The following is a 144,179-nucleotide window of genomic DNA, read 5'->3' on the forward strand; positions in this document are numbered from 1 at the left end:
AAACCTCATAATCCATATGAGCGGCAATAGATAAGAGTATCCGAATAGACTTTAGCATGACTACCGGTGAAAAAGTTTCCTCATAATCAATTCTCTCTTTCTGAGTATACCCCTTCGCAACAAGTTTAGCTTTGAAGGTTTCCACCTTCCCATCTATCCCTCTTTTACTTTTGTAGATCCATTTACATCCAACGGATTTTACACCATTTGATGGTTCTACAAGCTCCCAGACCTTATTAGAATATATAGATTCTATTTTAGAATTCATCGCTCTTTGCCAAGATACTGCATCTTTATCTTGGAGTACTTCGTCATATGTCCGGGGATCAGGTTCATGTTCACCAGGGATCAAGTCTGAAGAATCTCCTAAAAACATGAATCTCTCAGGTTGCCTCACAACCCTCCCATTACGATGAGGCACTGTCTGTAACTGTGTATCATTTGTGACACGTGTTGTAGTTTCTTGTGATATTTCATCTTGTACTGTTGGTACTAGACTAGACGTGTCCTCTCTAATTTCCTTGAGAATAATTTCGCTCATGAGCTTATGGTTCATTACATAATCTTCCTCTAAAAATCGAGCATTAGTGCTAACAATGATCTTCTGATTTTAGGATTATAAAACAAACCACCTTTCGCCCCCTTAGGATATCCTACAAACAGACAAACTTCTGTAGGTGATTCTAACTTGCCAGTATCTCCCTTCAGCACATATGTTGGACTACCCCATATCCGAATATGACTCAGACTAGGCTTACGCTCATTCCACAATTCCATGGGAGTATAGGGTGCTGATTTAGAAGGTACCATATTCAGAATGTACACTGCTGTTTCCAAAGCATACCCCCAAAACAAATCTGGTAATTCTGAATAACTCATCATCAATCTAACTATCTCCATAAGAGTTCTATTCCTTCTTTCTACCACACCATTCTGTTGGGGTGTACCAGGTGAAGACAATTAAGATTGAATCCCGACCTCTGATAAGTAATTCCTAAACTCTCCAAAGAGGTATTCGTCACCACGATCAGACCGTAATGTCTTGATACTTTTACCATGACGTTTCTCCACATCAGCCTTGTACTCTTTGAACTTATCAAAGCATTCAGACTTGCGACGCATCAAGTAAATGTATCCATATCTCGAATAGTCGTCTATGAAAGAGACAAAATATTCGAAACCACCTCTTGTCTGGATAAACATAAGACCACACAAATCAGAATGAACCAGTTCTAACACATCTTTGGCTCTATACCCCTTGGCCATAAAAGGTCTCTTGGTCATTTTACCTTCCAAGCAAGATTCGCAAGTTGGAAAGTTTTCCAACACTAATGAACCCAAGGGTCCATCGGCTATTAGCCTTTGAATCCTACTCAAGTTAATATGACCAAGCCTTAGATGCCAAAGATATGTTTGGTTCATTTCCGAAGGTTCCTTTCTCTTATTAGAATTAAAAGATGTGTTATTAATTTTTCATTTGTTGCTTTGCGAGAGAAATTGGATTTAGAGTATACGAATTGCCTAGTAATGCACCAGAACAAATAATAACCCTATTTTTCTTGATAACTACTTTGTCATCAAAATAAACAGAATATCCATCCACAAAGAGTTTAGAAACTGAAATTAAATTCTTTCTAAAAGTTGGTACATAAAGACAATTTCTCAAAATCAAAGTTCTATTCCTATCGAATGATAAGTAGACGTCTCCCACTGCAACAGCCGCCGCTTTTATAGCATTGCCCATGTAGACGGTTATCTCTCCTTCATATAGTCATCGGATTTCCTAGAACCCCTGCAATGTATTGCAGACATGATCAGTGGCTCCTATATCTACACACCAGGTATTGGTAGATAGCACCGCTAAACATGTTTTAACTACTAGAGAATAAGATATACCTCTATTGTTCTCTTTCCTTCGAGGACAGTCTGCCTTCCAATATCCAGACTACTTACAGATGAAGCACTTGCCCTTTGGCTTCTTCACTCCAGCTTTAGGTCCAGTACCTAGAGATCTATTCACCTTCTTTACTGAGCCAGCCTGTTTCTTCTTCTTCTTTCCTTTCGACTTAGAAGTAGAAACATTTTCAGCAAAGTGAATCTGAGAACTATGATGAAATATACCTTCTGCTGCCTGAAGTTCTGTTAGAAGTTCCACCAATGTATAAGCTCTTTTGTTCATGTTATAGTTCAGGCAGAACTGCTCAAAACTTCTGGATAACGTTTGGAGAATAATATCGATCTGGGTTTCTCCATCAATTTCAGCTCCAAGGATTTGTATTTCGTTCAAATAAGTCATCATCTTTAGGATATGATCCCTTACAGGTGTCCCCTTTAACATGGTGGCTGCCATTAATTTTCTCATTGCCTCTTGCCTAGCATCCAGATTCTGGTGTCTGAAGAGTTCCTTGAGATTGTTCATCATATTATAAGTAGTTGGTAAGTCCTGATGCTGATGTTGTAGCACATTTGACATTGAAGCCAAAATATAACACCGCGTCATCTCATCTGTCTTTACCCATTTCTTATGATACTCAATCTCCTCTTCACTAGAATCACTATTAGGCACATTAGGGAAGACCTCTAATAATACAAACTTATAGCCTTCAGTAGTTAGGACAATGTCCAGGTTTCTTTTCCAATCTATGTAATTGGGACCAGTAAGTTTGTTCTCTTTCAGTATAATAGCCAGTGGGTTGAAAGTCATCCTAAGAATCACAAAATAAGTTTTGGTTAAGACTCTAAATTTAGAATAATATTGATTCCTTAAACAATATTATTTAAATTTACCAACACCTCAAAACACTATGAATTTTGCATGCCATGTTAGTGTGGACGTATACAAATTCAACATTTGTAAGAGGAGATTTTACCCATTAATTTTATTATCTTGTCATCCGATCTTTATGACAAATAAAATTAATAGTTGGTTTTCCTTTGGTCTCACAAATAATAGCAGTGACTCAATTGAGGAAGATACTATTAAATGCGCCTAAGTGTATACCATTACTTGATACTTAGTCCATTAAATAGGATTGTGCCCCTTTAGTTGGAGAAGATCACACGCTCCTAAATAATTTCCTATAACCATCCATAAAGGAAGTTTGATCTAGTGATCCGCAAACAAACTCATCTGTTGTGGAGGGAGGCACTCAGAGCCAACACGTAAGTTTGTTACATCACTTACAAATAAGTAATGGAGATCGTGGAATTTATTTACTAATCCCTCTCTCACTTAGTTATTTAAGGTGAGGAATTTTAACCATGCAAGCACACATCACAGTAAATAAAACCAATAAATATGAAAATTAATTTTCCAACTATTATGGTTTCATCCATCACTATCCTCTGTGTGCAGTCAACCCTAGCTGTTGCCATCTTTAGCCACTGCAATCGGGTTTAGTCGTCGCATCGATCTTTCTTCTTATTCCGCTGCGTCTCTGGTCCTCAAATAGTACCACACTTCGTAAGGATACGATTCGCGACAAAAATAGAATTTTACATTTATCGATCCTATATTCCACTAGGGAATGTACATGTAATCTAGATTGAAACAAAAATGTAAAATCCTAAAACTAATACAGCTCCTGCTGTATTTAATACATACAATCATGCACACACATAAAATGCCCTTGACATGTCCAAGGGTCCAATCACACACAATCACTATAATCCATAATAGTTGGAGCCTGCAACCATAGAGTTAGCATATCCTACTATTATCCTGCTTAAATTATACTGAAAATCAAACACACAGAGGCAAACCCTAGCTCTGATACCAGTTGTTAGTTGCTACTCAGAATATCATACCGGTTCCCCTGTACAAAAAATTTATACAAGTCCTGAACCTTTTCTAACAACCTATTGTGTTATTTAGAAATTAAACTTGGAATCGCAAACAGAACTTAACATTATTGATTCCAAATTCAACTTATCTTTTCTTAGAGGTTTAGACTTGGATCGCAAACAATGCTTAATATTATTAATCCAAATCCACCTATGTTACAAATTTGATTAAATATTTATTTCAGATATCAGCTTTCAGGTTAAACATGGCGAGGCACTAGGCCTTCTTAGGTATGGGATCATCCACCACTTCCTAGACAAAGCCTTTCAAGGAAATTCAATATTTAATCTCCTTATAGTAACCCAAGGTCTAACCACTAAGAACAATCAAATCACAAGATTGAAAAATAAAAGAAACACAAAATCGAATCATAAATCCGAAACCTAGAATCGTTAGCCTCTTGTGTTTGGTATTTCAAGATCTAAACAAAAGAATAAACTAGTTATGATGCGGAAACTAATAACTAATTATACCTTTCGTAGCTTATGAGGGCCTGCCACCACCAAGGAATAGAGAAGAGGAATAATAGATGTGTTGTGAGGTGAGGCACCTCTACCATCTCTTTTATATTCCTTAGTCTTGGCAAATAAGAAAAGTTTTAAACATAATTAAAACTACCTTATTTTCCTTGCCAATAAAAGAAAATTTAATTAAAATTTTCCTTTTATTCTTTTAATGGTCGGCCCCTACATGCCCTCCAAACAAGGAAAGTTTTAAACACAAAATTAAAACTTCTTAATTTGTTTCTGAAAATTTTTAAAATAAAATTTCTATTTTAAAAATTCCCTTCATGGTTAGTTATAAAAGGAAACTTTTATAAATTAAAATCTCCCTATTAAAATATGTAGATGATTACAAAAAGGAAAGTTTTCTCCAAAATTAAAATATTCCTTTTAACTACAAATAAGGAAAGATATCAAACCTTTAATTTTAAAACTCTCTTTTAAATCATGGCTTCCACATAAGGAAAGATTTTAAAAATAAAATCCCTTTTATTTTAATTGTAGTCGGCCACCTTAGCTTGGGTTCCAAGCTAGGGTCGGCCGCCACTTGATCCCATCTGACCTTGGTTTGGTAGGCCCTAGCTTGGGCTCCAAGCTAGGCTTGGTAGGCCACCTTAAGGTGGGTAAGAAATTGGGTTTGGGTGGGTATAAGACTTTATAAATAAGAGGCTATGATAGGGACCGAGAGGAGGAATTGGTTTTGGTCTCCCGATGAACTTGAGCTTCCTGTGTTCGCCTTGAACACCCAACTCGAGTTCATCAATAATAACCCATACCACTAAAGAGTTATTATTGAACTACCACACCAATCTCATATTACTATATGGGCTCCTTCTTATCATGAGTGTGTTAGTCTCCCTGTGTTTAATATATATAATGTCCACTAATTAAATGAGTTACTGACAACTCACTTAATTAATATCTAGCTCCAAGAGTAGTACCACTCAACTTCATTGTCATGTCGGACTAAGTCCACCTGCAGGGTTTGCATGACAATCCTTATGAGCTCCTCAAGGGGGCATCATCAACCTATATTTCTAGGACACAGTTTCATTCTATAATCAACAACACACCATATAAATAATATCATTTCCCAACTTATCGGGCATATTGATTTAACGAACTAAATCACACCCTTTGATAAATTAAAGAAATAAAAATTAAGTATATGTGATTGTTATTATATCATGATTAAGAGTACACACTTCCATAATAACAGAGATATTATTTTTTTATATAGTCAGTATAAAAAGAAACTACCTCAAATGGTCCTGCTCAATACACTCAGAGTGTACTAGTGTAATTTTATAATCAAGATAAACTAATACCAAATTATACTACGATTATTCCAATGGTTTATTCCTATCCATCTTAGTCGTGAGATACTATTTATAATTTATAAGGAACTGATAACATGATCTTCTGTGTGTGACACCACACACCATGTTATCTACAATATAAATTAATTGAACAACTACACTTAGCATATAAATGTAGACATTTGACCAATGTGATTCTTTATTTCAAAAATAAATGTTTACAAAAAATTAGGCTTTTAGTATACACTCAACAGCTGCGTCTCTTGTTCCTCGAGCAATCTTCCGCTCCGGCGTCTCGTCCCTCGAAAACACTGCATGCTTCCTTCTCATCCGCCGATGCACTCTCCCGTGCCGTCCTTCTCGCTAGCTGCGTCTTCCGCTCGACTCCCTATGCTCCTAAGCTCCTGCACACTTAGACACAAGGTTAAAACACCACAGGACCTAACTTAACTTGTTGATCACATTAAAACAACTTTGGGATTCCAACAATCTCTACCTTTTTTATGTAAGCAATCCAAGTTATGTTTGGGTAACTAGTATAAATTAAAAGTAATTAAATTTTGCAATGAAAGTGCAAAAAGATAAAAAAATTTAATTTTGATCCTACTTCCCCCTAGACTTAATATTACCTTCTTCCCCTTTGATCACATAAAAAATGAGGTTCCAAAAAAAATCTAAGGGTTAGTCCTTTGAAATAAGCAAAGTATATTTATATGAAATACTTTGAAAGATAGAACCCAAAAGAATTTTCTAATAGCTTTTTTTTAATTCAATTTTTGAGATCTAAAAAAATAGAGCATGCATTTTCAAGATTTATCACAAATTGCATTTTAGATAAGTAAAAATTTTTAATTAAAAAAAATCTTCTGTGGGCAGGAATAACTCAAACGAAATTTTTATAGTTTAATAATTTGCAAAAAGAATAATACTAGCTTATTATTATTTTTTTATTTAAAAATTCATTCTTAAGTTATTGCCATTGTTTTAATATCATTTTGATATCTAAATTTCTATTATAGTCTATCATAATTTCTCAAATCATAATTTTTCAAATTTGAAGTAGAAAATATTGAGCATGCAGAAAATTATTTTATTTCCTTTATCATGTTATTTTCTATTGTTAGTTTGTTGAGATTCTTTAATCTATAAGTTGTTGCTTGAGTTTCTTTTAACTCACTATTCTTAGTAAATAATTTTTTAGATTTTAATTCACAAAATTCTTTCGACAGGATAATTTCTAATTTACAAAAATCTTTCGACGACATTTCTAATTCGCAAAAATCTTCCGACAATGTTTTGATTGACTTAATTAATTGGTCAGGAGGAGAAAACCATTCCTGACTTACCATGTTGGCTTTTGATTCTCCCCCTGTTGAGTTGTTTTCTTCCGAAGGCTCTCCCCCTTCATCGATGCTCATTTGGGATGAGCTTTCTGTGTCCTTGGGATGGAATTCGGCTGTTAGGGTTGTCCCAGCAGTTTCCTCGATCTCGGACTCTTCTGACGGTGACTTGGTGTCCATCAAGGAGTTGGATTTGACCTCAACTGGTTCTTCATAGAGCTTCAAGAACTTTTCCCAAAGTTCTTTTGTGCTTTTGTATTTTCTGACTTTGTTGAGATCCTTGGCAGGTAGTACGTTCAGAAGACTGGACTCAGCCTTACCATTTGCCATAACCTCGTTACGTTGCTCATCAGTCCACTGATGCTCCTCAAGTTCTTCTCCTTCTTTGCTTTTGGGCATTTCAAAGCTATATTTCATTGTTAGACACATATTTAAGTCAGTTTTAAAATAAACATGCATTCGTCACTTCCAAAAAAGTGAACTCCCCCTCGAAAGTTGGTGTGTAGATGTTAACTCCGGCAATCTCGTTGCTTCAGTCGGCGGTTAGTCCTTCTGAGGCGTCCTTACTTTGATACAACTTGTTAGATTGCGTTGGCCGGCTATAGGGGGGTTGAATAGCCCTATAAAAACAAAACACAACCCTTCTTGAACTTTCTAAAGAACACTTGCATAAATAAAGTAAACAAATAAAATAGAAAAGAAGAGGCACAAGTATTTTTTACTTGGTTACAACTAGGGAGGTTGTTAATCCAAGGAATGAATCGCGCACTAGAATATCTTCTTCAGGTGGAGAAGCCTCTTATAACATTTAAGCACAGAGAATAAAGAAGCTAAACTACAAATGAAGTACACAAGTGTTGGAAATGCTAATTGCTTGTCTGTTCTCTAGCTTCTGGACCAAAACTATATTTATAGCCTTGGTTGAGGCGCCTGGAAGGGTTTCAGACGCCTAGGAGGGGATAAAACTTTATCCCTGACACAACGATCAACGTCCATGTCATTCTGGATAAAATCAGCATTTCGAGCACCCAGAATGGTTCTGAGCGCCCCGGACTGCTCTGGGCACCCTGGGTGGGGAAAGTCAACCTCGTTGTCTTTTTCAGCCTGGGTCTTCTGCTCCGGCTCTGTTCACCTCGGTCCGGGTCTTCCGCTCGCTTGGGTAATCTCGGCCATTCGGAATAGGGCTCACCCGAACCTAACTTCCGGCCTTCTTGAGCAGGTTTCCGTTCCGACTTCTCGTCCCTCGGAATTGTCGCATGCCTCCTTCTCGTCCGTCAGCGTATTCATCCGCAGCTCTTCGTCCCTCGGTCACACCCCGTGCCGACCTTCTCGCTAGCTGCGTCTCTTGCTCCCCGAGCAATCTTTCACTCTGGCTTCTCGTCCCTCAGAAACACCGCATGCTTCCTTCTTGTCCACCGGTGTATTCTTCCGCAGCTCCTCGTCCCTCAAACGCACTCTCCCGTACCATCCTTCTCGCTAGCTACGTCTTTCGCTCAACTCCCTATGCTCCTAAGCTCCTGCACACTTAGGCATAAGATTAAAACACCACAAGACCTAACTTAATTTGTTGATCACATCAAAACAACCTTGGGGTTCCAACATTTACTGGCCTTGAACTATCAGAAAAAATATGGGCAAAAATGCTAGGAGACTTAGGAACCAAAATTAAAAAGGCCTTTGAGGATAAATATCAAGGAAACACTAGGCGTCATCCCAAGAATTTTATTCTCCTACCGGTATTTAGAAAATGAATAAAAGGATGCCACTTTCAAAAGGGCTCTAAAAGACTTATCATTCTGTAGCAACATCCCTATTCCTAGATATTACAAAACTCCAGCAAGAAATATGACATAAGAAGATAAAAGACCTATAAAGGGAAGCCACACTCATCACATGCAAAATAGAAAAGAAGAAGCACTTAGTCAGAAATAAGAAGTGCAAATGTTTTCTTTGTGGAGAAAAAGGGCATTTCGCTAGAGACTACAACAATGAGAAAAAGAATGTCAAGAGAGTTGCAATGTTTAAGCAACTTAACCTTCTAGAAGACTGTGAGATAATATCTGTTGAAGAAGGAGAAGACCAAAGTGACGCTATTTATAGTATTTCTGAAGAAGAAGATAATATTGAAGATCTCCAACAAGGACTAAATGCTCTAACAATAATGGATCTTTATGTTGGGAAGAAAGAAGGTGGAGATAGGCCACAGGTAAAGGGCACAAGTACAAATATCCCAGAAATAGTATGAATGCAAACACTTATGGGAGATTAATGAAGAAGTTCACGGGGATCATCTCAATTGTCAGTGTTGCAAAAGAGAAAGTCAAAGGAGGCATAGAAGGCATTGCTCGATGTGCAAAATCACGGTGTGCGGGATGTGCAGCATATACTACTTTGATAAACGCACCCCTGTAGCACAGTCTACACCAATCAGGTATAACCCCAAAGATTTGTTAAAAGAACAACAAGACTATATTGCATTTTGTGAAGCAGAAATTAAAAGGCTAAAGGCAGAAGTTGAAGCCCAACAAGTCAAACAAGAGGAGGAAAGCCAAATCCTAAAATAGGCGGTCGAATTGGCTGAAGAAAATATAAAACTCAAGCAAGAAATTAGAGAATGGGAGACCAAATATAAGAAGTTAGAAGAAGAAGCCTTAGAACACGACTGCTTAAGATTTGAAAAGGAAGATCTAGAAAGGGAGGAATTTGAAGAAAATCTGAACGTGCTCTTAATGGAAGAAACATAGAAAATCCTATCACTAGAGACCCAAGAGGTAATATAATCCCCCTCTAGAAAAGCTAAAAATATGCTTCTTAATCTAAAAGTAGGGATTGAAATCCCTAATATTCCTTTATTTCAAGTAAATGTCATTCTAGACACAGGAACCACCACATGTTGCATAGATCAAGTTACAGTACCAGAAGCGACCCTAGAAGAAAACCCCTTTCTGGTTCATTTCAGTGGTATTACTTCAAAGACAACAACGAAGAAGAAATTAAAAGGGGGAAAATGATAATTGGGGAAAATACTTTCAGAATTCCCTATACATATTCATTTCCAATGAAGCTAGAGGAAAATATTCAGATGATTATTGGGTGCAACTTCATAAGAGCAATGTAAGGAGGAGTCAGAATTGAGGGCAACACGGTAACTTTTTAAAAAAACCTAACCACTATAAGCACTCTTCCCTTTGTATCTGCAGAAGCTGCGATAGAGGAATTAGGCCTGGAAGAAGATGATTATATTCAAATCTAGGAACTAGTATACTATTCTATTGGGAACACGCAGCAACTTTTTCGAGAAAAATTCAATGGCATCCTAACAGAACTGAAGGCCCAAGGTTATATTGGCGAAGATCCCTTAAAGCACTGGAGCCGAAACCAGTGGTATGTCAATTAGACATCAAAATTCAAGATTTCATTATTGAGGATAAACCACTGAAGCACCTTACCCCTCAAGATAAAGAATCTTTCTCGAAGCATGTAAAGTCATTACTCGACATCGGTGTCATCGAGCCAAGCAAAAGCAGACACCGAACAACCACAATCATCGTAAATTTGGGAACCACCGTCGACCCAAAAACTGGTCAGGAAGTCAAAGGAAAAGAGCAATTGGTATTTAATTATAGGAGACTCAATGATATTACCAACAAAAATCAGTATAGCTTACCAGGAATAAATACTATTCTAAAGAAGGTAAGCAGCAGTAATATTTATTCAAAATTCGATTTGAAGTCAGGATTTCATCAAGCAGTCATGCACCCTGACTCAATTGAATGGACTGCTTTTTGGGTTCCTGATGGCTTATACGAATGACATGCTATGCCATTCGGATTGAAGAATGCTCCTGTAATATTCCAAAGAAAAATGGACAACTATTTCAAAGGTACAAAGTAATTTATTGTTGTATATATTGATGATATTATGGTCTTTTCAGAGACAGGAAAGGAGCATGAAAAACATCTTCGCATAATGCTTAGCATCTGCAAAAAGAATGGGTTGGTCCTCAGCCCCTCGAAAATGAAAATTGCATTAAAAGAGATTGAATTCCTCGGCGCCATTCTTGGCAATAGAAGGATCAAGTTACAACCGCACATAATCAAGAAAATCCTTCAATTCAACGAAAAAGATTTGACCAAAAAAAGAGGTCTCAGATCATGGCTTGGTATTCTAAATTATGCCAGAAATTATATCCCAAATTTGGGAAAATTACTGAGCCCTCTATATTCCAAAACCAGTAGCACTGGTGAGAAGCGTATGAATCAACAAGATTGGGAGTTAGTAAAACTAATCAAAGATAAAGTACAGCAGCTTCCTGATCTTGAGGTACCTCCTAAAAATTATTTTATTATACTAGAGGTGGATTGCTGTATGAATGGATGGGGTGGTGTATGCAAATGGAAGGCCCCAAGAAATGACCCAAGATCCATAGAAAAAGTTTGTGCCTATGCTAGCAGGCAGTTTCATCCGATTAAATCAACCATTGATGCTGAAATTCATTCAGTAATGAAGACAATGGAAAGTTTAAAAATCTATTATTTAGACAAGAGGGAGCTAATAATTCGCACTGACTGCCAAGCAATTATAAGCTTCTTCAATAAATCAGCCCATAATAAACCCTCCAGGGTTCGATGGATGGCCTTTGTAGATTACATCACTTAAAGTGGTCTGGACATGACTTTTAAACATATTGAGGGCAAAAACAACCAATTAGCTGACTCTTTATCCAGGCTAATATCTGTTATTATTTGGACAGGATGAAAAGAGGACCAGGCGAATCAGCTACAACTAATAGCAGGAGCCCTCCAGGAACTGGAAAGCAAGCCCAATCCAAAGATAGAAGCCTACCTCAACCAAATGATATTGAAGACTACCTCTCGCTTTACCAATCAAGAGTCAACACCATCAACGAAGCCACAAAATCAGGGCTTGACCTGGGCAAACTCCATAACACAGAAAAATAACTGGGCCAAATCCAAAAGATCACAACCCAACAAGCAATTAATGTATTACAGCAGTATAGAGACATACATGCCATCAAGCTCAGGGAATACAGACGATGAAGCACGAAAAGAAATTGGCATGGAGAATGGTTACCAGCTGTCCAGCAACAGGATGACCAGCTGGAGCAAGCACTACGTCTCATCAAAGACATAGCGCTAAGGACTCCGTCCTTTAGCATCTAAAGAAGACATGGTGGACCCAAAAAATCCAAAACTTTAATAAAGAAGATTTGCTTATCTAGTCTAAATCTTCTTTTTGTGATATGCCAGTGCATTATTGTACTAGCGGAATCTGTTTTTGTAACTTTTGAGCTGTTAAGCACTACCTTTTGGATTGAGCCCTGGGGAGCCATCCAAAGATAGTCAAGGGTAGCTGTAAAGGAAGAGATAAGGATGCGATGGGGCATGACTAAGACACCCGGTCCTTACTTTCATTCCTATATAAACCCCTCAACTACCTCTTACAAATTTATTCAGAAAACATCTAAGAATTTACTTAAGGAAGACAGTGTGCTTAAGTTTCTCTTGTAAGTCTTTTCCAAGCTCCGAATAAAATCTGTACAATTTCTACTTCCTTTGTACTTATTTTTGTTCGGTATCTTGATGCATGTTTCTACGTTAATCTATGCAGGAGGGAGGTGGTAGCAATAGCAATGGTGGGGTTGTCGATGGTGTCAGTGGCTATGGAGGTCGCTGGAGCAGGGACCGCAATTGGCATGCTGTGGTGGTTGGGCGGCGCCAGTCCTGAATGCGGCGGAAGCACCGAGTGTGCGTGGGTTCGCAGCATGGGTAGAGAGGGACATCGAGGGGAGAAGGCATCAACGTCGGCTTATTGTGTGGGTAGGGGAGTAATGTCAAAGGTCGGCGATTAGGCGTCGGTTGCTCAGCGTCGAATTTGACATGCACGTGGTCGTTGCTCACAAAGTCGCGAAGGAGGGGAGGCGCCATTTGCATGGAGCGACAAGTTTAATAAAACTTAGGTTTTAGGAAAATAAATTTTATGCTAATCGGTATAATAAACTCTTGACTTAAATAGCGGTATTTAAAACAAGCTTTTCTTTTACCTTATAAAATCTAAAATAATTTCTTTAAAATATAGAAAAAATCCAATAAATGTTATAAATTCATATCAACTTAATTTCTGATAAATTATCTACTAAAGTATATTTAATTTTCTTAAAATAATTTAATTATGTCATATTTTAATTATTTACATCTTTATCTATATTTTTAGTATATTACAATACTCATCTCAATTGTACCAACCAACTAAGTTAGAGATTTAAGTTCATCTCTAAACCCTTTGACATATTCTATGGCCCATCTAGAATCCTAAGCAAGGTTTGTTGGGAATCAGGCGGCCAGTTAAAAGGGGGGTTGAATAGACATTGTCTCCAAATCGATTGTTTCCTATGTATTCGTTAGCTTACGCAACAGAAATACAATATTAATATAAATACAAAAGCCAATCTAAAGACAATAAGCGAAATGCAAACCCTTAACATGTTTCCTTTAATGTGGTTCGGAGATTAGGGCTTCTACTCCACAGTTGTCTGTAAGGTGGACGATCCCTCTCCTTCAGTGGATTAGCCCTCAGAAACTCCGGCTATCACAATCCTCCTTGTCAATGGAGAAATCTCGCCACAACTCAGCCAAGAATACACGGATTGCTGCGTAGGCTTGGAGATTCTAATTAGACTTTAACTAAGTCCATTTTTTTCAACTTTAGCCAGCCATCCCAAGCTCCATTATATAGAGCTTAGGAAATCAGCAAGGCTGATTTTACTATTGCCAGTCGATTGGTCCTTACACCAGTCGACTGGTGCCAGCCCAATGACACTCCAATGGCTCTTTACCAGTCGACTGGTCCTTGTACCAATCGACTGGTCCTCAGCCGTTTGAGCATAGAAACTCCCAATGGTCTGCCCCAGTTGACTGGTCCCAGTACTAGTCGATTGATACAAACCTAAACTTAGGGTTTCCCTTCCCGAGTACATTTCTCTCACACTCGGACCCTCACGACTCATTTGACTCTTCTTTGCAGCCTTGACCTATTGCCTTCAAGCCTACTTCCTTTGGCTCTAGTCCCTCAGATGCATTCAAGCCCGCGGCTCGTCCCCAATGTTATTCTTCGCGTACCTCAAAGTCGCTTCCCTTGGTCATTGCCCTTGCTGCCTTGTCCATGGTCCCTCAGATGCTCCATCCTTCACCGAACCCGAAGCCATTAAGTTGAGTCATATGTGTATCTTGCAAACCTGCACACTTATATACACATATCAAATATAAGGGTAAACCTAACTTAATCCTTTACCCAAACATCAAAATACATGGTCGCACGGACCATAAGGATTGCTCCAACAATCTTCCCTTTTTTTTATGTTTGGAAATATGTTTAAGTTAGGAAAAACATAATAGCAAATAATAATGCTAATAACAAATGGATTTATATTGCCAAGGCTATATACTTGGACTTACACTACCGAATGGACTTACGTTGCCAAAGCTACACACTTGGACTTACATCGCCAAATGGACTTACATTGCCAAGGCTACACACTTAGACTTACACCGCCGAATGGATATGCAAACATGCATTGGAACCTATCTAAGGCTCCTCCTACACCTAAGCTCCCCATTGAGTTAGGAATTTTATCACAGGGATATTTAAAACCTATCACAAGACTCCCCCTACACAAAGGCACATAAGGTTTTCCCAACTAAATCTTACTTCTCCCCCTTTGCCTAATATTAAAAAGATCTAATAATATCCAATTTATCGAAACTTGATCATCCAAACTAACCCTAAACTCATGTATTTATCCTCCTAGAATCTCATACACCAATACGAGTTGACTCGGTCAAAAATTAGTGCTGAAAATAGTTTCAAACTGGTATCAGTCGACTGCCTTCAACATCAATCAACTACCCTCTTCGACACAACTTCATAAAAGCATTTTGCAATCAAAAACACTATTACCAATCAACTGATAACTGCACTAGTCGATTGATACCTTTTTCTAGTCAAATTCAATATTCTGAACTCGATTTCAGAAATGCACCAATAATTTCACAGATATCCAAAAATCTCCAAATTTTATGTAGAGGTTTGTTTTACCCATGTCTATTTGAGAAAAATACATTTAAAATGTATCTATTACCAATCCCAAGATTGACACAAAACCTAAAATTAGCTAAATTGTTCAATTGAACCTTGACATAAAGTCCTAATTTTAGCTTCCTTTTGATGTATTTGCCCATACTAAACCACAATGTATCTCTAGCATTGGTTTATATGGCATCTATACATCCAAAATCTATTATCATATAATATGACCCCAATGTCATATTTCCAAGCATGAAACACAACCCATGTGTGTCAAATCCCTAGGTTTGAGATTCAAATCCGTCTCCAAATCGCTTTGGCACATTCCATGGTTCTTCTAGAGTTCCAAGTAATACCCACCTGAGATCCATTGGCCATGGGTCCCAAATTAACTCTTTGAGCTCCCCCTAAAGCTCTTAACCCTAGCCACCACCCTAGGTGACTCATCTACAAATGTTAGGCCCCATCAATGCACCTCTAGTGACACTTGACCTACAAACTTAATCTTTTAACGTTAGACACCTTGTCCTTGGTTAACTTCTCCTTACCTTTAAATGACTTTCCCTTACCATTTCTTGACTTCTCCTTGCTATAGTCATATGCAACCCTAGCATAAGACTTTCCTTTAGCCTTGGAGATATTAGATCGATATCCCAAACCCGATCTATTATTGTTGGATCTTTATCTACCCAACACCATATCTAACCCTCTAGATCCAACATTGAATCTCTATAGGGGTTTCTCCAAATGATCAAGTTTTGTCTTCAAAGCTTGATTTTCCCTTTCTAGGTTCCTAAACTTAGAGTCAACATGTCCACCATGGACATTCCTAGGCCTATTCATTTTTCTAGACATATGCCTCCTTTTCTTGGGATTTTTGCCTAGGTTCTCCATTACCTTCTTCTCCTTAGGTAATGAAAATATAATATGTCTAGGTTTATCATACATAGGTTTCCTAGGGTTATGATCTACATTGATTATATTTCTATCATGATATTTAAAGCCAAAATTTTTCATTGCTACATAATAATAATAATAATTATTCCTAGCATGCATGGGAATATAAGAATTTGAATTACGATTCAAATTAGGGTATATCTCCCTTCCCTTTGAAGCTTCCCCTTGACTTGAGCTTTTCTTCTTCTTTTCCCACTTTTTCAAATGTGCTAGCTTCTTAATCTCTCTCTTGTTGGGGGCATTTTGTGTGGTAATGTCCCCGCTCACCACACATAAAGTACACTATGTGTCATTTCTCCTTCTTCTTTTTGGCACCATCATTCCTACAATCCACATTAGTATCTAAAATAATTTGAATGGATTTAGGTTTTACCTTCTTGAGCAAGGGACATATACTCTTGTAATGTCCCTTCTCATTGCAACCAAAGCACACAATGTGATCCTTTGACTTGACTTTGGTGAAATGCTTGTAAGGTTGACTTCCAAGACCTCTTCTTCATCCGTCTTGGCTTCTTCTTTAACCTTTGAGGATGTTTCTTCATCCACACTTGTGGATGACATTTCTTCATCCTTCTCTCCTTGGAAGTTGAACACACATCATCTTCCAATTGCTCCTCCTCCATTTGAGCCACTTCATTCCTTTCTTCGGATTTCTCCTCTTCGTGTGTAGGCATGAGTTCTTCACCTAAAATCTATTAGAGTGTATACTAAAAGCCTAGTTTTTTGTAAATATTTATTTTGAAATAAAGAATCACAATGGTCAAATATCTACATTTATATGCTAAGTGTAGTTGTTCAATTAATTTATATTATAGATAACATGTTGTGTGGCGTCACACATAGAAGATCATGTTATCAGTTCCTTATAAATTATAAACAATAGCTCACGACTAAGATGGATAGGAACAAACCATTGGAATAATCGTAGTGTAATTTGGTATTAGTTTATCTTGATTATAAATTACACTAGTACACTCTGAGTATATTGAGCAGGATCATTTAAGGTAAGTTCTTTTTATACTGACTGCATAAAAGAACAAGACCTTTGTTATTATGAAAGTGTTTGCTCTTAATCCTGATATAATAACAAGCACATATATTTAGTATTTATTTCTTTAATTTATCAAAGAGTGTGATTTAGTTCGATAAATCAATAGGTCCGATAAGTTGGGAAATAATATTATTTATAGTGTGTGTTGTTGATTATAGAAGGAAATTGTGTCCTAGGAATCTAGGTTGATGATGTCCCCAAGAGGAGCTCATAAGGATTGTCATGTAAACCCTACAGGTGGACTTAGTCCGACATGACGATAAGGTTGAGTGGTACTACTCTTGGAGTTAGATATTAATTAAGTAAGTTGTCAGTAATTCATTTAATTAGTGGACATTCTATATCTTAAGCATAGGGAGATTAAGACACTCATGATAAGAAGGAGCCCATATAGTAATATCGGATTGGTGTGATAGTTCAATAATAACTCTTTAGTGGTATGAGTTATTATTGATGAACTCGAGTTGGGTGTTCGGGGCGAACACGGGAAGCTTAAGTTCATCGAGAGACCAAAACCAATTCCTCCTTTCGGTCCCTGTCGTAGCCTCTTAGTTATAAAGTTTTATACCCACCTAAATCCACCTTCTTACCCATCCCAAGGTGGTTGGCCAAGCCAAGCTTGGAGCCCAAGCAAGGGTCAGCCAAGATAAGGCTTGGATAGGTTGAAGTGTGGTCGACCTAGCTTGGAGCCCAAGCTTAGGTGGTCGGCCACATAAAAAATAAAAGGAGTTTATTTTTAAATCTTTCCTTATGTGAAAATCATGGTTTTAAAAGAGAGTTTAAAATTTAAATCTTTCCTTTTATAGTTTTCTACAAAAGATTAAGAGAAAGGTTTGATATCTTTCCTTATTTATAGTTAAAAGGAAGATTTTAATTTTTGATAAAACTTTCCTTTTTTGTAACCATCCTCATGGTTTTAAAAGAGAGTTTTAAAATTTAAATCTTTCCTCTTATAGCTTTCTATAAAAGATTAAGAGAAAGATTTGATATCTTTCCTTATTTGTAGTTAAAAGGAAGATTTTAATTTTGGAGAAAACTTTCTTTTTTGTAATCATCCACATATTTTAATAGAGAGATTTTAATTTATAAAAGTTTCCTTTTTATAACCAACCATGAAGGGAATTTTTAAAAGAGAAATTTTATTTTAAAAATTTTCGGAAACAAATTAGGAAGTTTTAATTTTGTGTTTAAAACTTTCCTTATTTGGAGGAGTTGTAGGGGCCGATCACATTAATAGAATAAAGGTATTTTTAATTAAATTTTCCTTTCATTGGCAATGAAATTAAGGAAGTTTTAATTTAAACTTTCCTTATTTACCAAGACCAAGGAATATAAAAAAGAGGGTAGAGGTGCCTCACCTTGGAACAATATATCTTCTATTATTCCTCTCTTTCTTGGTGGTGGTTGGCCTTCTCTTCCTCTTCCTCTTCCTCTCCTATTCTTCTTCCTTGTGTAGCCGGCAATATCTTCATCTCAAGGAGCTTGGTAGTGGCTGGATCTTGTTAGAGGAAGAAGGAGAGATAGGAGGCTTTGTTTCTTAGCATCCATTGGAGCTGGGTTGGTGGTCGAAAGTTCTTTATCTCTTGAATATTGTTGGTGGCCGAAACTTGCTTGGAGAAGAAGGAAGCTTGGGTGGATTCTCGTCTCAGTAGATCGTCGCCCACACGACGTCCGAGATAAGAAGAGGAATACGATAGAAGATTGTGAGGTCTATAAGCTACAAAAGGTATAACTAGTTATTAGTTTCTGCATCATAACTAGTTCATCCTTTTTGTTTAGATCTAGAAATACCAAACACAAGAGGCTAGCGATTCTAGGTTTCGAATTTATGATTCGATTTTATGTTTCTTTTGTTTTTTGATCTTATGATTCGATTGTTCTTATTGATTAAACCTAGGGTTACTATAAGAAGATTAAATATTGAATTTTATTGAAAGGCTTTGTCTAGGAAGTGGTGGATGCTCCTATAACCAAGAAGGCCTAGTGCCTCGCCATATTTAACCTGGAAGCCGATCTCTGAAATAAATATTTAATCAAATTTGTAACATAGGTGGATTTGGATTAATAATGTTAAGCATCGTTTGCGATCCAAGTCTAAACCTCTAAGAACACATAAATTGAATTTGGAATCAATAATGTTAAGTTCTGTTTGTGATTCCAAATTTAATTTCTAAAGAACACAATAGGTTGTTAGGAAAGGTTCAGGACTTGTACAAAATTTTTGTACAGGGGAACCAGTATGATATTCCGAGTAGCAAACAACAATCTTTACCTTGCTCCACAACTCGTGGGCTTTCTTGCATTCACCTACATGACTTATCATGTTAGAAGGTAAAATATCTACCAAAATTGATATTACCTTATCATTTGCCTTTGATCATGAGGTTTTCTCTTCAGTCCAATAGCGTGGTCGGAGTTTCTTCCCTTTCTTGTCTTTTAGGCGTTCAAATGGTTCCTTGACGACCATCATGGTGTCCTAATCCATCTCGAAGAAGTTCTTTATTTTCACCATTCAAAAGGTGATGTCCCATAAGCTTCCTCCTTTATACTTCGGCGGATCCATCAAGCCGGTCATTCTTGGCTTCCTCGGTGATTAGTCCGACGAAGAGCTTCCTTGCTCTGATACCACTTGTTGGAGATCAGACGGTCGGCTAGAAGGGGGGTTGAATAGACGTTGCCCCCAAATCGATTGCTTCCTATGTATTTGTTAGCTTGCACAGCGAAAATACAATACTAATATGAATACAAAAGATAATCTAAAGACAATAAGATAAATGCAAACCGCTAACATGTTTCCTTTAACGTGGTTTTTAGATTAGGACTCCTACTCCACGGTTGTCCGTAAGGTAGACGATCCCTCTCCTTCGGTGGATTAGCCCTCGGAAACTCCAGCTATCACAATCCTCCTTATCGGTGCAGAAACCTCACCACAACTCGATCAAGAACACACAGATTGCTGTGTAGGCTTGGAGACTTTAATTATACTTTAACCAAGTCCAATTTTGTCAACTTTGGCCAGTCATCCCAAGCTCCATTATATAGAGCTTGGGAAATTAGTAAGGCTGATTTTACCATTACCAGTCGACTGGTTCTTACACCAATCGACTGGTGCCAGTCCAATGACTCTTTGCCAGTCGACTGGTTCTCAGCCATTTGGGCACAGAAACTCTCTGTGCTCTGCCTCAGTCGACTGGTCCTAGTACTAGTCAACTGATACAACTTTAAACTTAGGATTTCCATTCCTGAGTATATTTCTCTCGTACTTATACCCTCATGACTCATTTGACTCTTCTTTGCAAGCTTGACCTCTTGCCTTCAAGCCTACTTCCTTTGGCTCTCATCCCTCGGATGCATTCAAGTCCACGGCTCGTCCCTAATGTCATTCTTCGCGTATGCCTCGAAGTTGCTTCCCTTGGCCCTTGTCCTTGCTGTCTTGCCCATGGTCCCTCGGATGCTCCATCCTTCATCGGACCCGAAGCCATCAAGCCGAGTCATATGTGTATCTTACAAACCTGCACACTCATATACATATATCAAATACAAGAGTGAACCTAATTTAAATTGTTTGTTCAAACACCAAACTACATGATCGCACGGACCATTGGGATTGCTCCAATAAGGTTCACTTGAGATCCATTGATCATGGGTCCCAACTCGACTCTTTGAGCTCCCCATAAAGTTCTTAACCTTAACTACCTCCTTAAGTGACTCATCTAAAAATATGAGGTCATAATAGTGTACCTCGAATGATGATTGGTCAACCCATTTGACCTTTTTTGTTCTCAACCTTAGACTTTCCCTTGTCTTTGGTTGATCTCTCTTTGTCCTTAAATAACTTTCGCTCGCCATTTCTTGATCTCTTCTTGCTATAGTCATATGTCACCCCAGCATACGACTCTCCCTTAGCTTTGGAGCATTTCCCGTAGTCATTTTTACTTGTAATCATTGCATGTGATCTTCTTTTGGCCTTAGGGATCTCTACTATGACATAACCGCCAAAGTATTCTATGAGTAACTTCCTCTTACCCTTGTTTAATAAAGACTGGTATCCTAAACTGAATCTATCATCCTTGGGTCTTTGACTATCCAAAATTCTATCAAGTTCTTTAGATTGTTGGGTCTTTCGGGCCGCAAAAACCACTTTTTGCATTGCGGAAACCCCAAAATCTCATGCCACCGGATCCGTGCGAATATTAAATTTTCATGTACGTGTTTTCTAATCCTAGATCTACTTTAGATCTACATGTTTAGGAGTTTATACCTTTGATGCGAAGTCCTTCGCTTATCTCACTCGTCCAAGAAGATGTCGGATCTCAAGGGTGTCAAGTGAACACCCCTCTATGTGTATCCACACGAACAATTACGTGGACAAGAAACCTTAGAGTGTGCTAGCACTCTTTGAGGGTTTCAGCCAAGGAGGAGGAGAGGGAGAGAACAAGAAGCAAGGAGGAATAATAATGATCGATAATGAAAATAAGAGTAAAAAATGGCTTAAGTATTTTCATCTAATGAAAATACTTAATGCTCATTAACACCATTAATGAGCCTCATTAATGGGTCTTAATGAATATTTAATGAATATTCATTCTTCATTAAATGGCCATTTTGAAACTCATTCAAAATTTGAATCTAAAATTCAAATTGAATTCCATTTATCATTGAATTCAAAATTCAATGAATATAATCATTAAGCCTCACTTGAGTCTAACTCAAGTCTAGCCTCACTTGAATCTAACTCAAGTCTAACTCAATCGAGTATTACTCACTTAATCTAATTTGGATTACTTTTAATCCAATTTGGTTCATCACATGAACCTAATCCTCTTGGTTCATCATATGAACCGAATCTCCATCTAATTGCCCTTTGTGTGTGACCCTATAGGTTCTTGTAACGTTGGCAATGCCCCTAAACCCATTTAGGAGCATAAGTAATGAGCGATATCTAGCAACACATCATTACTACCCAAGTTACAAGAATATTGAGATCCAACATCACCTTGTGACTACTAATTGTGACTCTTCACGATATATGACAATGTCCTTCTATCCTTGACATCTAGATTGATCAATGTGAGGCATAGACCATGTCATCCTCTAATTAATCTAAATCTTGAATCCCAAGTAGACTCAATCAAATGAGCTCAATATCTCATATTGACTCATTTGGGCATGATCATGCACTTAGGGGTCTCACTCTATCAAGAATAATGATGTCACTTCCGTCATATAGGAGGGATAGATCTCATCTACATCACTCACATCCCTCCGCATAATTTGTTACATACCCAGTAATCGCCTTTATAGTCCACCCAGTTATGGGTGACGTTTGACGAAGCCAAAGTATGCAACTCCTTATGTAGGGAATCATGGTGACTTCAGGTCCAAGGACTAGTAGTCATACTAATAGCCACATGAGAAAGTATATAACACTCATATAATGATCCATGATACTTTCTCATGGCGGGTCATTCAGTATACATTCTCCAATGCATACTCATGTGTCAACTTGATATCTCTATATCCATGACTTGTGAGATCAAGTCATCGAATTGACCTACATGCTAGTCTCATCGCATTAACATTGTCTCTGAATGTTAATACTTGACTAGGAATGATTAAGAGTAGTGTTCCCTATATCATCTCACTATTGATTCAACCAATCGATTGATATAGATAAGAACCTTTTACTCAAGGACGCTATTATACTTAGTTATTTGGCATCAATACAAGTAAGTATAATAACCAAAACAAATGCCTTTATATACATAGAAATATGATACAATGAGTTCATACAACAATCATTATATAATTGACTTTAGGGCTCTAACTAACAATTTCCCACTAGCACTAGTGTCAATCAGTGTAGGCTCTAAGGCCCAATGACCTAGTGTGACCATCATGCCTTCTCTGTGCCAAAGCCTTGGTCAAGGGATCAGCGATGTTAGCCTCTGTGAGTACTCTGTAAATCTTCACATCTCCTCTATCGATGATCTCTCGAATGAGATGGAAGCGTCGTAGTATGTGTTTGGTCCGCTGGTGTGAGCGAGGTTCCTTTGCCTATTCAATTGCTCCATTGTTGTCACAATAGAGCTCTATCAGATCAGCTATGTTAGAAACCACCCCAAGCTCAGTAATGAACTTGTGGATCCAAACTGCCTCCTTTGCTGCTTCTGATGCAACAATATACTCGACCTCTGTTGTAGAATCAGCGACTGTGTCCTGCTTCGAACTCTTCCAGCTCACATCACCACTATTTATATAAAACACAAATCCAGACTGTGATCGATAATCATCCTGGTCAGTTTGGAAGCTGGCATCACTGTAACCCTTTACAGCTAGCTCATCATCGCCTCTATATATCAAGAAATATTCTTTAGTCCTTCTCAAGTAATTAAGAATATTTTTACCGCTATCCAGTGACTTTCACATGGATCTGACTGGTATTTGCTCATCATGCTCAAAGCATACGAAACATCAAGACGAGTACATAGCATGGCGTACATGATAGATCCTATGGCTGAGACATAAGGGATTATATCCATGCGCTCTCTTCTCTCTAGAAGAGGGACTTTGGGTCTTTGAAAGACTCATACCATGTGACATCGGCAGAAATCCCTTCTTGGAGTTCTACATGGCAAACCGTAGTAATACCTTGTCAATATACGTACTCTGACTTAGGCCAAGCAATCTTTTAGATCTATCTCTATAGATCTGTATGCCTAGAATACAGACTGTTTCACCTAAGTCCTTCATTGAGAAACAATACCCTACCCAAGTCTTTACAGACTGTAGCAAAGGGATGTCGTTCCCAATGAGTAGTATGTCATCCACATACAATACAAGGAAGACAACAGTGCTCCCTACAACCTTCTTGTAGACACAAGGTTCATCTTCATTCTTGATGAAACCAAACTGTTTGATTGCATTATCAAATCGAAGATTCCAACTCCGAGAAGCTTGCTTTAGTCCATAAATGGACCTATGCAGCTTGCATACTCTGCCAGTATACTGTGGATCTACAAAACCCTCAGGTTATGTCATATACACATCCTCGAGCAGATTTCCTATCAGAAACATGGTTTTGACATCCATCTGCCAAATCTTATAATCGTGGTATGCTGCAATAGCAAGCATGATCCAAATGGACTTAAACATCGTACTGGAGAAAAGGTTTCATCATAGTCAATACCATGAATTTGCTTGAAACCTTTAGCTACCAGACGACCCTTATATATAAGTTCATCTATGTCAGTCTTTCTCTTAAAGACCCACTTACACCCAATGAGTTTCACCCCTTCAGATGGATCAACCAAAGTCCATACTTGGTTGGTGTACATGGATTCCATTTCGGATCTCATGGCTTCTAGCCATGACTCAGAATCTGGTCTCATCACAGCTTCCTAATAAGAGGTAGTCTCATCCTCAATGAGCACAACATCACCATGGTCAGACAAGAGAAATGAATATCTCTCAGACTGATGGCGTACCCTATCAGACCTGCGAAGAGGTAGGTCTACTTGAACTAGTTGTTGTTCCTCAACTCCTTGTGGGACAACATCATCCACGACACTTTGTGGTTCCATTTCAACTTCCATCAAGGCTTCAGTGCTATGGTCCATATCCTGAACTTCTTCAAGATTGAACGTACTCCCACTAGTTTTTCTAGAAACAAAGTCCCTTTTTAGAAAAACCTCAGTCTTAACCACAACTACTTTGTGTTAACTAGGAATGTAGAAGTAATATCCATTCGTTTCCTTGGGATATCCAATAAAATAGCACTTATCGGATTTGAGTCTCAATTTATCCGAGACTTGACATCGAGCGTAAGCCTCACAACCCCAAATCCTCATAAAAGACACCTGGGCATCTCTCCCAGTCCATATCCTATATGGTGTCTTTATCACAGCCTTGGATGAAATACGGTTGAGTATGAAGGTTGTTGTGTCCAGAGCATAGCCCCAAAGAGATGTAGGAAGATCTGTGTGACTCATCATAGACTGTATCATATCTAATAGGGTACGATTCCTCCTTTTGGATACACCATTCCACTATGGTGTTCTAGGAGGAGTGAGCTGGGATAGAATCCCACACTCAGCTAGATAGTCACTAAACTCATGGCTAAGGTATTCACCACCTCGATCTGATTGAAGTATCTTAATACTCTTACCAAGCTGGTTTTGTATTTCATTCTTGAATTCCTTGAACTTTTCAAAGGATTCTGACTTATGTGTCATCAGATACACATAACCATATTTACTGAAGTCATTAGTAAATGTAATGAAGTATCTATAACCACCCCTGGCAGCGACATGAAAGGGCCACATACATCACTATGTATGAGTTCTAACAAGTTAGTCGCTCTCTTGCTGTGTCCACTAAAGGGAGTCTTGGTCATCTTGCCTAGTAGGCATGACTCGCATGTCTCATATGATTCAAAATCAAATGATAGCAAACTATCTTTATGGAGCTGGGATAAGCGTTTGTCATTTATATGACCTAAGCGACAGTGTCAGAGATAGGTTTGGTTCATTTCATTTGATTTGAACCTTTTGATATTTATGTTATAGATGGGGTTCTCTAAGTCTAGAATATAGAGTCCGTTAATCAGAGGTGCACTACAATAGAACATATCATTTAAATAAACTGAACAATATTTGTTCTTTATTATAAATGAAAAACTTTTCTTGTCCAAACAAGAAACTGATATAATGTTCTTAGTAAGAGCAGACACATAACAACAATCATCTAGTTCTAGTACAAGCTCAGAGGGCAGAGATAGATAGTAAGTCCCTACAGCAACAGCAGCAACCCGTGCTCCATTGCCTACGCGTAGGTCCACCTCGCCTTTCGTCAATGCTCTGCTATTTCTCAGCGCCTGGACATTAGTACAAATGTGAGAAGCACATCCGGTATCTAATACCCATGATGAAGAAATAGATAGATTAACTTCTATAACATATATACCTGAAGTGGAAGTCTCACTTCTCTTCTTCTTAAGATCTTCCAGGTACACTTTGCAGTTCCTCTTCCAGTGCCCGGTCTGACCGCAATGGAAGTAGGTAGCATCCTTAGCAACCCCTCCTTTGGGTTTCAATGTCTTGCCTTTGCCCTTGGCTTGGGACTTTCCCTTACCTTTAGGCTTGTCCTTGCCTTTGCCCTTTTGCACCATCAAAATGGAGTTGGGCTTTACCTTCTTAAGGTTGAGCTCAGCAGTTCTTAACATGCTTAGCAACTCAGGTAGTGGCTTGTCAATTTCGTTCATGTTGTAGTTCATGACGAATTGACTGTAGCTCTCCTGCAAGGATTGCAAGATCAAGTCAGTGGCCAGCTCTTGGCCAAGGGGAAATCTCAACCTCTGTAGGTTTTCTATGTACACAATCATCTTGAGTACATATGGACCTACGGGAGTCCCGCCTTATATCTTGCACTGAAACAGTGCCTTAGAGATCTCAAATCTCTCATGCCTAGCTTGTCCTTGATATAGTTGACGAAGATGTTCAACCATATCATAAGCACCCATCAACTCGTGTTGCTTCTAAAGCTCAGAGTTCATGGTCGCGAGCATAAGACACGACACATCTAATGCGTCATCTTGTTGCTTCTTTAAGCATCACAGTCAGCTCGCGTGGCAGTGGTAGGAGGTGCCTTGGGAATGGACTGCTCCAGGACGTACAGTTTTCGTTCCTGTGTAAGAATTATTCTCAGATCCCTATACCAGTCTAGGAAGTTAGCTCCATTGAGCTTGTCCTTATCTAGGACAGAACGCAGGGAGAAGGAGTTCATGTTTGACGACATGGCAATCCACAACAGGAAAATACAGAAAATAAATATCATATTCCTATTACCATTTAATTAGGCCTTTAATTAAACGATGTTCCCACTGAATTATAGAACATTTGTAGAATCAAGTCAGGGATATGGTCAAACCACACTTACTAGATTCTAACCAACTAGCTATAATTTTTGTGGGACAAGATCCACATCATACTACGCCTTGAGTTAGCTTTGGCTAAATCGCCCAAGACTTAGTATGATCGGTAGGTAACTAATTACCAATTACATATCTATGCAACTCTTGTTTATAGGATCAAGATTCGCATGTATATTAAAACTTGAGTTAGCTTTGGCTAAATCACCCAAGATTTAATATAAATGTGATTTTGTCCAATCTTCCAACTATTGGATAATGCCTACAGTTAAATCCGATTTAACTAGGTATACTCAATTTAATTGAGTTTGTCGTCACCCATGCGTTGATAGGCGGGACCAAGATTGTCCCTCCGCACCCTACCAAGATAATATGCGTTGCTCTACTTTGGCAGATTCAACAACATGTGATCGAGATAGTGATGGGTATCACGGCATGGTAGGCATTTTAAGTTGACATGATTTAGATCTAATCTAATCGTTAATGTGTATCATATACGCTATTTAGATCTAATCTAATTGTGGTGCATCATATACGTGATTTAGATATAATCTAATCGTTAAGACACTAATTAATTACTCTACTCTAGCATGCATCACATACACACATACAAGAAATTAATTAAATTGTGATTAGTCGTGGCCCTACTACGATCTTCTCAAGCCAATGAGAAGATCGGATGGTCAACGTAGGGTCAACAGCTTCTCCAAGTTCCTCCCTTTGACCACCATGTGTTGCTCGCACCCTCCTCGTAACTCCTCCTCGAGTGGACCTTCCACCGCTTCAATTTTTGTACATTACAAATTTGAAACTCGAGTTACATTCGAGTCTAAACTATTTACAATAGGAATATAAAATAAAGGAAGGCACGACGCGTAGGTCGCGATCATATACAACACGTACAAACACACAAAATGACACGCAGGCCATATTATGAATTACAACACATTTTGTCCAATATTATTGGGTATTTGGGCCATGACCATCACAAAAATTATACATAATTCTAAATTATGTAATTTTCATAATTTCTGTAATTTTACTACTGATTTTTATGATTTTACGAGTCGCAACTTCCCGGCGGTCCCGTATAGCGATTTTCAAGCGCGATCGCTGAACAATGCCCCTTGCGGGGTTAGGGGCAGCGCCCCTTCTCAGGATATGAGTCTCACGAGTGTCCTACGACGATCTTACAGTGTCTTGACCCGCTGTCCCAAAACATTTTGGGTGAGACCTTGTCATTTCGGAAGGTATTTCTCAGTAGTCGAAGCCTACCAGTGTTCAAACACTTGTTGCTTCGCTTCTATGAGAAAAATACCCATAAAATACATAAAAATCATAAATTTACATAAACTTACAGATCTGTAATTTTTTATAAAAATTAAAATAAAAACAAGTACATGTTCGAACTTCGCTCTAATACTACTGTTGGATCTTTCGGGCTGCAAAAACCGCTTTTTACGTTGCGGAAATCCTGAAATCCCATGGCACCGGATCCGTGCGAATATTAAATTTTCATGTACGTGTTTTCTAATCCTAGATCTACTTTAGATTTACATGTTTAGGAGTTTATACCTTTGATGCGAAGCCTTTCGCTTATCCCGCTCGTCCAAGAAGATACCGGATCTCAAGGGTGTCAAGTGAACACCCCTCTATGTGTATCCATACGAACAATTAGGTGGAGAAGAAACCTTAGAGTGTGCTAGCACTCTTTGAGGGTTTCAGCCAAGGAGGAGGAGAGGGAGAGAAGAAGAAGCAAGGAGGAATAATAATGATTGATAATGAAAATAAGAGTAAAAAATGACTTAAGTATTTTTATCTAATGAAAATACTTAATGCTCATTAACACCATTAATGAGCCTTAATGAATATTTAATGAATATTCATTCTTTATTAAATGACCATTTTGAAACTCATTCGAAATTTGAATCTAAAATTCAAATTGAATTCCATTTATCATTGAATTCAAAATTCAATGAATATCATCATTAAGCCTCACTTGATTCTAACTCAAGTCTAGCCTCACTTGAGTTTAACTCAAGTCTAACTCAATCAAGTCTTTCTCAATTAATCTAATTTGGATTACTCTTAATTCAATTTGGTTCTTCACATGAACCTAATCCTCTTGGTTCATCATATGAACCGAATCTCCATCTAATTGTCCTTTGTGTGTGACCCTATAGGTTCTTGTAACGTTGGCAATGCTGCTAAACTCATTTAGAAGCATAAGTAATGATCGGTATATAGCAACACATCATTACTGTAACACCCACGAATTTCTTAAGCTAAGTATGTGAAGATTTTCTCTTAGAATAAAGGAAGATAAGATGGAACCAAAAATATATATATAAAAAAAAAAGAGTTGGTCAAGGATTGAACCTTGAACCTTCTTAAGCTAAGGATTATGGAATTACCACTAGACCATCATGAGTTATTGTTGAATAGAGAATGAGAATTGTAGATGAAGATAAAACCATGATTAAGAGAAGGAAGCAAGAAAATATCAAGTAGCTTTCTTCCCCTTTCTCTTGATTAAGAAACAAGACAAATTGTCTTTTCCTTCCTCACTCTTTTCCATTTTCATGGAGATTCAAGAGGGAATGAGAGGAGAGGAAGTAAGGGGATGAATGAAGACATTTTCTTCATCATTAAGAGGATAAAGGATGAGTTAAGAAGAGGGGAAAGCAAAGTTTCTTTTTGCTTCTTACTCCCACCTAGCATAAGAGGAAAAACAAAGAAGGGATTTCATTTTTTCTTCCCTTCCCTCACCATTGCCGTGACCTAGAGTATCCCCTCTCCTTTTTCTGAAAGATCCAACTAGGTTTTCTCCCTAAGAAAACCAAACAACAAGAAGGAATCCTCAAAGATCTACCTCTCACAAGCAAGAGAAGCAAAAGGAGCACTAGGAGGAGAAACTCTCTTCTTTCTCTTCACAAGGGGTATCTTCTTTTAGGGAAAAGACCAAACAAAAGGAGGTGAGTATCCCCTCACCTATGGTACAAGTTGTTATATGATTTTTGTTCAAGTTTAGATGGATCAACAACCTAAAGTTTCCTTTAGAAATTTCGGCCATGACACTTGTAAGGTTTATGGAAGTTCAAAACCAAAACCAACATGTTTAAGTTTTTTTTTCTCATGATATACTATGAATATGACTTTGATATTTCATGCTTGTATGTGGCTTGGAGTTAGGTAATACCCTACCTTAGGGTTCGGACATGAAAAGATTTAAAACCCTAGGGAAGCTAAATTTAAAAACTAACATGTCTATGATCTCTTCTATGATGTTATATGAATATTGTCTTGATATTTTCTACTTGTATGTTGCTTAGAACTAGTAGGACCCTACCACAAGGTTTCGGCCATGAAGGGATTAAATACCTTAAGGAGGCTCAACCTCAAATCTAGCTTGCTTATGTTTTACCTTATGAAAAGATATGAAAATAACATAGAGCACTTAAGATTCATGTTGCTTAGGGTTAGGTATTCATATGATAAACTTTCGGCCAACATGAAATGTAAGGCTTAGGCAAGCCTAAATTCAACCCTAACATGTTTATGTTTCTCTCCATGATATGCTATGAAATTCATAAGGTACTCACATGTTTGTAAATTCTAGAAGAGGTATCAAGTATGAAGTTTCCCATAATATGTTATGAATGTTCTCTTAATGTTTTATACTTGTATGTTGCTTAGAACTAGTAGGACCCTACCACAAGGTTTCGGCCATGAAGGGATTAAATACCTTAAGGAGGCTCAACCTCAAATCTAGCTTGCTTATGTTTTACCTTATGAAAAGATATGAAGATAACATAATGCACTTGAGATTTCATGTTGCTTAGGGTTATGTTTTCACATGATGAACATTCGGCCAACATGAAATGTAGGGCTTAGGCAAGCCTAAATTCAACCCTAACATGTTTATGTTCCTCTCCATGATATGCTATGAAATTTGTAGGGTACTCACATGCTTAGAACCTATGTTTTGTGGCATTCGGCCACCTATATTTTGTGGACTTAGGAAGCTTGAACTTTAACCTAATATGCTCATGTGATTGCCTATGATAAATGCATGAAAAATTGATTAGGGTTCACATGTTTACATGTTATTTGTAACCAAGTTTGGACCTTGTATGTTTCGGCCAAGGTGGGTTTAAAAACCTAGGAAGAATAGAACCTAAATCAAATATGCTTATGATGTTCCTTATGTTAAATGTTATAGAATTGAATGTGGGTTCATATGCTTGTATGATTTCATGAAACCTAAATGAGCCTATGCATGTTTCGGCCACCCTTAGTGGGTTGAGAATTTAGACTAAGTTATGACTCAATATGTACTTCCCTTGCCATGATGTGAATTAGGAGAAGTTGACTTGTGATCCATGCATGATGATGTTTTCTTTTTCCTTCCATGATATATTATATTGCTCGTTTAAGTATGCTTATGAACCATGCATGAGAATGATACCTAAAATGACTATGTGCCCAAATATGATGGCTATGTGCCCAAGACAAGTATGATGACTATGTGCCCAAGTATGCATGGCTATGTGCCAATTTATGCATACCTTATAAATGACATGAATGCCATGAACATGATATGCTATGAATGACATGAATGTGATATGCTATAAATGACATGAATAAGATATGCTATGAATGACACGAATATGTTATGAAATGATAGAGATATGATATGATATGTATTTTACTTTGAATGACTTGTACCAAAAGGGTGGGCTCCTTATGCGCCCCTAGGTCGAATTACGGGCCTAGTAAAGGGTGGGCTCCTTACGTGCCCCTAGGCCGAGCTACGGGCCTAGTTTCCTAGTAGGTTCAAGACTAGCTACCTTGGGTCTACTTAGGATGCGCGCATTATGTATGTATGTGGTACTAAGCCGGGCCCCTTTCATGTTGAGATTATTTTCAAGTACTATATGATATTGTTTTAAGACATCTCACAGATGACATAACCCATGTTTTGAAAGGCATATTGCACATGACATTACTCATGTTTTAAAGGACATCTTGCATCCATGCTTACGATATGATGTGAAACAATGCTTACAGATATGCTATGATATAATGTCTTGATGTTATGAAAAGAAATGTCATGATGATTTCACTTATGCTCTGATGTACCTCTATGCTATGATATGATCTATACCATGCTATGATGATTTCTTATGTTATGATATGATTTATATCATGATATGATTATTTCTTATGCTATGATATGATCTATACCATGATATGATGAGTTCTTATGCTATGATATGATCTATACCATGATATGATGATTTCTTATGCTATGATATGATCTCTACCATGATGTGCTGATTACCTAAGCTATGATATGATTTATGTCATGATATGAGGTTACTTATACTATGATAAGATTTATGCCATAATATGTTATTTACTTTACGTTATGATATTATTGAGATTCATGCCATGATGAGATATGTTTCTAATTATATGGTGATATGAGCGTCATTTATTTTAGAATGTATGATATGATGATGTTGCATGATATGCCGATTTTTGTGAGTAGGAAAGGATTTCACTAAGCCTTGAGTGCTTACAGATACTTTTCCTTGTACCACAGATAAAGGTAAAGAATGGATAAACTAGAGGAGCAGCAGGAAGGGGCAAGAGATGTGTGATGGTGACTTGGCTAAAGAAATAAAATGACCTGCTTAAGTGAACTTATGAATAATATGTTATGTTATGTTGATGTCTTTCATGATTCCGTATGCATGTGTTAGAAATGAAGAATATGACTAATTAAGTTGAACTATGCTATTTCATGCTCATATGCTTAGTATGATTTTATAAAAATATATATATGCTTCCGTTGTATGTATGTTTATGTACGCTAAGTCTAAAAAAAAAAAAAAAAAAAAAGAGAAGTGACCCTGCCCTCACTAGGCAGGAGTGAGTGGATAGTAAAAGGGGCGGGCGTCACAATTAGTACCCAAGTTACAAGAATATTGAGATCCAATATCACCTTGTGACTATTAATTGTGACTCTTCACAATATATGACAATGTCCTTCTATCCTTGACATCTAGATTGATCAATGTGAGACATAGACCGTGTCATCCTCTAATCAATCTAAATCTTGAACTCCAAGTAGACTCACTCTAATCAAATGAGTTCAATATCTCATATTGACTCATTTGGACATGTCCATGCACTTAGTGGTCTCATTCCATCAAGAATAATGATGTCACTCCCATCATATAGGAGGGATAGATCCCATCTACATCACTCACATCTCTCCGTATAGTTTATTACATACCCAGTAATCACCTTTATAGTCCACCTAGTTATGAGTGACGTTTGACGAAGCCAAAGTATGCAACTTCTTATGTAGGGAATCATGGTAACTTCAGATCCAAGGACTAGTAGTCATACTAATAGCCACATGAGAAAGTATATGACACTCATATAACGATCCATAATATTTTCTCATGGCGGGTCATTCAGTATACATTCTCCAATGCATATCCATGTGTCAACTTGATATCTCTATATCCATGACTTGTGAGATCAAGTCATCGAGTTGACCTACATGCTAGTCTCATCGCATTAACATTGTCCCTGAATGTTAATACTCGACTAGGAATGATTAAGAGTAGTGTTCCCTATATCATCTCACTATCGATTCAACCAATCGATTGATATAGATAAGAACCTTCTACTCAAGGATGCTATTATACTTAATTTTTGGCACCAATACAAGTAAGTATAATAACCAAAACAAATGCATTTATATACATAGGAATATGATACAATGAGTCCATATAACAATCATCATATGATTGGTTCTAGGGCTCTAACTAACATAGATCTACTAATGAATCTATCTAGGACTTTTTCTACCCTATCAAGCTTCTCCCTCAATGCTTGATTTTCTAATTATAGGTTTCTAACCCTAGAATCTACTTGTCCACCATGGACATTCCTAGATCTACCAACCTTTCTAGACATGTGTCTCCCCTTGTTGGAACTAATGCCTAGATCCTTCACTACCTTCCTCTCATTAGGCATAGTAGTTTGGTTCTTGTTAAATCTAATCTTTAGGTTTGGCTTCCTAGGGCTATCAACCATGTTAACCCTATTCCTATCATTATACCTAAATTTATAATTATGCATAGGTAAATAATCTACATTATTTCTAGCATGCATAAACCTAGAGATTGAATTAAAATTCGAATTGAAATTCAAGTTAGGGTTTACCTTCCTACCTACCATTGGAGCTCCCCCTTGACATGAGCATCCACATGACTTTATCCTCCTCCATTGCTTCAATCGCTCCATCTCTTTGAGCTCTCCCCTCCTTGGGCACTTCGTGTGGTAGTGACCCCCGCTCACCACACGTGAAGCATATGATGTGCTACTTCTTCTTGGCACCATCCCTAAAGCCCATATTAGTTTTAAATCAACTTTATGGGGTTTAGGATTTATCTCCTTTAACTTCTTGAGTAGTGGATACCTACTCTTGTAGTGTCTCATCTGACCACATTCAAGGCACTTGATGTGTGATTTTCCATTTTTCTCGGTATAGTTGAGGTTGAGGGTTGAACTTCCAAGACTTCTTCCTCACATGTCTTGGACTCTTCTTCCTCACTTGAAGATGTGGATAGTTTCACTGCTTCCTCCTCTTCGAATGTTAAGCTTATCTCTACATCTGATTGGTTCTCCTCCTCCTCCTGGACCAATGAGTCGTTCTCCTTGGGCTCCTCCACTTCTTATGCTTGTGTAGGATTTTCATGAAAAGCAATCACTTTGCTCTATAGCTCAAGAGCACACTTGTACTCACCTATATGTGACACAATATTAGGAGATAATAAATTCAATATAATTTTAGTTACCTCTTCATCTGTCTCCGATTGCTTCCTGTGCTCCTTGGTCCAATACCGAGGTCGGAGACGCTTTCCCTTCTTATCTGTTAGAGCTTCAAAAGGAACTTCCAACGCGATCCAATGGTCCCGATCCATTTGGAACCACATCTCCAAATGCTTCCTCCAATACTCAAAATCATCTCGATCATAGGAGGTGGGATTCAGATATCCCATCCTAATAGTTCTTCCGACTCCATCTTCTTCCTCTAGCACTTGCTCCTTCCGATGGTTAGTCCTTCAAGAGCGCTCCTTGCTCTGATACCAATTGTTGAAACTTTGATATCTGGCTAGAGTAGGGTGAATAGACGGTCACCCTCTTCGTTCGCTTCCTACGTATTTGTTAGCATAGAGGAATACAAAAATAAATACGAATACAAAAGCTAACCCTAAAAGACAAGAAAGAACAAGAAAAATAAACCAATACATTGTGTTTAACATGATTCAGAGATAGCTTACTCCTACTCCACCATTGTCCATAAGGTGAACTATCTCGATCCATGGTGGATGACTTCCCGAAAAATCTCAGCTAGCTCAAGTAACTCCTTGTGGGTGGAAAAATCTTACCACAACCTCGCACAAGCACTCTTGATCACACAAGAGCTTGGAAGACTCTAATAGACTTTAACCAAGTCTATTTTGTTACCCAAGTCAACCACCCCAAACTCCATTATATAGAGCTTTGGATAAATAGCCAAGCTATTTCTACCATTACTAGTCGACTAGTTACACCACCAATTGATTGATCCTCTGTGGAAATCAACCATTACAACTTAACGGTTCTATACCAGTTGATTGGTACTAGGACCAGTCCATTGGTCCACTTTGGTTGAGAAAACAGAAGCATTCTATTCTCTTCTAGTTCAACCACTAGTTGACTAGTACATACATCAGTCGACTGGTACATACATCAATTGACTGGTACATACACCAGTTGACTAGTAAACCCTAAACTTAGGGTTTATTCGAGTACATTCTCTCATGCACTCATCCTCGTCCATACAATCTTAATCTTGCCTTCTAGCCTTCTCTATCAACATTGCGTCCCTTAGATGCTTCCCTATCCTTCACACTTTGCTTTCAAGAGCTTCCTTTAACCTTGTCCTTGTTGTCGGCTCCATTGCCAAGAGGCTCCTCACCTCCGGGACTTCATCCTTTTCCAAGAGTTCCTCGCTTCGAGACTTCAACCTTGCCAAGTCACACTTGGAACTATGTTGCCAAGACTACATACTTGAACTTATACTGCCAAGACTCTGTTAGGATCCTTCGTACGGAGGCTAGAGAGGGGGGTGTGAATAGCCGACCCCAAATCATCGTTTCTTTCTACAAAACGTGTTAGCGCAGCTGAAAATAAACACAGAAACGAAAGGGAAAGAAGACAAACCTCAAACAAACCGATGTAACGAGGTTCGGAGATAAACTCCTACTCCTCGGCATGTCCGTAAAGTGGACGAAGCCTATCAATCCGTCGGTGGATGAGTCCCCGGAGAACCGGCTAATAGATGCTCCTTGTGGGTGGAGAAACCTCGCCACAATACTTGTAACAACAAGAAAGGAGTACAAGGAAAGCAAGAAGCAAATACAAACAACAATATGAATGCAACACTCGCTTGCCTTCTCTGTCGACCGGAGGCGATGAAGCTGCAACTTCACAACCCAACTGCAGCAGCTGATCGACGACTGGAAGCTCACGCGAAGCTTCGGGAGCGAGCTCAACAAAGCTCAGAACCTCAGAGCACAGGAGCAGAAGCTTCAATCCAAGGAAGAAGAAGAAGTAGTCAATGTAGAAGCTCTCAGCCTCCTTTTATATCTGCGGAGAAAGAAGCACAGAAGAAATCTAGCCATTGCGTCGCAACGGCTAGTGCCCTGATCGGTCCACAGACCGATCAGGGAACTTCCTGATCGGTCTGGGGACCGATCAGGCTTTGTGCTGATCGGTCCCCAGACCGATCAGCCCCTCTTGCACCTCGCTCCTGTTCGGCTTCTGATCGACTCCTGATCGGTCACCAGACCGATCAGTTATCACACAGTATGCTACTGATGTGTTACTGATCGGTCACCAGACCGATCAGAATATTCGCGGTATCACTGGATCGATCACCAGATCGATCCATCTCATGGTTTTCGCCCAAACCAAGTCCAAACCAACATCCGGTCAATCTTGACCTGTTGGTACATTGCGCCTAGCATCCAGTCACTCCCTTGACCTGCTAGGACTCCCCGCTAAGTGTCAGGTCAATCCCTTTGACCCACTTAGACTTTTCTCTCCGTACCAAGTATCCGATCACTCCCTTGATCTACTTGGACTTCCCATCACCAGATGTCCGATCACCCTTGATCCATCTGGATTTTCCCTTGCCCGACTTCACTCACCAGGACTTTCACCTAGCTTCACTCACTAGGGTTTTCACCTGGCTTCACTCACCAGGATTTCCCAACTGCCTGGCTTCACTCACCAGGACTTTTCCAACTGCCTGGCTTCACTCACCAGGACTTTTTCAACTGCCTGACTTCACTCACCAGGACTTTTCCAACTGCCTGGCTTCACTCACTAGGACTTTCTAACTGCCTGACTTCACTCACCAGGACTTTCCCGTCTGCCTGGCTTCACTCACCAGGACTTTTCCACATCCGGTCCAGAGAACGAGCTACCGAGCCCTCTCTGACCACAGTCCGGAGAACGAGCTACCGAGCCCTCTCCGACTTCCCATGTGCCAAGCTTCCATACTTGGACTTTTCCCGTGCCAAGCTCCCTGCTTGGACTTTTCCCATGCCAAGCTCCCTGCTTGGACTTTTCCCATGCCAAGCTCCCTGCTTGGACTTTTCCCGTGCCAAGCTCCCTGCTTAGACTTTTCCGAGTCAGGTCAACTCACCTCGGGTCAACCAGGTCAACCTTGACCACAGGTTGCACCCACAATCTCCCAAGCTTGTATCCTTGTCAAACATCAAGATACAACCATTGTCAAACATAACTCGTCAAACATCAAAACACAACTCGAGTCCAGTCAACTCAAGTCTAGTCAACCAGGTCAACCTTGACCTAAGGTTGCACCAACAGACTCCACTTGGACTTTCCTTGTTATACCTACACTCTGCACGCTCACAAGCACATATCAAATACAACAATAATCCTATCTTAAACCTTTTTCCAAACATCAAAACATAGGATCACATAGATTTCTCCAATATTTTGGTCAATATTTCAATAAAGGTTTAGATGACCAATTTAACTTAGGTATTTAACTAGGTCAAATGATTATAGAATTTAAAATTTTTATTGCAGAATTCAAATTTTAGAAGTAGAACAAGCTTTAAATGTGATGTAAAATGAAAAAATCATTAGACCAGATGATATTTCGATAAAGATATATATAAGTGCTTAGGAAGATAAGGTATTAAATGACTTATAAAATTATTTAATATAATATTAAAAAAAAATACCTAATCAATAGAAGGAGATAGTATAAAATTATACAAATTATAAGGGTAATAAACTAATGAGTTATACCATAAAATTTTAGAAAATAATAATGAAAAAAGATTAAGGAGATCATGGTGATAGAAAATCAATTTGGGTTTATACCTGAAAGGTCGACAATATAAACTATACATCTTCTCAGACAACTAATTGAAAACATTATTTAGGGAATAAAAGCAAGATCTGCATATGATATTCATCGACTTAGAAAAATCTTTTAATAGAATGCTAAAAGAAATTATATGGAGAATTCTAAAAAGGAAAGTGTTAACATAACATATATTGAAGTAATTAAAGATATGTATGAAGATATAACGACAAGAGTGAATACTTCAGGCATATTAACTGAAATATTTCTCATAAAGATAGGGTTACATCAATGATCAACTTTAAATCCTTATTTTTTTACATTAATCATGGATAAACTCCCTAAACATATCCAAAATATGGTACTATGATGCATGTTATTTATAAATGATATTATTTTGTTAGACGAGACATGTGATAAATAAATGCTAAATTAGAATCTTGATGAAAAATACTAGAAATAAAAGATTTTATAATAAGTACAGTAAAGATAAAGTATTTGAAATTTAAGTTTAGTAATATTAGATATAATGAGATAATTATTAAAATAGGAGATGATGATTGTTTGGAACTGAGAGTTTTAAGTATTTATAATCATTTTTGTAAAATGATGAAGGCATTAAGTGAGATATCTTATATAGAATATAATATGATGATTGAAATGGAGGAGAATGTTAGGTATTTTATGTGATCGTAAAATACCTTTAAAAGTTAAAAGAAAGTTCTATAAAATGGTGGTTAAACCTACTATATTTATGACATTGAATGTTGGACTATGACTCAAATACATGAATAGAAGATGAGAGTTGTAGAGATGAGGATGTTAGGTAGATATATGGATATACGGGAATAAACAAAATAAGAAATGAGAACATTAAAGAGAAAGTCAGAATTATATCTATTATTAAGGGAAAACTCCAATAGACTCGTTAAGATTATATGAATATGTACTTAAACAATCAATAAATACTCAATTAGGTGATATGAAATTATGACAAATGTGCATATCAAACAAGAAAAATTAAGACTAAAAAAGACTTGATTAATAATAATAAAACAAGATAAAATTTATTTAAATATATATTATGATATAGTATGAGGCAAATTCTAATGAGATAGAAAAATCTATATAGCTAATTCTATTTAATAGGATAAGATTTGATTAATAATAATAATAATTTTTTTTTTCAAAAAAACGTGTCATTCCTTAAAAACTGTGATGCGCCCTTTGCAAAGTTCGGAAATCCAAATGTACCCTTTAGATGATGGCCAAAATCTTATGGGAATTTCGTAATGATAAATTTACAGGAGATCTTTGAAACCACTAAATTTTAGAGGGTAATTTAAATATTTTCTAGTGTAATTGTTTAAAACCAAAAAACCAAATAACCGTTAGATTTAAGCGAACATACATTAATGAATTTATTATATACTATTAGGCTTTCAGCCAATCTGGACGATCGCAAGGATCTAGGGCTTTTGTTTTTTCCCCAATTGCTGCTCGGACATGGCGGCAACGGCGAGGAAAGCGATTACAAGCTTTGAAGGAATTGCCGCTAGAGCAGTGAGAACCGTGGGCTGTGCTTATCGAGGAATAGCGCGGGAGGCGGCTGATGTAGTGGTCATCGGCGCCGGAGTGGTGGGTATAGCCGTAGCGAGGGAATTGGCTTCCAAAGGGAGAGAGGTGTTGGTAGTGGAGGCTGCTTCGACGTTTGGGACTGGAACTAGTTCCAGAAACAGCGAGGTCATACATGCTGGGATCTACTACCCATCTACAAGCCTCAAGGTTTTTAGCTCCTCAACAGTTTTTTTTTTTTTTAATTTGACCTTTCCTTTTCATAGCAATGAAATTTCGCGCTTGTATTGTAAACTTTGTATTGGGTTCCAATTCAATTATCTGAACACACACTTTATAATTGTCATCTGTGAAATGAAGAATGCATTGTGGTTGGATGGTTGGAAAGAACTTGATATTTTTCTAACTCAACTCAATTAGTGCTAACTGCAAAGCCACTTGTTAGAAAATGTAGTAATTTTTTGGTCCATTTTGCTTGCTTATTCCAATTCCTGTGAGTGGTGGTATATCCAGTGGCAGAGGTAAGATTTCACTCAGGAAGTGCCAAGTCTAGAAGGTTGCGGCTCAAAGGAGTGTGTGCGTGTGCATAAGGAGTAGTGAGGGGGAGGGTCACTTATGCTGGAGTGTTTCTATTCGTGGGGCAGTGAGATGGGGCTGTTTAAGTAGAGAGAGGGGGCCAGTTTGAAGGGTCAAGGAATCCTTGAATGTGATTCTTGTTGTTAGTGTTGAGAGGAAAGTGAGTTTGCAAAAAGAGGGCGGGGAAGCACTTTGATTGTTTGAGGTGCCCCTTTTTTTTTTTAAAAAAAATTTGGATAGACTCACTTGTTAAATCTAATTCCATTTTACATACAACTTAAAAAGAACAAGGTTAGTATTTTAAATCAAATATATAAAAATATTGCCCCCGCTCCCCAATTTATAGTATTATAGATTGATAACTCCGTCATGGCTGACCCTAAGCCTAAATAAAAGAGGAGGATTATGTTAGGTTGTTAACCAATGTCAAATAAAGGCAAATATTATGTATAGATGCATCAAACTATTGTGCTAATGTTAGGTTGTTCCCTGAAAGGAACATTTCAGGAACACATTGTAGGGTTCGACTGCAATGCCTTAACAATGATCGCTATATCTCTATGAGAACTTGAATGTTGTGTTAAATATATAAGAGTTCTCATATCTCAGGTTGGATAAGAACAAATATTATAGGAATACCAATTGTCTTAGATTTAAAACATTGAACATAGAAATATTCACTGGCAAAATAATGGAGATAATAGATACGATAATTAGGAGAAAGAACTAATGCTTTGTGCTTACAAGAGATAAAATGGGTTGAGAGAAGGCCAAGATGATAGAGAATTAAGGTTTTAAGTTATGATATACTCGAAAAAGTAAAATGAAAAATGGAGTAGGTATTGTTATTGATAGTTCAATAGGGGGCAAAGTAGTATGCGGAGTTAGGAAGGAAGATAGAATTATAACACTCAATATAGTGATAGCAAAAGAAACTAGTAATATAATTAACATATACGCACCTCAAGTAGGATTAGATGAAAACACCAAACATAGGTTTTGGGAAGACCTAGATAAGGTAATATAAAAAATTCCCATCTAAAGGAGCATATAGGAGTAAGAAATAAGGAATGTGATAGGGTGCATGCAGACCATGGTTTTGGATAATAAATGAAGATGAAAAAATTATATTGGATTTCATGATAACATATGAACTTATAATATCTAATACGTTTTTCAAGAAGAGAGAAAAAACTTAGTTATGTTCAAAAAAAGAGAATAATAAGTCACAAATTGACTTTCTTATTATTAGAAAGAGGGATAGAAAAATTGGTAAAGATTGCAATGCCATTCTTAGAGAAAACTTAATCATTCAACATAGGTTAGTGGTATTAGATACATACTTCATACATAGTATCAGTAGAATAAAAACGTATACGATTCCTAATATCAAGTGATGAAAGTTAAAGGATGTGAAACAATATATTTTTAGGGAGGGTAGAGCACAAGTATTAGGAGAAATATATAGTGACTTGATTACGATATAAGATAATATGACATCAAATTTGAAGCGATGGTCAAGAGCGTACTTGACAAGCCAAGAGGATGAACACCATTAAATAAAAAATCTTGGTAGTGGAACGAGGAAGTATGAGAGAAAGTGGCAGAAAAATTAACAACTAAAAGTTACTATGCACTTCTAAGAATAGAGAAAACTTAAAATAGTATATAATAGCCAAGAGAGAGGCCAAGAAATAGTGATTGAAGTTAAGAATAAAACTTTTGAATACTTGGATCGACAACTTGATACAAAAGAAAGGAAAAAAAATATTTATAGAATAACTAAAGTGAGAGAGGAAAATAAAGGATCTTACCTAATGAAGATATATTAAAGATGAATCCAACGAGGTATTCGTGAAGAATGAGGAAATAAAGCAGCGATGGGAGTGTATCTTTTTTCTTCTTTTTAATAAAAGTTTAGATGACAAATTTAGCTTAGGTAACTTAAGTAGGTCAGAGGAATATACAACAATAATCAAGCTTTATTTCACTGAGGTAGGCTATATGAATCCTTTTACTCTATTGGGCTTTATCTTTTACTATATCATTATCTATATTTATATATTTATCTTGTTTTATTTTTATTAACAAAGTCTTTTTTAGTCTTCCTCTTCCTTATTTAATTTACATAGTTGTCATAGTTAGAGGAGTATGGAGTATAAAAATTTAAATTTTTATCGAAGAATTAAAACTCCAAAAGTAGAATAGATGTTAAATGAGATGCAACATAGGAAAACGATGGGATTAGATGAAATTCCAATAAAGGTATAGAAGTGCTTAGGGAAACATACTATTGAATGACTTACGAAGTTATTCAATTTGATATTGAAAATAAAGAAAATACCTTAGTAGAGGGTAAGTACTTTAATCCCTTATAAAATCGTACCATTTCTGTCTAGGATCGAAATCTCGACACGGGTCGAGATTTTAATCTTGGTTTATCTTATTTCACATGGGTGAAATTGAAAATATGGAATAATGCTAAATGTACACTCTTGGGCTTTCTTTTTTTGGTCTTGATGTGTTGGTTTCAAGTTTGTCTTTTTTTATTGATTATGTTTCTTAGAAAAATGTATTTCTCTTCCTCAATTAGTTCTGTTTTTTTTGTTGGACAAATTTGACTATCAGACTTGTGGAGTATTATACCGATTGAATTTACCAAAATATAACATTAAAGACCTTTTCTGGTTCTCATCTGTTTGAGAATGATATTCTGTAGGCTAATCTTTGTTTGCGAGGAAAGGAATTGCTCTACAAGTACTGTTCTGATCGAGAAATAGCTCATAAAAAGGTTGGTAAGCTCATAGTTGCCACCAGTGAAGGAGAAATTCCAAAATTGGAACGTCTGTTGAAGTGTGGGAACAACAATGGTGTTGATGATTTGAGAATAATGGATGGCTTTCAAGCAATGCAGATAGAACCAGAACTTCAATGTGTCAAGGCGTTACTATCTCCTAGCTCTGGAATAATTGATTCTCACTCACTCATGCTTTCTTTGGTGGTATTTCCTGTATCTTACTGGATTCTTTGTTTGGCAATGTAATTCGCTAGGTATAAATATTTTGCTTCACTTTAAATTATTCCTTTTCAATCATGCCATAGTTCGTGTTTTTTTAAATCTTTTGCTTAGCATGATCCTATGATGGAAAGGTATTATTTTATGTTTAGTGTTTATGAATATGTACTTGTCAGAAAATGACTATTTTGAAACAATTGAATGACTATTAGTTTGGCAAGTCAGACCTCTGATTCATGTTATGTTAGACAAAAGGGACCTCGTTCCTGAATACTATTTTAGAATGTAGGGGTTGTAGTTGTGTAAATGAGACAAGTTTTAGTAATTTCATTTTTGACACGCCCATCAATGCAGGGGGAGGCTGAAAGTGATAGAACTACTTTCTCATACAACACTACGGTTATTGGTGGCCACGTTGAAGATGATTTTCTCCATCTCCACATTTATGATAGTGACAGCCTTCACAATGTAACTATAAATGCTGAGCTGTTACCTCAGTTTGTACTGAGTACTAGGCTGGTAATTAATTCAGCAGGTCTTAGTGCCATTCCTCTTGCAAAAAGATTTCCTGTCATGAACAAAGAGATCTCTTGTTATTATGCTCGTGGTTGCTACTTTACTCTTACAAAAACAAAAGTTCCACCTTTCAGCCACCTGATTTATCCAATACCAGAAGATGGCGGGCTTGGGGTTCATGTCACTTTGGACTTGAATGACCTTGTCAAATTTGGTCCTGATGTTGAATGGATTGATGGTGTAGATGATCTGTCTTGCTTCAGTGACAGGTAAGTAAAGTCACTTCTATTTTAACCCTCGAGAAAGTTTAGCTGCTCTCCTATATGCTATTTATCCTCTAGATATGTAAATAGTGTCTTGATAGATTAGTTCTTTTCTAATCAAGCTAGAATTGCATGCCAAAGTAGAGATCAACTTGTGGTTCCATTTACCCAAATTAAGCAGGCCATCTTTTATAGATTTTGTCCTATATGTACTCGAGTATAAGTCAAAATTATTCTTGATGAACAAATATTCTAAAAGAAAAGAAAAATTCTTGTTTCATGTTTTTCATTTGTTCTGGATGTAGTTAAGCAGTTTAATTGTTGGCATGTATTCAAATAACCCCTTCTGCACTACTGAACATTGATTTGTGATTGTGAAGTCTACTAGTATTATTGAGTTGTTTTCGGAAAGAATTACAAAGGGGAAGAGATGGGTGGAATTTACTGCTTTGCCCATCAACTGACATGCAAAACGCCTAGCACCGACATCAACATAGGAGCTGCCATGGATTAGAATACCATGCCTAGCTGGTCGAAATAGGCGAAGCATTTTGTACCATCCGCCTATCGACACCGACACGATCCATCACCAGGCCCTGCGGCAACCGAGAGGCGTCGTACGACCCTCGTGGTAACAACGTAGGGGTCCCACGCAGCGTAGGGGTAGAACATCCCCGCGATAGCAGCGGAGGCATCATGCAACCTCACGGCCACCGCGGAGGGGTCGCATGGCTCCTGCGTTCGTTGCATGCAGAGGGGACGTGTGATCCCAGAGGTTGTGCCGAAGGAGTTGTGCAACCCTTGTGTCTGCCGCTGAGGGGTCGTGGAACCCTCGCGACTGCATTGGAGTCACGCGAGCACGCGACAGTGCCTTAGTTGCACGAGTAGGTGTCGCTAGTCTTAGGTGATTTTGTAATTAAAATTTAGGTTGATTATTTTAATCAACTTTTGTGATAGGAATAATCTAAAGAGCCTTTATTAAACCTTAATAAAGTTATCTAATTAATTATATATTATATTTATTTTAATTCTAAAAAGATATAATAAAATTTTTATTTATTTATTTATCTACTTTCATTTTTTATTTTTTAAAAGATTATTTTTATTATTTAAATATATATGTTAAATATTTTATTTTTTAATTAATATATTTTATATTTAAAAAATATCGAAACTATATTGGCATGATATGATACGGTACCGAAAATGTATTGTTCCGATCTAGAATCGAAACCTCAGCACGGGTTGAAATTTTAAAACCTTGGGAGCTGCAGAAACAAAGAGGGAAAAAGAAAAGGAGAACAAAAATTGAGGGAGAGGAAAGGAAGAAGTTAGTGGAGAGAGGAGGAAGAGGGGTATTGGTGGAGTTGACAATGGATGCAATGGCCGCTTTGAGTAGTTGGTGCGGTGTGTGTGGTGATTGTTGCGACCGATCATGGTGGGCGTCCGACTATGGTGACAGGCAATGGGGGAATGGCTAAGGGATGGGATGGCCGAGGGATCAATGAGAGAAGTGAGCGAACAAAGAAATTAAATAATTCTTATCCATATACAAATATAATTAGATACTATTAAACTAGATTTTTTTTATATATAAACTTGATATAATTTTAAATAAACCAAAATAATTCCAAATCAAGTTTGATCTGAACTCACTTGATCCTAATCACCTATCTATTTCATAGCTTTGTTTAATCTAAAACCAACTTCCACTCCACTCTAAAAATATTAGTTTGATTTAAATTAGTTAGTTTATTTTTTTTTAAAAATAAAATTTTAAATAGGAAAATTTGGCACCTAATATTGGTGAAGATTTTTCTTTTCATTTTCAAACATTTGGGATGTTGAGTGATTGTGTGAGGAAGCAATAGGAAAACTATGGTTAGATGAGATCATGTTGAGCAATAGGAGAACTCTAGATTTTTATAAACTTGACTTAACAATAAATATGAAAAATAAATATTTTAAATAAAAAAATATGTTATTCCTAAAAAGGATTATAATTATTTCATTTTTATCACTAAAATAAAAAATGCTGATTACCAAATAATAAAAAATTAAACTTTTGATTTATTATTGATATGCTAATCTTTAATATTTTTCAATTTATTTATATTTATTGTAGATGCACCAATTTGAAATTTATCTTCAATTTATTTATTTTTTAAAATATTTTCTTTTTCATGATATGTGTTTCCTTGTTTGCATTAATATATCTTACTATATCTTTTCAATTTGCAATAAGGGTTAAACTCCTTCCAAGACTTGTGGTGCTTTATCTAGGTTCCCTTCTGTAGTTTATCATGGTCAAACCATCTAATGGTTGTACTACCCATTCAGATACAATTGTTAATGGCTAATGTACAGAAGAGGTGAATTGAAGTGATTTTTCTCTTGGTGAGAATGTGTCCATATAGTCCATATCATATTTTGCATGCTTTCGACTACCATTTCACTACTAAATAATCTTTAAATATATCAATATAATCAGGTTTAAAATTTTGAGGTGTGCTGGAGTTTCGATTATGACTAGAACAAGACCATTTCGGTATCGTATTGTTCCGCGTATACTTTTTTAAATATAAAATATATTATTTGAAAATATTTTTTATTAATATTTGATCATTGTAAATGTTTATTATTAGAGCAAAAGGTAAAGTCGTCATCGTAGCAGCCCTTCTAGGGCGACACATACTTTCTGGAAGGGGTAAATCACGGGAGCATTTGCTCTGGCGCATCGGCCCTTTGCATGGGGGAGTTAGGCTCCTAACGGAGTATTTTGCACTTGTTGAGAATTGACCTCAAGACATATTTGAGAAACCACCCATGCTGGTACCAACTGCACCAACCTGTGGGGAGCTATAAATGCTTATTATTGAGTTATATTTGAGGTGTTAAATGTTGAGATTAAGTTTTGATATTATCTTGTGAAATATTTAATGTTAATGGAGTAAAAGTCAATTTTGGCCAACTGAATTCCATCTACTAATCATAGCATGATCAAGTAGGTCCAAATTAGATTTAATTTATATTTATTTTGATTAGTTTAAAGTTAAATTAAATTTATATATAGAATAATTTAGTTTATTAATAGTAGTATATTTTGTAAAATCAGAAATTATATATATATATATATATATATTTCCTACTTCTTTAACATTTTTTTATATGTTTATTTTGGCATATAAAAAAGAAAAAAGAATAACCATTTTAATAGATGAATGTGTAAAAAAAATAATAAGTAAGAAAAAACTTAAGAATCAGGAGAGGAATTACCTGTTGAAAAATAAAAATTTAAACCTAAATTAAAAAATAAAACTTAAAAAAAAATAAAAAATAAAAAATAAAGTTGTTGTCATTATCCTAAGCCCCTGCGATGTGCTGCCATTACCCTAAGCCTCTGCAACGCACTGCCATTAACCTAAGCCTCTGCAACATGTTGCCATTACCCTAAGCCTTTGCGACGCGCTGCTATTACCCTAAGCCGTTGCAACACCATGGAGGTCACGATAGCCTCCTTGGTCACTGCGGGATTACGACGGTTCACAGTGTCGGTGCCGGTTTCTACCCATGTCGCCGACACGGTACAACATTTAATTCCTTGAATATAGCCATTAAAAAATAACTTATTTGAGAACAACTATTTGCATCTAACAATATACTTATGAGAGGGAATGATGATTGGATCCCATGTATTAGGGGTGTAAATGAGCCAAGCCGCTCGTGAGCTATTCGAAGTTCGATTCGATAAAAGCTCGTTTAATGAGGCTCGTTAAGATAAACAAATCAAGCTCAAGCTTCACGATATTCGGCTCGTTAGCTCGTGAACATGTTCGTTAAGCTCATGAATCAACTTTTAAATAAAAAAATAATAATTTTGATATTAAATTTATAGATTTTACACTCTACTTATGAAAAACATAGACAAATATATTAAATTTATTTATTAGAATAAAATTATAAATTTTAACAAGAATATTATAATTTTTTAAAAATATATAATTTAGTTTTTAATGGATATTTAAATTTATAATTTATATTTATTAAGCTCGTTTAGGCTCGATAAATGCTTGAATAAGCTTGTGAGTCATGAATATATTCGTTAAATAAAGCTCGAGCTCGGTTCGATTATAAACGAGCCAAACTCAAACATCCAAGAGTTCGGCTCGGCTCGGCTCGATTACACCTCTACCATGTATTATACAAATATTATGCAACCATCCATTATAGCTTTATCCACTTCGAATTAGATAGAGTTTCGGTTGGAAATTGAAAATTATTTTGTTTTTAAAAACTTAGCCAATAAATGAGATCCTAACATCTTTTATATAGATTCATGACATGACTTGTTGCAAAAACTCTTGCAAACTTTTAAAACTAAATAGACTTTTATGAAATCATGTTTTTCTACACTACCTCTCAAGCTGGTAAATAGATGTTTCTCATTCAGCTTGATATAACACTTTGAAACACTGAGCTACTTAACCCTTTAGTAAATATATCTACAAATTGTCCATATGTAGATACGTAAGAGGTATAAATCAATCTGCTCTTTAGTTTCTCCTTGATAAAGTGTCTATCAATTTTAATGTACTTCGTTCGATCATGTTATACCGGATTGTGAGCTATGCTAATTGCAAACTTATTATCACAATAAAGTCTCGTTCAATTATTCCACTTGATCTTTATATCTTCTAAGATGATCTTTAACCACACTAGTTCACACATCTTGAGCCATTACTCGGAATTATGCCTCTGCACTAGATCGCACCACTACATTCTGGTTCTTGCTCCTCCATGTCATGAAGTTACTACAATGAAAGGTGTAATATCTGGTGGTTGACCTCCTATACATGAACTTCTTTTGGATTATACATGAATTGACTAATCACACTTACTGCATATGCTATGTTTGGTCATATATGAGGCAGAGAAATAAGTTTTCCTGCTAAATGTTGATGTATTCCTTTATCTACTGTGACATTTTTTTTTTTAATTCGAAGTCAGAGATTTGAATCTATAAGAGTAGTTGCTGGCTTGCTTACTGATCTGCACTTCTTTAAAAAAATCAATGCATATTTCTGTTGAGAGAATGCATTGCTTAGAGTGATTCACTAATCAATCTTCCTAATACTTTGATTTTAAACTCTTGCCAATCACTAATCACTGAGATAGAAGTTGTCTTTCCTTATCATCATTTCCTCCTGTAACTAAATGTTGATGTATTCCTTTATCTACTGTGACATTTTTTTTTAATTCCAAGCCAGAGATTTGAATCTAGTAGACTAGTTGCTGGCTTGCTTACTGATTTGCGCTTCTTTAAAAAAATCTATGCATATTTCTGTTGAGAGATGAAAATGCGTTGCTTAGAGTGAGTCACTTCATTCCCAAGAAAGTATTCAATCTTCCTAATACTTCGATTTTAAAATCTTTTGCCAATCACTAATCACTGAGATAGAAGTTGTCTTTCCTTATCATCATTTCCTCCTGTAACTATTATTATATCATGAATATATATTAAGAGCACCATGACTTAGTGTTTAATAAAAAATGTATAATCCTCTTGGTTTTTTTTTTTTTTTGCATCCTATTACAATTATAAATATAGCAAATCTTCCAAACCATATTTGCATGATTGCTTAAGTCCATATAAGACTTTCTTCAATTTACATATAATATGAGCATTCAAATTATTTTCATATCCTGATCGAACCTCTATATAAAATTTTTCCTTTAGTTCTCTGTGCAAAAATGCATTCTTGACATCAAATTATTGAAACTCCCGACTATAATTAGCTACCAATGTTTACAACTAGAGCGAAAGTGTAGATAATCAATCCCATAGTTTCCAGTATAGCCCTTGACTATTAGCCTGACTTTATATCTCTTTATTGATCCATTAGGTTTCTTTCCTTTTGGCAACTTCACCAATTCCCATGATTTATTCTTCTTTAATATCTCCATTTCTTCGTGCATGGCTTGTTTTCATTTCTCTAATGCCTCGAATAAGGTGGAATGACAATCGCATTTAGGTTAATGGAGAATGCTTTGTGGCAAAAACTGTTGAAAAGATAGGAAGTTTGCAAGAGGATATAAAGGTCATTTTATGCATCTTTAGGTCCTTTTCTAACAACAATTGGAAGATTTAGGACTTCATCACCTATATGAGATTTAATATCAACATATAATGAGGAATTAGAAATTGTTACATCATTCTCAGATCTGGGTTAGATTCCTAGACATGCATTAGTTCAGGGACAACCTTCTTCTCCCTCAAGTATGTCTAGTCAAGTCTCACATTCTTAACGATAGAGTTGGAATTTTCATGGACAGATTCATATAGAGATTTTGACATAGGATTTGACATAGGTTTACATAGGATTTAGCATAGATTCAGGCATAAATTTAAAAGTAGGATTTGACATATATTCAGATACATGACTTGACATGGACTCAAACACTGACTTGACACTAGAGAAAATAACAAGTCAAGTAAGCAATCCCCATCCTAAACATTTGTTTATTGAAAGTAACATCCATTGATACGTAGAACTTTTTTGATGGAGGATGATAATACTTGAGTTGAAGAATAACCTACAAATGCACATTTAATGCCCTTGGGTCTAGCTTTCCTCTATTTTGACTGTGTATACGAAACAAATGATATACACCAAATATCCTAAGGAGAAGATTATTTCTCGTGTGTATGTAAGGTTGAGAGCGTTTCTATTAGACTCTTAAATCCCAAGATATTGGAAGGCAAGCAATTTATAAACTAAATGATCATAAGCACTGCTTCTTCCTAAAAAGATTTAGATACATTCTTCTGGAATAAAAGAGCTTGGGTTGACCGTAGGAGAATCATTTTTTACTTTTTGCAACTCCGTTTTGTTGTGGTGTATTGACACAAGATGACTCATGAATTATCCCTTCTTCTTGAAAATAAGGAGTTAAGACTCGATTAAAATAATCCCTAGCATTATCCGTACTAAATCTTTTGATATTGACCCCAAGTTGATTTTTAATCGTAGAATAAAAAATTGAGAGTACATTGCTAACACCATATTAATGTTTTAAGTAAAAAAAATAATTTAAGTAACATGAGTACAATGATCAATGAATGATCGAAATCATTTTGCCCCAAAAATATTAGGAGTAATAGAAGGACCTCAAATATCACCGTGAATGAAATAAAAGGGGAAAAAACTTCTTATATAACTTAGTAATATTTGATTGACCCGTCGCTTCAAGATATTAGAGTTTATCTCTCTTTAGCATGTCCAATCATCTTTTCTGAATCCTTGTCTTGAAATACAGAATAACTAAGATAAAAAATTTGCATTGCAACATAAATCTTGAGTAAGCTTTTGGATAGATATAAGGTTTGTAGATAATCTGGGGACATGAAGAACATTCCTTAAGGCTAATGATGGACTTATTTAACATCTCCTACACCGGTTACAATAGTCAAAGAATCACCATTTGTGAACATTTTCTTATTATAAGCAATGGTCATCAGCATGCATATAGTGCAATAATAAACATGATATAAATAATCATGATACCGACACGATCATCATCAATGCAACATTCCAATCCACATAAGTACCTTTAGTACATAATCTATCAATCACCTAAAGTCTATAGGTATGAAAAGGACCAACAAGTGTTCACCATACAACATATATAATAAGCAACAACACCTATAGTACACACCAGACACGTGCGCACACAACAACATAGGTATAATCAACATGATTCTCCAAAAGAATATACCAGACACGTGTGCACACACCATGTGGGTATAATAAACATGATACCTCCAATAGTACACACCAGACACTTGTGCACACACAACACAGGTACAATCGACAAGATACCTCCAGTAATACACACCGGACTCATGTGCACACATAATAGTGATATAATCAACAAAATACTGCCAATAATACATACCAAACACATGTGGATACTTAACATAGGTATAATCAACATGACACCTCCAATAATACTCACCCGACTTGTATACACATACATCATGAGTATCATCAGCATAATACTTTCAATAAAACATAATAGACACGTGTGCACACACAAGATAGATATAATCAACAAGATACTCCCAATATATCTCACCTGACATGTTTGCACATGCATCATGAGTATAATCAACATAATACTTCCAATAAAACATAATAGACATGTGTGCACATACAAAATAGATATAATCGACAAGATACTTCCAATATAACTCCCCCGACATGTATGCACACAACACAAATATCCAGAAACACGATCCGTCGATCACATATATCTATATGCATGAAAAGATTCGACATGTGACTACCAACAAGATATACGATAAGTAAAACACCTATATGCGTGTACACACTAACATATACATAATCATCATGATGGCTCCTACAGTATACACCATACACGTGTATTAGAGTAGGAATATCAAACAGTGAGACTGTATAGACAATAAAGAAATCAAACATATAAGCGTCAAACATAGATAAAATATGAGTGAAGTCAAGATAAAGTAACCTAATCCATTAGATAATCCATGCACTAAGTTTAAAGAACTATAGAGGCCAAGGAAGAGGGTACCCGCCTTTAATATGTAGATCGTGTCAATACAACTCCCACGTCGAGACGCTCATCTCAAATCAAAGTCCTACAACATAGTATGCACAGTATAGCTAAGTTTAATCATAAACCAAATAGCTAAACATAATCCTAATATGATTAGGAAACTATGTTTCAATTCTATTTGATAATCTTATACTTCCTTCGTGGCTAATATCCTTGTGAATTAATCCAACTAGAGAAATCAACTCTTAATGAATCTCTAATCCATAACCAAATAGATTAAGCAACCCTAACCATTTCACATTCCAATTAGGATTTACAACAAGCATAATCAATCTAAAACTCACCCAATTCTGGTGCACTCTACTATTGCCTCGCAACCGGAGCACCCTCCTGTTAGGCTGGGATCAAGTGAAGTCGCTATCCAACCCATCCAATGCCCCAAAATCAGCATCAACCATAGATCTACACTCAAGTCATCTGCTAGTAATAAGTGGTTACCTCTAATGTGATCGTCGACAACAGGATACTTTGGTGGTCTTCGGCTGGTGACCGGAGCAAGAGCGGCGACGATGGTGGCCGGCTGGACTCCGGTCAACCAGATAAAGGGGCGACGATGCATCAGAACCGGGGAAAGGCCGGTGGCTGAACCCTCGCGACGACAATGGCATGGATCTGTGCTGACGATGAATGGGAGGAGAAGGACGGCAACAGATCTAGCTTCGACAATCAGAGGAGAAGGGAACGACTTTGCCGAGCAATCTGGCACTCTTGGTGATGCTTCACTCGGTGATCGGGGTGGCAATCGACTAGGCTGACGATGTCCAGCGGTCAGCCGACCCCGCGAGATCGAGAAGAGCAAGATGAGGTTGGCGACATTGGCTCGGGCAGTGGCGATCTCTCTCCTAGCCGACGGCTAGATCAGGGAAAGCGTATCGACGAGATGTCCCTTGGGTGGAGCTCGGGTGGTGGCTCTTAACGTCGGCGATGGTGGATCTGGTGGAGAACGCTCGCTGAGATGAGAGGGGGAGAAGAGGGATTGACGATCAGATCGAGAGGAGTGTGCAATGAGGGGGAATTGGGGGAGGTGAGGAGAGGAATCGGGGGAGCTTGATTAAATACTTAGGGTTAACTTATTAAATCCCAAATTAATTCTTCCATCAACTCCCATTAATATGGTTATTCCAAATAGGTTTTTTCCATGCCTAATAGCTCTATCCCCTTAAACGTGGCATACAGACTAAAAATTTCTGAAAAATCCAATAAGGTTATTTCTCCATAACACCTATTATTTAATTTGTTGTATCTTACATATCCAATACATGGGATTCTAACCTCTTTCTATAAAATCATAACATAAGTTTTTTTTTTATAAATTTAATTGTGATTTACCTCTTCCGTGTTGGTCTGAGCGGCGAGCGAATCAGCTTTTGCCACAGTAACATAAGATTTTTTTTTTATAAATTCATAACATGACTTATTCTTCATAATAGATTTTTGTAATGAAAAATCCTAAAAATTGTAAAAACTCTAACACACTTTTTAAAACTGAATAGACTATTATGAAATCATGTTTTCTTGTAGTTTCTAAGATTGTATGAGGAATCTTAACAAGCATCGAGACAAATAAATGAAGTGTAACCGGATAAACTATTTAATGTGCTACATTTATGAATACCTTTCCATTGAGCGACAAAAGGATTAAGGTTTGCCCTCGAGGTAATAGTGCAATGGCAGAATGCCCTCTCAGTTTTCCAAGTATATAAGTATCGAGTCCCAGCCTCGGCGAATTAACGGATGAATATTCCTTAATGGGAGGTTTACTTAAGAACGTTGGGCTGATGGGCCATCCGCTGCGAGCGCTTCCCGATTTACGTTGTGGACGGTGGGAAACTTCCGCGAGGAGGCCGGTCAAGGTTAGAGACAATTCGAGTAAATATATGGTCTTAGTAAAGTAGCACAGGCTTGAGGAGTGGTTATGATCAGGGATTAAAATACCGTGCCGAATCGGGTGAAACGGGCAAAATATCTTGTTCCGCCTGCCGATCGTCACCGACACAACTTCAATACTAGGCCTTGTGGCAGTAGAGAGGCATCACGCGACCCCGCAGCCACCGCGGAGGGTCGCGTGACCTCACAGTCGCCGTGGAGGGGTCGCGCGACCCCCGCGTTTGTAGCGGTGTCACGTGACCCCGCGACAGCCGTGGAGAGGGCGCGTGACCCTAGCGCCTGTAGTGGCGTCATGCGACCCCTAGCAGCCGCGAAGGGGGCGGTGACCCCCGCGTCTGCAGCGGCGTCGCGCGACCCTGCGGTAGCCGTGGAGGGGGCGCGCGACCCCTGCGTCTATTGTGGAGAGGTCGCGCAACCAGCCGTGGAGAGTCGTGCGTCCCCCGCAGTTGTGCTGGAGTCACGCAAACCGCCGCGTTATCACGCAACTTTCTCAAGCAGCAAGTCTGGTGGGTGGGTGGTTGTTTTTTTAATTAAAACTTAGGTAAATTATTTTAATCAACTTCTAACTATGATAAATATAATATAAAAAGTGTTTATTAAATCTTAATAAAATTATCTAATTACTTTATTTTAAATTTTAATTCAAAAAAATAATAAAATTGTTATTTATTTTGTTATTTATTTTCAGATCATTTTTATATTTTAAATATTTATATTAAATATTTCATTTTTAATTAATATATTATATATTTAAAAATACCGAAATTATATTGACACGGTGTGATACGATACTGAAACCATATCGTTTCGATCCAGGATCGAAATCTCAGCACGGGTCGAAATTTTAAATCATGATTATGACATCCTCAACTTTGGCCTTTTGTTAGGAGAATTGAATAAGAATAGAAAGAACTTGAGTGGGAAGAGGAACCTCTTTCGTATGCATAAATAACCAAGAAAAATTAAGATATATTATACCTAAGAGGCAAGAGATGAACAAATAAGGAAATCCATGAGCTAGAAGCAAGTAAAGTCATTTGAACATCAAGAATTTTAAAAATGTGATTATAAGATAGCATGCGATGGAAAAGGTATAGTCTAAAAATTTAAGTGGAATTCCAAAAATATGAATTAATAGTGTATGAGCCTTAATCATGTTGAGCCATGGTTGTTGACATATACAAAATTTACATTTCCACCACCCGATCGACATGCAAGATGTTTTTGGCATGTAACGTGCAATGAAAATAGAGAAGGAGAGAAGAAAGACCAAGGAAGAGAAGGGAGGAGAGAAGGAGAGGAGTACTGACAAACGCTTGTGGCAATGAGCAAGGAATCAGCGAGTGGAGAGAAGTGCATGGAGAGTTTAGGGAGAGGAATTAAATTTCTAGCCTTTTAAAAATGCCACTAAGTTAATTAAATACGATTAAACCTTACTATCCTATATATATAAACTCCCTTTAGTTTTAATAATGCAAAATAAATCCAAATCTACCGTTGTTTGAATCCACTTGATCCTAATTATCATGTCCATTCAATGGAGATCCTAATAATATGGACTATATCTAACCTTACTTCTATTTGACCCTAAAAGTTGATTTAGCTTAAATAGTTATTTAAAAGATTTTAATAAATAATTTTAAATGCAAAAGTTAAATTGGATAAAATTTGGTAACTACTATGGATAAAAGATTTGTTTCGTACTCTGACTTTTATAATATCAAAAGATCATGCAACCAAGCGATAGGAAAAGTAAGGTTTCACAAGATCATGTTGAGACCTTGTCCTCTTAGCTTTGGTTCATGCATTAAGAAAGAGCTAGAGTTCGACACGATATTTTGATTAAATACAAATTATTTGGATAATTAGAATATCATTAAAAATTTAAAATTTATGATGCTTACAATAGGTGTGCACTAAATGGATTAGATTAATTTTTTTTCTATTTTATAATTTATCTCTTGCTAGTCAATTTAACATCAATAGGTATGACAAAAGCAAGCTTGAATAAATCAACAACCAAGAATGCCATAAGGGGCAGACAACATAAAGCCAAGCATAAAAAAATATTGGAGTTATATAAATAGTTTTTGAAAACAATCCCCTTTTGTTTTTTCACCTACACATCCTCAAGAGCATAGCAAAATCTGGTAAAGAAAAAATAAATAAAAAATCAATTTCATTTCTCTTATTGAGCCAAAACCATTTTATTTTTAGCCTCATTTCATCATGTGACTTTTTAAATTTTCTCATCTGAAAACAAACACATTTAGTTTTCTCAATATTTACACATACATAAGATAAGTGATGCAAAGAAACAAACAAGAACACCTGTCTCAATTGAAAACTTCCACATCATGCATCATTAATTGTCCTAAGACGTTGTGAAATTCCACTAAAAGATTAGGTCTACGAGATATGAATAAAAATACTCATTAGATAAGACTCTGCACAATGAATGTAAGATTAACACAAAAGGGGACACACCTTAGGTTCCTAAAACAACAAATTGGATAATCAAAATTTGATCATGTCTCTATTCATAGTTTAAGAAGCAACCACAAAGTGAAAATAGGAATTTTACTTCTAAAAAATCAATCATTACATAAGTAACGAAGGGAAAACATGAATTTAAAGAATATGTAAGCTGAAAATATTCCATAATTTATGGGATAGGATAGCGTAATTACTTTTCATAAAAGTTTATTTCTTTAGGTAACTTTTTTTTAAGAAAACTTTAGTAGAGTTTTAGGATTTTTATTAGGAAAGTCTATTATTTTATAAAAAAAAAGTCGTGTTATCAATCTATAAAAAGGATTAGAATCCCATGTATTGGACCAATTTTTAATTAATACAAATTTTAATTTACGACATGGTGTTAGAGACAAAACTTGGTGATTCCTTATATTAATTATCCTTTAATTTACCTTCATCCTCAAGCTTCAACACCTCCCTCATTTACGAATTGGTTCCTCAAGCTTCAACACTGCCCTCATTTATGAATTGGTTCCTTCTCTCCTTATTCTTTCTAAGAAATAAGAAGTTAATTCTTTCTTTTTTATTTCTTTCTTATTCTATATTTATTTTTAATCCACCCTCTTTAGCTTCATGTCCTCTTGATCTTATTTTCCTTTACCCTAGGCCTCCGTTGTTTTTGCTTATAACTCTGTATTATCATTCGCTTCTCATATTTATCCTCTTTCTCCTTCTATTGTCGCCTACCCTAAAAATAGTTCCTCTTATTTTTAATTCTTTCCCTATGTGCAGCAAGAACTAAGTAGGTTTACTGCCTGCTCCACCATGGTTGCACGTAAATTGGTGTTTCATGAACAATGTCTCGGATCTAAAATATGCATTTGATGATCAGAGAGTTTGATGCCTTCACCTGCCATGTCCATAGGTTGGCTTGCCTCAAGCATACATGATGATCTACTGCACCCAGATTGAGTCCTTCCACGAGATGTACCACAAGGATTAGGTGAGTAATGCTGAGTTCTAGGCTCGAAGGTCCCTCGATCCATACCCTCCCTCTTTTGGGAGGCACATAGTAGCTCAAAAGATAAGAGAGTGTTTGGATGTCCACACAAATGAGCGACGAATGGAGTATAGCTTGTCCACAATCATGCTAGGGATCGGCAGAATGGGATGCTAGAAGCACTCAACACCTTGCAGCATTGTCCGCACAAACTTCAGATTCCTAGCATATAACAAGCTGTGCCTCGACCATGAAGTAAGGCGGCCCACCACTACCTTGATCATGACACCATAATTTGCAGTCGCTCCACCGTCAGGGCTATACCCAAACATCTGAAATGGAAGGTCCCGATCTAGAAGCGTAGTATCTCCAGCAATCTGTCTCGTGTACGACCATCAACTCCAACCATATAGATGTTGTACTTGAGTAGGTTGGCCCACCACCTGATAGTCTCCAAACCTTTGTAAGTAATCTAAGATGTGACAGATAGTAGATTCATCTCCCAGCGTAGATAGAAGATTCCATGCACACAAGGGGTGACATTGATATATAGGGCTGAGCATTCAGTTAAAACTTATTCGACCGAACCGACTGAATTTTCCTATGAAACCCAAACAAACCAAACCGATTAAATATCGGTTAATTCGGGTTTCGACCGAATTAATCAAAATTTTAAAACCAAATTAATTAAATTTAGATTTTGTTTAATTAATTACATATTTTATTTAATTAATTATATTTTAAAAAAAAAATAATCAAATTAATATCCTTATTCGGTTTAACCAAATTACAAATTTTAAAATTGAAATTGAACCGAATTAATCCAAAACTGAACCGAATTTAAAAAAAAAAGCTGAAAACTGAATTTCTAAATTCGGTCAGTTCGGTTAATTTAGTGTTACCAAATTTTTACTCATCCCTATTGATATCCTAGTTGACTAATTGCATCCCTGACGAGCCGAGAGAATACCTACCTCAAGATTGCAATAGAGGGGCGGTGATAATGGTTTAAAAAAGTTATAAATAAATATTTGTTTTATTTTTCATTTCATTTTTCGAAAAAAGAAAAACCGTAAAAAGAATTTTCACAAACCAATTACCCAATACTATCATAACAACAATTATTGACAGATGCTCCATTTTGCATTTTCATTGATAAAAACTTGCAATTTCTTTAATTATGCAAAATTAAGTAATTTTTCTAAAATAATTTCACTACTTGGTTCAATTCATTAGCATTATGCTCCAAATAGCACCAAATGTCTTTTTCGGTGTTCATGAACTTAGTGAATTTTATGTTACAGGTTTGATTATTCTGTCAAGTTGGATCAATCAAAAAAATTCTATCCAGAAATAAGAAAATATTTTCCTAATCTAAAGGATGGCTCTTTAGAACCAGGATATTCAGGCATACGACCAAAACTCTCTGGCCCAGGAAAGCCTCTTGCAGATTTTGTTATTCAGGTGCACTGATTTACTCTTATCATCTTATTGAACTTAAAATTAGTTTCCAAAATTTATTATTGATGAGTGTTTGGAAAAAAAAAAAGGAGAGAGACAAATGGATATTAAGAAGCTTTTCTAGTTAGTTTTGTTAGCTTTACATAAAGATTTTAAAATAGTATCATTAATGATAGAATTGTAAAGTGACTTACTAAACCTTTTTCTTTTTCTTTTTTTTTTTGTTTGGCATAGCATCTAGATATAAAATGTCAACTAAAACTTGATTAAAAAAAATCTCTACTACAATACACGTGTGATTTATATTTTCCTGTTAGCAAATACATCAAAATGACATGCCAACTCAAAATCTGAATGTGTTATGATTAATGGTTAAGTACAAATCTCAAGACAATTGGTGGACTGGGACCAGTGGACTTTACATTGTTAATGGGACTCGGGATAAGGAGCCACCTAAATAAAAGCTTGCAGCAAATGATCCACCTTATTAATAACCTATTTAGAGACATAAAAAATGCATCTTAAGGACACTATTGACTATGATGAGTTGTTAAAGGAGACAACCGGCCGTGGAAGGGCATCAAATTGTCATTTAGGCATCTGCGGTTTGATCCTCAGACCACGGGATGTTGAGCTTCTGCGCGTCCGTCATGTGTGCTTTCCGATTTACCTTGGCAGCCAGTGGGAAACTTCCGTGCGATCTAGCCGATCGCCTCAGGTTCGGTATTACCTTGTTCAACATTTATTTGGATAAAGGTCTGCCAATCTGCATGATGCACAGTTAAATATAAGAGCAAACCCAGATAGGTTGTTGGGATGTCTTTCGAACAATAGTGCAAGATGTTTGCAATGGTCCAAGTTAGTGTTAGTGTGAGCTCACTCTTGTTGTAATTGTTGTTATGGCCTATTTTACAAATTAGAATCTAAAGAATTTTCTCAAGGTGAAGAATATAAGCATTAAGATCCGGATAGAGAACAAATCGTCATTGACATGTTAGAGAAAGTTGATTCTACTAGCATATTTGAGATTGGAGTCACAAGGATGTGGTTTAGCCTAGGGGAGGGGGCTTTAGCCATCAACTTAGGCATGAAATGAATTAGAGATATTGCTTGGAATTAGCAGTTGATATATCCTTCTTATTTGGGACTAGGATTGTGTAGTGAGTTCTATTTGTCTATTCATAATAATGGCCTAATGTCTTTAATTTCTGCAAGATATTCTCTCCTTCGGCTGTTGTAGCCTAGAAGAGACTCTTGATCTCCTCGAGAATTGACAATCTAATCTGAAAAGTATCAAGAGTTAAGATGAGATAATTTGTTAAAGAGAGGGTAATCAGAGGTTCATATGACATTTGTATATGATTAAAGCGTTTATAGTTAAACATCATTCTTTCCTTGCCTTTAATTTCTTTCCCTATCTTGGATCAATAGTTGTTCCGGAGATAACAATAATAGCAGTTGTCTAGTGCCTACTCTTGCTTGGCCTTATAACTCCTAGTTCTAGCAAAGCTTTCACATGTCTTGCAAATGCCTCCTTCTGCTGGGGAGTTAAATTTTTTAATGACCTGTCTTCTATGGTCAAATCAGGGTTCTTGATGTCCAGATGGCACAAGACTTGATTTCTGGACTAATGGAGGAGAATTTCTCTTATAAACCCCTGATCCTCTAACTTCATCAATAAAGGTTTAAATTGCCCTTGGAATCTATTTGATATTTCTTCGAAGAATAATACACCATCTCTTTTATTTGAATGTACTTTTCCTCTTTGAGTTCTAATTCCTCGATAGTAGCAGCTGCGACAACAGAGGGTAAGGTATTAATTGTGGTCAAGTTTTTATAGAACATTACCACATTTCCTTCAATTCTGACGCCTCCATGCATTGCTCGGATAAAGTTACAGCTTATGATCATCCGGATGTTATCACCAAGAGTCATGGGAAAACTGTAAGTGTAGGGTATTCTAAATATGTTTTCCCCTATGAACATCCTTGCTTCAGCTTTAATCTGTCGATCTGATGAGAGTTAATCCCACTGAATTGTACTACAAAAGTATATCTTCCAAAGCTTCTTTTGGTATTGATTTCTGGTCCATGCAACAGGTTGTTGTTCCAGTGTCTAAGATAGCCTTCAGTTAGAATTTAGGAAGTCCGGGAATATCACCTGCGCTGCTATTATCTTGCTAGTTGCTTCTTCATGTAATACGTTAGCAGCTTCAGTGCTGACTGGTTCCTTTCCTTTTTCAAGGGCTTGGAAATCTTCTTCTAGCTCTTTTTCAAGTAGCAACTTTTCATATTGGGTCTTATAATATGCTACTTCTTTTTGTAGTCTCTCAATCTCCCCTTTGCACCAGGAGATGTAATACTGTTGTTCATTAATTAAATTCTATGGGAAGAAAGGTGTGGGTGCAGCTGGTGCTACAAGTACCTCTTTATTAAAATAATAGGGTCCGCACATGTTGTAAGCGGTGACTAGACAGCTCGGGCAGTGAATCCTTGCCCTTTGCATCGTATTTCGCTTACAACAGGTACAAATACTTGCATGTGGGGGTTGTATTGCTTCATTGTGGTGCAGTCATGGGCACAATTTCTTTGCTCTTCTGTTACTCTGATTTGAGGGCGATAACCTCTGCCCACCTGCCCAAGCATGAGAATTAATTCTTTAGAAAATTGAAGAGTTTGAATAGACCTGTTTAGTTCTTCATAGTCTTCTTCCCCTTTGAAATACTAAAGATGGCATCGCTCTAGGCCTCCCCTTCTTGGAATGATAGAATATCATAATCTTTTGGAATGTCCAATTGCTTAAATATATCAACTCTTTTTATATTTCTTTTCTCATTAGGGCATTCCCTTATGAAATGCCCTTCCTGCCCGCATAAGTAGCACGCGCACTTCTTGTTCCTTATTAAGTGCTTCCTCTTCTCAATGCGAGTGTGGGATTCATGAGGCTTGCATTTATATGTTTTGGATCTGCGAATACCATATTTCTTCTGTCTTTGACTCCCATAATAACCAAGAATAGGGATCTGACTGCAGAATGATAGATCTTTGAGGGATCTTTTGAAAGCGACGTCTTTACATTCTTGTTTCAGAAACTCGTATGCAAATATTACTCTTGGAAATACATCGACTGTAAGGCCTGGGTATTTTGTGTCAAAGGCTTCTTTAATTTTGTTTCCCAAGTCTCTTTGCATTTTGAGCCAGAATTTTTCTGATAATTCGGGCCCGATAAATAATCTTCCAGTCTTTGATGCCAGTTTGAGGTAATCGTTCATATACTTAACAATATTTTTTCATACTATCACAGTTAAAGCAGTTTTTAACTGTGAGACGTCCTTTTCTAGGTCTTGACACCTTTCGAGGATTAATTTAAAGTTTTTTAGATGTATTCGGGAGGTTAAGCAAGTTCTATCTGGACCTTACTTCCTCTACCAAAGTCTCTACAAAACAACTGGCCAACAATCTTGTCGTAGTATACGATAGAACTTGTTTATCCTCCTGAGTACATTTGAAAAACTTTAAATTAATCCTAGAAAGGTGTCAAGATCTAGAAAAGGAGGTCTCACAGTTAAAAATTGCTTTACAAAATCTAACGACTGTCTATACAGAAAACATACCACTATCAAAGTAGGAGGTGCGAGAGTTGGTTGCAGAAATAATGAAGCAGCCAAAGATAGTGGAGAAAGAAGCGCTGAAGCTAACCGCGGAGCTCAACAGAAAGCTTGAGAGGGTGGAAAGCTTACTCCAAAAACTGGAGAAGTGAACCACTTCATGAACAATTATATCATCACAAAGAGCACTTCTTCCTACAAGGACACAGTCAAAGCCACAGAACAAATCGAATCCCCTGCTATCGGGTTCGTAAAGCCAAGTGAGTTTCAAGGACCTGTTTCTGGAAACTCAGTGGTTATCATACAAAACAACACTCTACTGCAGTTACTGGTGCAAATAGTTGAGAGTTTGAAGGACATCAAGGCAGACTTAAAGACACTCATCGAGCAAACAAAAGAAGGAATCCAATCCAATCCTATACCTGACAATTTAATTGATAAACTAAAGAATCTGTCTTTAGGCCCTGCAAAGAAACCAAGAGAAGGAAGACGCAAGCTAAGAGTTTTTAAAGACCCTTACAAGATCATGAAGGAAGAACAAGAGAAACTAAAGAATTAATGGCAACAAAGACAATCACTGAACAACCCTCAACTTCCATCCAAACTCCTCGTTTTGAAGATCAAATCCGAGAGTATCGAAGAAATCACAGGAGGATGCATAACCTCCAGCAAGCAACAAGAAGGTTAAGCAGAAGATTTACTGGAAAACCTACTTCAACATACACCCTGGAGCAGCAAATAGACCCTCAGATTCAGCTGAGGCTATCTATGCAAGAAAGGGCTACTATAGTCCCTGCGAAAGTACTGTACCACTCAAGAAGAGATGACGCACATCACAGGGTACATGTGCATCGATCGGAAGAGGCCATATTGGTCATCGATGGAAATCAGTTGGACAGAATGTTTATACAGGAAGGATGCTACAACCAACTCCAAAGAAGCAGGATGTAGTATATACATATTGGCACCTTATAGGTACGAATTCAAACATTTCATAGGCAGGAGGAAGGTACGATGGCACTAATTGTCTTAAGATATAACAGATGGGTTGGTGATCAAGTAATTCTGGCAACAATGGAAGTGGATCTCACATGAGGAAGCCAGTTGATATATATTATACCTAACATAATGCTAACTATTGGTGATTTCTTTAGAAATATTCAGGTCTCAATTCTTACTCAAGGCTATGAACAATAGAGGAATGGCGAAGCTGACCTCCTTATCACTAGAGGGTTAGTCGGAAGACTTTCAAATACTTTTAACGTAGGTTTTGCCTACGAGGTACAAGGAGTTGTCGATTATTTGACCAGCCATGGAGTGCAAGCACTTCCAGGAAGGAGATACTCCACTACCAGTTTGCAAGGACTAAGCTGGATCATCAAACCGATGCAAATATGCACTCCCATGCAACCCTCTGAAATAAATAGTTGGAACTTGATAGATGGAAGGATTTTTTTAAGTTTTAACAATTACACAGATGCACCCTCAACAAGACTACCTCACTACAATACAAGAGACGAGGAGGTGCAAAGTGATGAAGAATCTCTTCAAACACTGGCTGTCTTAGTGGAACAATCACCTGGTGTTCTAGTATATCAGGATGACTATGATGAAGACTATTCTGAGCAGCTCAAACAGAAAGTTATCCTTATGTGCTGGTACGTAAGTTTTCTTCTAATGTAGTTTTACCCCAGCAAAAATCCACTGGTGCTGTAGGATTCGATCTGGTTGCTGATCAACAACGCATAATAGAGCCCAGAGGACGAGGCAAAATCACAACTGGCCTCAACCTAGAAATTCCCTGGGGAAGCTATGGACGAATAGCAACCAGATCTAATGTAGCCTGGAAATTAGGACTTGATGTGGGAGTTGGAGTTATTGATTGCGACTATCAAGGAGAAATTATTATTCTGGTTTTTAATCATTCGGATGTCCCAGTTACCATCAAGCCCGACGACTGCATAGCCCAAATCATTTTCGAACAAATTCTTTTTCCAACTATTCATGAAGTATCATAATTATCTACAATTATACGAGAAGAAGGAGGATTCAGTTCAACATCCCCCACGCCTGTCATTTTCTCCAAATTACTACCCAAAGAGAAGCATTATGTGTCAGTTCTTGTCAAAGATCATGCCCTTTCTCTTGAAAATCTAGACGAAGTTCATGCAGGAACTACAAGCCCAGGGGCATTTGTACTTCGGTCCATGGATACTTCCCTATATGATCTTGGGTTTGAGGATGATTTTCTTGACCAAATCACTTATATGACTTCTATCACTACACCTATGGAATGACAGGATCGGACAATTTGGGATTCCTATGATGATACAGACGATGATTGGGTCAACCCGTTTGCAACAGAAGGTGGTGGGGAAAAAACCCAATCATCTCAATCTCACCTATCTCAATTAATTACCACTGGATATGAGATGGAATATCCCAACCTAAGACGACTTATGGAAAATCAAGCAGAATAGCAACAAGTCTACTCTACAAGTACCGAAATTTCTCCATATAATCCACCACAAGACACAATGATGGGGGCAGTCGGTTACCCACCAGCGACAAGAACGAATCCAGGCCCATTTATGAACACAGAGCTTTTAATCCAAGGTTCCGAAGAGATACGAGCAATAAAGTATGGACCTTACCATCAACCCAACAGCAAGGTGGGGCTATTTTCATAATTCCAGGACAGATAGGCTTGTTTCATGACGTATTCTCCAAATGAGAATCTATTTCAAAAAACCACGTTGCAAGCCCGGGCTTCACGGACCCAAAGGACAAAATAGAGTATATGGAAAACCTATTGGGTGAAATCGAGAAGCTTGCTTGGGTTTAGAGGAGAATGAATTATCCCACAGAATACAACACCCTGATTGATACAGTTGATGGAAGGGAAGACACTTAAAATATTTTCTCCCAAATGAGAAGGGTATTCTCTTCAGAAGACCCAACAACCGGCTCAATAGCTATCCAAGATGCAGCATATAAGGATATCGAGAAGTTATCTTGTGATAGTATGAAAAATATTGTTAAGTATATAAACGACTACCTCAAAGTGGCATCAAAGACTAGAAGATTATTTACCGGGCCCGAATTATCAGAAAAATTCTGGCTCAAAATGCCAAGAGACTTGGGAAACAAAATTAGAGAAGCCCTTGACACAAAATACCCAGGCCTTACAGTCAGTGTATTTCCAAGGTTCATATTTGCATACAAGTTTCTGGAACAAGAATGCAAAGACGCCGCTTTCAAAAGATCCCTCAAAGATCTATCATTCTGCAGTCAGATCCCTATTCTTGGTTATTATGGGAGTCAAAGACAGAAGAAATATGGTATTCGCAGATTCAAAACATATAAATGCAAGCCTCATTAATCCCATGCTCGCATTGAGAAGAGGAAGCACTTAATAAGGAACAAGAAGTGCAAGTGCTACTTAAGCAGGTAGGAAGGGCATTTCGTAAGGGAGTGCCCTAGTGAGAAAAGAAATATAAAAAGAGTTGCTATGTTTGAGCAATTGGACATTCTAAAAGATTATGATATTCTATCAGTCCAAGAAGGGGAGGCCCAGAGCGATGCCATCTTTAATATTTCAGAAGGGGAAGAAGACTATGAAGAGTTAAACAGGTCTATTCGAACTCTTCAATTTTCTAAAGAATTAATTCTCATGCTTGGACAGATGAACGGAGGTTATCGCCCTCAAATCAAAGTAACAAAGGAGCAAATAAATTGTGCCCATGATTGGCACCACAATGAAGCAATACAACCCCCACAGCTAAGTATTTGTACTTGTTGTAAGTGAAATACGATGCCAAGGGCAAGGATTCACTGCTCCAGCTGTTTGGTCACCATTTGCAACCTGTGCATACCCTACTATCTTAATAAAGAGGTACCTGTAGCATCAGCTGCACCCGCTCCTTTCTTCCCACATAATTTAATTAATGAACAACAGTATTACATCTTCTGGAGTAAAGGGGAGATTGAGAGACTATAGAAAGAAGTAGCATATTATAAGGCACAATATGAAAAGTTGCTACTTGAAAAAGAGCTAGAAGAAGATTTCCAAGCCCTTGAAAAAGGAAAGGAACCCGTCAGCGCTGAAGCCGTTAACGTATTATACGAAGAACCAACTAGCAAGATAACAACAGCACAGGAGATCAAGGGACCTAGATTGGTAAAAAATATGTTATACAATTTGACACTAGAGCACAGCCTGTTGTGTGGACCAGAAATCAATACCAAAAGAAGCTTTGGAAGATAATACTTTTGTAGTACAATTCAGTGGGATTAACTCTCAACAAACCGCCAAATTAAAGTTGAAGTAAGGAAGGATGTTCATAGGGGAAAACATATTTAGAATGCCCTACAGTTACAGTTTTCCCATGACTCTTGGTGATAACATCCAATTGATCATAGACTGTAACTTTATCCGAACATGGAGGCGTCAGAATTAAAGGAAATGTGGTAATGTTCTATAAAAACTTAACCACAATTAATACCTTACCCTCTGTTACTGCAGCGGCAACTATCGAGGAATTAGAACTCGAAGAGGAAGAGTACATTCAAATAAAGGAGATGGTGTATTATTCTTCCGAAGAAATATCAAAAAGATTCCAAGAACAATTTAAACTATTATTGATGAAGTTAAAGGAGCAGGGGTTTATAGGAGAAAATCCTCGCCTTTATTGGTCAAGAAATCAAGTCTTATGCCATTTGGACATCAAGAACCCTGATTTCACCATAAAAGACAGGCCATTAAAAAACTTAACTCCTCAATAGGAGGAGGCATTTGCAAGACATGTGAAAGCTTTGCTAGAATTAGGAGTTATAAGGTCGAGCAAGAGTAGACACCGGACAACTGCTATTATTGTTAACTCCGAAAAAACTAACGATCTAAAGACAGGGAAAGAATTTAAAGGCAAAGAAAGAATGGTATTTAACTGTAAATGCCGCAATGAGCTTACTAATAAAGATTAATATAGCTTGCCAGGAATACAAACGATTCTCCGAAAGGTCAGTAACTGTAAGATTTACTCAAAATTTGACCTAAAAATTGAATTCCATCAGGTTGCGATGCACCCAAACTCCATCGAATGAACAACATTATGGTCCCAAAAGGTCTTTATGAATGACTGGTAATGTCATTGCTAAAGAATGCACCGGTTATTTTTCAAAGGAAAATGGATGTATGCTTCAGGCACTGAAGATTTTATAGCCATATACATTGACGACATTCTGGTATTCTCCCAAGACGAAAAAAGGCATGCACAACACCTCAATATTATGCTTAATATAATTCAGAAGAATGAATTAATATTAAGTCCTACAAAAATGAAGATAGTGGTTCTTGAAATTGAATTTCTCGGAGCAATCATTGGAAATAAGAAAATCAAGCTGCAACCACATACTATCAAAAAGATTTCAGAATTTGAAGACAAGGAACTCTTATCAAAGCGAGGGATGTGATCCTGGCTAGGGCTTCTTAATTACGCCAGGAACTATATACCCAACTTGGGCAGGCTACTAAGCCCTCTCTATACCAAAACCAGCCCAACATGTAACAAGAGGATGAACTCGCAGGATTGGGCTTTGGTAAGACTGATCAAAGATACCGTTCAAAACCTATCAGACTTAAGAGGTTCCCCCAGAAGATTGCTTCATCATCCTAGAAGTAGATGGTTGTATGGAAGGATGAGGCGGAGTATGTAAGTGAAAACGAGTCAAGTTTGACCCAGAACAACCTAAAGAATTTGTGCATATGCAAGTGGAAAGTTCCTTCCAATTAAGTCAACAATTGATGCAGAGATTCATGCAATAATGAATTCCCTAGAGGCTTTAAAAATTTATTATGTTGACAAAAGGAAATTAATTATTAGAACCGACTGTCAAGCCATTATCAGCTTCTTTGGAAAAACCTCTACTAACAAGTCATCCCGTGTCAGATGGCTTGCCTTTACTGACTTTATAATTGACATCGGAGTTCCCATAACATTTGAACATATTGAAGGGAAAGACAACTAGTTAGCAGATTCTTTATCTAGACTAATTAGTTGTCTTGTAATTTCAGAATGGTCGGAAGAAGCTCTCAACTAGCTGGAATTGGTTGCTCCAGCTCTTCAAGAGTCACAAGAGAAGCCCAACAAAGAGACACAGTAGTGTATGATCAAAGTACTTTGGGTCCTAACGCACTCGCTGAGAAGTACGAATGAATATTGCAATCCATGCATGAAAGCTACCCAATCACCCTTGTAAAACAAGGAAGCATGGATCAACAACTCCACGAGCTATATCATTAGGCCGCAGCACAAGTAGTTAATGCTCTACAGCAGCTCAGACTGCTCCACTCCTTGAAGCGACAAGAATGCCAATGAAGGAGCGCATCCGACAACTGGTGGTCAGATTGGTATCTAGCCACTAGGTAAATTGACGAATAGCTAGAAACCACTACCAGCGTACTACACGACGCTGTGAAAAGGATGACTTCCTTCAAATTATAAAGCATTTTTCTACGGGAGTGATGGGCCCAAATGACTCAGCCCATTATGTAAAATAATTAGGGGTGTGTTGTAAAGTAGATTCTTCCTTATCGGAAGGACAATCACGAGTGTAAAGTGATCGGTGTGAATTAGCTGTAAAAAGATTCCTCCTTATCATGAAGACTGTGAAAAGCATGTGACGATGGGGTCCAATGAGCACCCGACATCTCTTCCCTCTTCTATAAAAGAGGAAGTTAAGCTCCTTGCAAAGTATCAAGCGATCCTTGAGCTTTACTTGGAGGATAGTAAGCTTTCGGTGTGAAGTTATAAAATATGTGAGTCTCAACATCTCTTCTCCTTATTTTTATTATTTTGCACCGCCTCCGCTCGCCTTAATATTCAAAACACAAATAATCTTACTCCTCGAGTTTTGCTTTTGTTCATGTGTCTAGCCACAACATAAATGAATTAAATCCATGAGCAATTAAGTATATGTTAGCTGGTTATTCTCCAATAGAAAGGCTACAAGTGTTGTCACTCACCTATATGAGAATTTTATATCTTTGTTGATGTCACTTTTGAGGAAGGCCAATCATTTTTTTTCTCAACCTTATATTCGGGGGAGTCGGGCTCTATTGAGGAAGATAAGGCAGAAGATCTACTCCTTTATCTACCTATCTCATAGCCTTACTCATCTCAGTCAGATCATCTTCATAGGAGCCATCCCTACTACATGAATTATCTCCACAAGAACCTGGTCATGCATGAGTACAAAACTCAACTTTTACTCTTGAAAATAAGGTATGCACAAACCCAGTTCCTCTCCTATTTCATCTTGTTATGATTTACCCATTGCCTTAAGAAGAGGGATAAGAGAATGCATTAAATATCCAAGATATCCATTGGCTAAATTAATGTCTTTTTATAATTTTTCTTCATCCCATAGAAGTTTCTTAGAAAATTTAAACAACATCCCAATTCTTACTATCTTATTTGAGACTTTATCTAATGAGAAGTAGAGAGAAGCTATGAGAATAGAGATGGAGGCACTTGAGAAGAACAAAAATGGGAAATCATGCAGCTACCATAAAATACAAAAGCGGTGGAATGCAAATGGGAGTTTACCGTGAAGTACGGATCAAATGGGTCTCTAGAGAAATAAGGTGGGGTCGGTTGTTAAAGGTTACACATAAACCTATGAAATGAACTATCATGGAACATTTGCACCGATGGCTAAGATGGCCTTGGTCACAAATTTCAATAGGGATTTACAATAGTTTGATGTAAAGAATGCCTTCATGGTGACTTAGAGAAAAAAAAAAATTTATGGAGATTTTATTGGGCTTTGGAGGAGAAATCAAAGGGAGCAAGGTTTGCAATCTAAAAAAGACATTATATGGACTCAGACAGTCTCCAAGTGCTGGTTTAGTAGGTTTACAATGGTGATGCTCAATACCGGGTATAAATAGAGTTAAGTTGATCATACATTATTCATCAAATACATAGCTTCAGGGGGAGTTACTGCACTTCTATTGTATGTTTATGACATAATTGTTATTGCGAATGATGAGAAAGAAAAGAAGGTTTTGAAAAATTGTTTGACAAAGGAATTTGGGATCAAAGACTTGAAGAGCTTGAAATACTTCCTTGTGATAGAATTAGCTCCGTCTCGACAAGATATCTTCATTTCCCAACAAGGGTATGTTGTTGACCTCTTGAAGGAAATTAGTAACTTAGCATGTAAACATGCTTCAAATTCCAATTGGTAACTTATTAGAGGACTAATCACCGTCTAAAGCATAAATGGCCGAAGCGAGCATTCATCTATCAAAGTTCGAGGGGGGCTTCACCATCTAGAAGAAGCAAATGAAGGTATTCTTTAAGACCGGTTTTGATATATTATAATTATTAAATATGATTTTAAAGCACCCAAAGACGTGAACGGAGAAGAAAAAGAAGAGGGCTTATGGATAAAGAAGCAACTGACACAGTTCATGGCAAATGGAAAAGTTGAATTCCATCTCTTGAGCATACTGTCGCCTTAGGAACTCAACCACATCGGCGCCTACAACTCCGCAAATGAACTTTGGGAGAAATTCCTAGAACTACATAAGGGCATATATGAAACAAAGCTTGCAAAAAGATATCTGCTTAGAAATCAACTAAGCAACCTAAAATTAGAGAAAGGTGAGTCAGTTGTCCATCGTCAAGCAAGGATCAAGATGCTCATCACCGACTCACAAACCTCGGAGAAATGGTAACTAATCGAGACTCTCTATGGTTTTCTGTAAATGCATTTTCAAGAACCTCGATATGGTCGTCGGTAATTGATTCCTATTATATTTCTAAGGATGTGGAGGTAAGTACGTTAGATAATTTGTTTTCAACTTTGGAACTTCACGAGTTTAGATGTGCAGGCTTAAAAGAGGACACGTCAAACCTGAGCATAACACTGAAATCAAAGAAGATTGAGCTAGATTTAGACTCCTCACTCGACATGGATCAAGAAGCGTATATGGTAAAAAAGTTCAAAAAGTTTTTTAGATCTAAAAAGTTTAATGAGTTGCAGACCAAGAAGAATCCAAGAAGTAAAAGAAAGATTAGATGCTATAACTGTGATGAAAAAGGCACATCAAGGATGACTGCCCAAAGCCAAAAAGGAAAGAGAAAAACAAAGGGTCAAACAAATTGAAATACAAGAATCTGAAGGCAACATGGGACGCGTCATCATCAGAGTCCGAATTGGAGGAGTATGCCAGACTAACACTAATGACGAGTCACCAAGAGGAGAGCATCGATGAAGGGGGAGCTACATCTAAAGATAGCAGTAATGAAAGAGAATCCAGCCTCAGATCGAATATGGTAAGTGAGGTATGCCTTCTACCTCTTGATCAGTTATATTCTAGTACAACCTTAATGTCTAGATCAATGTGCACACTCAACTCTGAGAATAAACTATTGAAAAAGAAAAATGTAAACTTGAAAACTATCTTAGCCAAAGCATGTATACTAGAAGAATTTGATAAAGTTAAAAATGAAAATGCAAAATTAAAAGAGCAAATAGAACATCTTAAAAATTTTGCATGTTCAAATGTCCAGAATTCTAGAAATTTTCAAGGGTTAAATTTGTATTTAAGATTTCACAAAGATCAAATTAAAAAAATTCCTATAAATTATATACTACAAATTTTTTTGATAAATCCACTAGATAGGAACTTATTTTGGTTTCCAAAATCATGTTTAACTTGATTAAAATTAATTTTTATGCATGCTTTAAATTTAATTTATTTTATTTTTTAACTTTATTTATCAAATTAATTATTTTGCATGCCTTCTGTTATTGTTTTGTGTTGATTTTTTTTTCTGTGCAAAACAAAGATATTATTTGCTTACAGAGAATTTTTCAAAATTTTTTGTTTATTTTATATTTTTTTAAAATTCTTCTTTCAAAAGTTTTGATGATTAAAAATGTTTAGAAAATTAATTTTTTAAAAACTTAATTTTTCTGTGATCATAAGTTATGTTGATAGAATAAAAATAGAAGTTATGTTTTCTAATAGAATAAAAATATTCAGAATTTTTCGACAATTATATAATTTTTTTATGAATTTTTAATCGAAATATGTGATTTAAAATTATTTCGAAGATTAATTTTGAAAAATCTGATTTTTTTGGGAAGTCAACGTTGTATTTTGGATGATGAGAAAAATCAGCAAGATTTTTAGGGTTTAAAAACTATATTTAATAATTAGTTTAGAAAATAATGCTATTTGTTTTAAAACATTTATTGTCGTTACATTGTAAATATTTTGTAGGTAAATTTTTATCAAAATAGAAAATTTTATGAACAAAAAGTTTTAGGATTTTTCGAGATTAAGAAATAATTTTTAATTTATTTTTGTCAAAACAGGAAAATAATTGTTAAAATTAGTATTTTTTTTGAAAATTAATTTATGTAAAAAGACAAATTCCTAAAAATATTATTTCAAACCCTTGGAAAATTATCCAAATTTTTCGTAATATTTTTTCATATTTTTCTTGATTTTTTTATATAATCAAAGAGAGTAATATAGCGTATATGCATGAGTCTAGATAACAAATAAAAGTCTAGTAGGATATTCGATATCCTACACTATGGTATGATCTTACTAATGTATCAACATAAAAAAAAGGTTTAGTAAGATATTCGATATCCTACATTACAGTATGATCTTAATAATGTACCAACATAATAAACAAAGGTTTAGTAGGATACTCAATATCTTACACTACGGTATAATCCTACTCATGTATAGGCATGAGCCTACATAACAAGTAAAAGTCTAGTAGAATACTCAATATCCTATACTATGGTATAATTTTACAAATGTATAGGCTTGAGCCTAAATAACAAATTAGGATCTAATAGGATGCTTGATATCGTATACTATGATATGATCTTACTAATATGAATAAATATTAAGCTAGTAACCTAGTTCAATATTCTACAGCTATGTTGCAGTATAGTATCACTAGCATGAAAGTACAATCATAAATGATCATAAATAGCATGGATAATAATAAGACTGCATGGATATCAAAGTAGACAAACAAGTGTCAGCAGTTAAGGTCAACTCAAGGAATACATAGAGTGGAGTCAAGATAACATAAGTAATTATTACGTATGCAATATAGATAACAGAATCATGTACTAAGATCAAGAGAACTATAGAAGTCAAAGCAGGAACTGCCCACCTCTACTATAGACTATATAATCATCGTCTCTAGCTCGTATCTACAAATATAAGATACCAAGAAAACTCTAAGGATCTATAAACTATGTTATCAATCTATTAATTAATTAATCAATCAATTAACTTATTAACTAATCCATTACGAATTTGATTAATATTCAATAAACCTCTAACTGAATTAGTGAATCACACTTATTAACCATTAAAATCACATTCCAATTTAGTTGAATGGATAATTCAATTAATTATTCCTTAATCAATTATCAAATTGATTTATAATCAAAGTAATTTATAATCAACATAATTATCTAATTATAACTTGTTAATCAATGCATTAGGAAATCACTTAGGTATCGCAATCAATAACCCAAATAGATCATCTAGTTATTAAACCGATTAACAATCTAATTGATCTGATTAACTACTAAATTTGTCAATTATCCAACCTTCCAATAAAACAATTAATCCATTTACATATTTATTAATGAATTAACCAAATAAACCATGCATTCGGCTAACATATTTAACTAATCCAAAAATCACAACCATTAATAACCCACTCACTTGGTTAATCTATTAACAACTTAATTAATTCATCGATTAATTAAACAGTCACCCAATTCTAAATTCTATTAATGAGATCTAAAACTTGGATCAATAAAGCATTATCCAAATTTAATGGTGGCGGACGACAGTGGTGATAGAAAGGATGCCAATTCTGTGATGGGGAAGGATGTGATAGAAGAGGGATATGCGGTTGTCGCACGTGTGGAAGGCAGTGATGGTGGGGAGGAGCAGGAATGCGGTGGTGGTGTCGACTGTTCCCGAAGACAGCCAAGTGATGCCGGGTGGCCGGGCGTGCGCATGGGCGACGCCGATCGCTCGTGTGGCGGAACACTGTGAGCTTGTGGGTGATGGAACGACGCGGAGGGGAGAATACGATCACCGCGCCAGCATCAGCAGGTTGTGTGGGCGGTTGGCAGCTGTGGCGACGGAGCAGCGAGCATGCGTTTGCGTCGCTTGGCAAGAGGGAGGCGGTGAGCGAGCATCTGGGGAAAAAGAATTGAACTTGGGGTTTTAAATTAACTTAGGTTATATTTCAACTAACTCCCAATTTAAATAAGTATTATAAACCAGCTTTTCTAAAGCCTAATCCATTTATCTCCATAAAATATCTAAACATTCGTTTTAAAATTCTAGAAAATTCTGATAAATTCTAAATAAAATTCTATAAATTTACTTACATATTATTTATCAATTATTTTATTATTATTATTTTACTAAATAATTTCTATTAGATCAATTTTAATAGTTTAATTTGATTTCAATCTCATTTAATTAATGCTATATATATATATAAATTTATTTCTCATATAACAACAGAAGTAGAGTTTAGGGCTATAGCTCAAGGTGTGTTAACTGCTGTAGTTGAAGACATTGCTTGAAGATCTCAAGATAAAGGTTGGAGGAGTCTATGAGACTATATTGCGATAATAAATCAATCTTCAATACTGTTCATAATCCAGTACAATATGACAAAACAAAGGACATCGTGATTGATAGACACTTTATAAAGGAGAAGTTAGACAACAAATTCATTTGTACTCCCTATGTGCCAACAAAGGAGCAACTTGTAGATGTGTTTACAAAGGGACTTAATGGATACTACTTCTTAGCTATTATATCCAAGATGAGAATAAATGATATCTATTTATCAGCTTGAGGGGGAGTATGCTGGATCGAAAAGCGCTAGAGAGGGGGGGATGAATAACGCTCGTAGTTTTCACTTTCGTTTCGGAAGACTTTCGAGTAAACGCAGCGAAAAAGTAAACAATACAAACGCAAACACCAAGGATTTTTTACTTGGTTCGGAGCCTGTGACGACTCCTACTCCAAGGTCCATGCTCGTTGAGCGTTACTTTGGACAATCACTATAAGTTCGCAAGAGTACAATTTTATAGTACAATAATTAAGTACAGTAAGAAAATATACCAGCAACTTTAAGAATAGGAAATTCAAAGCCTCAGGTTGTCGGTGTCTTGCTACAGCTTTATCGGGTGGTTCTTTGAGCAGTGTACGGAAGATGGATCGCATTTTGGTTGTTGTTCTAAGCTGCTGCTCGAGACTGCCTTTTATAGCCTGTGGAGGGCGCCCTCAATAGCATGGAGGGCACCCTCAACTGCGCCGAATCCGCAGCGTGGATGAGTTCCGACCCGGTCACAGCCTATCCGCCTGAGGGCGTCCTCAAGCTCCATGAGGGCGCCCTTGCGCCAGTGTCCAGGGCGCCCTCAAGCTCCATGAGGGCGGCCTCGCGCCTTGCTGCGAGAGGGTCTTCTCCAGGTTACTTGAGGCAAACACTCCAATTCACTTCCTGCAAAATACGTTAGTACAATATACCCTACAAAACTGAGTTAAGACATAATAAGACATAGAATTTGACAGTCATCGGACTGTCCGGTTCTGACTTCGGATTCCCGACTGGAAACCCTAGGTCGAACCGACGCCTACTGTTCCCTCATCGGGGAACGCGTCCTCACCTACTTCACTCAGGAGAGTTTACCTGTTGCCAGTTGATTCTCCAGACCAATTGGACTTTTGCTCAGCGTCCGAGGCTCCAGGACTTTTCGCTGGACGCTCGCTCCACAACTCGCCCAATCTTTCACCTGGTTCGCGACACCAGGACTTTTCACCTAGAGTACTCGACTTTAGGACTTTTGCCCGAAGCCCTCGACCCGTCAAGACTTCCCGCCTAGGGTTACCATCCCCTATGACCTAGGGTTACCACCCCCTAGGGGTTTCCACCTGCCTAACCGCAGCTAGGACTTTTGCCTAAGTACACTTAGGTCTTTCCTGTAAGCTCATTCAAATACGTTAGATTACAAATAACCTTAACTTTGAACCATTTGCTATTATCAAAACTCAGATTCGATCGTCGGATGCTTCTTGTACCAACAATCTCCCTCTTTTTGATTATGACAACACGGTTCAAAGTTAAGTAAAACATAACAATAAAATGAAGGAATTTAAGCATAAGTATCATGAGCATAAATACAATAATTTTGAAAAAAAACTTTGTGCTCCCCCTTATGCTTCCTCTTTTTTAAATTCTTAACTTTGACTTCTCTCTCCCTCTTTGACATAAATCAAAAAGCATACTAAGTAGAGAGAGGGTTGTAAAAAATTTATTCTTTTTAACTTTAAATTCCCCTTGAAGGGTAGCACTCATTGAAATTTAGCTTTGAAAATAATATCTTTTAAAAAACTTAGCTAAAGTAGAGAATTTTTGAAAATACATAGCTTTTTTAAAACTTAGATAAACATAAATTTTGAAATTGCCATAGCCTTTACAAAGAAGTTTTAGCTAATTTTTAGTTTAAAAAAATACTTTGATAAATTTAGTACTTTCAAAGCTTAGATTTAAAAAGTCTTTGATAAAAAATTTAGTTTTCAAAATAAGTTAATCAAAAACTTAACTTTTAAAAAGGCTTTGATAAATTTAGTACTTAACTTTCAAAATTTAGCTTTTAAAAAAACTTTGATAAAAAGCTTAGTTTTCAAAATAAATTAAAAATTTAACTTTTAAAAAGACTTTGATAAATTTAAAAACTTAATTAGGAGTACTTAAAAAAATTTTGATAAAAGCTTTAGTCAAAAATGTTTTTTTGATAAAAACTTAACTTTAAAATTATTTTGATAAAAAACTTTAGCAAATATTTAGTTTAAAAAAACTTCCTTTTTCAGACATATTTTGAACTTTTTAACTTTGAAAAAACAATTAAAGTCTTTAAATTTCTTTGCACTCCCCCTTAATTAATGCTAAGAATATGTGAGAGTTCTAGAGTCAAAGCATGGGTATAAAAACATAAAAGTTATTATTTATTCTCCTAATTTTTCATCTCACCCAATCTAGGTTATCAAGTATGTTAAGCTTATGAGTGAGTGTGAGACGGAATTAACTTTATTTCAATTTTAGCAATATTAAAAATATTGAAATTGCGATTTAAAATCTAAGTTTGAATTTCTAATGAGTTTGAATTTAAAATATGAGTAAACATTTACATTTTTAAAGATTTTGAAAATATATTAATTAAGTGTGAAATTATAATCTTACCTATTAACTATCATTAAGATTTTACGGTAAATTAGAGAAAAATCCCCAATGGTAATCATAACTTTGCATGCAATCCCCATGCCTAAAAAACTTTGTTTCCACTCCCTCATGCAAAGTATTACTTGTTTCAACTCCCTCATGCAAATATTGATACCTAAATTGCCCCTCAGATTTTTTAGGTACAAAAAGTTCAAAATTGAGTACAAAAAGTCTGAAAACGAGTATAATTCTTCTTAAAGTCAGTACTTTATATTAAAAATCGAGTATATTTTCTATCAAAATTGTCCCTCTTATTTTTTAGGTATAAAAAGTCTAAAAATAAGTATAATTCTTGTTAAATTCAGCACTTTACACTATAATCTAGTACTCTATACTAGGATCGAGGTACAAAAAGTCAAAAATTGAGTACAAAAAGTCCGAAAATTAGTATAATTCTTCTTAAAATCTGTACTTTATATTAAAAATCGAGTATATTTTCTATTAAATTCAGCACATTAAACTAAAACGAGTATATTTTGAGGTGAAAAAAAGAATCGTACTCAATTTAATAGAAAATATACTAGATTCTAATTTAATATACTGAATTTAAGAGGATTTATACTGATTTTTGGACTTTTTGTACCTAAAAATATCATGGGCAATTAGGTAAATATGTTTGACTGGGAGTGAAAAGGAAGTTTTTCATGGATGGGGACTGCATGCAAAGTTGAGTTTATCAATGGGGAGTGCATGCAAATTTACCCAAGATTTTAATTATGATTTGAAAATTAATTATCATTAAGATTTGAAAATTAAATATGATTTGAAAATTATAATTTTGTAAATGATGATTTTGAATTTTGAAGTTATAAAAAAATTAAAATTTACTTTATTGAAATTAATTCGCCTTTTGAAATTAATTATGATTTGAAATTTAATAATAATTAACTTTTTAAAATTAATTATGATTTTTGAAATTACTTAAAAATATATAATTTAATTATGATTTAAATATTTTAAAATTAATATTAACATTTTGAAATTAATTAAGTTAATTTAATTGAATTAATTTGGATCTATTTTAAGCTTAGGTCAATTTCACCCTTTTCTAGATTTTCAAATAGGGAGCCTTAGTAGTTTTGTGAGATGATTAATCTTCAATTTATATTATCATCTAAGGATTGATTTCCATTTGAATTAGACTCAGGTTTTACAGTTAGTTAATTAAATATCTATTTCAATGATTGGCTTCCAGGCTATGGCGAGACACTAGGTTTTCTTGGTTATGAGATCATCCACCACTTCTAGACAAAGTCTTTCAACGAAATTCAATATTTAATTTTCTTTCTGAAATCCCTAGGTTTAACTAGTCAAGTGTGAATCAAGCTTAGGACCTTATCTAACTAATTAATAATCATGATTAACATTTATTAATTTAGCATGCATGGTAATTTGCATGGATCAACCAAGTCAAGCAATTTATTAGTTAAGTTAACCAGTTTAAGTTAACTTTTGAGTTTTAATTTAATTTAGTTTAGATCTAAAATAATTGAATTTAAGGTTAGATTTAAGTTAGATTAGATTTTAGTTTAGGTTAGATTTTATTTAAGTTTGGATTATAATTAAAAGGTACTTGATTATAGCTTGGTTTGTAGGATTTAAGTTTTATCTTAGACTTGTAATCCAAGTTTAGATCTTGTGGAATAGTTAGATTATTAATAATCTTTTCTAATTTATATATTTTATCTTTTAAAATATTATTTTGTTTCTCTAATTTTCTAAAAGTTAATTTCTTATGTTTATTAAATAATTTTGAGTTATTCTTATTTAGATTTGAATCAAATTTATTCATTGTATTATTATCATGCATATCTAATTTTCTAGAGAAATCTATACTAGAGTAAGAGGAATTAGCTAGGGTATATACATGTGTTGCAAAAATTGGATTTTCATGAAATGTAAATTTACTTACCTTGATTTCTCTCCTTAGATTCCTGGGTCTTCTTTCTGGGCATGGTCGTTTGCAGTGATGTACTTGGAGCATTCAATGTGCTTCTTCCCTTTCCGGATTGATTTCTCCTTCTCCTCCGATTGTGCCGGCCGAATCTTATGAGTAGGGCACTTGCCCTCTCTCCCTACACTTAAAACAGGTTATATGAAATTTATTATTTGAATTTACAATATTACCTTTTAGATCTATGATAGGATTCTCCCCCTCCATTGTTGCCATCTCGAATTCGGATTCCGATTCAGTTATCTCTTCTTTGACTATCAGTGCTATAAAATCGGTCTGATCCGATTCTTCTTAGTCTGGTTCAGAGGATGACTCTGGAAATTCGTACTTAGATTCGAACTCTGGTTCGACTTGATCTTCTGACTCTGAAGGAATCTCATGAAGTTTGAGCAATTTCTCCCAAAGCTCCTTAGTATTGTTGAACTTTCCAACTCGATCAAGCTCTGAGTTTGTTAGTCCGTATTGGAGAGTCCATGTTGCTTTTGCATTTGCCTCGAATTTTCTTTTTGTTTGTGCATCCCACTTGTCATAGGCGATGGGCACACCTCCTTCGGTGGTGGTGGTGGGGGGAGGGGGGTATAAATTCGATCTGAACTATGATCCATATCTCTACTTGGGCTTTCAGTTGGTGCTCCACCTGATCTTTCCAGTATCCGAAATCTTCTCCAGAGAAGAGCGGCGGGCGATCTGTGCTGTAACCTTTTGATGGGCCATTTAGGAGAAAACGCTCACACACAAAAAAAAAATCAAATATCCCAAGACTTGGTCTTGGATTAGTAGCGCGGGAAAAATTAGCAATTTACTAAAATATATATTTTTTAAAGAAAATAATAAAATATTAATAAAAATATTAAAAAATATATTATTACAAATTTTTAAAAATACGATATTTCGCTAACACCGGCTAATAGTGAAAAGATGAAAATGAATTTTTTTAAGAATAATTTTGAAGGGAAAAAACGAAAGGCGTAAGGTTTTATTTTTTGAAAAAACATACGAAAAAGTAAAAATTGTTCGAACGATAGTTGTACCGATTCAGAGCGATCCCGCTCTGATATTAATTGTTGGATCGAAAAGCGCTAGAGAGGGGGTGAATAGCGCTCGTGACTTTCACTTTCGTTTCAGAATACTTTCGAGTAAACGCAGCGGAAAAGTAAACAATACAAACGCAAATACCAAGGATTTTTTACTTGGTTCAGAGCCTGTGGCAACTCCTACTCCAAGGCCCACTCTTATTGAGCGTTTACTTTGGACAATCACTATAAGTTCGCAAGAGTATAATTTTATAGTACAACAATTAAGTACAGTAAGAAAATATAACAACTTTAATAATAGGAAATTCAAAGCCTCAGGTTGTCGGTGTCTTGCTACAGCTTTATCGGGTGGTTCTTTGAGCAGTGCACGGAAGATGGATCGTGTTTTGGTTGTTGTTCTAAGCTGCTGCTCGAGACTGCCTTTTATAGCGTGTGGAGGGCGCCCTCAACAGCATGGTGGGCGCCCTCAACTGCGTCGAATCCGCAGCATGGATGAGCTCCTACCCGATCACAGCCTATTCGCCTGAGGGCGCCCTCAACCTCTATGAGGGCGCCCTCGCGCCAGTGTGTAGGGCGCCCTCAACCTCTATTAGGGCGCCCTCCGCTCAGCATCCAGGGCGCCCTCAAGCTCCTTGAGGGCGCCCTCGTGCCTTACTACGAGAGGGTCTTCTCAGGTTACTTGAGGCAAACACTCTAATTCACTTCTTGCAAAAGGAGTTAGTACAACATACCCTGCAAAACTGAGTTAAGATATAATAAGACATAGAATTTGATAGTCATCGGATTGTCCGGTTCTGATCGGATTCTCGACCGGAAACCCTAGGTCGAACCAACGCCTACTGTTCCCTCACCGGGGAACGCGTCATCACCTACTCCACTTAGGAGAGTTTATCTGTTGCCAGTTGATCCTCAAGACCAACTGGACTTTTGCTCAGTGCCCGAGGCTCCAGGACTTTTCGCTGGACGTCCGCTCCACGACTTGCCTAGTCTTTCACCTGATTCGCGACACCAGGACTTTTCACCTTGAGTCCTCGACTCTAGGACTTTTGCTCGAAGCCCTCGACCCGCCAAGCCTTCCCGCATAGAGTTACCACCCCCTAGGACCTAGAGTTACCATCCCCTAGGGCTTTCCACCTGCCTAACCGCAGTTAGGACTTTTGCCTAAGTACATTTAGGACTTTCCTGTAAGCTCATTCAAACACGTTAGATTACAAATAACCTTAACTTTGAACTCTTTGACATTATCAAAACTCAGGTTCGATCGTCGGATGCTTCTTGCACCAAAAGAGTGTTGGAAAGTGGACAACTATTTTAGAATAGTTGATCATGAAAATCCCTTGATACAGGTAATCCCTTATCATGGAAATCCCTTGATACGGGGATCTAGTTTAGCAATAAAATTTTTAAATTTATTATTTTCTATTTGTTTTTTTTTTTGTTTCTATACATAATCAATGTACAATGTATATATATACTCATTATTGTTCATAATGAAAATAGTAAGAGAATTTCATTTCTGATAATAAGCATGGTGCTGAGCTCGAGATGTACAGATGTGGCTTAGACTTCTCAAGATTAGCTCTTCCAACAAATTCCATCTCAAAATCTTACTCGAATTAATCTTTTCTCATAGACATGTCAAAATGATGCATCAAAAATCCACTGTTGGGTTGGACCCTAAAGCGGATATCTTGGTAAGGGATGGGGTGTCAGAGGGTGTTGGAGTTGTCTGGCAAAGACCCCTCGATGGTTAAATCACTATAAAGCGATGGTTGCCAATGAAACATTGATAGAGGAATAAAGTAAGATTAGGCTCAGATCTGCATATTGTCGCCGACTTTAGTGCTTATATAGGGATCAATGACCTAAACCTTAGGGTTGTTCGATCTAAAGATCGTGGGTTGTAGGCATAGATCACGAAGGAGTCATGTTCAGTTTTGGTCATACCGGTAAAAATTATGTTTCATATGATCCATCCTTGCAGTTTCTCGTGTAATTGGGTTGCAAGGAGAATGGGGAACTTGAGAGGTGGTTCTTTGGGCACTTCGGTACCTGGTTGTACAGGGTGTTTTGAGGTCGAGCTATAGGGAGGACTCAAGTGACTGAGTCACTTGGGGAACTTGGAAAACTAAGCTTTATGGGGAACCCTAGACACCGAGTTGCATATGTAACTCGGGATTGTTGAGTTGTACAAAGGGACTCGAAATTCTAGGTGGTAACTGCACGGGGTCTCTCGGTATTTATGTGAGCAGGATTATTGACATGAGACAAAGCCATTTAGGGTGGATTTGCTAACCTTGAATGGGATCACTATTCTAGATAATCACTTGTCCAGTGGGTCATACTCCTATAGGTCAATTGCAAAACTCACCTCGATGTTGATTAAGTAACACCTATTAGTCATGTGAAGGTTGCTCGATTCTTTCACAATCAACTTTGATAGTCGTAATAATGCCAAAGCATGGAACTAGGCTTCCACAGCAAATTTGTTCAACATAAGGGACCAAATGTTTGTACTGATGCCAATGGATGAGGCTAGGCTTCCATAGCAAAATTGTTCAACACGAGGAGCAAAAGGTTCTTGATGATAATTTTTACCTATCATCATTATCAGGATTTTTAACTCCGCCCGTGATGGACCAATCATGGCCGGTCCCAAGCCCAGATAAAGGAGGTTTGTGTTTAAAACTATGACAAATATTCAATGAATAAATCCATTAAACTATTATGCTAATGCTAGATTGTTCCTTAGAAGGAACGCGTTACAGGGTCCGACTGTAATGTCTTGGCAAGGATATCTACATCTCTAGAACTCGGGTGTAGTGTTAAATATGCAAGAGTTCACATTGAACAGTCTGTGTAAACCCTAACTTCTACCCAACCTTTAAACTATATTAGCTTTCCTTTTATTGCTTTTTCGACCACCACATACATACAAATATATAATATATTTGAACCATCCCAAAATTTACCATCGCTTAGAAATAAAGTCAACTACAGAAAAGGAAGCAAAATTCATCATCAACGTCATTCAAAACCAGAAAAGAAATTCGTAAAAGCATTCTAAAACCCATAAACATGAATTAATACTGGATCCTTCGAGGATGTATTTTCCTCTCCAACTCCCTCACAACATGAATCATAAAATACTATTTTTTTTTTCTTTTCTCCCATTGTGCGGAAATGATAAGGTCTTCGGGTGTACTGTCAGCCCGGTCCAATCAAATGTCAAGACCTCCAGCCTCCTCGTTTCCCTCATCAGCAATCATTTGAATCTAGTGAGTCTACTGGCTCCGCACATCCAAACCAATAATAATAAGTAGTATACACATACATAGGACCATGCATAGGTGGAAAAGAAAATACTTTTACTAATACACATTTAGAAAAACAGTCATGAGCATTTGTTCCTTTTTTTTTATTTTATAAATCGATAAAGAAAAATCATGAGCATGTAGCATTTTCATATATCATTAAAAGTCATCATATCAAATAGCATAGCCTTTAGCATTTATCATAAATCAATTTGATCATTAGAAGTGATTATCCTTTATCCTTTATCCTTTATCCTCTGTTCGATTGATCAATCTAGCTATAAAACTATGGTACCAGGTGGCGGAGGCATCAATAATTCTTTTCTTGTTACTGAGCCTTGGCCTATAGTTGGCGGGGTGTCAACAACTCTCGTCACTGGGCCGTGGCCAAATATAGAAATCCGATATCGGGTTCCCTCTGGGGCTTTTTCCCTCATCGTGTTCCCATTAATCATATTTATCGCAGTCAATTCACATCATTCAAAAATATTCTGCATCTGTTTCGTCACTTAAACAAAGAAAAACAGAAATACCTGTCCGCCTATATCATTAAAAATCCATAAAATTCCATATTCAATTCGAATAATCGTTCTTTTGTTTTTTTATATGGAATGATTTGTTGGGACCTTGACGTTCGCTAGAGGGAGGGGTGAATAACATCTCACCCAAATCGTCGCTTTCTACGCTTGTTAGTGCACAGCGGAAACAAAAATACTAACAAATAAAAGGAAAGCTAACCCTAGAAAACAATAAACAAGAAGCAAACCCAATGACAAGTTATGTAACGTGGTTCGGAGATGAAGCTCCTACTCCATGGCTGTCCCTAAGGTGGACGATCTCGATCTGTCGGTGGATGACTCCCTGGAAAACCTCCGACTAGTTCGTGTAGCTCCTTGTGGGTGGAGAAACCTCGCCACAACTTTGTACATGCACGCTAGATCACTTGGGCACTAGGAGACTCTAATTAGGGTTAACCACCACTAATTTCGTCAACTTTAACCAAGCTTCCAATGCTTGGTTATATATGTCACGGGTTGGAAAACCCCGCCTACCAGTCGACTGCCAAACATGCAGTCGACTGTCCTTCTTGAAAATTCGACCGTTGCAGCCCAACGGCTCGATACCAGCCCTCTGTTTTCTCCCAGTTGACTGCACCAGTCGACTGATGAAACCACCAGTCGACTACTACAGTACTGCTATAGTAACGTTACAGTACTGTTACAGTAAACCCTAATTCTAGGATTTTATCCCGAGTACATTCACTCAGCACTCGTTCTCGCCCGACCAATCTAGACCTAGCCTTCTAGCCTCCTCTATCAGCCTTGCGTCCCTCGGATGTCTCCCCATCCTTCACGTCTTGCCTTCTGGAGCTTCCATCGGCCTTGTCATTATTGTCGGGTCTTCCTTTGCCAAGAGGTCGCACCTCCGGGACTTCATCCTTTGCCAAGTCACACTTGGACTTATGTTGCCAAGACTACATGCTTGAACTTACAACGTCAAGACTCATCCTTGGACTTTCCTCCTTTGCCAAGATCACACTTGGACTTTCCTTGTTGTACTTATATCCTGCACACTCACAATGCATATCAAATACAACAATAAACTGACTTAAACCTTTGCCCAAACATCAAAACTTAGGGTACCCAGATTGCTCCAACAATCTCTCCCTTTTTGATGTTTGGCTACCCGTTTAAGTTAGGGAAATAATATAGTAATAATAATGTAAATAAATATGCAATCTACACATGCATAAATCATGTAACCTAATCGTAGGCTCCCCCTTCACCTAAACTTCCCCTTGAGCTAGGATTTCTTGCAAAGGTAAACTTCTCCCCCTTTGCTAATAAATGAGCAATCGCTCCCCCTTCACCTAAGCTCCCCCTTGAGCTAGGATTTACTGCAAAGGTGTGTAGATTTCCTACTTAAATCTAAATTTCTCCCCTTTTGCCATACATTAAAAAGAGCTCCAACAATATCCCAATTATTGGACTCTTTGACCTCTAATGACCATAAACATCATGTATTAATCCCCATAAAATTACATATATGTTCTCCACTCTTTTGGTCATTTTCTAATGCAAAAAATTTTTTTTTTCAGACCGTATCAGTCTACTGCTATAAGTCTCAGTCGATTGTCATCGTCAAAATGAGCTTACAGAGACATTCTGTGCTCATGAACAGTGTTACTAATCGACTAGTATTAACCCCAGTCGACTGCCATCGTCAAAATGAGCTTACAGAGACATTCTGTGCTCATGAATAGTGTTACCAGTCGACTGGTTCTCTATGTTGGTAAAAATCAGCCTTTTTGACCTACTTTCAAAAATGCGCCAAAAATTCCACAGACCTCCGAAAATTCTCAAATTTTGTGGAGAGGTCTATTTTATCTATGTCTACTTGGGAAAAATATATATAAAAATATATTTATCACAGATCCCAAGATTGACACAAAATTCAAAACTAGCTAAATGGTTCAATTGAACCTTGACCTAAAATCCTAGTTTTGGCTTCTTCTTGATGTATCTGCCCATACTAAACTATAATGCATCTCTAGCATTAGTTTATATGACATCTATACATCAAAAACTAATTTTCATGCAATATGAATCCAATTCATATTTCAATGCATGAAATACATCCCAATTGTGCCACCCCACTATGTTAGAGACTTAAGTTCGTCTCCTAACCACTTAGCACATTTGATAACCAATCTACCATGGGTCCCAAAGGCTCTTCCTAGCCTTAGGAATCTTAACCTTAGTCACCTCCCTTGGTGACTCATCTATTATGGTTAGGCCACTTCGGTGCACCTCGGGTGACACTTGGCTTACAAAACTCACCTTCTTAACCTTAGACACCTTGTCTTTGGTTAGTTTCTTCTTGTCTTTCACCTTGGACACCTCATCCTTGCCATAATTATATGTCACCCTAGCATATTCCTTCTTATTGGCTTTGGATGACTCTCCCTTATCCTTGGTCACACCTCCCTTATCAATGTCATGTGCTACATTAGCACTTGACCTCCTTTTGGTCGTGGAAGGACCTAATTTGACATTTTTGGATCTTTGACCACCCAAACACATGTCAAATCCTCTAGGTCCAATAATGAACTTATCTAGGACTTTCTCCATTTCTTCAAGCCTTACCTTCAAGACTTGATTTTCCAATTCTAGGGTTCTAACCCTAAAGTCAACATGTCCACCTTGAACATCCCTAGACCTACCCACCTTCCTAGGCATATATCTCCCTTTCTTGGAATTAATGCTTAGGTTTTCATCTACTTTCCTTCCCTTTGGCAAAGTGGTTTGGGTCTTATTAGGTCTACTCTTACTAGATTTAGCATGAATAGGTCTCCTAGAGTTATCTCGTACATTAACCCTATTCTTATCATTATATCTAAATCCATGATTATGCTTGGGTAAATAATGAAAATTATTTCTAGCATGCATGGAAAAATTTAAATTTGAACTAGAATTCAAATTAGAGTTTATCTCCCTTCCCCTTGAAGCTCTCTTCTTCTCCCACTTCTTTAAGTGCACCAATTTCTTGAGCTCTCCGCTCCTTGGGCACTTTGTGTGGTAGTGTCCCCACTCACCACACGTGAAACACCTAATGTGCTTCTTCTCCTTCTTCTTCTTCTTCTTCCTACAACTCACATTAGTTTCTAAATTAATTTTAGTGAGTTTAGGGTTTACTTCCTTTACCTTTTTGAGCGAAGGACACCTACTCTTGTAGTACCCCATCTTACCACACTCAAAACATTTGATGTGGTCCTTTGTGCTCTTCTTGGTAGTTGAGGTGGAGGGTTGAGCTTTCAAGATCTCCTCTTCCTTAGATTGCTCTTCTTCCTCTTCACTTGAAGATGTGGATAATACCTCCTCATCTTCCTTTTCCTCCTCGGATGTTGAACCCGTGTCAACATCCGATTGGTCCTTCTCTTCTTGGACCAATGAGTCCTTCTCCTTGAGCTCCTCCTTTTTCTTGGATTTGTGTAGGACTCTCATGAAGTGCAATTACCTTTTTCCAAAGGTCGCTTGTATTCTCATATTCACCTATATTCAATATCGCATTAGGAGGTAATAAATTAATTAAAATTCTAGTTATTTCCTTGTCCGTCTCCGATTGCTCCTTTTGCTCCTCGATCTAATATCGAGGTCGGAGACGCTTTCCCTTCTTGTCCGTTGGAGCTTTAAACGGTTCCTCCAACGCAATCCATTGGTTCCAGTTCATTTGGAACCACATCTCCATGCGCTTCTTCCAATAGTCAAAGTCCTCGCGCTCGTATGGAGGTGGGATTCGGATGTCCCATCCTAGCGGACCTTCCGACTCCATCTTCTTCCTCTAGCACTTGCTCCCTTGGCGATTAGTCCAATAAGAGCTCACCTTGCTCTGATACCACTTGTTGGGACCTTGACGTTCGTTAGAGAGGGGGGGGGTGAATAGCATCTCACCCAAATCGTCGCTTCCTACGCTTGTTAGTGCACAGCGGAAACAAAAATACTAACAAACAAAAGGAAAGCTAACCCTAGAAAGCAATAAACAAGAAGCAAAGCCAATGACAAGTTATGTAACGTGGTTCGGAGATGAAGCTCCTACTCCATGGCTGTCCGTAAGGTGGACGATCTCGATCCGTCGGTGGATGACTCCCCGGAAAACCTCCGGCTAGCTCGTGTAGCTCCTTGTGGGTGGAGAAATCTCGCCACAACCTTGTACAAGAACGCTAGATCACTTGGGCATTAGGAGATTCTAATTAAGGTTAACCACCACTAATTTCGTCAACTTTAACCAAGCTTCCAATGCTTGGTTATATAGGTCACGGGTTGGAAAACCCCGCCTACCAGTCGAGTGCCAAAACATGCAGTCAACTGCCCTTCGTGGAAATTCGACCGTTGCAGTCCAACGACTCGATACTAGCCCTCTGTTCGCTCCCAGTCGACTGCACCAGTCGACTGATGAAACCACCAATCGACTGCTACAGTACTGTTACAGTACTGCTACAGTAAACCTTAATTCTAGGATTTTACCCCGAGTGCATTCACTCATCACTCGTTCTCGCCCGACCAATCTAGACCTAGCCTTCTAGCCTCCTTCATCAGCCTTGCGTCCCTCGGATGTCTCCTCATCCTTCATGTCTTTCCTTCTGGAGCTTCCATTGGCCTTGTCATTATTGTTGGGTCTTCCTTTGTCAAGAGGTTGCACTTCCGGGACTTCATCCATTGCCAAGTCACACTTGGACTTACGTTGTCAATACTATATGCTTGGACTTACACCGCTAAGACTCATCCTTGGACTTTGCTCCTTTGCCAAGATCACACTTGGACTTTCCTATACATGCATGAATTCTCAAAAATTTCATGTAAAACCAGTAAAAATGTGATTAAATCATATGGTTCTAGTTTTTCATGCACTAAACCATAAACAATCTTACTACGATTTGAATGACGAAAATAAAAGAAGGGTTTAAGAAGTGCCTTTGTGTTTAAAATGCCTGAAGAACAACCCTTGGCTTGACTTTTCCCTTCAAACACCTATGAACAATCTTCTCCACTTTTTTCCGCAACCCACATTTTCAGCTGCTCAAATAACCCAAGGTTCTGCTCTCCTTTTTTTTCGAAGCATCCCGTCTAAGACGTAGGGTTATATAGCCGCTCATGACTAGGCCCATTAATCCTATTAGATAGGCCTCAACTCATAGAATAATTCAATCCCACAAATAAATATATTTCTAAAAATAAAAATAATTATTTAATAGAACATTTTTATTAATCATGTAACCGTGAAAAGTTATATTATTCATGCAATTAAAACATTTAATTAAATCAATTTAGCAATTTCTTAATTTGCATGCAAGTGGTTAGTGGATTTTGGATATTACAATTCCTTCCTCCTTAAATAAAATTTCGTCCTCAAAATTATAACTCACCAAATAATTCCAAGTAGTGACTCCTCATGTCGGTATCAGTCTCCCAAGTAGCTTCTTCCTTCGAGTGATTCTGCGACTTAACCTTGACCATTTTTATAACCTTATTTCGTAGCCTTCTCTCTTGCCTGCCCAATATTTGAGTAGGCCTCTCCTCATAAGAAAGATATGGTGCAAGCTGCAGTGGTTCAAAATTTAGTACATGTGAAGGATTCGACATGTACTTACGAAGCATTGAGATGTAGAACACATTATGTACTCCCGCCAGATTAGGTGGCAAAGCCACTCGATAAGCCAATGTTCCCACTCTATCTAGGATCTCGAATGACCTAATGAATCTCGGATTGAGTTTGCCTTTCTTATCAAATCTCATAACGCACCTTCATAGGTGCTATTTTCACAAAAAGATGATCACCAACTGCAAACTCGAGATCCCTTCTTTTTTGTCAACATAGCTCTTCTGTCGACTTTGAGCAGTCTTCATCCTATACCGGATTCTGACTACTAGATCTGCTGTATGCTTCACGATTTCTGGACCCATTTCTGTTCTTTCTCCTACTTCATCCCAATGAATAGATGATCTGCATTTCCTTCCATAAAGTGCCTTATAAGGAGCCATGCCTTTAGACGACTGATAATTGTTGTTATAAGTGACTCCACAAGCAGTAGCTTCGATTCCCAGCTTCCTTGGATATCGATCACACACGCTTGCAGTAAGTCTTCCAAAATCTGTATCACCCTCTTCGATTGACCATCTGTCTGGGATGGAATGCTATATTGAATAGTAGTTTAATTCCCATGGCCGAATGCAAACTTTTCCAGAAAATTGAGGTGAACCTCGGATCTCTATCCGATACTATAGAAACGGAAATCCTATGCAATCTTACTATTTCCCAGATGTACAACTCTGCATACTGAGTCCTGGAGAAGGTCGTCTTCACTGGTAGGAAGTGCGCCGACTTAGTGAGACAATCAACTATTACACAAATGGCATTAAAGCCTTTCACCGTCTTTGGTAGATCCACTACAAAATTCATGGTAATATTCTCCCATTTCCACTCTGGAATTGGAAGTGACTTAAGCATCCCTACTGATCTTTGATGTCCTGCTTTGACTTGTTGACAAGTTAGGCATTCGGATACGAAACACACGATGTCACGTTTTATACCTAGCCACCAATAAAGTCACTGCAGGTTCGTATACATTTTTGTACTCCCTGGATGTATAGAATATGGAGTATTATGGGCTTTTGTCAAAATCTCAACTCTAAGTGAGTCAACACCAGGAACCCAGAGTCGGCTCCGATATTTGACAGTACCATTTTTGACCGAATATAAATCCCCTTAGACTCATCTTTTTGTATCCACTTCTGTAGTTGCCTATCAATAGCTTGTCCTTTTCGAATTTTGTCCTTTAAGGTAGGTTGTACTGTTAGAGTGGATAAGCTAGGAGCCTGGCGCCTAGCATACATCTCGAGGTTAAATCCATAAATTTCTGTTTGAAAGGGTTTCTGTACTGATAGTTGTGCAATGAATGTCATTTTCTACTCAAGGCATCAACAATCACATTAGCTTTCCCGGGGTGATAGCTAATATCATAGTCGTAGTCCTTCATAAGCTCTAGACATCTTCTCTATCTCATGTTTAGCTCTTTCTAGGTGAAGAAATACTTTAGGTTTTTGTGATTAGTAAAGATTTTACACTTCTCCCCGTACAAATAGTGTCTCCATATCTTCAAAGTAAACACAACCATTGCTAGTTCAAGGTCATGGGTCGGATAATTCTTTTCATGCACTTTTAGCTACCGAGACGCACATGCAATGACTTGATCGCGCTGCATAAGAACCGCACCTAAACCTAGCTTCGAAGCATCTATATACAACACATACTCTCCCTTTCCTGATGACATAGCTAAAACTGGCGCAGTGGTAAGCTTGCTTCAACCGCTCAAAACTGTCTTGATAATCAACTCCCCATGTAAACTTGGCATTCTTTTTCGTCAGGGCTGTCAAGGGCACTGCAATGGAAGAAAAGCCCTTGATGAATTTTTGATAGTAGCTTGCCAAACCCATGAAACTGCGTATCTCGGTTGCATTTTTAGGCACTGACCATGCTCTGACTGCCTCGACTTTAGTAGGATCTACTTCTACCCTATCTTTCGAAATAACGTGGCCTAGGAATGCCACATTCTCTAACTGGAACTCACACTTGTTGAATTTTGCAAACAACTTTCGGTCTTGCAGTATCTGCAAAGCGATCCTCAAGTGTTGACTATGCTCCTCCCTGCTCCTCGAATAGATCAAAATGTCGTCTATGAATACAATAATAAACTGATTGAGATACGACTGGAATATGCGATTCATGAGATCTATGAAGATCGCTGGGGCACTTGTCACTCCGAATAGCATCACCATAAATTCATCATGTCCATATTGCGTCCTGAAAGCCGTCTTATGCATGCCCATTTCTTTTACTCTCAGTTGATGGTATCCTGATCGGAGATCTATCTTCAAGAATATCGACGCCCCTTGCAACTGATCAAATAAATCTTCTATTCTTGGCAAAGGATCCTTATTTTTCATTGTCACTCTATTCAACTCTCGATAATTGATACAGAGCCTCATACTTCCATCCTGTTTCTTCACGAATAATACCGGTGCACCCCATGGTGAAAAGCTTGGCCGAATAAATCCTTTATCCAGTAACTCTTAAATATGATCTTTCAGTTCTTTCATTTCTGTCGGAGCGAGACGATACGATGCCTTAGAGATTGGCACTGTACCCGGTATCAACTAAATGGAAAAATCCACCTGTCTTTCCGGAGGAATGCCAAAGACATCCTCAGGAAATATGCTAGGAAATTCTCGGACAACTTCGACATCCTCCACCTTTTAGTCGACTGCATCAGGTATCAAAACAACATTGGCTAGAAATTCTTGGCAGCCCCTCATCATGAGTTTCCTTGCATTGATGCAAGAAATGAGGTGCGGCCTCTGTTTGTTCCTTGCTACCTCAAAAATGAACGACCCCCCCTTAGGTGGTCTGATAGATATTGACTTTTACCGGAAATCAATCGAAGCTCCATTCCGTGATAACCAGTCCATTCCCAGAATAACGTCGAATTCAGGCATCGACAACACAATAAGATTTACTTGGACCACATTCTTCTACAGTTTAACCTCTATATCCTTTACCATTCTGGTAGATAACATCTGCTCACCATAAGGCACTATGACTTTGAATCCCAATTCCATGTCTTTTGGTAATATTCCCAATCGCTTTACGAAGGTGACAGATATAAATGAGTGTGTAGCTCCCTAATCTAGCAAGGCATAGATAGCTACACCTGCGATAAATATGCTACCTACAACAACAATACCAATATATCCCTTAAAGCCTAACGTTTTTCTAAAAAATTCCTTTTATTTAAGGCCCTCAAATTTTCAAAAATTTATATTTCATGCCCATAATCCTCTCATTAGAAAATTTCATCCTAAATCATGCAAAATTCGAGACATGCAATCTTAATTCATCAAGTTCAAATTCCTCAAAATAATCCTAACACCCATGCTTAACACTTCATGCAATAAAGCCATAATAATAATTAAAAAAATGTTAAAGTAGTTGAAATATCTGTGATAAGTGTAGTGTCTGGCTCTGCCTCCTCGACTTACATCACAAATGCTCGACCTATCATCGGTTGTCTCTGCTTTAGACAATCAACAACTTTATACCCATCTCCTCCACATTTGAAGCACTTGTAGATACCCCACATGCATTTGCCATAGTGACTGCGATTACATTCCTTGCATGACTTATCATCAATCTTTGGGGCACCTACTTTTGGTGGTTGTTGATTCTATTGCCCCTGAGGCTTCTGCTGTCCCTGTCCTTTCTACGGCCCTGTATACGATTTCTTATTTTGCTGTTGTTGTTGCTATGGAGGGGGTCTCTTCCTCTGCACCTCCCATTGAATATCCTTCAAGGACTACTCTGCTCTGTAGGCTCTAGTGACAACATTATTATACACAGTCGGATTTGCTAACAAAACATCTCGACGAATGGTAGGCCTGAGACCATCCATAAAGTGTCTCAATTTTTTAGCGACATCATTTGCAATTAAGGGCACGAAGTGACATCCCCTATTGAATTTCTTGAGAAACTCAGCAACCGATAAGTCTCCCTGTTGAAGACTTATAAACTCCCTCTTTAGCTTCGATCTCACATCAGCTGTGAAGTATTTTTCATAGAAGATCCTCTTGAACTCTTCCCAAGTTAGGGTATTCAGATTAATCCCTCTTTCAGCTCCCTCCCACCATAAGGAAGCATAATCTTTTAGTAGATATATGGCACATCAAACCTTGTCAGCATCAACCATATTCATGTATCGAAAGATCACCTCCAGAGATCTGATCCATCGCTCAGCAACGAATGGATCCATAGTACCAGCAAAGTCTTTAGGGCCCAACCTCCTGAACCGCTCATACATGTCATCCTGTAGCCCCCAGTTAGCAGAACTAGTGTGTTGTTCAAGGAGTCGAGTCATTCCTTCTAGCACACAAGTAGTAGCATTTAGAGGGGGAGGTGGAGGACGTGGTACCTCATGCATCTCTCCATCCTATCTATCCTCCTCATGGCCATGCTCCCCATGTCTATAAACAACACGTCTCGGAGGCATATCTATATATATATTGTCCACTCCTCTGCCTAACAAACATGCATTTAAATTTTTAATACATCTAATCTCCTAATTTTCGCATCATAAAAGCATTTAATCTAGCAGGTAAAATTTAAAGAAATAAAAACTCACAGACTTGAGGCTTGACTTCTTGAGCTTCCCGGAACTGATAGTAGACACCACCCCTCCAAGATCATGGCCCGGATTCCAATTGTAGACCCCAACTTCTACCTCACCTTTAAACTATACTAGCTTTCCTTTTTTTTTCGGCCACCACATACATACACATTTATAATATATTTGAACCATCCCAAACTTTACCATCGCTTAGAAATAAAGTCAACTACAAAAAAAGAAGCAAAATCTATCATCAACGTCATTCGAAACCAGAAAAGAAATTCCTAAAAGCATTCTAAAGCCCATAAACATGAATTAATACTGGATCCTTCGAGGATGTATTTTTCTCTCCAACTCCCTCACAGCATGAATCATAAAATACTATTTTCTTTTTTTCTTTTTTCCCACAGCGCAGAAATGGTAAGATCTTCGGGGTGTACTGTCAGCCCAGTCTAGTCAAGTGTCAAGATCTCCAGCCTCCTCATTTCCCTCACCTGCAACCATTTGAATCTAGTGAGCCTACTAGCTCCGCACATCCAAATCAATAATAATGAGTAGTACATGCACATATATAGGCACATGCATAGGTGGAAAAGAAAATACTTCTACTAATACATATTTAGAAAAACAATCATGGGCATTTGTTCCTCTTTTTTCTTTTTTTTTTATAAATCGGTAAAGAAAAATCACGAGCATGTAGCATTTTCATATATCATTAAAAATCATCACATCAAATAGCATAGCCTTTAGCATTTATCATAAATCCTTTAGGGTGAAATTTGATCATTAGAAGCGACTATCCTTTATCCTTTATCTTCTGTTCGATTGATCAATCTAGCTGTAAAATCATGGTACCAGGTGGCAGATGCATCAACAATTCTTTTCTTGTTGTTGAGCCTTGGTCTATAGTTGGCGAGATGTCAGCAACTCTCATCACTGGGCCGTGGCTAAATATGGAAATCCGATATCGGGTTCCCTATGGGGCCTTTTTTCGTAAACGGATTCCTTCTGGGGCCTTTTCCCTTATCATGTTCCCATTAATCATATTTATCATAGTCAATTCACATCATTCAAAAAAATTTTGCATCTGTTTCGTCACTTAAAACAAAGAAAAACATAAATCCCTTATTTTTCCAGTAACTAGGAATGCATGCTAACCTTAGCCTATATCATTAAAAATCCATAAAATTCCATATTCAATTCGAATAATCGTTCTTTCCTTTTTTTATATGGTATGATTAATTTCTAAATTTCCTGCAGGTCCTCAAGACATTAGCTTACAACTTGAATTGCAGGTGTGTCCCTTTGATGCATCACACCTCCTATACATGCATGAATTCTCAAAAATTTCATGTAAAACTAGTAAAGACGTGATTAAATCATATGGTTCTAGTTTTTCATGCACTAAACCATAAATAATCTTAGTACGATTTGAATGGCGAAGATAAAAGAAGGGTTTAAGAAGTGCCTTTGCGTTTAAAATGCCGAAGAACAACCCTTGGCCTGACTTTTCCCTTCAAGCACCCACGAACAATCTTCTTCGCGTTTTCTCGCAGCCCACGTTTGTAGCCACTCAAATAACTCTAGGTTCTGCTCTCCCCCTTTTTTTTCGATGCATCCACGTCTAAGACGTAGGATTTATTTCATATAACCGCTCATGTCTAGGCCCATTAATCCTATTAGATAGGCCTTAACTCATAGAATATTCAATCCCACAAATAAATCATATATTTCTAAAAATAAAAATAATTATTTAATAGAACATTTTTATTAATCATGTAATCGTGGAAAGCTATATTATTCATGCAATTAAAACATTTAATTAAAACAATTTAGTGATTTATATGCAAGTGGTTAGTGGATTTTGGATATTACAGTCTGTAACGTATTGACAATGATCGTTATATTTTCATGAGAACTTGAGTGTAGTGTTAAATAGGTAAAGTTCTCAAACCATAGGTTGGATAAGAATAAATATGATAGGAAAATTAAAATCTAAGATTTGGAACATAAAATATTGAAACTCTCACTGGTAAATCAATGAAGATAATAGATACACAATTAGTATTTTGTGTGTACAAGAGACAAAATGGGTAGGTGAGAAGGCAAAATTGATAGAGAACTCGGATTTTAAATTATGGTACATAGGAAAGAGTAGAACAAGAAATGAAGTGGTATTGTTGTAGATAGTTTGTTAAAGGAAGAAGCTGTAGTAGTTAGAAAAGGGGATAGAATTATAACCCTTAGATAATAGTGGCGAAAGAAACTATAAACATAATTAGCGTATATGCACCGCAAGTAGGATTAGATGAAGCTACCAAATCAAGGTTTTAGAATAACTTAGATGAAATATTACAAAACATTTCATCAAATGAAATGATTTTAATAGGAGGTGATCTAGATTGGCATGTGGAGTAAAAAATGAGGAATATGAGAGGGTACATAGAGGTTATGGGGTTGGAACAAGAAATGAAGAAGAAAAAACTATATTAGATTTTGCAATAGCATATGACCTTATATTAACTAATACGTTTTTAAGAAAAGAGAGGAACACTTAGTCACGTTCAAAAGTGAGAATAATAAATTGCAAATTGACTTTCTTATGATTAGGAAGAAGGATAGAAAGATTTGTAAATATTGCAAGGTTATCTCTGGAGAAAGCTTAACTGCTCAATATAGGTTAATAGTATTGGATATAAGTTTCAAACATAGTATCAATTGAAAGAAAATATATACGACTCTTAGAATTAAGTGGTTGAAGTTAAAGGATGAGAAGAAAAATATATTTAAGGAGAAGGTAGAAATACAAGCATTAGGTGAAATATAAATTCTAATACGACATGAGATAAGATGATATCAAAGTTGAAAATAGTAACTAAGAGTGTATTCGGTGAGTCAAAGCGATATGCACTACTGAGTAAGAAATCTTGGTGGTGGAATGAGAAAGTACAAGTGAAAGTGAAGGAAAAATGAATAGCTTCTAAGAAATTATATATTTGTAAGAACGAGAAAACTTAAAAAAATATACAATAGCCAAGAAAAAAGCTAAGAAAGTAGTGAGTGAAGCAAAAAATGAAACTTTTGAACGATTATATCAAAAAGTGGATACAAAAGAAGGGGAAAGAGATATTTATAGAATAACTAAAGTGAGAGAAAGGAAAACAAGAGATCTTAGCCAAATAAAATGTATTAAAGATTGTTCAAAGCAAAACCTAAAATCTCGTGTTATAGGAACCCCACGAGTTAGGCCCTTTATATAGAAAAGAAGATATACACCAAAAGACTCAAATACCCTTTTACTTATTCTAACACTCCTCCTCAAGCTTGAGAATATAGATTATATACACCAAGCTTGTTACATATGTAGTCAATCCGGGGACCTCTAAGTGATTTAGTGAATATATCTGCTAGCTGATCATTTGAGTTGTCAAAGCTAGTAGATATTTCTCCAGATATGACTTTCTCTCTGATAAAGTGACAGTCAACTTCAATATGCTTTGTTCTCTCATGGAAGACTGGATTTGAGGCAATATGCATAGCGGCTTGGTTGTCACATATGAGTGTCATTTGTGTAACCTCTCCAAACCTTAGTTCCTGAAGCAACTGTTTTAACCATATAAGTTCTTGATTAGCAATAGCCATAGCTCGATATTCTGCCTCTGCACTGGATCTTGCCACAACATTCTGTTTTTTGCTTTTCCAAGAAATAAGGTTACTTCCGACAAATATACAAAATCCAGAAGTGGACCTTCTATCAGAGGGAGATCCTGCCCAATCTGCATCAGAATACCCTACGACTTGAGTATGTCCTTTGTCTTCATATAAAAGACCCTTTCCTGGTGCACCTCTAATATATCGAACAATGCGAGTTACTGCATCCCAATGTTCTTTGCATGGAGAGCTAAGAAACTGACTTACTACACTTACTGCAAATGAGATATCCGGACGAGTGACAGTAAGATAGCTTAGTTTCCCTACCAATCGCCTATACCGTTCAGGATCTGAAAAAGGCTCCCCCTGATTTGGTAGGAGCTTGACATTAGGATCCATGGGATTGTCGACTGTCTTTGAGTTTAACATTCCTGTTTCTTCCAGAATATCCATTGCATACTTCCTTTGGGATATAATGATCCCATCTTTAGACTGTGCCACTTCTATCCCTAGAAAATATTTGAGTTTGCCGAGATTTTTTGTCTGGAAATGTTTGAAAAGATGTTTTACTTGTGAAATCCCAAGATGATCATTACCTGTGATGACAATATCATCAACATAAACCACTACATAGATGCAACCAGTAGATGAGTGGCGATAAAAAATAGAATGATCAGCCTCGCTTCGAGTCATGCCAAACTATTGAATTATGGTACTAAATCTACTGAACCATGCTCTGGGTGACTGCTTGAGACCATATAAAGATTCCCGCAAGCGACATACAAGACCAGAAGACTCCTCCTGAGCAACAAAACACGGAGGTTGCTCCATGTAGACTTCCTCGAGCAGGTCACCATGTAAGAATGCATTTTTGATAACCAACTGATGAAGGGGACAATGGCGAATTGCAACAATAGACAGAAAAAGACGCACAGAAGACATCTTGGCAACAGGAGAAAATGTGTCGCCATAATCCAATCCAAATACCTGAGTATAGCCTTTAGCGACAAGACGAGCCTTAAGCCGATCAACCGTACCGTCTACACCAACCTTCACCGTAAACACCCACCGACAACCAACCACTGACTTCCCAGGAGGTAGAGGAACGAGGTCCCAAGTTCCACTACTTTGTAGGGCACTCATTTCATCAAGCATTGCCTGTTTCCATCCTGGATGGGCAAAGGCATCACCTGCAGTCTTCGGAATAGAAACAGACGATAAGGAAGATAGACAATAATAATAGGATGGGGAAAGACGATGATAGCTTAAAGAAACATAGTGAGGAGAAGGATTATGAGTGGAACGCATACCCTTTCGAAGGAGATGGGACTGGAGGAAACGACGAAAGACTTGGCTCTAAAGATGTGCCCACAGCAGTGTCAGTGTTTGTCGTCGGCAAAGCAGAACGAGGACGACGCTGATAAACCTGCAAAGGAGGAGACGAGGCTGGAGGAGATAGAGGCGCCTCCGGAGGATAAAAGATAGTCACTGGTGCAGGTGGAGAGGGAGAAACCTCGGCCTGTGAAGCGGAAGGACCAAAAAAAGAAACCGACTCAAAGAATGTGACATCAGCAGAGATGAAGTACCGACGAAGAGTAGGGGAATAACACTTGTACCCTTTCTGAGACCGCGGGTACCCAAGGAAGACACACTTATGAGACCGAGGAGATAGTTTGTCAATGCCGGGATCAAGAGCATGAACAAAACAAATAGAACCAAAGACCCGAGGTGGTAGAGGATGAAGGGACTGATGTGGATAAAGTACCTGATGAGGTATTTTACCCTGGAGAGTGGATGAAGGCATGCGATTGATGAGATAACACGCAGTAAGTACGACATCACCCCAAAACTGATGAGGGACATGAGAATGGAGAAGAAGGGTCCGAGTGGTTTCAAGGAGATGACGATTCTTGTGTTCTGCAACCCCATTCTGTTGAGGGGTATGAGGGCAAGACGTGCGATGCAGCACACCATGAGATGTCAAGAAGGTACGAAACTGAGTAGACAAATACTCGCGTGCATTATCACTTTGTAAAGTTCGAAGGGAAGTACCAAATTGAGTTTTTATTTCAAGGAAAAAGGATTCAAAAATAGAAAACAATTCTGAACGATCCTTCATTAGATATAGCCATGTACAACGAGAAAAATCGTCTATAAAAGTAACAAAAATACCTTGACCCCATTGTAGAAGAAACACGACTCGGACCCCAAATATCAGAATGAACCAAAGCAAAAGGAGACATAGCCCGACTCTCAATACGAGGAGAAAAAGAACTACGAACATGCTTACCTAATTGACACGACGCACAAGATAAAGACTCTAAGTGAGAAATACTAGGATGTAACTGTTTCAACTTATTAAGACCTGGATGTCCCAACTGAGCATGAATAAGAAGTGGAAATGCCGTCGTCGAACCAACAAAAGAGGGTTGTTGAAGCCGATATAGGCCATGAGATTCACATCCGAAGCCAATCATCCTCCCCGTACTCCGGTCCTGTAAGGAAACAGACGTCTTAGTAAAAGAAATGACACAATCAAGAGATCGAGTAAGTTGACTTATCGACAATAAATTAAAAGGAGCGCCGGGAACATAAAGAACATTATGAATTGAAAGAGATGAAGAAGGATGAACAATACTAATACCCTGGGATTGAGTTTGGGAACCATTGGCCATGGTGACCATTGGTAAATTATCAGAAGTAGTGAGGAAAAAAAGGATTTATTACCAGTGATATGATCGGTGGCCCCCGAATCAAGAACCCAAGGACCCGAAGAACGAGATATGCCAGCAAAGGAAGTACCAGCGTCTGCAATGGTAGCAGTGGAACCCGAAGCCTGTCGATCCTCAAACCATTTCAGAAAGTCAGTATAGGAAGGTGTTGAAGTTGAATCAGGTGTTAACTGTGAAGTGGAAGCTGAAGGAGCAACAGAACTCTGAACAATCTGAGCAGCACGAGGAGGACGACCATGTAGACGCCAGCATTTATCAATCGTGTGTCCCGGTCGGTGACAATGATCACACCAAGGGCGTCCTTTGCCACCTTTGCTAGGTGGAGGTCCTTCTGATGAGTCGACAGGAACAGAAGAAGGCATCGTCAAGACTTTGGCCGGGACAAGGAGAAGACTTGCCCAGGGGTTGCCCTGGATCTGGTCACGGACATGAGAATAATCTGTGGGCAGACCATATAAAGCCAGAAACATAATAAATTTCTTCCGATTTTCAAGCTCTTCAACAGGATTGGCCATAGGTGGGAGCAGTTTATTGAAATCACAAAGAAGGATAGAGACTGAACCCAAATAAGTTGACATTGAATCCTTAATCTGATGGGCGTTGAGGATGGTCATGAGATCTTCACAAACTTGATAGAGTCGCCGAGAGGTGTTTGTAAAGAGTTGTTGAGCTTGTGTTCAAACAGCTTTGCAGGTTTTGTGAGTACGGAAGACATTCCTAAGAAATGGATGGATGGTGGCTCGGATAATACAACACAACTGAGCGTCAACCTTCTTCCACAGAGGACGATCGGCGTCTTGAACATCTTCTTCAGTTTGAGTGAGATGTGTCTCATATCCCTGTCCAACAAGCCAAAGCTCAATGTGAGATGCCCAAGAAACATAATTCGTACCATCCAACTGTTCGGAAGAGAGAGGTGCAGTGATGTGGTTGGTAAAGATCGAGGTATCCGGCTTTGGAACGCCGGATGTAGCCATTAAGCAGATTCGAAAGAACTGCAATCGGTCGAGGACAAGAGATGTGATAAACGGAGCTCGTTGCTAGGCCCGTTCCTTGAAACCCTATCTTTTGCAATTTCCTCTGGCGAGAGCAACAAGGAATCAAGGGAAGAAGGTAACTCACAACCGCCGGAAGTAATGCTGCTGGTTTCTCCTTGCAGCCTCTGCCTCCAAATCGGGGAAGGGCCGGAAGTTGCTGCTTGTCAGCGACACCCAACTAGAGGCGCAGGCTTGGGAAGAGAGGCTCGAAGCTCAGAGAAAGCGTGCGCCGACACCGATCGAGGCAGCGAAGAAAGCTGCTGGCCAGTGGTGAGGAAGAAGAAGAAAGCCGACGGTGGGAGTTGTCGCGAGCCCTAGCCGCACGATCGAGGAAGAGGTCGATGCCAGTTGGCGCCGGTGAGAACTCGCGCGGAAGGAGGCGACGCGAGGAAGGAAGCGGCGCTCGCTGCTGGAGAGAACTCGCGCGGCGCTTGCTGCTGGAGAGAGGCTCGTCGCGCGGCAGAAAAAAAAAAAAAGAATTCAACGCGGGGAAGAGAAAAAGAAATTAGGGTTTTGGCTCTGATACCATGTTCAAAGCAAAACCTAAAATCTCGTGTTATAGGAACCCCACGAGTTAGGCCCTTTATATAGAAAAGAAGATATACACCAAAAGACTCAAATACCCTTTTACTTATTCTAACAAAGATGAATGTAATAGGGTATTAGTAAACGATGGAGAAATAAAAGAACGGTGGAAGAGGTATTTTCATCAACTTTTTAATGAAGGTTTAGGTAACCAACTTAACTTAAGTAATTTAAGTAAGTCAAATGAGCATAGAAATTTTAATTTTTATCGTAGAGTTCAAACTTCAGAAGTAGAACAAGATTTAAATAGGATACACAATGGAAAAGTCGTTGGACCAGATAATATTTCGATAGAGGTATGGAAGTGTGTAGAGAAACAAGGTATTGAATACAACAACAACAACAACCAATTCTTTTCCTACTAGGTGGGGTCGGCTGTATGAATCCTTGTACGTCATTGAGTTCTATCTCCTATTATATCATCATCTATATTTAAATAAATTTTATCTTGTTTTATTGTTGATAACCAAGTCTTTTTTGATCTTCCTCTTCCTCGTTTGATGTGCATGCTTATCATAGTTTCATATCGCCTAACTGGAGTATTTATTGGTCGTCTAAGTACATTTCTGTACCATCTTAAACATGTCTTTCGGAGTTTTTCCTCAATAGATGCAACTCCTGAAGGCGCTGGAATTCCGTTCTGTTTAAATTTTCTAGTACAAAAATTATACAAGTACAAAACTTTTTCTAGCAACCCGCATGTTTGATCAGACATGTGTTTGATCAATCAAGCAAGTTCTTGACGGATCAAAACACACCTTGATCGAAATACAAGATCGCTGGTCTCTTGTGTTGAAATTCAAAATCGATACAAAGAAAACAAAACTAATTACCCAACGGAATTAAAGAACTAGTTGTACCTTTTCTTTGTAGCTAAAGATCGACCTCTTGATCTTCTGCCGTATTCCTCTCTTCTTTTTGAACATCGTGTGGGCGACGATTTACTAAGACAACACCACCCTCCTTCTCTTCTCGGTTTCCAAACCGTTGGCTACAAACGGAGGCTCTAGGATGGAGCACCTTCTAATCTTTTACCTTCTATTCTTCTTCCTCTTCTTCAAGCCGCCACCCACCAAGGAGTAGAGGGGCGTAGGCCCTTAGTAAGGTGGAGGAGACCGTCAGCCCTAGGTAAGGAGGAAGGGGTGCCGACCTTTGGTGGAGGTGGCGTCGGCCCTAGGTGAAGAGGAGGTGGCGCCGACCACAAGCAAGGGAGAAGGGAATTGTGGAAAATTAGGTTTTAGGGGGCACCACCTACTCCTTTTATAACATTTGCCATCGGTTACAAAGAAAGAAAAATAATAGAATTCTGTTAAGAAAAAATCTCCCTTTCTAGGATGGAGAAAATCAAATCAAAACCAAGTTAAACCAAACCAAGTTAAGTTAAATCAAACTAAGTTAAGTTAAACCAAACTAAGTTAAGTTAAACCAGACCAAGTTGAGTTAAACCAAACCAAGTTGTGGATGGGTGGATGCAAGGCTTTATATAGAAGCTACAATCTAGAGGAGGAATTGGTTTAGACCTCCTGATGGGCTTAAGCTTCTTGTGTTCGGTCCGAACACCCAACTCAAGTCCATCAATAATAACTCATACCACTAAAGGGTTATTATTGAACTACCGCACCGATCCTATATGAGCTCCTTCTTATCATGAGTGCGTTAATCTCCCCGTGTTTAAGATATCGTATGTCCGTTAATTAAATGAGTTACTGACAACTCAATTAATTAACATATGATTCCAAGAGTAGTACCACTCAACTTTATTATTATGTCAGACTAAGTCCACCTGCAGGGTTTACAAGATAATCCTTATGAGCTCCTCAAGGGGACATCATCAATCTAAATAATTAGGACATAGATTCCTTCTATAATCAACAACACACCATATAAATAGTAATATTTCCTAACTCATCGGGTCTATTGATTTAACGAATAAATCTCACCCATTGATAAGTTAATGAAATAAATACTAAGTATACGTGCTTGTTATTATATAGGGATTAAGAGGACGCACATCCATAATAATAGAGATTCTGTTCTTTTATGTAGTCAGTATAAATCGAACAACCTCTAACGATTCTTCTCAATACACACATAGTATACTAGTGTAATTTTATAGTCAAGACAAATTAATACCAAATTACACTATAACCATTCCAATGGTTTGCCCCAAATTACACTCCGACTTTCTTTTTAATGCTCTCATTTCTTATTTTATCCATCCTCGTACGTCCATACATCCACCTTAACATCCTCATCTCTGCAACTCTCATCTTCTGCTCATGTGCTCGAGTCATAGCCCAACATTCAACTCATATAACATAGCAGGTCAAACTGCGGTTTTATAAAACTTACCTTTAAGTTTAAGAGGTACTTTATGATCACATAAAACACTCGATGCTCCCTTCCATTTCACCCATCCTGCTTGTATTCTATGTAAGACATCTCTCTTAATCCCTCCATCGTTTTACAAAAATTATCCTAAATTTTTAAATCTCTCGATTTTGGGCAACTCGTCCTCTCCTATCTTAACAATTGTATCATTACTTCTAATATTGCTAAACTTAAATTCCATATATTCTGTCTTTAATTTACTAAGCTTAAAACCTTTCCCTTCTAGTGTTTCCCTCCAAGATTTTAGTTTAGCATTTACTCCTTCACATGTTTCATCTACCAAAATAATATCATCTGCAAACAACATGCACCACGGTACTGTGTCTCGAATGTGTGCAGTGAGTTCATCCATAATTAGTGTAAAAAGATAGAGACTTAGAGCTGATCCTTGATGTAACCCTATCTTTATTGGAAATGTTTCAGTTACTCCGTCTGAAGTCTTTACTCTGGTCGTTACATCCTTATACATATCCTTAATTAGTTTAATATATGTTACGCTAATACCTCTCTTTTCTAAAATTCTCCATATAATTTTTTTTAGGACTCTATCATAAGTTTTTTCTAAGTAAATGAATATCATGTGTAGATCTTATTTTTACTCCCAATATTTTTCAATTAATTGTTTAAGAAGATGTATAGCTTCTATTGTCGACCTTCCAAGCATGAACCCAAATTGATTTTCTGTCACTGTGGTCTCTTTTCTTAATCTTTTTTCTATTACTTTTTCCCAAAGTTTCATAGTATGACTCATTAGTTTAATACCGCTATAGTTTGCACAATTTTGTACGTCTCCCTTATTCTTATATAAGGGAACTAGACTATTTATCCTCCATTGATCAGACATTTTTTTCGTTTTCAATATCGTGTTAAATAATTTTGTAAGCCATTTAATATCTTGTTTCCCTAAGCACTTCCATACCTCTATCAGAATATCATCTGGTCCAACGACTTTTCCATTGTGCATCTCATTTAAAGTTTGTTTTACTTCTGAAGTTTGAATTCTACGATAAAAATTAAAATTTCTATGCTCATTTGACCTACTTAAATTACCTAAGTTTAGTTGGTCACCTAAACCTTCATTAAAAACTTGATGAAAATACCTCTTCCACCGCTCTTTTATTTCTCCATCGTTTACTAATACCCTATTATATTCATCTTTAATACATTTTATTTGGCTAATATTTCTTGTTTTCCTTTCTCTCACTTTAATTATTCTATAAATATCTCTTTCCCCTTCTTTTGTATCCATTTTTTGATATAATCGTTCAAAAGTTTCATTTTTTTGTTTTACTCACTACTTTCTTAGCTTTTTTCTTGACTATTATATATATATATTTTAAGTTTTTCTCGTTTTTACAAATATATAATTCCTTATAAGGAATTCATTTTTCCTTCACTTTCTCTTATACTTTCTCATTCCACCACCAATATTTTTTACTTAGTGGTACATGTCCCTTTGATTCACCGAGTACACTTTTAGCTACTATTTTCAACTTTGATACCATCTTATCCCATGTTGTATTAGACTCATCGTATATTTCACCTAATGCTTGTACTTCTACCTTTTCCTTAAATATATTTTGCTTTCCATTCTTTAATTTCCATCACTTAATTATAGGAATCGTATATATTTTCTTTCTATTGATACTATGTTTGAGGCGTATATCCAATACTAGTAATCTATGTTGGGTAGCTAGTTAAGCTTTCTCCAGGGATGACTTTGCAATCTTCACAAATCTTTCTATCCTTCTTCCTAACCATAAGAAAGTTAATTTGTGATTTATTATTCTCACTTTTGAATGTGACTAAGTGTTCTTCTCTTCTTAAAAAACGTATTAGCTAATATAAGGTTATATGCTATCGCAAAATCTAATATAGTTTTCCCTTCCTTATTCCTCGTTTCAAACCTATAACTCCTATGGACTCTCTCATATTCCTCATTTTTCACTCCGACATGCTCATTTAGATCACCTTCTATTAAAATCATTTCATTTGGTGTAATATTTTGTAATATTTCATCTATGTCTTCCCAAAACATTGATTTGGTAGCTTCATCTAATCCTACCTGTGGTGCATATACACTAATTATGTTCATAGTTTTGCCAGCCAGCGTCAAAACTATGATAAATATTCAATGAACGAAACAATATATTGAATGACTTACAAAATTATTTAACATGATATTGAAAATAATAAAAACGTCTGATCAATGAAGGATAAGTTCTCTAGTGCCTTTATATAAGAACAAGGGAAACATACAAAATTATGCAAACTTTAGGGGTATTAAACTAATAAGTAATTATGAAACTTTAGGAAAAAATAATAGAAAAAAGATTAAGGAAGGAGACCACAGCGATCGAATATCAATTTGGATTCATACCTGGAAGGTCGGTAATAGAAGCTATACATCTTCTTAGATAAGGAATTGAAAAATATTGAAAGCAAAATAAGATATACACATGATATTACTTAAAAAAAACTTATGATAGAGTTCTAAGAAAAATTATATGGAGAATTTTAGAAAAGTGATGTGTTAGCATAACATATATTGAACTAATTAAGGATATGTACAAGGATGTAACAACTTGAGTAAAGACTTTTAGCGGAGTAACTGAAGCATTTTCAATAAAGATAGGGTCGTATCAAGGATCAACTCTAAGTCCCTATCTTTTGACACTAATTATGGACGAACTCACTACACACATTCAAGACACAGTACTATGGTACATGTTGTTTGAAGATGATATTGTTTTGGTAGATGAAACACGTGAAGAAATAAATGCTAAACTATAATCTTGACGTGAAACACTAGAAGGGGAAGGTTTTAGGTTTAGTAGAATAAACACAGAATATATAGAATTTAAGTTTAACAATATTAGACATAATAAGACAATTGTTAATATAGGATATAACAAGTTGTCCAGAACTGAGAGCTTTAGATATTTATGATCATTTTTACAAAATGATAAAGGGATTGAGAGAGATATGTTATATAGAATACAAGCAGGATAGTTAAAATGGATGAGGGCATCGGATGTTTTATGTGACTGTAAAGTATCTCTAAAATTTAAAGGAAGATTTTACAAAACCACAGTTAGACCTTCTATATTATATGAAGCTGATTGTTGGGCTATGACTTGAGCACATGAGCGAGTTGCACAGATGAGGATGTTAAGGTGGATGTGTGGACATACAAAAACAGACAGAATAAGAAATAAGAGTATTAGAGAGAAAGTTGAAGTTGTATTTATTGAGGGAAAACTCCGAGAGACACATTTAAGATGATACGGGCATGTACAAGTTAGGTTATGTGAAACTTTGATAAACATGCATATCAAATAAGGAAGAGGAAGATTAAAAAAGACTTGGTTAGTAACAATAAAATAAGATAAAATTTATGTAAGTATAGATGATGATATAATAGGAGATAGAGCTCAATGACGTAAAAGGATCCATATAGTCGACCCCACCTAGTGGGATAAGACTTGGTTGTTGTTATTGTATTATTATCAGGATTTTTTCTTCATCTATGTGGGCTACTCGAGGGTTACAAACATTTATTTAGTTTCACTAATGTAGCCAAAAGTTGTTGTCCCCGTAAGACTTTGCACACCTTTGCTCTGGAAGGGTATATGCCAGACTTCCTGTAGTCGGAATTCGCTATCCTCATAGGCTCACAGAGTTTTATGCTTAGGACTTCTATGCATATGGCATAATTTTCTATTCCAATTAATTTTGTACAGTGTTCTCTTTAACCGGATCATGTAATAAACAAATGAATATAAGTTTTGTTGTTAAGAAGTTAATAGGCTTAACAAAAAAATTAAAGGATTTAAATTAAGTTCAACTGAAAGCTGAAAAACAATGTATAAGTCCTCGAAATATGTACCGACCAGTGAAAATTATATATATATCCAAGTAAATAAATCTTTCTTTTTCTCCTCCCCTCTTTTTCTTTCCTTCCAGTTTTGATTCGTTAAGTGAACACATCCTGAGATCGACAATATTTGGAGGCTGGTTGCTTGGCACACCAAGCTTTAAAAATTAAGAAAAAAATGGATTGAGACGATGTAAACTTGTTCAAAGAAATTTTATCGGTTCAAGTATAGTACTGAAAGACAAGAAATTGTGGATATAGTTGAATAAGATATCAACAATGCTATTGCACCATTTTTTTTGTCCATATGAGAAATCTCAACTAATCAATCTTACAGCATGGTGATTTTTCTTGGACCATTATTCAAATGGAGTGCTAATATTCAAACTTTTTCTTTTCCTTTGCTCCAACTGTTGCACAAATTAATCTCTTTTCACTTTCCTTCGAAGCAATCCATTGTCTAAACTAAAAGCATTTATGTAGGGTGAGGACGTTCATGGTGTTCCTGGACTGGTTAATTTGTTTGGCATCGAGTCACCTGGCCTGACATCCAGTTTGGCAATTGCAGAATACATTGTGTCAAAGTATTCAAGTTGATTCTTCTCAGTTTGTGCATTCTTGTAATTTGTTAGGTGTAGAATCACCTGCCCTGACATCCAGTTTGGCAATTGCAGAATAGATTGTGTCTAAAGTATTCAAGTAGATTGTTCCCAGTTTGTACATTCGTATGTAATTCCACAGGTTCCCTTCTAATTAATGTATGAATGTGTGATCAATTTACTACTTGCATCATACAAGTATTTATTTCAGATGTAGGCTGAATTGTTGCAAAGATAGTTTGGCCTTGGTCCTTCCCGAACAGAACACTATTGCCCTTAGATCAGATTACTTGCAAGTAAAACAATAACAATACCTACAATAATACTAATAGAAGTATGGAGCTCTTTGCAAGACTCTTTTTGAAGCCTTCTTGCCGTCGCTCATTCACTTTTCACCTGAAGGGTCACTTGCCACTACTACAATATTCGTAGACAAGCAATTCAACTTTGTCTAAGCCTACATTCTAATTCTCAATGCACAATCAGTCAACTATTTGTACTCAACCATTGACTTGATTACATCAACCTTTTGAGTTGCAATAGCATCCTCAGTCGACTAATCAATAGTAGCTTCTAGATCATACAATCATTGTAGCTTGATCTCAACTGACTCTCTTCTAAGATTTTGTTAACTGATCAACCGACTCAACTTGATCACCAGTTGATCTTGCATTAGCCAGTTAGTTGGCCAGCTAACCGTCAAATACAAACATTATGTGACTTTATGTTCGACCTTGAGTTAACTACTGAGTCTAACTTAAGTCCCAATCGATTGATTACTTGACTCAGACCACTTCTAAAGCCAAGTGCCTTCCGTAGTGTTGTCCCACCCATAACCCTTTATGCAAGTGCATTTGACTCTCACCGTCATCAGAAGTTACTTGTCAAGAGGTTACACCTCCAACACTCCATGTGCCAAAAATCTTTGCTTCTGGGTCTTCCATGTTAAGAGGCTTTGCCTCTAGGATTTCGTTGCATGTTAAGCATCTGTAAGCCTTGACCTATTAACATTTTCATTTGCTAAGCCTTTGTCCATCATCCATAATCCGTCTGAACTTTTTTTTTTTTTGCCAAGTATAAACAATTCTTGACAAAACTGGATTTTTTTTTTTAAAAAATAAACACAATGAACACAACCCATTTTCACTTTATCCATTGACACACTATATTAATAAACACAATAAAGTCCTAAATTAAATCTTCTCAAATATAAAAGCCACATGCTTAAAACACGATTGCACCAACTGCTTAGTCTACTATCTGGTTGACTAGAATCCTATATTCAAGCTAAGTCTAGCTCTCTCACTGAAGCGGCTAGTGGAGTCGACTAGAATGGTTTCACTGGACTGAACATGATTCGAGTCAATTGATTAGTAGTTGAATCGAATAAAGTAGCAAGCTATAGGCGGATAAATTTATAATTTTATCCAGGCCAATCAATTGGATGTAGTTGAGGCTACTAAATGCAGATTGATTTGACTAGATATTAGTCATTGGCCGATAAGATTTTCTTATCTGGATTTCAGTTTACTAATTGATAGTTGAGCCAACTAATTTCATCGGAAGCTATTTGAATGAGCAATTTTCGGTACGTTTCAACTTACCCTTGCTACTATAAATAGGAATTCCATAAGAACTCGAATATACAAAAAATATACGATGAATATTTGAATTTAAGCTGTCATTCGAAGGCTTCTGCATCTATTATTAGTAATATCTTCTCTTAAGTAGTGATTTGAATCAAGCTTCTGCATCTATTTATTCTACAATAGTCGACTAAACTAGATAAAATTGTGCCTAAATCTATTAGATCTCAATCTAGATCTACTAACTGTATCAGTTGTCAACTTTATCATCTATGGACTATCATTAGTCGACTAATCTATGATTAATCACAACCCATTTCTTGGATCTTGACTGTGTTATTTGTTGACTATTTTTCTACTTATTGTGTCATTATTTGACTATTAATCACAAATCATATCATGTTTGATCCTCGGCAATAGTATCAAAAACATGTTATGAAGCCGCAAGTGCACGGCTACGTCGTCTTTGTTGGGTTTTTCGGGCCGCGAAAATTGTTTTTCCGCGTCGCAGAAACCCCGAAACCCCCGTCACCGGATCCGTGCGAAAGAAAAATAAAATAAAATACGAGTACGAGTTTCTAAAGTCTAGATCTACACTAGATAAGAGCGTTACCCTCGATGCGATGCCCTTCGTTATCCCGCTAGTCCAACGGTTTGCCGGATCTCAAGATTGTCAAAGTAGACAACCCTCTAAATGTATCCACACGAACAAAATTAGGTGGAGGGGACCAAATAAAGGTGTGCTAGCACCTATGGTGTTCAGCCAAGAAAGGAGAGGGAGAGCTTGAGGAGAGCTTGCGGAAGAAGATGAGAGTTACACACACAAAATGAAACTCATTTCATCCATTAAAGTGGCCGGCCACACTTATGTGGTTTGTAACCGCCATGGGATACCAAGAGTCACAACTCTTGGTAACTCCTATGAGATGACATTGTTAGTTAGAGCCCTAGAGCCAATCATTTGATGATTGTATGGACTCATTGTATCATATTCTTGTATATTAATAAAGGTATTTGTTTGGTTATTATACTTATTTGTATTAGTGCCAAATAGACTAAGTATAATAGCGTCCTTGAGTAGAAGGTTCATACCTATATCAATCAATTAGTTGAATCGATAGTGAGATGATATAGGGAACATTACTCTAAATCATTCCTAGTCGAGTATTAACATTCAGGGACAATGTTAATACAATAAGACTAGCATGTAGGTCAGCTCGATGACTTGATCTCACAAGTCATGAATATAGAGATATCAAGCTGACACATGGGTATGCATTAGAGAATGTATACTGAATGACCCGCCATGAGAAAGTATCATGGATCGTTATATGAGTGTCATATACTTTCTGATGTGGCTATTAGTATGACTATTAGTCCTTAGACCTGAAGTCACCATGGATCCCTACATAAGGAGTTATGTACTTTGGTTTCGTCAAACGTCACCCGTAATTGGGTGGACTATAAAGGCGATTACTGGGTATGTAACGAATTATGCAGAGGGATGTGAGTGATGTAGATTGGGATCTATCCCTCCTATATGACGGGAGTGACATCGATATTCTTGATAGAGTAAGACCACGAAGTGTATGGCCATACCCAAATGAGTCAATATGAGATATTGAGCTCATTTGATTGAGTGAGTCTACTTGAAGTTCAAGATTTAGATTGGTCAGAGGATGACACGCTCTATGCCTCACATTGATCAATCTAGATGTCTAGGATAGAAGGACACTTGTCATATATTGTGAAAAGTCACAATTAATAGTCACAAGGTGATGTTGGATCTCAACATTCTTGTAACTTGGGTAGCAATGATGTATTGCTAGATGCCGCTCATTGCTTATGTTTCTAAAGGAGTTTAGAAACATTGCCAACGTTACAAGAGCCTATTGGGTCATACACAAAGAACAAGTGGATGGAGATTAGGTTCATATGATGAACCAATTGGATTAGGTTCATATGATGCACCAAAGATTGGATTCGAATTAGACTTATTGAGTTAGACTTAATTAGATTCAATTGTTGAATGAGTCTAATTTAAATTTGATTCATTGAGTCAATTTATATTAATGAATTGAGATTCATTAAATTGAAATTGACTTGAATCAAAGGTTGGATTTAACTCAACAAGGAAGAAATTGGTCAATTTTGACTTGACCAAATGGAATTTGAAACATCAAGTTTGACTTGATGTATTGCCACATCATAAGGATGACTCATCCTTGCCACATCACCTCCACCTCATGAGGTATGCCACCTCATGGGGGTTACACTTTTCCCTTGGTTTTAATGTGGCTGGCCACATTAATGAAGGGGGGGTTACATTGTGTGGCCGGCCACACTAATGGTAAGGGGGTTTTGATTTTGTGAAGTTATGTGTGCATTCATTCTATGTCAGTCTTTCTTTTAAAGACCCACTTACACCCAATGGGTTTTACCCCTTCAGGTGGATCAACCAAAGTCCATACTTGGTTGGTGTACATGGATTCCATCTCGGATCTCATGGCCTCAAGCCATTTCTCGGAATCTGGTCTCATCACAGCTTCCTGATAGGTGGTAGGCTCATCCTCTATGAACACAATGTCATCATGGTCAGACAAGAGAAATGAGTATCTCTCAGGTTGATGACGTACCCTATCAGACCTGCGAAGAGGTATGTCTACTTGAACTGGTTGTTGTTCCTCAACTCCTTGTGGAACAACATCATCCACAACACTTTGTGGTTCCAGTTCAATTTCCATCGAGGCTTCAGTGCTATGGTCCGCATCTTGAACTTCTTCAAGATCAAACGTACTCCCACTAGTCTTTCTCGAAACAAAGTCCTTTTCTAGAAAGACCCCAGTCTTTGCCACAACTACCTTGTGCTGACTGGGAATGTAGAAGTAATATCCCTTAGTTTCTTGGGATATCCAATAGAGTAACACTTGTCGGATTTGGGTCCCAATTTGTCTGAGACTTGACGTCGAACGTAAGCCTCACAACCTCAAATCCTCATGAAATACACCTGGGCATCTCTCCCAGTCCATATCCTATGTGGTGTCTTTATCACGGCCTTGGATGGAACTCGGTTGAGTATAAAAGCTGTCGTGTCTAAAGCATAGCCCCAAAGAAATATAGGAAGATCTGTGTGACTCATCATTGACCGTACCATATCTAATAGGGTACGATTCCTCCTTTCGAATACACCATTCCACTGTGGTGTTCCAGGAGGAGTGAGTTGGGATAGAATCCCATACTAAGCTAGATAGTCACGAAACTCATGGCTAAGGTATTCTCCACCTCGATCTGATCGAAGTATCTTAATACTCTTGCCAAGCTGGTTCTGTACTTCATTCTCTAATTCTTTGAACTTTTCGAAGGATTCAGACTTATGTGTCATCAAGTACACATAACCATATCTACTGAAGTCTTCAGTAAATGTGATGAAGTACCTATAACCGCCTCTAGCAGCGACATTGAAAGGGCCACATACATCACTATGTATGAGTCCTAACAAATCAGTCGCTCTTTCGCTGTGCCCACTAAAGGGAGTCTTGGTCATCTTGCCTAGTAAGCATGACTCGCACGTCTCATAAGATTCAAAATCAAATGAGTCCAGCAAATCATCCTTATGGAGATGGGATAAGCGCTTGTCATTTATATGACCTAAGCGACAGTGCCAGAGGTAGGTTTGGTTCAGATCATTTGACTTGAACCTCTTGGTATTTATGTTATAGATAGGACTTTCAAGGTCTAGAATGTAGAGTCCGTTCATCAGAGGTGCACTACAATAGAACATATCTTTTAAATAAACAGAATAACATTTGTCCTTTATAATAAAAGAGAAACCTTTCTTATCCAAACAAGAAACTGAAATTATGTTCTTAGTTAATGCAGGCACATAACAACAATCATCTAATTCTAATACAAGCACAGAGGGCAGAGATAGATGATAAGTTCCTACAACAACAGCAACAACCCCTGCTCTATTGCCTACTCGTAGGTTCACCTCGCCCTTCGCCAATGCCCTGCTATTTCTCAGTTCCTGCACATTAATACAAATGTGAGAAGCACATCCGGTATCTAATACCCATGATGAAGAAATAGACAGATTGACTTCTATAACATCTATACCTGAAGTGGAAGTCTCACTTCGTTTCTTCTTAAGATCTTCCAGGTACACCTTGCAGTTCCTCTTCCAATGCCCGGTCTGACCGCAGTGGAAGTAGGTAGCATCCTTGGCGACCCCTCCTTTAGGCTTCAGTGTCTTGCCTTTACCCTTGGCTTGGGACTTTCCCTTGCCTTTGGGCTTGCCCTTGCCCTTGTGTTTCTGAACCATCAGAACAGTGTGGGGCTTAGCCTTCTTAAGGTTCAGCTCAGCAGTTCTTAACATGCTAAGCAGTTCGGGCAGTGGCTTGTCAATTTCGTTCATATTGTAGTTTAGAACGAACTGACTATAGCTATTCGACAAGGATTGTAAGATCAGGTCAGTGGCCAGCTCTTGGCTAAGCGGGAATCCCAACTTCTGTAGATTTTCTATGTACCCAATCATTTTGAGTACATATGGGCCTACGGGAGCCCCATCTGACATCTTGCACTGAAATAGTGCCCTTGAGATCTCAAATCTCTCATACCTCGCTTGTCCTTGATACAGTTGACGAAGATGTTCAACCATATCGTAAGCGCCCATTAACTCGTGTTGCTTCTGAAGCTCAGAGTTCATGGTTGCGAGCATTAGACAGGACACATCTAATGCATCATCTTGATGCTTCTTGTAAGCATCTTTGTCTGCTCGCATGGCATTAGCAGGAGGAGCATCCGGAATGGGCTGCTCCAGAACGTACAGTTTACGTTCCTGGGTGAAAACTATTCTCAAGTTCCTGTACCAGTCCAGGAAATTTGCTCCGTTGAGCTTGTCCTTCTCAAGGACAGAACGCAGGGAGAAGGTGTTCGTATTCGACGTCATGGTTATCTACAACAGAAAAATGCAGAAAATAAATATCATATTCTTTTAAATCATTTAATTAGGCCTTTAACTAAATGATTCTCCCACTGAATTCTATAATTCATGTGGGACAAGATCCACATCATACTAACCCTTGAGTTAGCTTTGGCTAATACGCCCAAGACTTAGTATAATCGGTAGGTAACGATTTACCAATTACATCTCTATGCAACTCTTGTTTATAGGATCATTATCCGCAGTTATATTAAAACTTGAGTTAGCTTTGGCTAATACGCCCAAGGATTAATATAAATGTGATTTATGTCCTGTCTTTCCAACCGTTGGAAGAATGCCTATAGTTGTACTCGATCCAACCGAGCAAACTAGGAATACTCAATCTAATTGAGTTTGTACTCGCCCATGCGTTGATAAGCGGGACCAAGATTGTCCCTCCGTACCCTACCAAGATAATATGTGTTGCTCTGCTTTAGCAGATTCAACAACACATGTGATATAGGTAGTGATAGGTATCACAGCACGGTAGGCATTAGACTTGACGCAATTTAGATCTAATCTAATCGTCGATGTGTATCAAATATGCGATAGATCTAATCTAATCGAAAGAGTGCATCTTGTACACGATTTAGATCTAATCTAATCGTTATGCACTAATTAATTACTAATCATGCATCACATACACATAAGCAATAATTAAATTTATTTGTGATTAGTCATGGCCCTACTACGATCTTCTCAAGCCAATGAGAAGATCGGATGGTCAACCTAAGATCAACAGCTTCTCAAGCTCCTTCCGTTGACCACCTTGTGTTGCTCGCGCCTTCGTCGTAACTCCGTCTCGAGTGGACCTTCCACGGCTCCAATTTTGTACATTATAATTTTTGAAACTCGAGTTACATTCGAGTCTAAACTAATTTACAACAAGAATAAATAGAGAAAGGCACGACGCGCAGGTCGCGTATCAAAAAATACAGCACACATAATCACATGACGGCACGCAGGCCGTATTATGAATTATAACACAAAATATACCAATCCAATTGGGTCTTTTTGGGCAATGACTATCAAAAATTATACATAATTCTAAATTATGTATGTTCTATTTTCTTCAATTTTAATACCAATTTTTATAATTTTTACAAGTAAAAATTCCCGGCGGTCCCGTTTAGCGGTTTTCGGGCGCAATCGCGGAACGAATCCCCTTGCGGGGCCAGGGGCATCGCCCCTACCCACGATCTAACCATCGCGAGTATCCCTAAACGATCCTACAGCGCCTTAGTCCGCTGTCCCAAAAAGTTTTGGGGCGAAACCTTACCGTTTCGGAAAAAACTTCTCGGTAGTCGAAGCCTACAAGTGTCGAAACACTTGTGCTTCGCTTCTACGAGAAAAATACCCATAAAAATAATAAAAATCAGAAATTTACAGAAAAATACAGTACTGAAATTTTTTTCATAAAAACAAAAACTAAACTCGTACAAGCTTCGCACGTGGCTCTGATACCACTGTTGGGTTTTTCGGGCCGCGAAAACCGCTTTTCCGCGTCGCGGAAACCCCGAAACCCCCGCCACCGGATCCGTGCGAAAGAAAAATAAAATTAAATACGAGTACGAATTTCTAAAGTCTAGATCTACACTAGATAAGAGCGTTACCCTTGATGCGATGCCCTTCGCTATCCCGCTAGTCCAACGGTTTTCCGGATCTCAAGATTGTCAAAGTAGACAACCCTCTAGAAGTATCCATACGAACAAAATTAGGTGGAGGGGACCAAACAAAGGTGTGCTAGCACCTATGATGTTCGGCCAAGAAAGGAGAGGGAGAGCTTGAGGAAGAAGATGAGAGTTACACACACAAAATGAAACTCATTTCATCCATTAAAGTGGCCGGCCACACTTATGTGGTTTGTAACCTCCATGGGATACCAAGAGTCACAACTCTTGGTAACTCCCATGAGGTGACATTCCACTTAAGCAACCATGATGATGTGGAGCATCATCATTGGCCCACTCAATGCCAACTCACCAATGAGGTGGCATAAAGTCAAGTCAAACTTGACTCTTCATCTTCCTCTCAAGTCAAGTCAAACTTGACTTAATCTCTCTCATGGTTGATCTAATCCAACCATTTAATTCAAGCTAATTTAATATAATGAATCTAATTCATTTAATTAAATTGATTCAATGAGTCATAATCTAAATTAGACTCATTGAAAACATGAATCAACTTGAGTCCAACTCAATTAGCCCAATTAGGATTACTCTTAATCCAATTTGATTCATCACATGAATCTAATCCTCTTGTTTCATCATATGAACCAAATCTCCATCTAATTGTCTTTAGTGTATGACCCTATAGGTTCTTGTAACGTTGGCAATGCCCCTAAACCCATTTAGGAGCATAAGTAATGAGCGGTATCTAGCAACACATCATTACTACCCAAGTTACAAGAATGTTGAGATTCAACATCACCTTGTGACTACTAATTGTGACTCCTCACAATATATGACAAGTGTCCTTCTATCCTAGACATCTAGATTGATCAATGTGAGGCATAGACCGTGTCATCCTCTAATCAATCTAAATCTTGAACTATAAGTAGACTCACTAAATCAAATGAGCTCAATATCTCATATTGACTCATTTGGGCATGTCCATGCACTTCGTGGTCTCACTCTATCAAGAATATCGATGTCGCTCCCGTTATATAGGAGGGATAGATCACATCTACATCACTCACATCCCTCTGCATAATTCGTTACATACCCAGTAATCGCCTTTATAGTCCACCCAGTTACGGGTGACGTTTGACGAAACCAAAGTACATAACAACTTATGTAGGCAATCATGGTGACTTCAAGTCTAAGAACTAGTAGTCATATTAATAGCCACATGAGTAAGTATATGACACTCATATAACAATCCATGATACTTTCTCATGGCGGGCCATTCAGTATACATTCTCCAATGCATACCCATGTGTCAACTTGATATCTCTATATCCATGACTTGTGAGATCAAGTCATCGAGTTGACCTACATGCTAGTCTTATTGCATTAACATTGTCCCTAAATGTTAATACTCGACTAGGAATGATTAAGAGTAGTGTTCCTTATATCATCTCACTATCGGTTCAACCAACCGATTGATATAGGTGAGAACCTTCTACTCAAGGGCGCTATTATACTTAGTTTATTTTACACCAATACAAGTTAGTATAATAACAAAAAACAAATGCCTTTATATATATATAAGAATATGATACAACAAGTCCATAATACAATTATCAAATGATTAGCTCTAGGGCTCTAACTAACAGTCTTAATGTCCCTATGCATTGTTCATCCAAATAACTCCATGTTTACACTCGTGTAGGGATTCTAACTAAAGTCTACCACAACCCCTGCGTAGGTTGCATCGAAGAATCTACCCAAGTTTTAACGTCATTAAGTAGAGAGATAACTTAGGAAGTCTGGTTAAGAGGGAATATCTGTCACTAGGACCCCCCCCTCGGCCATACGTTCCTAGATTACATAGTCACTTCCTAACGGTAGCACTGGAGTATCTACTTCAATAAGAATGCCCTAATAAGAATTTGTCTCTATGTTCAAATCTTTTGATTTTAGAAAGTGGGTAATTATTGATGCCCTCTGTCACTAAGGGCATATTATGTCCGATTGAATGAGTATCCTCTGTTGGGACCGAAATGTAGCTAGAGGGGGGGGTGAATAGCTCACCGTGATCTCGTGTTCGTCGTTGCTTGTTTCTTCAAAGATATGCAGCAGAAATACAGGAAACAACACATACAAAGCTAACACAAAGGATTTACTTGGTATCCACCTTAAGAAGAGATGACTAATCCAATGATCCACACACTCACGCACCCTCCACTATGTAAACACTCCTTTACGGTAACTACCGAAGGCGGAGAAGCCCTACAAGCTCACAGTACAAGAACAAAAGGGAAGGGAGATACAATTCAAGCAAAAGCTTACAAGATATGCACAATGAACCCTAACCCTAGCTTCTTCATCGCCTCCTGACTTGGCGTGCACCAGCACAAGCCTCCAAGAACCTTCAAGATCTGGCGTGAGAGCTGTGGAGAGTTGCTGTGAAGATCTGTGTAGAGAAAGAATCGGAGGAAGTTCTACTGAGAGAAACGCTCGCCAACAGCTAAATACGACGCCAACGGTCGAATCCCAATCGATCGGATTGCTCCCAATCGATTGGGGAGGCTTTGGATCGATCGACCGATCGATCCAGAGCGCCTCTGTGATCCTGGGAATAGCCTGGATCGATCGGCCGATCGATCCAGGGCTTATCACGCGAAGTCGCAGCTCCCAATCGATCGGTTGATCAATTGGGAGGCTTTTTGTTCGTGCGATACTTCTCCCCAATCGATCCACTGATCGATTGGGAGAAGGCTTGTCGTGGGGACTTGCCCAATCGATTAGCCGATCGATTAGGCATGAGCTAATCGATCGGCTGATCGATCCAGCTCTTGTTTTTGCCCAAAACCAAGTCTAAAGTCCACTAGGCCAACATCCGGTCAACCATGACATGTTGGTACATCATGCCTAGCATCTGGTCACCCTTGACCTGCTAGAACTCCCTCACCAAGTGTCTGGTCAATCCCTTTGACCCACTTGGACTTTTCTCTTCGTACCAAGTGTCCGGTCATCCTTGACCCATTTGGACTTATCTCCACCAGGTGTCCGATCAACCTTGATCCACCTTGTAAAATACCCGAAAATAGGCGAATATTAATAAGGAAATTTTCCAGAATTTTTGGATCTTTGTCGGGAATTTTTCATAGCTCGTATGGACGAATTTACGGGGATAAAATGGGGTCCGGGAAAGCCTGTTTAGGCTACCCATTTTAGCGAGGAAAAGTTGGAAATTATTTTTTTTTTATTTCTTTTTCCTTTTCCTCATTTGTCGCCGTTTCGTTCTCTTTGCCGCTGCCAAACCCGAAACCATGCCGTGCCCTAACTTCCTTTTCCACTCGATCCTTTTTCCTTCTTTACGCCGATCCCTTTCTTCTTCCCCCACCTCCGATCATCTTCCCCAACCGGCGCCGCTTCGCACTTCCTCTCCCACGCGACCAAAGCCTCAGCAAAAGCAGGAAATTGGGCAGATCTCCTTCCCCCTCACTCCTCTTCAACGCCGACGCTCCTCTTCTCCCCGACCCGGCGTCGATCGCCATCTTGTCGCTGGGCGCCACCTCCCCTCTGCCTAGCACCGGGGCCCTAGTCGTCTCCACCGCCGCCTGCTCCGGTTGAGTCACCGCCGGTTGAGGTAAGGTTGTCGATTTCCTCCCGTGCCCTAGATTTTCCCTTTCTTGCGCATCCTCACTTTGATCTGCTTGTTGCCATTGTTGGATTTCCACTTTTGACCACAGGTACCAAAGGGACTCTCGGCAGCCATGCTTTTTATAGTGCCATAGAGTTGTCGTCGGGTCGCCTCTTTCTGATAGCACTAGGTCACTGCGTGTTGGCGTCTTCGGTGTCCTAGCATCGACAAAATTCAAGCATGTGAAATTGGGTAAGCCAGTTGGTTGTGTTCTTGATTCGTAAGGGCTTTGGGCTTATGGATGTGGTATTGGCTGAGATGGATGTCCCTGATAGTAGTTTTGTTTGCAGTGACGACAATATAATTCAGGCAGTAACTTCTAGGGCTAGTTACCTTGCTCCAACAACAGATTTGCTCCAACAGGGAGCTATAGGCTGAGGCAACACTTCTCCGGCTAAATTAATAGGTGAGTTTTGGTTTGAGTTTGTTTATGGATTTAAATCCAAAAATTTGATGGGAAATGGCTGAGATTCCCTAACCTAAATGGATTAAATGATTGGTTAGCTAGATTTGGATTAGAACTTGTAATGAATTATGCTTATTGCAAGTCCTAATTTAAATGAATTAGTCAAGAAATGATTGAGAAGTTAGATGATCCAATTAGAGTTTATAATTGGATTTAGATTAAGGTTAGCCTCTCGAGGATTCGATTTAACTAATTAATTAATATGCAATTAGTTAAATCGGTATATCATGTTGTCACAGGACGTTGACACGAGACGAGCATCTCGACGACGAATTTGGACTGGATTTGGACCTTCCGATCGGAGGCGGGTACCTCTTGACTTATCATTTATGATATTGTCTTTGGATATGCATAGTACTTTATAACTGCAAGCAATGAACATGTTTGTCTTTGGTATGTCACTGTTTGATATCCATAGCATGTTAGGTTTGTCGCCTGTGATGTGTCCATGCTTATATCTCGTGATTTGTTGCCATGAGTATCTTATTGCCATGAGTATCTTAGTTTCTAGAGTGACATACCATGCTTTACTGAGGTTAGGATTAGGTTCTGGATTTTTGTTTCTGGCATGTGTATCTAAATTATCTGATACTTAGGTTTTTGTGCCATACCAGATTTGAGTACCTCTATTTGTATATCATATATGATTCGTGTACCTAGACCTTGATTCTTTGATCTGTGTATATAGTTGGTACATATGTTATGGAAGGGGAATATGTTTAGGATCTAGGTTGTTATACCTTAGAGGACTTGTATATCCTAGATCCGTGGATTTGACCTACTGATACTGTGGTACCCATATTATATGTATATGGATTTTTCTATGCTGATCAGGATATACCATACTTGTTATGTTCAGGACATATGTTTTGATATTCTATCTGATCTGTGTACTCTAGATTTTGGTATGTGACCATCGCTTTTACAGTACCCATTTTTGTATATATGGATATGGTTATGTTGATCAGTTTTTGCTATGCATAGTGACATGCATCATGATTGCATGCTGTGCGATTGTCGGCTCCACTATGGTTGAGCCCATCGCCAGTTACATGTACTGCACACACCCCCACTCATGGTTTAGTGGTATATTAGGCGGTGTGTGGCGGTTCTGCTGTTTGGCTCCGTTGGTCATATGACCCGGCAGACAGTTCCGCTCTGTTTGGCTCCGTTGGCATTTAGTGTAGCAGCGTAGTCGCCGGCAGACGGTGGACTCTGTTGGTCCGTTGGTCGTGACTCGGTAGCCGGCAGAGATTCCCTCCCGTCATCGTGTATAGGGAGATGAGAGCATTGAGCTCCCCATTTATGATTTGGGGTCACAGGACAGAGTACTCCGACAGCATCCGTCCACTCGGTCACTGAGCAGTGACGACAGAGTGCACGGTTGTCACAGACCCTACCCACTCGGTCTCACCATTTGTGTGTGAGATGATTGACTGGGTGACCAGGATGCATCATTAGCATCATATGCATTGATGCGTTTATATTTTTATGATTGTGTTTGCTGCATTTTGGTTGGATACATACTTTTGACCTGCATACAGGATTATTGACACTTTCGGTTTGACGACCCTTTTGTCTGGATAGGAGTTCCTGGGGAGTACAGCTTCCTCAGTTACCTTTCAGTTTTGCATATTCCCTATATATGATTAGGAAGCTGTATTCCATGTTTATTGCTGTTAGATATATCTTACTACTCATGTCCAATGGTATTCGCTGAGTTGTTGAACTCACCCCCGTTGACACTATCTTTTCAGGTACCAGGTTATTTATGGTGTCGCTTGGAGCATTCTGTCTCCTGGTCCCCACGTCACATCAGAAGCCATATCTCCGCATTTTTGTTATTTGATCTTGGTATATGAGACGTATGTATTTGACTTTGTGTGTTCCGATTTTTGTGTTCGGAGTGTTGATGTTGTATGTGATGTTTTGTATTGGTTGTTGGTTGTGTAAGCCTAGCCGGCTAGCAGTCTTTGTGTTTTGGTTTTGTTCCAGCCGAGTGGGCTGATGATATATATATAACTGCGTGGTTGTGTGTATATATTCCAGCCGCCTGTGGCTGATGTATATTGTGTATGTAGAAAGTGTCAGATTGTCCGCCGTACAGGGGAGGTGCTGCCGAAATTTCTTCGGACAGGGACTCCTCCGGGGCGTGACAATTTAGTGGTATCAGAGCAGGTATACGATACTTGCTATGTGTTTTGGATTTTCGAGATTTATCTGATATCAATTTATTTGGTATCAGAGATCGACTTACGTGTCTTATTTTTCCGGTGTTTCGGATTTCGTGTTTTGGTCTTCTCGATGTGACTTTTTGGGTTTTGGGACCTGGCAGCAGCAGGACATCTCCAAGCTATAGGAGGTATGTTAGTATATACTGTTATTCTACCTTTCTGTTAGTATATACCCTGTTGACCATTACAGTTTATCACCTGTATTAGTATACTTTATTAGTACCTGTCTGGTTGTTGTAGCGTATATTACATGTGATGAGTTAGCCACTGATCTTGATTGACCTTAATAGAGATTGAGGGATTACTGTTTCTGGTGATTTTTCATATCATACACCAGTAGCTTTTAGCTTCTGTCATTACTAGTTGGTTAGCTGATTGAGGCACATACCAGCCTTTTCTTTTATTAGCTGGGTAGTGGATAGAATCTATATCATTATGTTGACCTAGCCAGTAGTATAACATGTTATCTTAGTTAATTTCATCCGTAGATAATTGATTTATTCTTGTTAGATCGGTCAGTAGAAGATAGATTGATGTTTGTTGACTTGGGTAGTCGTGATCGATTTACCTTAGATGCTTGTAGAGGCTTTATTTATTCTTGATTGGTTAGTAGATGACCGATTAGTTTTGTTGACCCGAACAGTAGGGGATTGACCTACTTTACTTCTAGATGTTTGAATCTTGAGTTGTTGTGCTTAGTTGGATATCTTGAGCACATCGAGTATCTAGCTTATACTGACGTGGGAAAGGATTGAATTAGTCATATACTATTGATGATTTGGTCAGTTGATAGAGGATCGATGTATCCTATTCCATGGGTACTGTAATTTTAGACTGTATGTACCTAATTGGATAACTTAGAGGATGACATAGGGTTTGTGTGATAGATTGGATTAAATATGCTGATTATGCATATCTATGAAGTGTACATATGATTGTTATGAGTTGAAAGAGTTCTATGATGGATAGTTCATTTGTGGATAGTGAGGTATTCCCATCTAGATATGGTTATTGTAGGTTTCTTGTGGATTATAGCTATTTGGTTAGCTGTACGTGCCTGATTGACATATTGGAGGTATCTTATCGATTTAAATCTGTGTTGTGATATGTACATATGTGTTTGGTGTGGTATCTAAGGTATCTTGTTGATTATGCGTGATTTGTGAATGCACCTGAGTTTAAGTATGCCTTATTGGAAGTATATGTTGATTATACTCTTGGCATATGTGTATATTTGTCATGTGAGTATTGTTTGAGGGGTATTGTTGACTTTACCTACGATGATATATGCACACGGGTTCGGTATACATTGTTGGAGGTATCACGGTGATTTATACCTATGATGTGAGTATTTTTGGTGTGTACCAATTGGAGGATTATGTCGATCATACATATGTTGTGTGTGCACGTGTGTCTTATGTATGGTTGGTAGCATCATGATGATTCTACCTATGTTAAATGTAGAATATTAAATGTCTACGTTATGATATTAGTTGTTTTACCCTGTCAACTACTTCTCCCATTAGCGGGTGACCGACCCACTAGGAGGATGATAGAGTTGACTATGGATTTGATTTGCTTACTGGGTGGTTATACCCTAGGCTACCCACAGTGATCTGTGGTAGAGAGATCTTGTGCAGTCTCTAGCTAGATAGTTAGGTGCTTTGGGCACTTATGTATTGTTGTGGTAGAGCATAGCTCCCACATGTTATGGATCGTTTGTGGTAGAGCGTAGCTTCCACATATTCTGGATTCCCACATATTTAGGGATTGTTTTGTAGTGGAGCGTTGCTCCTACATATTGCGGATTGTTTGTAGCGGAGCATTGCTCCCATATTTATTGTGGATACATATTTTGGATTATTTGTGGTGGAGCGTTGCTCCCACATATGGAGGATTTCTTGTGGTAGAGCGTTGCTCCCACATATGTGGTATTTCATGTGATAGAGCATTGCTCTCACACTGGAGGTTCTATTCTTTGGTGATTATATATCGTTGGTGATTAGATCTGTTTATTGTTGAGGATCTTATGGTTAGGAATGTCTGTGATACGAACATTATGTGTCTTGGTTTTACCATTAGTGCTTGAGTTGCCCTAGATGTTATCATGGACTCGATGATTTGGGTATCCCTAGAATGTTTGGATCAGTTTCCATTGTCTTTGTTGACGATGTTGTGATTTATTACGGATCTGAGGTGAGTCAAGTACACCACCTTTGCATAGTCCTAGAGATGTTTTGACGAGAACATCTATATGTGAAGATCAGTAGTGTGTATTTTGGTTGTCTTCTGTGAGATAGTTGAGACACACGGTCACCAGTAGGAGTATACCGTGGTTACACAGGAGATAGAGGATGTTACTGTTAGGAGTAGACAGAGTCTATAGAAGAGGCTCGCAACTTCCTTTGTTTGGTCGATATTTCCGGAGATGCGTTGAGGATTTCTCACGGATTGTTATGCTATTTACACGCCTGACCAGGAAAGGCGTGAAGTTCACGTGGTCCGAGGACTACGAGACCAGTTTAGAGGAGCTGAAGCGGAGACTAGGGATGACTCCGATTTTGGTTTTACCTTCGAAGAGGACAGATTCGTGCTCTATACCGATGCATGACTACAGAGTTTGGGCGCTATTTTGGTGCAGCACGACACGGTAGTCTTCTATGTTTTTCGAAAGTTGTAGGAGCATGAGTAGAACTACCAGTATATGACTTGTGGCTGGCCGTCATTATTTTGTGCCTTGAAGATTTGGTAGCCTTATCTATACGGCGTTACATTTGAGATTCTCACGGACCATGAGAGTCTCAAATATTTGTTCACTTAGAAAGGAGATGGATGGAGTTCCTGAAGGATTTTGATTGTACCATTAGCTATCACCCAGAAAAGCTAATGTGGTTGTCGATGCACTTAGCGGAAGTCCAGAGGGACTTTAGTTTGCCACCGAGTTGTGGTCACAGACTTGATTCAAGGTTTCTCCGATTTGGGGCCTTGAGAGGATAGGACAGACAGAGCAGGGTACTCTGGTTACCATGGTTGCTCAGTCGTTAATCAGGATGAGGATCCGAGAGCCCTAAGCTGCTAATCAGTATTTGCAGTTTATTTGCAGCCAGATAGCTTCCGGGTAGCAGACCGAGTTCACACGAGACGAGGAGGGTGTTATACACTTCCGAGGCAGATTATGCGTACTTCAGTCTCGTCCGGTCTTATGGGAGTTACTTTCGGAGGTTCATCGCTCATGATTTGCTGTCCACCCAGGCGGTACCCGTGTGTACCAAGATTTGAGGTGTTTCTATTGGTGGAACGACATGAAGGAAGACATCGCGGATTTTGTATTTAGATGTCTTGTCTGTCAACAAGTGAAGGCCGAGCATTAGAGATCTGTCGGCTTATTTCAGCGATTCCTATTCCTGAGTGGAAATGGGAACATATTACTATGGACTTTGTGGTGAGTTTGCCGAGGACATGACGAGACCATGACGCGATTTGGGTAATCTTTGATCAATTACCCAAATCCGCGTACGTTTTGGATAATCGGAGAACAGATTTCCTGGATCGATTGGTAGATCTGTTTTGCCGGGAGATCATCAGATCACGTGGTGTCCCGTTGATTATTATTTCGGATAGAGACCCGATTCACGTCTCGCTTTTGACAGTCTGCAGGGACCTTGGCACGCTGCATTTCACGATCTTTCCATCCTCGAACGGATGGATAGTCACGGCGGACCTTTCGGACTTTAGAGGACTTGCCGAGGTGACATGTGCCGGATATCTCGGGTTCCGTCCGACTGCGCTACCTATGAGGAGATTCGAGCGGATACTTAGACGGAAATAGCGTCGATGAACAAGACTATCCACTGGTTAAAGTCGGATGGCATCATTCGGACGACGAGGCTACTTGGGAGCTCGAGGATACTATCCGAGCTCGATATCCCTATCTTTCACTTGAGGTATGTGATTTATTTATCGTTCAGCATTTATACTCTATATCTGTTGTTAGTACTTGCTGATGGTAGATAACGAAATTTGGGGACCAAATTTTTATTAGTGGGGGAGAATGTAAAATACCGGAAAATAGGCGAATATTAATAAGGGAATTTTCTAGAATTTTTGGATATTTTTCGGGAATTTTTCAGAGCTTGTATGGACGAATTTACGGGGATAAAATGGGGTCCGGGAAAGCCTGTTTAGGCTACCCATTTAAGCGAGGAAAAGTTGGAAATTATTTTTTTCTTTTTCTATTTCTTTTTCCTTTTCCTCATTTGTCGCCGTTTCGTTCTCTTTGCCGCTGCCGAACCCGAAACCATGCCGTGCCCTAACTTCCTTTTCCACTCGATCCTTTTCCCTCTTTGCGCCGATCCCTTTCTTCTTCCCCCACCTCCGATCATCTTCCCCAACCGGCGCCGCTTCGCACTTCCTCTCCCACGCGACCAAAGCCTCGGCAAAAGCAGGAAATTGGGCAGATCTCCTTCCCCCTCACTCCTCTTCAACGCCGACGCTCCTCTTCTCCCCGACCCGGCGTCGATCGCCATCTTGTCGCTGGGCGCCACCTCCCCTCTGCCTAGCACCGGGGCCCTAGTCGTCTCCACCGCCGCCTGCTCCGGTTGAGTCACCGCCGGTTGAGGTAGGGTTGTCGATTTCCTCCCGTGCCCTAGATTTTCCCTTTCTTGCGCATCCTCACTTTGATCTGCTTGTTGCCATTGTTGGATTTCCACTTTTGACCACAGGTACCAAAGGGACTCTCGGCAGCCATGCTTTTTATAGTGCCATAGAGTTGTCGTCGGGTCGCCTCTTTCTGATAGCACTAGGTCACTGCGTGTTGGCGTCTTCGGTGTCCTAGCATCGACAAAATTCAAGCATGTGAAATTGGGTAAGCCGGTTGGTTGTGTTCTTGATTCGTAAGGGCTTTGGGCTTATGGATGTGGTATTGGCTGAGATGGATGTCCCTGATAGTAGTTTTGTTTGCAGTGACGACAATATAATTCAGGCAGTAACTTCTAGGGCTAGTTACCTTGCTCCAACAACAGATTTGCTCCAACAGGGAGCTATAGGCTGAGGCAACACTTCTCCGGCTAAATTAATAGGTGAGTTTTGGTTTGAGTTTGTTTATGGATTTAAATCCAAAAATTTGATGGGAAATGGCTGAGATTCCCTAACCTAAATGGATTAAATGATTGGTTAGCTAGATTTGGATTAGAACTTGTAATGAATTATGCTTATTGCAAGTCCTAATTTAAATGAATTAGTCAAGAAATGATTGAGAAGTTAGATGATCCAATTAGAGTTTATAATTGGATTTAGATTAAGGTTAGCCTCTCGAGGATTCGATTTAGCTAATTAATTAATATGTAATTAGTTAAATCGGTATATCATGTTGTCACAGGACGTTGACACGAGACGAGCATCTCGACGACGAATTTGGACTGGATTTGGACCTTCCGATCGGAGGCGGGTACCTCTTGACTTATCATTTATGATATTGTCTTTGGATATGCATAGTACTTTATAACTGCAAGCAATGAACATGTTTGTCTTTGGTATGTCACTGTTTGATATCCATAGCATGTTAGGTTTGTCGCCTGTGATGTGTCCATGCTTATATCTCGTGATTTGTTGCCATGAGTATCTTATTGCCATGAGTATCTTAGTTTCTAGAGTGACATACCATGCTTTACTGAGGTTAGGATTAGGTTCTGGATTTTTGTTTCTGGCATGTGTATCTAAATTATCTGATACTTAGGTTTTTGTGCCATACCAGATTTGAGTACCTCTATTTGTATATCATATATGATTCGTGTACCTAGACCTTGATTCTTTGATCTGTGTATATAGTTGGTACATATGTTATGGAAGGGGAATATGTTTAGGATCTAGGTTGTTATACCTTAGAGGACTTGTATATCCTAGATCCGTGGATTTGACCTACTGATACTGTGGTACCCATATTATATGTATATGGATTTTTCTATGCTGATCAGGATATACCATACTTGTTATGTTCAGGACATATGTTTTGATATTCTATCTGATCTGTGTACTCTAGATTTTGGTATGTGACCCTCGCTTTTACAGTACCCATTTTTGTATATATGGATATGGTTATGTTGATCAGTTTTTGCTATGCATAGTGACATGCATCATGATTGCATGCTGTGCGATTGTCGGCTCCACTATGGTTGAGCCCATCGCCAGTTACATGGCACACACCCCCACTCATGGTTTAGTGGTATATTAGGCAGGTGTGTGGCGGTTCTGCTGTTTGGCTCCGTTGGTCATATGACCCAGCGTGGTAGCCGGCAGTCAGTTTCGCTCTGTTTGGCTCCGTTGGCATTTAGTGTAGCAGTGTAGTCGCCGGCAGACGGTGGACTCTGTTTGGCTCCGTTGGTCAGGTGACTCAGCGTGGTAGCCGGCAGAGATTCCCTCCCCGTCATCGTGTACCGGGAGATGAGAGCATTGAGCTCCCCCATTTATGATTTGGGGTCACAGGACAGGAGTACTCCGACAGCATCCCGTCCACTCGGTCACTCATCAGGAGCAGTGACGACAGAGTGCACGGTTGTCACAGCCCTACCCACTCGGTCTCACCATTTGTGTGTGAGATGACTGACTGGCGTCAGGGGTGACCAGGACGCATCATTAGCATCATATGCATTGATGCATTTATATTTTTATGATTGTGTTTGCTGCATTTGATTGCTGCATTTTGGTTGGATACATACTTTTGACCTGCATACAGGATTATTGACACTTTCGGTTTGGCGACCCTTTTATGTCGGATAGAAGTTCTGGTGAGTCTGACTTCCTCGATTACCTTTCGGTTTCGTATTCCTATATATGATTAGGAAGTTGTATTCCATGTTTATTGTTAGATATATCTTACTACTCATGTCCATTGGTATTCATTTGAGTTGTTGAACTCACCCGTTGACACTATCTTTTCAGTAGCAGGTTATTTATGGTGTCGCTTGGAGCATTCTGTCTCCTGGTCCCCACGTCACATCAGAAGCCATATCTCCGCATTTTTGTTATTTGATCTTGGTATATGAGACGTATGTATTTGACTTTGTGTGTTCCGATTTTTGTGTTCGGAGTGTTGATGTTGTATGTGATGTTTTGTATTGGTTGTTGGTTGTGTAAGCCTAGCCGGCTAGCAGTCTTTGTGTTTTGGTTTGTATTTGGTTTCTGTCATTTTCCGTGTTTTGGTTTTGTTCCAGCCAAGTGGGCTGATGATATATATATATAACTGCGTGGTTGTGTGTATATATTCCAGCCGCCTGTGGCTGATGTATATTGTGTATGTAGAAAGTGTCAGATTGTCCGCCGTACAGGGGAGGTGCTGCCGAAATTTCTTCGGACAGGGACTCCTCCGGGGCGTGACAATTTAGTGGTATCAGAGCAGGTATACGATACTTGCTATGTGTTTTGGATTTTCGAGATTTATCTGATATCAATTTATTTGGTATCAGAGATCGACTTACGTGTCTTATTTTTCCGGTGTTTCGGATTTCGTGTTTTGGTCTTCTCGATGTGACTTTTTGGGTTTTGGGACCTGGCAGCAGCAGGACATCTCCAAGCTATAGGAGGTATGTTAGTATATACTGTTATTCTACCTTTCTGTTAGTATATACCCTGTTGACCATTACAGTTTATCACCTGTATTAGTATACTTTATTAGTACCTGTCTGGTTGTTGTAGCGTATATTACATGTGATGAGTTAGCCACTGATCTTGATTGACCTTAATAGAGATTGAGGGATTACTGTTTCTGGTGATTTTTCATATCATACACCAGTAGCTTTTAGCTTCTGTCATTACTAGTTGGTTAGCTGATTGAGGCACATACCAGCCTTTTCTTTTATTAGCTGGGTAGTGGATAGAATCTATATCATTATGTTGACCTAGCCAGTAGTATAACATGTTATCTTAGTTAATTTCATCCGTAGATAATTGATTTATTCTTGTTAGATCGGTCAGTAGAAGATAGATTGATGTTTGTTGACTTGGGTAGTCGTGATCGATTTACCTTAGATGCTTGTAGAGGCTTTATTTATTCTTGATTGGTTAGTAGATGACCGATTAGTTTTGTTGACCCGAACAGTAGGGGATTGACCTACTTTACTTCTAGATGTTTGAATCTTGAGTTGTTGTGCTTAGTTGGATATCTTGAGCACATCGAGTATCTAGCTTATACTGACGTGGGAAAGGATTGAATTAGTCATATACTATTGATGATTTGGTCAGTTGATAGAGGATCGATGTATCCTATTCCATGGGTACTGTAATTTTAGACTGTATGTACCTAATTGGATAACTTAGAGGATGACATAGGGTTTGTGTGATAGATTGGATTAAATATGCTGATTATGCATATCTATGAAGTGTACATATGATTGTTATGAGTTGAAAGAGTTCTATGATGGATAGTTCATTTGTGGATAGTGAGGTATTCCCATCTAGATATGGTTATTGTAGGTTTCTTGTGGATTATAGCTATTTGGTTAGCTGTACGTGCCTGATTGACATATTGGAGGTATCTTATCGATTTAAATCTGTGTTGTGATATGTACATATGTGTTTGGTGTGGTATCTAAGGTATCTTGTTGATTATGCGTGATTTGTGAATGCACCTGAGTTTAAGTATGCCTTATTGGAAGTATATGTTGATTATACTCTTGGCATATGTGTATATTTGTCATGTGAGTATTGTTTGAGGGGTATTGTTGACTTTACCTACGATGATATATGCACACGGGTTCGGTATACATTGTTGGAGGTATCACGGTGATTTATACCTATGATGTGAGTATTTTTGGTGTGTACCAATTGGAGGATTATGTCGATCATACATATGTTGTGTGTGCACGTGTGTCTTATGTATGGTTGGTAGCATCATGATGATTCTACCTATGTTAAATGTAGAATATTAAATGTCTACGTTATGATATTAGTTGTTTTACCCTGTCAACTACTTCTCCCATTAGCGGGTGACCGACCCACTAGGAGGATGATAGAGTTGACTATGGATTTGATTTGCTTACTGGGTGGTTATACCCTAGGCTACCCACAGTGATCTGTGGTAGAGAGATCTTGTGCAGTCTCTAGCTAGATAGTTAGGTGCTTTGGGCACTTATGTATTGTTGTGGTAGAGCATAGCTCCCACATGTTATGGATCGTTTGTGGTAGAGCGTAGCTTCCACATATTCTGGATTCCCACATATTTAGGGATTGTTTTGTAGTGGAGCGTTGCTCCTACATATTGCGGATTGTTTGTAGCGGAGCATTGCTCCCATATTTATTGTGGATACATATTTTGGATTATTTGTGGTGGAGCGTTGCTCCTACATATGGAGGATTTCTTGTGGTAGAGCGTTGCTCCCACATATGTGGTATTTCATGTGATAGAGCATTGCTCTCACACTGGAGGTTCTATTCTTTGGTGATTATATATCGTTGGTGATTAGATCTGTTTATTGTTGAGGATCTTATGGTTAGGAATGTCTGTGATACGAACATTATGTGTCTTGGTTTTACCATTAGTGCTTGAGTTGCCCTAGATGTTATCATGGACTCGATGATTTGGGTATCCCTAGAATGTTTGGATCAGTTTCCATTGTCTTTGTTGACGATGTTGTGATTTATTACGGATCTGAGGTGAGTCAAGTACACCACCTTTGCATAGTCCTAGAGATGTTTTGACGAGAACATCTATATGTGAAGATCAGTAGTGTGTATTTTGGTTGTCTTCTGTGAGATAGTTGAGACACACGGTCACCAGTAGGAGTATACCGTGGTTACACAGGAGATAGAGGATGTTACTGTTAGGAGTAGACAGAGTCTATAGAAGAGGCTCGCAACTTCCTTTGTTTGGTCGATATTTCCGGAGATGCGTTGAGGATTTCTCACGGATTGTTATGCTATTTACACGCCTGACCAGGAAAGGCGTGAAGTTCACGTGGTCCGAGGACTACGAGACCAGTTTAGAGGAGCTGAAGCGGAGACTAGGGATGACTCCGATTTTGGTTTTACCTTCTGAAGAGGACAGATTCGTGCTCTATACCGATGCATGACTACAGAGTTTGGGCGCTATTTTGGTGCAGCACGACACGGTAGTCTTCTATGTTTTTCGAAAGTTGTAGGAGCATGAGTAGAACTACCAGTATATGACTTGTGGCTGGCCGTCATTATTTTGTGCCTTGAAGATTTGGTAGCCTTATCTATACGGCGTTACATTTGAGATTCTCGCGGACCATGAGAGTCTCAAATATTTGTTCGCTTAGAAGGAACTTAAATCTCCGACAGAGGAGATGGATGGAGTTCCTGAAGGATTTTGATTGTACCATTAGCTATCACCCAGGAAAAGCTAATGTGGTTGTCGATGCACTTAGCCGGAAGTCCAGAGGGACTTTAGTTTGCCACCGAGTTGTGGTCACAGACTTGATTCAAGGTTTCTCCGATTTGGGGCCTTGAGAGGATAGGACAGACAGAGCAGGGTACTCTGGTTACCATGGTTGCTCAGTCGTTAATCAGGATGAGGATCCGAGAGCCCTAAGCTGCTAATCAGTATTTGCAGTTTATTTGCAGCCAGATAGCTTCCGGGTAGCAGACCGAGTTCACACGAGACGAGGAGGGTGTTATACACTTCCGAGGCAGATTATGCGTACTTCAGTCTCGTCCGGTCTTATGGGAGTTACTTTCGGAGGTTCATCGCTCATGATTTGCTGTCCACCCAGGCGGTACCCGTGTGTACCAAGATTTGAGGTGTTTCTATTGGTGGAACGACATGAAGGAAGACATCGCGGATTTTGTATTTAGATGTCTTGTCTGTCAACAAGTGAAGGCCGAGCATTAGAGATCTGTCGGCTTATTTCAGCGATTCCTATTCCTGAGTGGAAATGGGAACATATTACTATGGACTTTGTGGTGAGTTTGCCGAGGACATGACGAGACCATGACGCGATTTGGGTAATCTTTGATCAATTACCCAAATCCGCGTACGTTTTGGATAATCGGAGAACAGATTTCCTGGATCGATTGGTAGATCTGTTTTGCCGGGAGATCATCAGATCACGTGGTGTCCCGTTGATTATTATTTCGGATAGAGACCCCGATTCACGTCTCGTTTTTGACAGAGTCTGCAGCAGACCTTGGCACGCAGCTCTGTTTCAGTACAGTTTTCCATCCTCAGACAGATGGATAGTCACAGCGGACCTTTCAGACTTTAGAGGACTTGCTGAGGTGACACATGTGCCGACAGATATCTCAGTTCCCGTCCAGCCTGACGCTACCTATGAGGAGATTCCGGTACGGATACTAGACCGGAAATAGCGTCAGTTGCGGAACAAGACTATCCGGCTGGTTAAAGTCGGATGGCAGCATCATTCGGACGACGAGGCTACTTGGGAGCTCGAGGATACTATCCGAGCTCGATATCCCTATCTTTTCACTTGAGGTATGTGATTTATTTATCGTTCAGCATTTATACTCTATATCTGTTGTTAGTACTTGCTGATGGTAGATAACGAAATTTGGGGACCAAATTTTTATTAGTGGGGGAGAATGTAAAATACCGGAAAATAGGCGAATATTAATAAGGGAATTTTCCAGAATTTTTGGATATTTTTCGGGAATTTTTCATAGCTCGTATGGACGAATTTACGGGGATAAAATGGGGTCCGGGAAAGCCTGTTTAGGCTACCCATTTAAGCGAGGAAAAGTTGGAAATTATTTTTTTTTCTATTTCTTTTTCCTTTTCCTCATTTGTCGCCGTTTCGTTCTCTTTGCCGCTGCCGAACCCGAAACCATGTCGTGCCCTAACTTCCTTTTCCACTCGATCCTTTTTCCCTCTTTACGCCGATCCCTTTCTTCTTCCCCCACCTCCGATCATCTTCCCCAACCGGCGCCGCTTCGCACTTCCTCTCCCACGCGACCAAAGCCTCGGCAAAAGCAGGAAATTGGGCAGATCTCCTTCCCCCTCACTCCTCTTCAACGCCGACGCTCCTCTTCTCCCCGACCCGGCGTCGATCGCCATCTTGTCGCTGGGCGCCACCTCCCCTCTGCCTAGCACCGGGGCCCTAGTCGTCTCCACCGCCGCCTGCTCCGGTTGAGTCACCGCCGGTTGAGGTAGGGTTGTCGATTTCCTCCCGTGCCCTAGATTTTCCCTTTCTTGCGCATCCTCACTTTGATCTGCTTGTTGCCATTGTTGGATTTCCACTTTTGACCACAGGTACCAAAGGGACTCTCGGCAGCCATGCTTTTTATAGTGCCATAGAGTTGTCGTCGGGTCGCCTCTTTCTGATAGCACTAGGTCACTGCGTGTTGGCGTCTTCGGTGTCCTAGCATCGACAAAATTCAAGCATGTGAAATTGGGTAAGCCAGTTGGTTGTGTTCTTGATTCGTAAGGGCTTTGGGCTTATGGATGTGGTATTGGCTGAGATGGATGTCCCTGATAGTAGTTTTGTTTGCAGTGATGACAATATAATTCAGGCAGTAACTTCTAGGGCTAGTTACCTTGCTCCAACAACAGATTTGCTCCAACAGGGAGCTATAGGCTGAGGCAACACTTCTCCGGCTAAATTAATAGGTGAGTTTTGGTTTGAGTTTGTTTATGGATTTAAATCCAAAAATTTGATGGGAAATGGCTGAGATCCCCTAACCTAAATGGATTAAATGATTGGTTAGCTAGATTTGGATTAGAACTTGTAATGAATTATGCTTATTGCAAGTCCTAATTTAAATGAATTAGTCAAGAAATGATTGAGAAGTTAGATGATCCAATTAGAGTTTATAATTGGATTTAGATTAAGGTTAGCCTCTCGAGGATTCGATTTAGCTAATTAATTAATATGCAATTAGTTAAATCGGTATATCATGTTGTCACAGGACGTTGACACGAGACGAGCATCTCGACGACGAATTTGGACTGGATTTGGACCTTCCGATCGGAGGCGGGTACCTCTTGACTTATCATTTATGATATTGTCTTTGGATATGCATAGTACTTTATAACTGCAAGCAATGAACATGTTTGTCTTTGGTATGTCACTGTTTGATATCCATAGCATGTTAGGTTTGTCGCCTGTGATGTGTCCATGCTTATATCTCGTGATTTGTTGCCATGAGTATCTTATTGCCATGAGTATCTTAGTTTCTAGAGTGACATACCATGCTTTACTGAGGTTAGGATTAGGTTCTGGATTTTTGTTTCTGGCATGTGTATCTAAATTATCTGATACTTAGGTTTTTGTGCCATACCAGATTTGAGTACCTCTATTTGTATATCATATATGATTCGTGTACCTAGACCTTGATTCTTTGATCTGTGTATATAGTTGGTACATATGTTATGGAAGGGGAATATGTTTAGGATCTAGGTTGTTATACCTTAGAGGACTTGTATATCCTAGATCCGTGGATTTGACCTACTGATACTGTGGTACCCATATTATATGTATATGGATTTTTCTATGCTGATCAGGATATACCATACTTGTTATGTTCAGGACATATGTTTTGATATTCTATCTGATCTGTGTACTCTAGATTTTGGTATGTGACCCTCGCTTTTACAGTACCCATTTTTGTATATATGGATATGGTTATGTTGATCAGTTTTTGCTATGCATAGTGACATGCATCATGATTGCATGCTGTGCGATTGTCGGCTCCACTATGGTTGAGCCCATCGCCAGTTACATGTACTGCACACACCCCCACTCATGGTTTAGTGGTATATTAGGCAGGTGTGTGGCGGTTCTGCTGTTTGGCTCCGTTGGTCATATGACCCAGCGTGGTAGCCGGCAGTCAGTTTCGCTCTGTTTGGCTCCGTTGGCATTTAGTGTAGCAGTGTAGTCGCCGGCAGACGGTGGACTCTGTTTGGCTCCGTTGGTCAGGTGACTCAGCGTGGTAGCCGGCAGAGATTCCCTCCCCGTCATCGTGTACCGGGAGATGAGAGCATTGAGCTCCCCCATTTATGATTTGGGGTCACAGGACAGGAGTACTCCGACAGCATCCCGTCCACTCGGTCACTCATCAGGAGCAGTGACGACAGAGTGCACGGTTGTCACAGCCCTACCCACTCGGTCTCACCATTTGTGTGTGAGATGACTGACTGGCGTCAGGGGTGACCAGGACGCATCATTAGCATCATATGCATTGATGCATTTATATTTATATGATTGTGTTTGCTGCATTTGGTTGCTGCATTTTTTTGACACTTTCGGTTTGACGACCCTTTTGTCTGGATAGAAGTTCCTGGTGAGTACGACTTCCTCGGTTACCCTTCAGTTTTGCATATTCTCTATATATATGATTAGGAAGCTGTATTCCATGTTTGTTGTTGTTAGATATATCTTACTACTCATGTCCATTGGTATTCGCTGAGTTGTTGAACTCACCCCCGTTGACACTATCTTTTCAGGTACCAGGTTATTTATGGTGTCGCTTGGAGCATCCTGTCTCCTGGTCCCCACGTCACATCAGAAGCCATATCTCCGCATTTTTGTTATTTGATCTTGGTATATGAGACGTATGTATTTGACTTTGTGTGTTCCGATTTTTGTGTTCGGAGTGTTGATGTTGTATGTGATGTTTTGTATTGGTTGTTGGTTGTGTAAGCCTAGCCGGCTAGCAGTCTTTGTGTTTTGGTTTGTATTTGGTTTCTGTCATTTTCCGTGTTTTGGTTTTGTTCCAGCCAAGTGGGCTGATGATATATATATATAACTGCGTGGTTGTGTGTATATATTCCAGCCGCCTGTGGCTGATGTATATTGTGTATGTAGAAAGTGTCAGATTGTCCGCCGTACAGGGGAGGTGCTGCCGAAATTTCTTCGGACAGGGACTCCTCCGGGGCGTGACACACCTGGATTTCCCGTGCCAAGTATCTGGTCAATCCCTTTGACCTACTTGGGCTTCCCAACACCAGATGTCTGATCAACCTTTATTCATCTAGATTTCCTGTGCCTGGCTTCACTCACCATGACTTTCACCTAGCTTCACTCACTAGGATTTTCCTTCTGCCTAGCTTCACTCACTATGACTTCTTATTTGTCTAGCTTCACTCACGAGGACTTTCACCTGACTTCACTCACCAGGATTTTCCCTTAACTGCCTGGCTTCACTCACCAGGACTTTCACCTGGCTTCACTTACCAGGATTTCCATCTGCCAAGCTTCACTCACTAGGTCTTTCACCTAGCTTCACTGACCAGGATTTCCAGTCAAGTATCCAGTCGACCAGGATTTCCAGTCAAGTATCCAGTCAACCTTGACCTACTTGACTCTCCTTCACAATTGCCTCACATGGACAATTGCACCTGCAATCTCCATGTATTGTCAAACATTGAAACCCAAACATCAAGACTCGAGCTTGAACCAATTCAAGCTCAATCAACCAGGTCAATCTTGACCTAGGGAATATTGCACCAACAATCTCCCCCTTTTTGATGTTTGACAATACCACTTTTAAGTTAGGCTAATCTCATAGCCTCAACTCCCTTCATGCTAATATATGAATGATGATTTCCTTCATTCTTCCCCTTTCCCAGAGGGCAAACTCCCTCTTCAGGTAATGAAGGCCTAACTGAACCACACATTCTCCCCCTATTGGCACACGTCAAAAACTCTCCCCCGGAAGAGTTACCCAACGTTGTTTACAACTTCACTCGTTATTCACAACACAATAACAAAGCTCCTATACCCTTCATTATTCTTAACTGTCACGCCCCGGGGGAGTCCCTGTCCGAAGAAAATTTCGACAGCATCTCCCCTGTACCGGTGACAATCTGAAGCATAAATACAAACAAAATATACATTAGCCACATGTGGCTGGAATATATACATAACCACGCAGTTAATAATCTCAGTCTACATGGCTGGACCAATATAACAACACCCACGCAGTTATATATATTTTTATCAGCTCACTCGGCTATAATCAAAACCAACACAGCGGAAAAGCATAACGACAAGCCCATACAAAATAAAACACTGCTAGCCGGCTAGACTTACACCACACAACAACACAAAATACCACGTAACAACAACAACACTCCAGAAACAAAATCGGAGCACAAAGCTAAATAAACTGACACATAAATCAAATAAAACATAAAGGGAAACCATAAGTCTTCTGATGTGACGTGGGGACCGGCAGACATGATACTTTAAACGACTCCACAACGACCTGGTACCTGAAAAAGATAGTGTCCACGGGGGTGAGTTCAACAACTCAGCAGATACTAGTTGACATGTATAGTAAGATATATCTAATAGCAATAAACATGAAATACAGCTTCCTAATCATGTATAGGAAAAATGCAAAACTAAAAGGTAACTGAGGAAATTGTAATCACCAGGAACTCCTATCCAGAACAAAAGGGTCGTCAAACCGAGAGTGTCATAAATCCTGTATGCATGTCAAGCATATGCATCCAACCAAATGCAGCAAATAAATGCAGCAAACACAAGCAATAAATGCATCATGCATATGATGCCAATGTCATGGTCACCCCTGACGCCAGTCAGTCATCTCACACACAATGGTGAGACCGAGTGGGTAGGGTTGTGACAACCGTGCACTCTGCCGTCACTGCTCCTGATGAGTGACCGAGTGGACGGGAAGATGTCGGAGTACACACATACTCCTACCCCAAATCATAAGTGGGGGAGCACAATGCTCTCATCTCCCGGTACACCATGACGGGGAGGGATCCTTGATGTGCTACCACGCTGCGTCACACTAACCATGAGCGGACCAACGGAGCACCGACAGAGCCAAACTGACGTGCTACCACGCTGCGTCACGCTACCTATGAGCGGACCAACGGGGCACCGACAGTGATGTAACTGGCGATGTGCTCAATAATAATGGAGCAGACTATCGCGCAGCATGCAATCACGCGAATGGTGCATGATACTAAGCATGACAATATCCTGAACCAAATCCATATATATATATAAAATGTGTACCCTAGTACCAGTAAGTCAAATTCACAGATCTAGGGTATACAAGTCCTCTATGGTATAACAACCTAGGTCCTAAACATATCTACCTCCATAAAATATGTACCAACAATATACATGGATCAAAGCAAAAGGGTCTAGGTACACAGATCAGATATGATATAAAAATATAGGTACACATGCCAGATAATAAAAAATCCAGAATCTAGTCCTAAACTCAGTAAAACATGGTATGTCACTTACTCTAGGAACTAAGGTACTCATGGCAATAATCACGAGGTATAAACATGGATACATAACATGCGACAAAATAGAACATGCTATGGGTATCAAACCGTGGCATACCAAAGACAAACATGATCATTGCTTGTAGCTATAAAATACTATGCATATCCAATTGACAATATCATAAAAGATAAGTCAAGAGGTACCCACCTCCAATAGAAAGGATCTAATCCAGTCCAAATCTGACATCGAGATACTCGTCTCGCGTCAAAGTCCTGTGTCACAATATTTAGTTTAGCTAATTCTATCATGCATCCATTAACTAAACTAAATCCAAATTCATTGATTAATTAGGGTTAACTTCATTAACCCTAATCGTTCCACCTTCTTATTAGGACTTACTATAACATAATCCATCACAGATTCAACACAAAACTCAACTAAATGTGTACTTACCCAAACATAAATGCCCGAACTGTTGAGTCACTACTGGATGTGGCTGTAATCGGATAACGTCGAAAACCAGTGGTCGGAACAAACTCCAAGTCCAGTGGTCGTCATAGAGGAGAGCAACAACCCTCGGCCGGCAGTGAAGAACCAGAAGGGTCTGGTGGTGGCTATTGGTGTCGACAGCGGCGCTAGGGCACAAGAGGAAGATGGCTGCCGGCACTAGGGCAGAGGGGAAGCGCTCAACACTATGGCTCGCGGCGAAAAGGAAGACTAGGGCAAAAGGGCATCATCACTGTGAGAGGCAGAGGGTGCTAGGGCACAGGTGTGCCGGCGATGGATCGGCGCCACTCTGTTCGGCCTCAGGTGGTGGCGGCGCCTGGTGCGGCTCGGGAAAGAGAAGAAGGAGAGGCCGGCGCTGTCCCCTGCGGCGGCGGCGCTGGGGGTCGAGAGACGGCGGCGGCGTCGACAGGCACAGTTGTGGCGGTTGTGTTGCCAAATCGCAGCAGAGGGGCGCGATCTGTCGAGGTCGACTGTGAGGTGATCAACGGCTTCCGACCAGTGTCAGCCATTGTTACCGGGGCGACGCGAGGGGAGGGAAAGGTCGGCGATGCTCTGCCGGAAGAGAGGAAGAGATAGGGTAGCAGAACATGGCCGGCGTCGCGAGAGGTGAGGGAGGAAGGATCAAGAAGAAGGTGACACTAGGCTTCCTTGGCCGAGGGCTTCGTACGCGGGGAAGGGCGGCGCCGTCGGGTGGAGGACGAAGGAAATTGGGAGAAGGCTCGGTGAGGAAAAAGGGAAGGAGAGGCGAGGGGTTTGGAACTGTCGCGTGAGAGGAGAAGAAAAAGGGGGGGCCTTCGGGGAAACGACTCGGCGCAGTAAAGAGAGAAAAAGAAAAAGAAATAGGAAATAAACTTTTCCTCACTAAAATAGGGTACCATAAATAGGCTTTCCCGGACCCCGTTTTTATTCCCGTAACCTAAGCCATACGAGCTCCAAAAAATTCCAGAAAAATTTCTAAAATTTCGAAAAATTCCCTTATCATTATTCGTCATTTTTTTTGATATTTTACATTCTCCCCCACTAATAAAAATTTGGTCCCCAAATTTCGTTATCTACTATCAGCAAGTACTAACAACAGATAGGAAGTATAAATGCTGAACGGTAAATTAA

At 38.3% G+C, this 144,179-nt stretch overlaps 1 protein-coding gene across 3 annotated transcripts; it reads left to right on the forward strand.

Moving 5' to 3' along the window:
- The first annotated feature begins 39,963 nt into the window (after positions 1-39,963).
- LOC122031676 (L-2-hydroxyglutarate dehydrogenase, mitochondrial-like) lies at positions 39,964-110,982 on the forward strand. Of its 3 annotated transcripts, XM_042590775.1 has the most exons (6): positions 39,964-40,303; positions 43,389-43,670; positions 44,040-44,470; positions 59,789-59,948; positions 97,194-97,228; positions 110,690-110,982. In XM_042590775.1, exons 1-6 carry the CDS (start codon positions 40,025-40,027, stop codon positions 110,751-110,753), a joined length of 1,251 nt encoding a protein of 416 aa, XP_042446709.1. In that variant the 5' UTR covers positions 39,964-40,024; the 3' UTR covers positions 110,754-110,982. The 3 variants fall into 3 exon arrangements, with proteins under 3 accessions (XP_042446709.1, XP_042446708.1, XP_042446707.1); XM_042590774.1 differs by lacking the exon at positions 97,194-97,228; XM_042590773.1 differs by lacking the exons at positions 97,194-97,228; positions 110,690-110,982 and adding an exon at positions 80,848-80,985.
- The last annotated feature ends 33,197 nt before the right edge of the window (positions 110,983-144,179 follow it).

This window comes from Zingiber officinale, chromosome 11A, assembly GCF_018446385.1.
Source record: "Zingiber officinale cultivar Zhangliang chromosome 11A, Zo_v1.1, whole genome shotgun sequence".
Classification (NCBI taxonomy): Eukaryota; Viridiplantae; Streptophyta; class Magnoliopsida; order Zingiberales; family Zingiberaceae; genus Zingiber; species Zingiber officinale.

What these genes read in the sequence shown, in the direction of transcription:
- LOC122031676 (XM_042590773.1), top strand. Translation starts at nt 40,025, where the DNA reads ATGGCGGCAACGGCGAGGAAAGCGATTACAAGCTTTGAAGGAATTGCC. An exon ending in CACTCATGCTTTCTTTGGTG is followed by an intron (nt 43,671 to 44,039) that starts GTATTTCCTGTA and finishes CCATCAATGCAG; the next exon opens with GGGGAGGCTGAAAGTGATAG. An exon ending in CTGTCTTGCTTCAGTGACAG is followed by an intron (nt 44,471 to 59,788) that starts GTAAGTAAAGTC and finishes TTTATGTTACAG; the next exon opens with GTTTGATTATTCTGTCAAGT.